This window comes from Oryzias latipes, chromosome 3 (genome assembly GCF_002234675.1).
Source record: "Oryzias latipes chromosome 3, ASM223467v1".
NCBI lineage: Eukaryota > Metazoa > Chordata > Actinopteri > Beloniformes > Adrianichthyidae > Oryzias > Oryzias latipes.
In genome coordinates, this window is record NC_019861.2 from 14,513,375 (window position 1) to 14,630,427 (window position 117,053).

General features: G+C 41.2%; 5 protein-coding genes across 11 annotated transcripts; 4 read left to right on the forward strand and 1 right to left on the reverse strand.

Moving 5' to 3' along the window:
- The first annotated feature begins 227 nt into the window (after positions 1–227).
- LOC101157928 (RNA-binding motif, single-stranded-interacting protein 1) lies at positions 228–21,121 on the forward strand. Of its 3 annotated transcripts, none has more exons than XM_023953357.1 (14): positions 228–581; positions 1,864–2,006; positions 4,919–4,977; positions 6,421–6,527; positions 7,304–7,461; positions 8,223–8,302; positions 8,408–8,508; positions 9,667–9,716; positions 11,717–11,807; positions 14,258–14,308; positions 14,912–15,013; positions 16,623–16,691; positions 16,959–17,034; positions 19,327–21,121. In XM_023953357.1, the coding sequence occupies exons 1-13, from the start codon at positions 537–539 to the stop codon at positions 17,025–17,027; spliced, it is 1,125 nt and encodes a 374-aa protein (XP_023809125.1). In that variant the 5' UTR covers positions 228–536; the 3' UTR covers positions 17,028–17,034; positions 19,327–21,121. The 3 variants fall into 3 exon arrangements, with proteins under 3 accessions (XP_023809125.1, XP_023809126.1, XP_023809127.1); XM_023953358.1 differs by having other exon boundaries at positions 6,421–6,512; positions 7,301–7,461; XM_023953359.1 differs by having other exon boundaries at positions 6,421–6,512.
- Positions 21,122–26,741: 5,620 nt separating this feature from the next.
- Positions 26,742–40,764, forward strand: itgb6 (integrin subunit beta 6). The gene is made up of 16 exons (XM_011490746.3): positions 26,742–26,960; positions 30,316–30,385; positions 30,695–30,774; positions 30,881–31,079; positions 31,158–31,404; positions 31,494–31,659; positions 31,922–32,083; positions 32,489–32,584; positions 32,816–32,905; positions 33,780–33,914; positions 35,570–35,987; positions 36,072–36,294; positions 36,697–36,797; positions 38,634–38,750; positions 38,832–38,998; positions 40,248–40,764. The coding sequence occupies exons 2-16, from the start codon at positions 30,331–30,333 to the stop codon at positions 40,323–40,325; spliced, it is 2,334 nt and encodes a 777-aa protein (XP_011489048.1). The 5' UTR covers positions 26,742–26,960; positions 30,316–30,330; the 3' UTR covers positions 40,326–40,764.
- Positions 40,765–42,475: 1,711 nt separating this feature from the next.
- Positions 42,476–75,715, forward strand: pla2r1 (phospholipase A2 receptor 1). Its single transcript, XM_023953360.1, has 30 exons — positions 42,476–42,806; positions 50,555–50,935; positions 51,053–51,226; positions 51,986–52,150; positions 55,376–55,489; positions 55,681–55,830; positions 55,932–56,126; positions 56,232–56,395; positions 57,457–57,567; positions 62,297–62,409; positions 62,503–62,672; positions 62,775–62,983; positions 63,518–63,663; positions 64,375–64,459; positions 64,527–64,662; positions 64,736–64,771; positions 65,324–65,484; positions 66,234–66,298; positions 67,458–67,561; positions 67,649–67,785; positions 68,305–68,422; positions 68,503–68,642; positions 68,954–69,095; positions 69,856–70,091; positions 72,259–72,445; positions 72,527–72,661; positions 73,076–73,198; positions 73,275–73,451; positions 74,614–74,649; positions 74,824–75,715. The coding sequence occupies exons 1-30, from the start codon at positions 42,674–42,676 to the stop codon at positions 75,069–75,071; spliced, it is 4,491 nt and encodes a 1,496-aa protein (XP_023809128.1). The 5' UTR covers positions 42,476–42,673; the 3' UTR covers positions 75,072–75,715.
- Positions 75,716–76,405: 690 nt separating this feature from the next.
- Positions 76,406–107,834, forward strand: LOC101158591 (lymphocyte antigen 75). The gene is made up of 35 exons (XM_011490700.3): positions 76,406–76,656; positions 79,499–79,870; positions 80,766–80,939; positions 81,101–81,253; positions 82,465–82,584; positions 83,201–83,332; positions 83,469–83,666; positions 89,060–89,220; positions 91,710–91,817; positions 92,051–92,139; positions 92,239–92,408; positions 93,178–93,377; positions 93,896–94,038; positions 94,786–94,864; positions 95,130–95,201; positions 95,603–95,726; positions 95,946–95,981; positions 96,122–96,291; positions 97,122–97,186; positions 97,268–97,344; positions 98,303–98,433; positions 98,700–98,811; positions 99,790–99,950; positions 100,051–100,174; positions 100,881–101,098; positions 101,186–101,348; positions 101,830–101,991; positions 102,065–102,187; positions 102,323–102,508; positions 102,586–102,803; positions 102,887–103,094; positions 103,220–103,381; positions 103,515–103,631; positions 106,008–106,190; positions 106,657–107,834. Exons 1-35 carry the CDS (start codon positions 76,551–76,553, stop codon positions 106,827–106,829), a joined length of 5,190 nt encoding a protein of 1,729 aa, XP_011489002.1. The 5' UTR covers positions 76,406–76,550; the 3' UTR covers positions 106,830–107,834.
- Positions 107,835–107,976: 142 nt separating this feature from the next.
- march7 (membrane associated ring-CH-type finger 7) lies at positions 107,977–116,717 on the reverse strand. 5 transcript variants are annotated; one of them, XM_020712881.2, is made up of 12 exons: positions 116,586–116,717; positions 116,176–116,282; positions 114,990–115,196; positions 113,859–114,002; positions 113,547–113,718; positions 112,152–112,343; positions 110,904–112,044; positions 110,618–110,787; positions 110,438–110,541; positions 108,918–109,022; positions 108,693–108,741; positions 107,977–108,542 (listed from the first exon to the last, which is right to left on the reverse strand). In XM_020712881.2, exons 3-12 carry the CDS (start codon positions 115,176–115,178, stop codon positions 108,451–108,453), a joined length of 2,358 nt encoding a protein of 785 aa, XP_020568540.1. In that variant the 5' UTR covers positions 115,179–115,196; positions 116,176–116,282; positions 116,586–116,717; the 3' UTR covers positions 107,977–108,450. The 5 variants fall into 5 exon arrangements, with proteins under 5 accessions (XP_020568540.1, XP_020568545.1, XP_011489019.1 ...); XM_020712886.2 differs by having other exon boundaries at positions 108,693–108,763; XM_011490717.3 differs by having other exon boundaries at positions 108,891–109,022.
- Between the last annotated feature and the right edge of the window lie 336 nt (positions 116,718–117,053).

Below are 117,053 nucleotides of genomic sequence, written 5' to 3' on the forward strand. Positions count from 1 at the left end.
ATTAACTCAAAAAGCGGGGAGGGTTCCACTTAAATGGCTGTTAGGTCCAATATTTGGTAAAACCTAAAGTAGTTATATACAAATAGTTTCTAATTCGGTTAAAAGCATCTTTTAGAGCAGTATTTTACAAAACAAAGCGAAACATGGAGGTTCCATGCAGCGGTCACGCGGTTCGGCCGAAGCGGGACACCCCGCAGAAGCAGAGTTGGTTCGGTCTGTAGTAGGTGGGACCGGCGAGCGGTCTGCAGCAGGACGTCGTAGATCAATGAACCGGACCAGAGGGTTGGTCCGTCGCCTGGCGTGCTTCTGACTGTATTATAGATGTGTCAGTACAACCACAAAGATCCGAGGCTAATTTCTGTCCTGAACCAGGCCGAGCAGAATAATGCGGCTGTTATAAAGCGCTGGCTATTTTACGAGCCGATCTCAACGCGCGATTTCCGTCTCTAGTTGAGGCTCGCATCGCATTTTCCTTTTTTTTTTTGGAGGTTGGAGGGAGGAGGGGAGGGAGGTAGAATACATCTGTAACCTCCAGGATGATCTTTGCAAACAACCCGCTGAAAACAGCCGGCCGTAAACAGGTAAGACACAAATATTTTTGTGTGTTTATCCACCTTTAAGGAAAATTTAGCCCACGTTAGCAGCTTGATGACATTGGACAGCCATCCGTGGACGTCAGATGCCGGATCTATCATTACCTTTAAACATAAACCCAATGAATGTGAATCTGCGTGCACTTCAAAGCCCAGGTGGAGCAGAGGATGGCCGGATGTGGAGCTGAACAAGCGGTACTTACAGTGTAATAACCTTGTTTGCTCAGCCACAGCTGCCCGGTCAGACTGAGCACGATGCTAACGATGCAGGTTAACGCGCGCGCCTGCCCTGTAATGTGCCTTCCTCCTCACCTGACCTCTCAGGTAACTGAAGGCCGCTCCTCCATCACACCTTTGAATCCAGACGAGACAGGATTTATTGTTAACATCTGAGGATGGAGGCTGGAAGGAGTGGGGTCAGGGCTTTTGCATGGTTGTACAATGTGTTTAGTCACTCCAAACCATGCAGTGATAATCAGCTACATAAATGGAGCAATCATCCTAAAGAAATGTGAATCATCACATGCTCCTAAAGTACAAGCTGTATTGTTTTTTTTCTCTTCAATTTTAACAGGTCACAGATGCATATCTTTGGCTCCTGAAATGGATTGTCCTTTGGTTATGGACAGATGGTGCAATTCTGCCATGCTTTGCCTTTGATCTAATCTGGAGAGGCTTCTGAGTGGCTGCGAGCGATTTTAATGAATGAGTAAGGGAAGGGGAATGCTTTGCAGGCCAATGTGGTATAGCATGGCTCATGAGAATGGGAATGGGAAAATGGGAAAAAAAGTGTAAGATTCTGATTAGCGCCATAGGACGTAGGACGGGAACGCCGATTTAATCACACTGTGATTCATAACACCACACTGTACTTGAATGCATTTTTTTCCGCTGTGGTCATTCCCGCCGGGCTACAGAATACGGATGTCGAGGTTTTACAAAATCGTTGGCACAAGTGGATGTATGGTTTCCTAACATAAGTTCTGGACAGCTTGTGTTGCAGCAGAAATGGCTCTACCACCGTTGAACCCCATTGTTTTCCAAAGGGTGTCCCACAAGATAATTGGCTCCGCTGTGGATCATCAATGAGCAGTGCTGAGCTTGTCCTTTAATGTTGCATGAAACTGCAAAGTCGGATTGTTCCTCTTCTGGGTTTCTGTTTTTCCCGTCTCACACAGACAAGATGCTCTTGTGATCAGTGTTGACCCCGGGTTTAAATCAGATTACGTAGGTCCTGCAGACCTCCTAACAGAGGGTTTCCTGTGTGCAGTCCTACCCCATGACTCCGTCCAGTCCGAGCAGCAGCAGCAACAGCAGCAGCACAGGCCTGGAACAGCTCAGCAAAACCAACCTGTACATTCGCGGCCTGCCTCCTGCTACTACAGACCTGGATCTGGTTAAACTCTGCCACCAGTGAGTTCACACCAAAAAAAAAAAAAAACAAATTCCTTATTTTCACACCACCATGTTGACATTTTTTGGTGCATGCAAAAACAAATATCCATTCTGATTCGATTAGTTTAAATACAGGCGATCAAAAGGTACAAATGGTATTCCTAGGGCTTTAATTTCCGAAAACACATATTTATTTTGCTAAAACAAGATTTACCACTACTGTCAAACTCTTAATAGAACAGTGAGTTCTTTTGCAAAACATTGGTTGGATTTCTTCAGTTTTCAGCATTCTTCTCCAAACCAACACGCGTCTCCTGTAAATATGTAATGTGTTCGATGAAAACGAACCACAAGAGTGGTGAAACAGAGGTTAAGTCTGTTGTGCTGGTTTGCCTTCAGCCTCGGGTACAGTATGTACTGATGACTTAATTCCTGGTTCCTAGAACTACCTCGCCTAAAAGAAAGACATCAGAAACTGATAGAAGGTCTGGAATGTCTGTCACATCGTGATCATGTACTAACACCACTGAAACCAACGGAAGGATACAGTTGGATACGTTATATCCCTATTCGTGTAGAGCGTGATTATGAACACGACTGTCGTGACAACTCTAGACTAGTTTGGACCACAAATTAATGGAAAAGTGGACATTGTCTGCAGGTGTCAATCCTTGACTGTATGAGAACTGGACTGAGTGACCCCTCCCCCCCTAATGTACAAAACAGGAAGTACCTGCTGTTTCCAAGAAGCCAAAATCCCATAGACTCCTATAGAGAATAAATCAGCTGTTACACAGTTTCTATTTGTCAGAATAAACATATTTGCTCTGCTACTTTTTTTCACACATTCTTACCAATCCCAAAATTTTTTTATGTTATTCAAGTTATAGACAGACAATTCAGACGTCTCTATAAAAGGATTTTGTCTCATCATGTAGAACATTTGAAATGTTTGATTGACAGCTTCTCTCGAGTGGTGATGCTTTGGACTTTCACCAAGCTCACTCCTGATTGGTTAGTCTGGTTGGTTGCACAAAAATGCTGACTAAGACCGACTCAGACCAGTCACAGCTTACTGACAAAGTCTTGTCTCCAACACAACGGCGATTATATTTAAAAAAAGAATAAGTGACTGAATTGACTTCATTTTGTTGGAGCCAGAAGTAAGCCATTTTCTATGGGTGTCATCAAACTCACTCAGTCCAGTCAATGCTTCTGACAAGCTCACACTTGATTGGCGAAAGTCATTGCCATAGAAACAATGACTCAGACTGACTATGGACCAATCGCTGCTTACTGATGACATCTGCCTCCAACATTGCAGTGTCCGTGTCGCAAACAAATGAACTGAATCCACTTAAATTCATTGGAGCCAGAAGCAAGTCATTTTCTATGGGTGACATCACACTCAGTCCAGTTCTCTTATACAGTCAATGGTGTCACCCAGAATCAGGATTTTATTTGGTGCAATTCTGCACAAACCGTTGGAGGAAGTTAAGATTTTGATTCAGATGCAAATATCAGTGGAAAGTCCCTCCCAACCTGTGTGTGAAAATCCATAATTTAATTCATGTCAACAACCTTAAACAAGTTCTCAAAATTCTCGCACTCTTTGGCTTATGAGACTAAATTAAGAAGACTTTGAGATGAGTTACTGACACCTGCAGTTACTTTATGACTGTTTGGAGAAATATAGTTCTTTCAGTGTCTAGAACGTTCAGAATTTCACAGCAGGGCCGTTCAATGGACAGGAGGAACACTGAGAACCCAGACGTTTTGAAAAAAAAAACTCTTGCAAATGCAATCGGTCACCAACCGCTGCAGATAAAGATCAGATAAAAACGTCAAAGATGTTTCCTTATTTTTGTATAAAGAAAAAGGACAACAACCAGAATATTTTTAGATTTTCGTCTTGTAAACAAGTGATTTCTATAAATGGAAATGTTCTTCCATATATGAGTTGAGCTCTTACAGTATTTCTAAGCTTTGCTGTCTGTTCAGACAGCTCAATGGTCACTTTCAGTTCTTTAAAATAATTTGACAGTAAGAACATCAATTCCAAAAGCACTCACTATTAACTCCCAACTCTATATATATACATATTAAATAAAATGTGCTATGGTTTTTCACGCCAAGTTCTGCAACTACTTTGAGCTTGAACGCATTAAAAATTAAGATATTTGGTTAATGCTTGTTAACAGACAACATTTAAATTGAAGGTATAAATCCAAGTGAAAGGAAGTAAAGATTTTGTGGTGTTAAGTGTAAAAACATCTGTTAGAATTGAAAATAAATATCCTGTTTTTGGGGTTTAATGTAGACCTGTGCACATACATAAAGGGGAAACCGCACAGCTTTGTATTAAATTAAAATAAGTCATTAGGCCATGGTGACCACAACAACAGTTCTATAGTCAAATAGGAGCTGTAGGGTCGTATAGCTGTGGAGTTCTGTCAAATGTATGGACTCCTAAGCAGAATAAGGACAGGCCCATGTAAGCAGCAGCAGCAGCTGTTTGTGTCCTGTCCGCCTGTGTTTTGTTCCTGTCCCCCGATGGTGTTTGCCAGCACAAAGCAGAAATGAAAGAGCTTTTCATAGCAACAGAATGGTGATGTAAGCCAAGCATTCGGTCTGTATGTTCTGTGCCTGTAATGCAGCACACAGTTTGTATCAGCGTGACTGTACAGCAAGAGATAAAGCAAAGCCGGAAATATTGAAACTTCACTCGTATCGGTTGCAAACCTAAAGGGCAGAAAGTACCAATCTCAACAAAGATGAGGGTTTTTGCTTGTTTCCATCCAAACTTTTGCTTGTTCAGTCATTTTTTCACCTCATAGTTATGATAAATTTGATTTTTGACTCTATTAAAGATATTTAACAGTCATGAATTCATTAAAAAAATCTCTAATTTGTACATTTTTGTTCACCAGATATGGAAAGATCCAGTCTGCAAAGGCGATCCTGGATAAAACGACCAACAAGTGTAAAGGTCAGAACCACCATTTACCCAGATTACAAGCTGTCTTTGTTTTAATCTTTACCTTTAAATCCTAAAAAAGAAAATAAACTTGAATAAAGGTGTAAATTATTCTTTGAAAACACACTATGGTAAATATAGGCAACTTTCAAGCAGCATGTGTTTTTTTTTATGTTTTTCCGTCATTTGGAAATCAATTTGCGGCGACTCTTTACTCGCTCAAGTTGATAATCCATCACCCTGAACACAGTCAACATGTCTGCCTCCTTTTTCTTTTTCTTTTTTGGCTCCACGTCGCAGCGGATTGATTTACAAAATCTTTGCTGCATTTAGCATTCACGGTAGCAGAAGTTTGATAAAAACAAAAGCCGATTATGATGGATTACCCAAAGCGGGCAGGTTTATAGAGGCTCCACAGATTTTCACTCCTTATGGAAATTAATTTTTTTTTAAAACGCCTAACTGCCTGGATTATAAGAAACCATTCAGTCACCCTACGCTCAGACAGGTCAAATGCTATTTATCTTACTGAAACAGATATGACCAGAAAAACATTTGTCTTTAAAAACTTTGCTGTCGTTGGACTAAATTTATAATTTATTGTATTTAGTCTGCTGTGTTACTAAAAAAAGAAAAGGCTTCTTCGTTTAAAGCTTTGATAATTGTTTGAGTAGGAACAAAAATATTCGTCTTAACTCTAAAAATATACTTGAAACTTGTTAGATTTTGAAGGAAATGAAGAAATGTTAATTTATTATTTAGGAACCAATAATCCTGGGCCTAAAACTGAAAAAAAAAATGCTTAATGCTATAAAAAGATAGTTTGTTTGGGTTTTTTTGCGAAAAAAACGGTGTTGTTTTCTAAGACATAGTTTCTGCAGAGCAGCAGTACATTATTAGAAATTCACCTCTGAGTTGTGGGCGTAACTGTCGCCACAGAATAAACATTCCCACTTCCCATCATCCATCTCTCAACATGCTCTTCCCCCCTAGCTTACAGCCCCTCATACACCCGGCTTAACATTAGCAGTGCAACGGAAATGGTGAGTAATATTGGAGTGTGGCTTTGCAGGGATGCAAAACCCCACGTTTTATCCCAACGTGTTCCTCCCTCGCTGCATGTGGTTAAAAGCAAAATAGAAGCATTTAATGCAACGATCTGCAAATACAAAAAATTCAACTATGTGAACTGACAATAAAACAGAGAATCATTTATGAAAGGAAGCATCTGTGTTCAGCGCAGTGTTAAACACCAGATTTGGCATTTTTTTTGGTTTTTAAGCCTTTCTTGGTGTAAAAAATAAAAATGAAAAGCTTCACTGATGGGTTTGTTGAAAAATATCTGATGAAGAATATGCACATTCTATTGAGTCAACAGTAAAAATCACAATACTGAACATTTCTGCTTGTTTAATTTCATATAGTCTAATCTAAGTGTGACTCCACCATCACTAGGTTACGGCTTTGTGGATTTCGACAGCCCAGCTGCTGCTTTAAAGGCCGTGCATGCTCTCAAAACCAGCGGCATTCAGGCTCAGATGGCCAAGGTGAGTTTGTCACAGGTGCGCCACCTTTTGTCTCTGTGTTTGTGTGTGTGTGTGTGTGCAAATGTTTCATGCTTTTGAGCTTCTCTGTGGACTTGCGCAGTATGTTGGTTGGGGGAAATGACATTCGACTGGTCACATGTCCTCAGCTGACAAGCTGTTCCTCCTGTGACCCCATTTACTTTCACAGTAGAAACCAGATGTCGACTGTCTCTGCCAAATAACCTGTCTGTCGCTGAGACACTCCGGCAGAGGCGGCTCATGCACGTCCTGCTGCCGGTTGTTACGTTCAGTTACAGACAACTCTGGTTTAAGAGCTTCCACAAACAGCAAAAAGGAAAGGGAGGCACATTAGAGGCAGCTTCAGGAGACCAGCAGGATCCTTCTGCATGCGATTCTCTGCAGATTTCTTTCTGCTCTGCATCTGTTTGCTGAGAGTTCATTGATGAGTTGTCGCTCTCTGGGAACTTGTGAGAGGCGGCTCTATTTGAAAAAAAAAGAAAAACATGTCAGAACACAGTTTGTGTGTTTGGTTGCTATGGCTACGCGGCTCTCCTGCTGTTTCCAGGGAAAGCCCGTAGAGGCACTGATCTGCTCGCCGCTGAGGGCAGGCACAGTGTGTTTTCAGTGTGTGAGTGTGCAGGAAGGCTGCAAAATGTTTGCTTAACCAAATGCTCCTCCACCCGAAAGGCAATTTTGTGCTGAGAAAAAATGTGTTTGTTTGAATGCATTTTTGTCATGCTCCCATTGCATTAAACACACGCTTTCCCCCCCTTTTTTTTTTCTGCAAGCAGCAACAGGAGCAGGACCCCACAAATCTTTACATTTCCAATTTGCCTCTGTCTGTGGATGAAAAGGAGCTGGAGAAAATGCTGCAGCCCTTCGGTCAGGTCGTCTCCACTCGAATCCTCAGAGACTACAGCGGGAACAGCAGAGGCGTGGGCTTCGCCAGGTGCGTCACAACAAAAAAAATACAGCATTTAGCCCCCACAAAAACACCTTTCCAGTAGTTGCACAGCAAAGCTGAATCTATAAGATGCTCGCCTGTTATCAAAGACTCAGCAATGGCACTTTTTAAGCGCACTCACTTCCTAAACGGTTCGATTTTGTGGAAAGCGAGAGGAAATTCACCGAGTCTTTGATTCCATGTACCATAACACAGAAGTTCAGTATTCTGAACGCAGTTTATGCAGCTGAATTTACTTAAATGTTAATGAACTAAATCTCTGATGTCATTTTGTTCCTGCTGGTTCCGGTGTTGGGACCAAGCTTTTTTAAATAAAACACAACTTTTTCTTAGAAATAGTTTCACAACACATCACCTATTTGCTCAAGAAAGTATTCAGAAGAAAAGGCGGAATTAGTTGGAGGTTCAAGAGTTAAATATTTCTTTTTGCTTTCTCCTAGTTTCAGCAATATTATTAATAGGGACTGCCTGGGTTTTCCTTCCTTAAACTTAAGGTGGTGCCGAAATCAACTATCACACAAGTGATGGCAAATTTAGCTTAAAGAGGAACAGAAAAGAAACAGGAACATGTTTAAAATGTGTTTGTTTTTTTAATTAAAGCTTCCCTTAAAATGCCTCTATTTGTAAAACAAGTACCCAAGTTAAAGCAACCCAATATACAATGACATTATCATCCATTTTAGTGTTTTGTTTTGGATAGCAGTAGAATTTGTCTGAGAAAATCTTTTATGCTTTTCCTCTGTCAGAATGGACACAACGGAACAGTGTAACGGAGTCATTTCCCACTTCAACGGGAAGTTTCTCAAGTTAGCCTCTGGAAGTCTGGGTAAGACGGCGTTTCCTGGTGTTTCCTCGCCGTCCTAACGGTCCACGCAGCAGAAATTAAATGTTGATTAACAGGGTTCAGATCGGTCTCATCGTTTCTTCACAGCCCCGTCTCAACCTCTGCTGTGCAAGTTTGCTGACAGTCAAAGAAAGAAGCACGGTCACAGTGGAATTACTCCCAGTGCCCAGACGGGGGACCTCAGATTAGTATGTACACACTCACTGACCTCCTATAACCTGGAACCACTCTGTGTGAAGGTGTCAGAAATGTCTGTTTAGACAAAGAAACAGATTGGAAAAACGCAAAAAGAAACAGAGGAATCAATATCGTTTGAAAGCGAGGATCATATACTTTTAGATTTAGAGCTGGTTTTCTGGCTGTCTGAGAGATGGATAAATCTATATTCTCTCTGATGTGTCCTGGATCTGCCAGGAGCCCTCCCTGTTTGACGTCCCTCTAACACCTCGACATGAAGGTGTCAGGTAGGCGTGCAACTAGACTTCCTAACCGCCCCCGTGAGTTTGTCTACTCAGCCGCTCCATCCAGAGTCTCTCCTGGATGACCATGTCTCACTCTCTCGTTCATAATCCACAGCTTTCTGTCGTGAGGGTGAGGATAGGAGAAGATGAGAGCTTCATCTTCTCAGTCAGCTCTGTCTGTTCACCACAAAAGAAAGCTCGCATAACTCCAGACTAAGAATTGTTTATCAATTCTTTCCCTCACGTGTGACTAAAAGTGCAAGATACTTGAACTGCTCCAGCTGGGGGGGCCGTCTCAATCCCCATCCAGAGAGGGCCCCGCCCTCTATTTCCAGTCTCCAGATGTGACCTCAAACGCGAAACAGCTTTCCTCTCCAGTTTGAACTGTTTCAGCTTCGCTCAATGAGGCCAGCAGGATGAAAGCCATCATCTTTTATTCCCACGGGGGTCTCTGGAGCCTATTCCAGCTACTTCAAGGTGAAGGCCAGTCCGTCCCAGGGCCACACACTCACTTCCTCTGAGGGGAAGATTTCACGTCACAGATCAACCCGTGAAGCATGGCTTTGGATTGTAGGAGAAACCCCACACATAAAGAACATGCAAACTCCACTCAGACAGGAGCCAGCTGGGGCCTACTTGCTGGGAGGCAGCGGTGCTAACCACCACAGCAGAGTGCAGCCATGGAGAACATTGTGTTGTAAACATAGATGGCATCACGGGGGCCTCCATGCTAAGCATCCCTCAGCTGCAAAGAGAGAATCTGCTTAGATCAGCTAGGAACAGAATCAGGAACAGGGTCCTGCACCTTCCAGGAATGAGTCAGGGTGTTCAACAATTCCTCTTTTTATATTACTTACAGTATGGTCTGTTATTTTTTTTAACTAGGGTGCGATGACTCTCACCTATGACCCCTCCTCAGCAGCGATACAGAACGGGTGAGTGTGTGTCTTCTCTCGTGAATTACTTTCCTTTTAGGATCACAAGTTGAACAAATCCTAAAATGTAATAGGAGGAGAAAAATGATTGGGTCCTGCAAATCTGTGGGTGACCCACCTGCTTACACCAAACCACAGCTAATTAAATTCATTTAAATTAGCACCTGCAAAGCAGGTCAAAGGAATTTCCCTCTTTCCTTTGTATTGAACAGCTGCAACGCTGAGATTCTGGTGGCTTTGCCTGTGTTTGTTCTTGTTCTCATCCTTTTATTACAGTCAGGACATTCAGCCCAGTTTAGTATATTTATATAGCACTAGTGCAGAACAGGAGTCCTTTTCAGCATACTTAACAGAAAAAGTAAGCAAGAGGCATTAAGGGGGTTCCTGTCCAATCCGGCTTTAATGTAATTTAGTGGAGTGGAACTGGAATGCCCTTTCCTGAACATGAACTTCATTGTTTCTTCACTATTTTTTTCTCTTGAGATTGATTTGAGGAAAGTTAGTTCAGTCTGTTTTAAAAGTCCAGACAGCCGTCATGTTCAGCTTGAGGAGAAGTCATTTTTCCCATGTTGTCCTGTCAAGCACATAATCATTTTTAATGCTCCACTCCACGTTGACTCATAAAAAACAAGCATTTATTCATCTAAAAAGCTGCTAGAAAAAAGCCCGGATTCATTGGTGAGCTGAGATGTGGATGCACCTTTTTTGGAGCATTTTCTTTTGTGGATATTCCCCTCAAGGACAACAAAACTACAGTATAACTGAATTTAAAGACCCACTCCAATGAAAATAACGTTTTTGGTGTTTTTGACATGTTTCTAAAGCATTTTCATGATGATTGAGAACATATATAAAGAAGATTAAGCTTAGAATCGCATTAATTCTTTATTTACATCGTTGTGAATCCAGAGTAAAGGAAAAATGTCCATTTGAAAAATATTGTAGGTGTGACATAGGACCTACAAAGGCAAGCCACAAGCTCCCTGCTCTGCTCAATTCTGATGCATCCACTTGACACAGACAAATGGATCCATGTACGTCTTTGTTGTCCTCGTCTGAGCTGACATCTGGATCAAAACTAAATGGCTGTAGAACTCCAATATTGCTTGTCCTTTTTGTTGCACCGGTAATGTTAGTTTGGGGGTGTGAGGGGCTGTAAGCTAGCGGTAGAATGTGTAAACAAAGGGATGATGGGAAGTAAGAGCAGGTTTACTTCACACCAACAGTCCCGCCCACAAGCGAATTTCTAATAAACTACTGCAGAAACTATGTCTTAGAAAACCACTCCGTTTTTTTGATTTTGGCTAAAAATGCAATAATCAGAATTAGACAACTACTGGAAACACTTTTACAATAGATCAGAAGAATTTAATTAATTTCTGTTGTGTTGTTGCTTGATGGCATCCAACCACTTATAAAAGTTCTGTATCCAAATTTCTAGAATAAATACATTAAATCAGCAGTTGAATTTAGATGGTTCTACTCCATTAGAAACTTCTGTCTAATGTTATCTGGATTGTTCAAGGTCTCCTTATCTACTTTTTAATAAAGTAAGGAGGCAATGATTCACTTCCTCCACAATTTATCTCAAACCTCGATTTTCGGGTCCCAGTTTTCTTTTGGTTCTATATATGATTTGTGTATTAAAAAACAAACCCAAAAAAAAACAGAAAAATCTTTTTTGATTTGCTAATAAACAAATAACGATAAAGAAAAACCTCTCAGTTAGGCTTTACTAAGTCTGGTGTAATGTCATAAAACAATATTACATATATCAAATTTAGTACAAAACGTGTGTTTCTATGGAAACGTATGCAATAGGGATACAATTTGGTTCAATGGTGTATCGCATGGTTCAGTTTTAAACCAAGAATTGGGGCATCCCTTGAGTAAAAACTGTCTTGATCTTATTTAAAGATGAGAAAGTTTGTGCAGCAGGCTTTTTGGTACCATTACCTTCATATTTCTTTAGTAATATTGTTACAATCTTTGCTTCCTAGGTACTATTCCCCTTCATACCCAGTGACTAATAGGATAATGACTGTTCAGCCTGCAATAACTCCCTACATGTCTCCAGTCTCTACATACCAGGTACTGTCTCTTTCACTACCATCGGTAGAAAAATCATGTCATACCAGAGGGTTTAAATATTCTATACCTCAGCATCTCTCTGCCACTTTATACATATTTGTGGTTATAATGTCTATGTGTGCAGTTACGTGTATTTTTAGTTTTTGTGTAGGTTGTACAGGTGCCATCGATATAAAGTATTAAGTGGTTCTGTAGCTCCAGGTGTCAGTGGATTATCATATACATTTTTCGGCATGACTAGTCTGACATAATGCAGTCTGACATTGAAAGGGTGTGATTGGGAATTCTGGGAGAAAAGTTGTCACTTCAGCAGGACAAGTCCTGCATATGTGTGTGTGTGTGTGCGAGGGGTTGTGCTTACTGGTGCTTAAAAGTTCACGGGTGTGAATCATTCTTTCCGTGGAGCGCGAGTCAGAGTCCAGATGAATTTGGAATAGTTACGTTGGTGAGGTTTTCATTAATGGTCCGTCACCGGATGCCAACCGCAAAATCCAGATGAGGCTTGTGACTTTCCTCCAATACTCCCAAACTATGAGAATGAAGGAATCCATTTTTTGTGTGTGTGATAGACACTTTTGTACCAGCAGAACACCTCTCCGCCATTTCCAGTAGATGAACCAGCGTTTTTTTTTTTTCGTTATTGCAGTGTTCTATTTGTCTCCACAGAAGCTGCATTTTCCCCAGTGCTGCCATGACACCTGTTGTCTGCTTTAATTTCCCTGGGGGGTTGTAGAATCAGCTCATAGCCTCATGTGGTTATATAAACAAAACAAAAATATAGGAACACACTCAGGAAAGACTTGTAAGATACCCCCCCCCCCAACCTTCCAAAAAACCCAAATGTGGTTTTAGACAGCAGGACTGGATCCGTTCACGTGGCAGCAAGTGACCAAACCTGTGGTGAAAATCATTGGAATGTGACAGAAGCAGAGTTTTTACAGACCGATCAAACAGGTTAAGAAGCAGCACAGAGGGCAGGAATGAATTCCAGAATTTATATGAGGTTGTAAAAAATCCTGCATGAAACTTTGATTGACGGGGGTCACTTTTTTTATTTCAAAATGTGCTCTGGCTCTTCTCTGGAGTTATAGCACACACGTGTGAGAGCAACCGAAGGGGGGGAGAGACATTACTCCGACATGGACTGTGGCAGACCAACAGATGAGGTCACAGAGGGAAAAATAATGAGTGTATAAAGAGATGGATCTTGCAGGTTTTAGCCAAAGCTTAAATGTAGGTGAGATGCAGGCACGTCATATTGATTATCCAATTTTTCAAACCAGCAAACCTTGCGTACCGCACAAGGGACCCGTTAGTGCTAATCAACCGATAAATGCGTGCAGGCTGACTTTGAAGCTACATTCATAATGGGCATGTGATGTGCGTTTAAGATTGTGCTAAAACCGTGTTCTTAAACACGTGTAGCATATGGCGTTCACACTGGACTGTCGCTACCCCGTACAAGCGCATGTCTGCCACCTATAGTTGGAAGAGGCTTGGTACAAAATGTCGATGTGCTGCAAATCCCAAGAATCTTGCTAGAGACTTTTTTCTTTCCCAGCTCAATTCCAATATATGAAACACTTAGTGTCATATAATTGGGGGCGGGCACAAACTGCAATTATTAATTTCTTCTACTATCTATACCTCACTACCAATTCCGAGTCCCTGATTGGTCAAAATTCAACCTGGTTTATCTCTCAACACGTGTTCAATGGCGGCGCATTTAGTACGTAGAGCCTGAAAAAGGTCGTAGAAACGCGATGTGTGAATGCGAGAGTTTTTAACGAGGCTTGAATGTGTGTTGCCATGGGCGGTGTGAATGTTCCTTTAGAAATGAAGAAATTAGACAACCATAGTGTAGTTTGTGTGTACACAAAAGTCCCACAGGCACTTGCGTGTCCACCCCATTGGTGCAGCAATTGCACATGGTCAGTAGGGAGCTAGTAGACCTTATTGATGACTAGAGTATAGTTTAAGGGCACCATACGACAGCGTCACCCATATGTCAAAGGTGTATCGTGAAATACTTCACGATACACTTACAACCTGCACAACAATGGTACGTTCCATTTTCACGATGCCCCTTAAGGTGGTCACACAAGCCTCAAAGGAACTTGAGAACTTGAAACACTCCATTAAGATGCAGCGGCTTCTGTCTAAGACCTTCCATGAGACCATATATGAAAATATGATCAAATGAATGTGACGTGGACATAACATGTTTACATTAAAGGCCACATAGTTGTTTTTCTGTTAAGTGGTCATTCACGCTGGCAGGTTTAATTTGCACCCCTATTCATTTCCTGTTCAAAAAGTCAGAACAGATGTTGAACTCTCCTGGTGTGAAAACAACCCCATCTGGTTATTCAGACATTTTTTCTCCATCTCTGCTTACTGCTGTATCTAATGTGTGACAGTTAATCAGTCTGCCGTGCTGCCCTCCCCAGGTGCAGAGCCATTCTTGGATGGCACATCAGCCGTACATCATGCAGCACCCGGTAAGGAATAAACTCCACTCCGCTTTTCATTCTGTGCCCAGGGTAGTAGGTGTAACGCCAAAGCCATTGTTCAGACCCATTCAGCTCGATGGCAAAGGTTCCCCAAACGCACAGTGGAAGCAAAACCGGCATTTTACGTCCAGAGAAGAGCTAAAAAGAGACATTTATCCACCACTCCTCTCCTGCCTCTCCATGGATTTAGCAGGAAATGCCTGAAGCAGAGACCGTCTTGTGACTCTTTGACTTTTCCAACAGATGGTTTCCACTGATCAAGTGTCTCCACTGATCTACCCCTCCCCCGCGTTTTTTCTTTTTTTTTTTGCTGGGAAATGGTTCATTCCCTGAAGGCATTTGTGTGTGAAGGAATAATTTGCAAGTCTACATGAGCTGGAAGTGTCTTTCATTTAAAACCTTTTACGACAAAATTGTACTTTTTTGTTTTTACATTCACTCTTCAGACATTTTGGTCTGTGCTGAGCCTTTAATCTGTCATCGTTTTTGGTTGTTGCTGTCACTGGGATTATAATCTGAAGCGTAGTTTGATCGGATTGATATGTTTGTGGAAATAGTTTCATGAGGTTAACATGGAGGCGTGTTTCACAGGCTGCTGTGATGTCGCCCTCTGTGGATCCCTCCATGTCACTGCACCCAACAGCCATGATTACTCAGCAGATGGGACAGCTGGCACTGGGAAACACTGCAGCGGTGAGTATTATGGGATATCCACCTACACATAGTAAAACGGCCAAAAATAAAATAAGGCTGAATGTTACATGTTAAGGATATAAAAGAATTGACTTTAAAAATAATTTGTTTATTGGATGCTTTTACTGATTTTGTAAACTGATTGTTAAGTAAGATCCTCACTAAAATGCCTGAATACTACAGTTTTCTGAAATCTGTCCATCCGTTTTAATGCTGCCTGTAGCCAAGCAGGACGTAGTCTGTGCCGTGGCCGCATAAATACAAACAAACCACCTTCCCTCTCAGCGGAAGAAACTATTGAACATGCAAAAATTGTCAAGGTTGAGTCGGGACACAAATGCAGGACAGCGAAAAGAGCTTCAAAAGCAAACAAGGTTTAATCACAATAGTACTTGAAATGACTGAAGCGAACTTACAAAACGACCCAGTGACAAGAAACAAACAGACCAGGGTTTAAATACACAAATGGGAATGACAAACAGGTGAGCAGACAGGTGCCGGTGATGACTGGTGAAGTTACCTAGTGAAACAGTGAGCCCTGAAAGGAAGTAACAAAATAAAAGCCCAAAACCGGAAGTGAGAAAACACCCACCAAACCCGCCCTGGCTCCGGCTCCTGACAAAAATAAAAGCAGTGGAGATGAATCTCAGAGCTGTGAATGGAAGTTTCACCTGTTTCTAATAAACTGTACTTATTCCACAAAAGTTTGGTCCTTAAAGACCCACTGCGAAGATAATAATGTTTTTATCGTGTTCTTGATGCATTTTTATGGTAATGGAGGACAAATATAAAGACAATTAAGTTTAAAATTGTGTTTCAGAGTATTTCTCTATTCAAATCTTTGTGAATCTGGAGCAGACGATGAAGTGCAGTTTGAAAAAGATCGTATTTGTCACGTAGAAAATATGCTTGGCAGGCCACAAGCTCCCAGCTCCGCCCTGCTCTGCAATGGGGAAGGGAAGCTCTGCGCCTATAATAATGTCCACAACTTGGAGGCAAATTTCTTTTGAACTACTGTCGCTCTGCAGAAACTATGTCCTAGAAAACGACTTATTGATTTAGCCTAGGATGTCATCAATATAATCTGGCAATACTTTTAAAATAAATCAAAAGATGGTCGGAGTGGGACCTTAAGGAAACAAGAAGAATTTTTCAAGTGTTTCATGAATTCATTTATTTACACAAAATGTGACTGTAATGGTTGATCTTCTAAGCTTTGGCTGCATGGTGGCATGGTGCCACTTTACGGCAAAGAGATACGTTGCCCTGTGCACAACATTTTTTATGGCTTCCTTCTTAAAAAAAAGATTTTGTAATGTTTGCCTTTACTGTGAAATTGTCCTTTGGAGTCAGTTTTTTGGCTGCATGTCTGTATGTCAAGTAGCCTGCCTTTGGCCCAAAGACAAAATGAACGGATTTAGCTCCAAAAGATGTTTGCAGTGCAAAACTGTGTGTTAAAGTTTATGTTAATATTTTATATTAGCATTTAAATCTTAATAAAACTCAGGCAACAGAAAGGCAGCTGTGCATAGACATTGCTCGTGTATGAATAAAGCTCAGTCGACCTTTAAATCATCTGCGCTGTGATGCATGTTTTCTAACCCTACAGTACATTGCTGCCAGCCCTGGTGTTCAAGGAGCTTACATGCCTCACTATCCTCCCATGCAGGCAGCACCTGTAAGTTCCCTGCACCTTCATCTCATTCAGTTCCTCCAGTGCATCCACATTCCAGCTGGTCTCCATTTGCCCACCGTGCATGTAAAAAGCAGTCATTACAACTGAAAATTGCAAGAGCCCGTGCCAGTCCAAACATCCTCCATTCACCAGGCTTTGAGTTGTTTTTGAAGTTTTTCATCTCGCCAGACTACTAATTATGTCAGTGTGCACGAGATGAGGACGGTTATTATCAGGCTCCAAATGAAAGATGCCGTTTTTGCTTCGCAGGAAAACGGCACGCCACAGCAAGTGGATTCTTCCAACAACTCGTCTCCTTATAGTCAACTCAGCAAGTAACACAGAGGTACGGCCGGACACAACTGGTGCGTAGTTAGTGCCACATGGTGATGAAGGGATTAGCACTGATACTGTATTTTTCGGACTATAAATCGCTCCGGAGTATATGTCACAGCAGCCTAAACATTGCATAATAAAGAAGAAAACATCATATATAAGTCATACTTCTGGGAGAAATGTATTTAACAAAATACGGGAACAAGAACAGACATTTCATATTGAAAGACCAATCATAATAGCAGAATAGATAATAATAAACTAAATATAAAATAATGGATTGGATTTATCTGCGCCTTTCCAAATGCTCAAATTGCTTACAGTGTGTCCATTAATCATTCACTCATTATTCATACTTGGTGATGGTAAACTACTGATGTAACTACAGCTGCCTTGGGGCAGACAGACAGAGGCGTGGCTGCCAGTACGCGCCTACAGCCCCTCTGACCATCACCAGGAACATTCATGCACATTCACACACCAGTGGCAGGGAAGGTGTTTTACTCAAGTGTGTCTTACCCAAGGATACAACAACAGTTGACTTGGGGGAAGCGGGTTTGAACCGCCAACCTTTTGATCCTTGGCTGATCTGCTCAACCACCTGTGCCTGAGCCACTGCTGCCCAGGCTTTATTACCGTAACGCAGTGATGCTTATTTAGCTTCATGAAACAGAAGGAATTGAGTATAGTAGCACGACGTATGATCAATTGTTCAAATAATCATAGCACAAGTCAACTAAACTCTTTATGTTACTTTAAATCAGGGGTCGGGAACCTATGGCTCGCGAGCCATATATGGCTCTTTTGATGGTCACATGTGGCTCGCAGACAAATCTTTAATTATAGTTTTTTTTTTCATTAGACCAGTCCTTCTCGGACGCGATGCGATGCCAGAGGCGCGCAGTAGTAGCAGTGCTTAGAGAGAGAAATCTGCGCCAGCGCTATCAGTTACTATTATCTATTATTTCACAGAGTTTGTACCAGCCGGAAACCTGTGAATTGCCGTGCCTAAAACTGCGCCCTCCCGTCTCTGAGAAAGAGCACGCAGATGCGAGGAAAGGATGTGTGAGGGAGAAAGCAGAGGGTGGGGCTGAGGTGTTGTGGGGACAGCAGGTGAATCGCGCAGGGATTGTAAAAACCTAAAACCCAATGCCCGTCACTCACTGCAGCGTGTGAGTGTGTGTTTGGCTCCCCGTCTGCATGTGAGCAGTCTTTCTCACATCTACAGAACATTCAGACCTACGATGACGTTTAAAGTCTCAACGCCTGAACGAAGCAGAAACTCACCACGTATCAACCAGACTAGACCATCAGCAAAACTACCACGAGAAATACTCATCATTTATTAGCAACAGAATAACAATGTTATTAAAAAAGAATCCACAGACTTATTGTACTTTAAAAATGTTGAAATTAAATCAAATGCACACATTCATTTGTATATTTAGTTTTAAACAAATTGTCGCGGACTGAGTTGGACTTGGCTGTTGGGCAGCGTTAAAAGTTCTGGAGTTCATTGAACGCGTCAAGCAGAGATCTGATTGGCTCTCAGTTCTGTCGCTCAGGTGGTTGTTAGGTAGTTTGGACCAATGGGGTTCAGCTATGGGCCGAATAAGGGAAATGGGAGGGCTGCAGCGGGAGCAGGGGAATATAAAGTTGGGAGAAGCGCTCTCGTCTCGGCGGGAGAGATTCAGGAGTTGCTGAATTAATTGAACGGCGTTTGTTGTGGTCTGCAGTAATCGGAATAAAGAACTTTAAAAGAGGTTAAGTCTCCGTGCCTCAGTGTGGGGAAGGGACACTACATTATTGTATGGCTCTTTCGAAATTACATTTCAAAATATGTGGCATTTATGGCTCTCTTGGCCAAAAAGGTTCCCGACCCCTGCTTTAAATCATTAAATCTGTTATATTCTTCATCATCTGTGGCACTTTGGAACAATTCTGCCAGTCCGGGCGTAAGACTGAACAACACTTCTTCTGCGTTGCTGTCACTAGCAAATACTAATACACGCACCTACAGTGCCCTCTAGTGCTTGTTATTTATTTATTTTTTAATTGCATATAGGTTGCACCTGAGTATAAGTCGCACCTCTGCCTAAACAATGTAAAAAACATGACAGAAAAATACAGAAACTGCTTTGTTGGTAGGTAATAAAACAGGGATTCAAAGTTTTAATTGTCCCAAAGTGGAAAAAATAGCAAAATTATTTAGTTTTTTTATTAAATGTAATATAATCATTGATTTTTAAAAGGGAAAAGTGTTTTTTATTAATAAAAATGTGATCTTTTTGATTCGTTTTAGGCCACATTTCTGCTCTGTGTACCTGACGTATGGTGGGGAGGCCACCGATGACATCACAGGGAACACAGCCACTGATTGGACCAGAACACCAGTTTTTTTTTTTTTTTTTTGCACAGCTCCGACATTTGTTGCAGAAACTGAAGATGGTGTAAATGGATGCAGAAAGTCCAACATCTTCAGAAAAAAAAAAGTAAATTTATTTTGATAAGAAACTTGCTCTTCTTTTTCTCTTTTTTCATAATTCTCAACTACTTTTCAGACCTTCCCTGTCTGTACCAAACACCCCCCTCCCCATCCAAGTATGATGTGACATAAAATGCATGGTTTTTTTTTTGCTCTTACCCCACCCTTTTATGAGGTGTCCATGTTTTATTTTTATGTATGGTAAATGAAAAACTTTGCAGACCTTGTTTGCACTGAAGTTTGAGGTTTCTAGGATAACTTCGTTTTGAGTTTGTCCCGCAATAGCCCGCATAAAACCTGTCTCGATCACCATTTCATTCGGAAATTACTAAATATATTATTGGAAATTGTGCCTTTCTTACATGAGATCCAACATGTTTTTTCATCAGACTTGATCAGGTGTCTTACATCTATCAGCGGATAAAATGTGTGCGTGGAATCATGTGGATTTCCATGGAGTGTTTCGCTATCTAGTCCTCTAGTAGCAATAAAGACAATGAGAGTTTGACGGCAATACTGAATAGAAAAAAATAATCATGACAAAACTCAGAGAAAGGTAATTCCTTATCTTCCAATCCATTTCTCTTTACTTTCCATTTTTCTGAACTTTTATGAAATTGCGAGTTTTACAGCGAACAGGCATCTTCAAGGAGGGTTTGCTTTTCTCTTGTGGTCACTTTGACCAGTTATCTACCTCACGGTTTTGCTGGAGTCTGCCGGTGTTGTGGGGTTTGCAGGTAAAGCCCCGTCTCACCACACCAGACGAAGCAGGCCAGAAGCCATGCTCAGGAGCTGGCTGAACAGGACTTCTGCCCTTTTGTCTCCCACAAGCAGCTTCTCTCTCCCTGATCTTAAAAAGCAAACACAAGACAAAAAAATATGTTTTTTTTTCTTCCTGATATTTAATTTTACTTGTCATAGCTTCTGTTTTGATGCTTCTTCTTTTTTTTTTTTCTTTTTTTTTCTTTGCTGATGTTCACATGTCAAAGCTTCACTTTGGAAACGTATGGATTTCTCGTAAAACTGGTAGATTTTTCTTGGATAAAAATGAATTCAGGCTATTCTGTTGTTGGCAGACCTCATTCTTTTTCTGAGCTCTATAAGAAATGCTGTCATTCACTCGAGTCAAACTGCATTCATGTCAAAAACCAAAATGTGAATGAGTTGAAATTAAATCAGACAAGCAACCAGATGCTGAGAACAGCAAAGTTTCACTTCATGGAGAATGAATCAGATAAAACAGGACTTGTAAAGTATACACACTAAAGACCAAAAGTGAAAAGCCAGCTTTTCCTTTTCTTTATCTTTCTCCTTTTTCTTAAAACTTCTACACGGCGTTGAAGGAGAAGAGCACAGGACCTATGGTGCTTTTCTCTGATCAAAAACGGAAACGCTGAGCTTTAATAAAAAACACAGCCAGGCTTTGACAGAGTGTGCTGCCCCATTCCAACACTTTGTTACCAGACCAACTGCAAAATACAAAGAAGTAAAGTTGTTACTCATTATTTCCTCATGTCACTTTCTACTGATTTCAAACAATCCTTCCCTTGCTCTCTTCTTTGAAAAGATTGGAATAAAGACAATACTGAATAAACTGCTCTTCTCTTTCTCAGATGTGAGCCCTGTTTTTATTTTTTATAGTTTTTGCTTGAATTATATATAGCTACACGCTTCTCGAACAATGAATTTTTAAATTTGGTGATTTTTTTTTTAATTCTTGCATCTGTAGCCGTGTGCAAAAAGGAAGATATAGTAAGTAAATGTTATAAGTAAATAATAAGTATAAAGAGTTTATGAATTATTTATCATAAAGTGCTTCACAATGCAGGTCAAAACTGACCCCATAAAACATGAAGAAATTTTCTGATAAATGCATTAAAATCATTTTCACAAATCACTAGAAATTATACATTTTTTTATATTTTATTCTGTTTACAATATATGAGGTAAAACAGAAAAAGTGATAAAAATTCGAAAAGGTTTTCTAAAGTTGCAAAAAACTAAAAAGAAATGTGGTAAAAGTTTCATAATTTGTTATAAAAATTAGAAGAGGCTTACCAAAATAAAATTAGCAAAACACCAGGACTGGTACAAAAAGTATTCAAGGATAGCTTTCTAAAACTATAGTAATGGAGTATATCTCATCTTTTGCATTTATAGGAATTTGAATTTGACAAAAAGGATACCTAATGTGTAGTTTGTTTTTAACATTAGATAATTTGCAATTAAATCCTAATAAAAGTTGATTTGTAGGAATTTAATGTTGCATGTGTAACTCTAAAAATAGACAAGAATTGTAATTAACACGTCATAAAATGTGTACAAACGAGCAATTTTTTGACGCCGGAAGAGATAGATTTAAAAGTACCATTCATGTGCTCCAGTCTGTTTCTCTTGTTTTAAAAATACTTTGTTTTATTTTGGCGGGTACCATGCCAAATTCCATTAATGACATTCTACTGCATGAATCATTTTTGAAACAGCATTTGTGCTCTATAGAGCTGTCAGTAAAACTTTCAATACTGAGAAAAGAACTACAGCGAAACTGGAAAAGAAAACTCAAAGTTTCCAGCAGATTAAATCCACATTTCTGCATTAAAGTAGAATATTGTCTTCTTACTTTCCAAACAAAGTGAAGTATTGTCTCATGAGCCCCATAGCAATACTGTCGTTGAAATTCAAATCCTGTAAGTGACTTTCTAAATGCTGTGTCTGCACTAAACTCTAAATATTATGCTCATGCAAATCCCCGCAAATTAATTTTTTGGCCCTCTGGTTTGAAATAATGATTTACTCAGCATTCCTGCGCTTTTTGATATGAGGTGGAAAAAAGTTCAAACATTTCCTGAAGCCTCACTGAAACTCGAGTAAATACTCCACATCTGGAGGAGCTTTTAATGAGTAAAACACATCTGTAGCCTGAGCTGCACATCAGCTGGAGGCTGAATGTGTGACTTACTCAGAACTAAGGACACCATAATTGATGTAATTAAAGACTGTATGAGTGAGTGCATGTGAAAGGCGTGGCTCATGTGCGCTCAATGCACCTCCCGCTTTCAAAAAGTATCACCTTTTTTTATTGCTTTTATAAAATTAGGTTGCTTTAAATTATAAAATGTCACATTCAAGCTCTATCCTCTGCACAGCTTTACCAGTCTTTGTGATTTAAGCATCCACATTTGTTCCCTTAGCAGCTTCACAACACATAACCAAAAGAAATCTTAGCTGTCATGAAAACAAAATAATTAAATTAAAGCTGTCCAGTCCAAAAATAGACAAGGTTAAGAGTGTTTAAACAGTGTGGCAGCAGAGGGCACTGTGAGCCAAAGCAGTTTCTTTTCATAGCAGATCTAATATCTCCTCACAGATGTCTCTTAGTATGACTGCGCCTGGTAGTATGTACAAAGCTTTGGACGGATCAGTTGAACGACATGCCCAGTACGGGTGCTCCTTCCCTATCCTATTTCCTGCACTATTTCAGGCACACAGTCTTTGTAGTTTCACTCTCCGACCGGATCTCATTTTTAAGCTCAGACTTAGCGCTGTTGATCCCGGAGACATTAAGGCACCATGGCCCCATCCCTTACCAGTCGCAGGAAACATAACCTCCAGAATTCGAGATTATCCAACACACCCTCCAAAGCACAATAATCACCTTCACCCAGTTACAGGAGGGAAAAAAAAACTATATATGCATATATATAAATACTCTAATGTATGTGTGTTTGTGGCATAAAGCTATTGCCTTAGGTCTCCATGGCCTCGGGGACAAATGGCACAGATCCTCCAAATAAGACCAGGGACACAGGCGGCCCACAGATGTCAACAGTGTCCAATAACATCAATTTAGTGAAATACATTCTGGAATTTAACTTATCAGATGCACTCGGTAGATGACAGTAACTAGGTTGTACACTGACATTTCCAAACATGTATAAACTTGCTTTAAAATATCAAATTCCTATGTTATACCTGCTTTTATCTGAAACCGCATCTCTAAACTTAAACTACCCTAAAGTGTACTTTCCTTTGAGTTCTATGTAGGTTAAAAGTTGTTGTTGTTGTTTTTTAAATGAAACATGACATTTTTGAGGTTAGAATAGATGTGGAATGAGATGAAGGCTCATATTTATATCAAACAAAACAGCAGACGCCTTGCTGTATGTGTGTCAGTTCATTTTGAAAGTCTTTTTATGTGAAGAAAACTTGATTCTATCTATCTATCTATCTATCTATCTATCTATCTATCTATCTATCTATCTATCTATCTATCTATCTATCTATCTATCTATCTATCTATCTATCTATCTATCTATCTATCTATCTATCTATCTATCTATCTATCTATCTATCTATCTATATATAAATATAAATTTAAATGTCGGAATTTTGGGGTAGTAAAGAAAGCCAGAGTCTTTAACTTTTGCACATGAAATCTCTAAAGGAAGGAAACATTTTTTGAGGTTTACATAGTTTATTGTGCATAACAGCACAGTTCAGCAATCGAAATTTCTAATTCTGCATATTAGAGTGATTCATAGGTTGCAGCAACATACCGTATGTCGTATAAACAACTGTAGATCCTCTTAACAAATAACAGGTGACAGAGAAAAGGAGAAGCACTTGCTGCATAAAAACACAAATAGCAAAGATGAAGGGACTATTTATAGACCAGTTTTCCAATGCAGAATGTGTACAACATTTGTAAAATTCCTTACACATTATGCAGTCACAGTTATTATATTTAACCAGTCACGGTTACATTTTTTATTCAATAAATTAATAACAACTGCTACCATGTATAATAGCGTTAATAAACATTTAACTGAATGCATGATCAAGCAGTTAAATAATGTTTATTATTTAACTTTACTTGATGCCTTACTGAGTGTAAAATACTTTGCAATCCTAACTTGTATTATCTGAATGGTCATTTATAAATTATTGATTTATGTTTTAGGCACCGTAGTAATTTTCTAATCATATACTGTGTATGGCATCAGGTAGCGCTTACCTGACCTCATGTAAGGTAATATGTAAATTTGGGCTGATCCAATACTCACAAAAGCAAGGTTATTATTAAGTATTTTTTGGATGTAAAAATATATCTCTTGGGTAACAATTATTGGATTCTCAGTATAGCTTCACAAGCATTACTTAACCTAAATTAATTCTTTGTTGTGGGCGGGATAAGGAGTAGACCCACCCCGATTTCTAATGATCCCTTGATTTACCCACTTCCACTAGCTTCCAGTCCCTCACAACCCCAACCTAACCTTAGTGGTGCAATCAAAATGTACAGTTTTGAGCCAGATGTGAGCTCAGAAGAGGAAACTAAAGACATTTATGGATCTATTTTTCTACAAGTGGATGTATCAGAATGGAGCAGAGCAGGGAGCTTGTGGCATAGGTAACACCTACAAGCTTTTTCAAATGGCTTTTTTTCCCCTGCTCCTGATTCACAATGATTTGAATAGAGGAATACCTGGAACAGCAACTTCATATGAAATGTCTTTATATATGTCATGTCTTGTCATTCTTATGTTTTGTCCTGAGTTGTGCACTTCTGGTCTGTCTGTCACCTGTGTTGTCTCGTGTTGCACTTTCTGTTTTATTTTGAAACCCTAAGTCTCCTCTCGTTTCAGGCCTTGTTCCTTCCTGCCCTTGTCAGTTCCCCACAGGTGTGACTGTGTAATTTTCCCTGATTGTTTCCACCTGTGTTCCCCTTCCTCATGTCTTAAATAGTCTGAGTCTCCCTTTGTCCTGTGCCAGTTTGTTTGGTTATTTCTAGAGCCATAGCTGAAGCTTGTTCAAGAAATTAAAACCACTGAAATCTCTGCATCTGAGTCCAGCCCTGTGATCATTCCTGACAATACATGTCCTCCATCATGAGAAAAATGCCACAGAAACATGTTAGAAACAGCAAAAATACTATTTAAACAGGAGCAAGTCTTTAAGAAATGTGTAACAGTACTTTATGATACTTCATTATCAATTGAAGCACTAAAATATAACTATATTTTATGTCTAAATAACTGATAATGCAACTTTTTTTTATTGTTTAGTAAATCGTTAAGTAAAGTTGAGTAGCAAAAATGTGTTAACTTCAACAACATGCTTAGTAATGCTAAGTAATTCATAAAAACTGATGTAAGTTAGTTAATATTTTATCAATGCTTAATATTGAACTAACTCATATTAATAAAGGGATGGTAAAGTGTTACCTATACATATACAGTTCTGATTTTTATAGAATACCACAGAAACCAGCTGTGATAAATGATAATTTGTTAAAATCACAATAAAAACCTGTTAACACAGTAGTTCTTCTATATTTATCACTTGTAACACAATTGCTCTTTTGTTACAACCAAAGTAGAACTGCTTTGTAATAAACGTAATAATAAAACTGCAGTTCCCTATCTAGCTTCCTTATTTTGAATTATCCTGTCTTTTGCTAAGAACAACATGTTGATTGAACTAATATTAGGCTTAAAAGATCTCTTTTTCAGAAACTTTTTCAAATACTTCTTTAATACTTTACTACTAATTTCTATATTTTAAATGCAGACTAACATATGTTTGAGTGTTCTGACCAGTGTATTGAACCAGCTGAACATCTACAGCCTGGGCCTGTCAGCATGTGTCTGCAAGCATTCAACTCAGCTGGGCTCCTGTGGGGGTTTTAGTCCATTCCTGTGCCAAGCATCTAATAAAAAGAAGCTGCACGTTTCAAGGCCTCTGGGACTATGGCCAGGTTTGATCTGCTCCTCTCCTCTTGCAAAGTGTGGGAATGTGCTTCATTATTTTGTCCCGCTCACCAATAAGCACATGTACACCTGCATTCTTGTCATACCGCTGCAGGAAGGAGGCCGTATTACAGAACTGGCGCTCCCTCCATGCCCCTCCATGCTGCAGGGAGTACCGCAAGTCATCTTGAATAAACATGAGCCCACACACCCGAGATCCACAGCCATCACGAAGCCCCTGCCTTTGTGTCGTGGTGCAGCCTCTAGAGTGCAATGCCAGCACATCAGTCAGGCCGGCTCTTAATAAAGGAGCGGGGCTCCTGTGGAGGTCTCAGAGCCGGCAGTTGTTGCTGTCGCTCATTATCACTGCAGCCTCCCAGTGCTCACACATACGAGCAAGCCGGAGCTTGTGCAGACACCCACACATGACCCCTGCATGCATGCACACTCACTCACTCACTTTCAAACCCAGACACACACCCACACACAAAATCCAACAAGCATGGGTAGCAGGGTCACCCTTGTGCCATGCTTCTTAAAGGGCGCCGTTACAATAGGTTTACTGTTACTCTGACAGCGGTCGAGAGACAATAGGAGCGAATGCGGCGGCCTCTTGCCTCTCTGTTTCTCCCTAACTTTTCCTTCATGGCAAAGAGGACAGACTGAGACCGGACAGCATGTTATCAGAGGATGGCCCTGAAGGTGAGTTGGCTGAGGAACGTTTGGCTGAATAATTTATGGATTTGTTTTGGTTTGCTCAGAACTAGTTCTGTTTTTCCACAGTAACAAAGTGCCTCAGATCTGGACAGAATTAAAAGACACGTTGTGGTAAATTTGACACAGCATTTTCAGCTTTTCAAAATAAGACTCTCCACTCCCCAGAAATCGGCTGCAACGGTTTTAAACCAAAGTCAGGTTTGAAAGTTTGTGAGGTGGAAAAGTGTCTTCTAATTTGTGCCTAAAGCACCAAATGATCAAATGCAAAAACAAAAGGATGCAGAGGAGATGTGAGGAGAAAGGCAGGAGCCGTGCAAGTGGACTGACAGGCACACGGAGGGGAAGAATGAATGAAACGCTGACATCTAGAAGATAGGCTGGAAGAAGTGGGTGGGTTATGGAGAGGGGGTTGAAATTTAGGGGCAGAAAGGAGAGGAAGGAGAAGAGGTGGGGTTTGGTCCGGGGTGACAGATGGGACTCACTCTGATTCAGTGGGGGTGGGAAGGGGGGCTGGGGCTATATAGTGAGATTCCTCTGAGTTGGGGCTGGCAGTGATGTTGGCTGTGCAGCTGTCAATGGTTCAGTACCTATGCAGCTCCAGACCCTCTGACCTCCTGATTTAAACACACATGCACTGAGTTTCAGATCATGTGACCGGCCTGCAAACCCGTCTTTACCAGAAGTTAATCGTCAAGCTGCTAAAACAGCGTGGAGGTGGCAATAGTGACTCATGCCGAAGTTAAAAATTAACATAACTTTAGTAATATCGTCCGGATAATAGAGTTTAGCGACTGTATTTGCTCATGGTGTGATTTGTCTGAATTTTAGTGGTATTGTCCAAAAGACTCTGTGATTAAACGTTAGACTGTAATGTCTGACGGATCCAAACAGTTATGAGGAAATTAACAATATTTTCAATGTTACTATTATTTTAGGAAAGTTTGCTCTGATTCAGAAGAGGAGAGTTCATTAAGTTAATTGATTCATTGACACTTTGCTCCACTTTGCTTAAATAACATGCATAACGTAAAGGTTTGGGTGAACCAGCAGGATTTCTGCTCTAAGTTTCACTTTGATACAGCAGCCTTGGTACTCACGTACCACCCAGTGAAAAGACTTTCTAACGAAGTGAAGTTTTGAAAATAATTTGGGATGGTCACTTGACAGCCATTTTGTGGCAAATTGTGGCAGTTGTTGTTTTTCTCATTTTCCCGCAATATGGGAAAAGAAAAATTTTGTTTGAGCGATATTCATAAAATTTCACGCACATCCCGCCAACTAAACTTTGCAGCCACTACCAAGCGTTCGTTGAACTTTGACCTCAGGAAGAGGCAACCATCTTGAATTTTCCCCCAAAAAATCACTATGGCTATGTCCGAATTCCTACCCTAACCCCTAACTACAAAAAAACGATATAGTGCAGGACTGTGTAGTGCCCTGAATTTTAAAAGCAATTCAGACACCATGCTTACTACTTTTTTTTTTATTTTAAACAGTGAATATGACATCGTCGACGTCATTTTGCAATGATCATTTATGAATCTACTGTCTTCCGAAGATAAAAACGTTGATGGTTTATTAAAAAATACATCTAGATAAATTTTTTTGCCAAAAATGGTTCAGACGCGATACATTGTGATTTATATTCATCACTCTAGTGAGCATCGATGCACACTGGTTTTTGCAGAGACTTATGGGAAATTTCTAGGGCACTTGATTTTGGAATTGTAGATTCGGACAGCACTACAAAATGGCGAACACACTATATAGTGCGTAGGGAAGGAATTCAGGCACAAACCTTAAGTACCTTCTACAAATCTAAGCTCCGACAAGGGATTTTGATCTATCATCTCATAATCCCCCCGAGTATCAATCAGAAGCTACTACGCCAAAAAAGGCTAAATTTAGAAGTAGCAGATTTTGAATGGCGTTAGCGTTGCGATCAAAAGTGGCTTGTTGCGTGCACTTTTACATAGAATATTGTGTAAACGTAATACAAGAATCGTTGGCTCAAGCTGAACAAAACTGACATACGATATGAACATGTTAGGAATGGGAGCGTGGTTAACAGAAAACATCTGTGGCCAAGGTAATCCAAAAATGGCTACTTTTTGCTGATTCTTCTAAAAATTACATAGACCTGTTCGTCACACCCAGATGACCAAAATAACAAAATGGTTGCTATGGAGATAAAACCAACAGAAAAGCCACCTTTTGAAAAAAGTTATTTTTAATGAATTTGTCACAAGAAGCTTTGACAGGGTGGTATGGCAAAAAAGGGGAAGGGCAAAAAAGAGGGGCACATCCTCACTTTGCCTACTTAGGGCGGCTAGCTACTGCAGACATCCAGTACAGACCAAAAGTTTGGACACACATTCTCATTAAATTAATGGGAAGATGTGTCCACACTTTTGGTCTGTACTGTACAACGCCGCTTGGGGCTTTGATTTTAAACTACTTTTTTCCTTCCAAAAACAGGTTTAACTAAAACCTTCGAATTAGGAAGAAAGAAACTAGTTTTTGTGATATAATAATGTCAAAAGATGAAAAATTCCCTTAATTACAGCTTTTTAGATGAGAAAAACAGCCTCTTTTAAAATAAAATGTCAGATATTTTGTCCTAGACCAGCAGCTGGACTAAAGTAAACCTGGAACTGGCTATGACAGCATCATAATAAAAGGAGGTAACAGAGGAACACTCACTCCTGTAAATCAGACAGATTTAGATTGAATGACTCCCTGTAGCTGAGTGTGGAAAAGCCATGCAGGTGATCTAGAAAAGATAAGGAGCCATAACAGCAGCACAAAATCCAACACAGGTTGTTAAGACAACAACAACAACAAACCGCTTCAGACTTCACTGTGTTTCAACATTCATGTTTGATCACGGAGTAAAGGGGATTAATGAATGTGAAGCAAGAACACATGGTTAAGTCAAACCTAAACTTTAATGGAGCCTCTGCAGACCGTCTTTAGTCTAGTTGAACCTTTCCTCTTTGTTGGAACATAATCTTCACCATTTGACAAAATGTTAATGTCTCTCACGCCCACAAAACAGTATATGACAAATTACTTATGACAGATTTCTGCTACGGCTGGAAGAAAAAAAGGAGGTAGTGCGCGCGTGCGGTGCGCTCGCGCTCCCGCCTCGTTTTCTCACCTGGACGGAAGTGAAACCAAAGGCTGCGCAGGTAAAAGCAGCCTCTCGCCTCCTCCTCCTCTTCTTCAGGTGCTGCGCTGTCCCGCTCCGCTCTCTCTGGAGGATCATGGATAGGTTTCACGCCTGTAAATAGCTCCTGAGCCAACTTGAAACATTCTTCTTATGTTTCTTCCCAACCAGTAACCTGCCGGACTGATGGGGTTTCTACTGCTGAGCCTGATCCTGCGGTACTGGATCCACACCGTGGAGGGTAAGCGAGGGTTTGGTTCCGTTTAATAAAAGAAAGGGCGACACTTCTGTCATGCGCAAACATGAGCGACGAGCAAACACACTAACGGATACTAAATATTTGGGGCTATTGTGTTTATGTCAAAAACTACTATTTATTGAAATATCAACATCTGATTTGGGATATTAAAAAAAGTTTTTGTATCTCAAAAGATTAGGTCCCACAACTGTAAACAATGAAAAAATCCTCTAACAATGAAAATACCAAAGTGCCATACAAATATGCTTAGTGTCAACAAGTTCAGCTCTCCTGTGTTCATGTGAACTGCAGGATCCTGCTCAGAAGGCAGTGTGGTGACCTGTGATGACTGTCTGCAGCTCAGTGCTAACTGTGCCTGGTGCACAGAGGAGGTAATCAGCAACAAGTGCATGAAACCCCAACATGCGGACGGTCACATTGTACGGTTTTACTGGAAGTGCAATGCCAAATCCTTCAATGTGTTGCTTTGTTTTGTAGAATTTCACCGACTGGTTTTCAGTCTCACAAAGATGTGACACCCTGAATATTTTGTTGGAAAAGGGATGCGACAGAGCCCACATCTATTTACCCGTTTCCGAAGCCCAAATTCTTCAAGATCGACCTCTAGAGAAGAAGCCAGCTGCTGGAAACCAGACTCAAATCTCCCCACAAAAAATGTCCCTGAAGCTGCGACCTGGTAAGCAGTCAACAGACTTTCTTAGGCCGCGTCCCTCATTTTTAAACAAAATTAATGGGTTGCATTGTTTGCCTTCAGGCAGTGAGGTGACTTTCCAAGTAAAAATAAAGCACACTGAAGATTATCCGGTGGACATCTACTACCTGATGGACCTGTCTGCATCCATGTTTGATGACCTAGGGATGATCAAGAACTTGGGTTCTACTCTGTCTAAAGAAATGGCCAAACTTACCAGTAAATTCCGGATGGGTTTTGGATCATTTGTGGACAAGCCTGTCCTTCCCTTCATCCAGATCACTGAGAAACAGCTGGCAAACCCTTGCAGGTGTGACGCATCACTCGGCAGAAACTCCTCTTTTTATCTTCTTCTTTATTTTGACATGTTTTTTTTCTACCCCCTGTACCCCCCTACAGCCACACAAGCATGATTTGCCAGCCAACGTTTGGCTACAAACACGTTTTGCCTCTGACAAGCAGAACTGACAAGTTCAACGAGATCATTGCAAAGCAAAAAGTGTCTGCAAATCTTGATCTGTTGGAGGGTGGATTTGATGCAATAATGCAAGCAACAGTTTGCGGGGTAAGACAGTTTCCTTCTAAAATTACTTTTTTGGGGGAAAAAGCGAATGTAGATGATTAGAAACGCCAGCTGCTCCAGATTTGAGCCATATACCTGCCAGCTGATTCTTACTCATATCTCAGTCATGTCCAGCACTTCCCTGGTAAGTAGGAGCAGAAATCTGATTGGGACGGATTATTTGAGTACTTCGTTTAGTAAAAGTCAGTTTCTGTGTCATGAACTTTTATTCTATGATTAGTCATAGCTGATGTGGCTCCTACAGGACAAGATCGGCTGGAGGAATGATTCGATGCGTCTGCTGGTTTTTGTCAGTGGTGCCGACTCACACTTTGGGATGGATAGTAGGATGGCTGGAATTGTGATTCCCAATGATGGCCAGTGTCACCTGGATGCAAACAATGATTATTACATGTCTACATTGCAGGTAAACCTTAAGCCAGGTAGTTTAGATGCTTTAGGTTGAATTTCCAAAATAAACCCTTGAAGAAGGGTTTTAAAAAAAAATCAGAGTTGATACCAGACCACATTTAGTCCTGACTTTGTGTTTGCTTCTCAACTCCCCTTGAACACTTAAAAAAAACACATTGGTTACAACAGAAAATCTGGGTGCTAATGGATCAGATCTCTATAGCTCCAGTTTTGTGGTGATTTTATGTTAAACATATACTATAAGAAACACAAATCTGCCTTTTTTTTTCTTTTATGCGGCTTTAGTGTGTCAGAACCAACCCTCAAAAGCATGTATTTTCAACCTAAGATGCATATCCTACAAAAGGTTTAAATCAACTGAATCCTCCATGTCTACTCTTTGGTATCCCTACCTTTCCAGGAGTATCCAACTCTCGGTCAGCTGATTGAAAAAGTAGTGGAAAACAACATCCTGTTAATATTTGCTGTGACAGAGGAACAGATAAACAACTATAAGGTAAAATGAAAAGTTCAACTCTTTCCAGTTTTGTAGGTCTAAAAAAAAAGGATGAATTTTAAATCCTTTCTGACAGTAACATTTTAATGTACTGACTTCATTCTACCTGTTCAAACTAGCCCAGCCTTTTTTCCGCTTTTTTTTTTTTTTGCTTTTGAAACTACAGGCAACACTACCTACATTTGTTACAATGCCTCTTCTGTTTGCTTGTTTTGCTTTGTTTTCTTTTAGAATTATGCAGATCTCATACCTGGCGCCACAGTCGGAGTTCTGGCAAAGGATTCAGGGAATGTCCTGGAACTGATTGTGTCGGCGTACAAAGTAAATAAAGAGGCTGGTCAAGTCTGATTCAGAGCAAAATTAGCCAACAAACACTTAATAGTTAAGGGGAAAAAATAGGGTTGTTTTTTTACGATTATGTCATGATGAATGAAAGGCAACAGCCTTTTCTTTTCCTGCCCATTCTCCTGCTGTTCATCCTTCGCTTTGTGTTGTATTGCATTTTTTCATCTGCCGTGCCGTGCTTTCGCACCAGCAAGTTCCTGCTTGCCCCAGCTGTTTGATGTCCTCGCCCCTCTTTTTTTCTCTCTGCCGTTCTCAGTCTTGTTTTGTAAACCCCCCGCCGCACGAGCCATGATTGGTGGTGGAGGTGCACAGTCCTCTAATTACTTCGTCACTTATGCCCCTTTTGAACCGCACCTGGAGAGGAGTCCCCTTTCCCAATGCGTCTGTAGATACGAAGCTCAAAAGCAACACAACTGGAGGCTTTACAGTTTATGATATGCAATGGATCAAAATGTTGCTCGTTAGACATCGTGTACCGTAAATGTTTCCCCGCTACAGCGGCACAAAGGACGCTGTACAGGTTCATTCCTGGAGGAACTTAACCATCTGATGCCTCCTAGACACTTCGTCACAGAGTCCATTTGTCATTTTCTCTCCAGCAGCAGTTAACTGTCACTCCTCCTTCAGTATCACCTATCACACCTGGGCTGATGACTCACTGAAAAGGCAAGAAGTTTCAAGCTGTTAACAGATCATAGGTCACTGCAAGGTTAGAGTAATCATACATTAAAGAAAGCCCCACTTTTAAAAACAACAGGCGTTTGATGGATTCTGAGGTTGGCTGTCTAACAAAGGAAAGGTTTTTTTTTTCAGCACCTCTTTCCTCTTCATAAGGACGTCTGTTTTTCAGGAACTACGATCTGAGATTGAGCTGGAAGCTCTTGGAGACACAGAGGAGCTGCACATATCCTTCACAGCTATCTGTCCCAACGGGACGGCCTTTCCTGACGTGAAATACTGTTCCAACATCAAACCTGGAGAGACGGTCAGTGGCTTCTGCCTTTTGTGGCTTGCTGTTGAAAATGCAACCTTCAGACTGGTGGGTGCAGTTCAAAATGTTGTGAAGTACCTCATAAACCTATGACAGATAAGATAAATTCAGTTGAGTAAAGCCCAACAGCAGAAGTGAGTGCCTAACATGCAAACCTGGAGTAAATTGTTCTTTAAAAGCATAGGCCCTGGCAAAGTGATTCATACTGCAGCTCCTAAAGATTTAGGTACCAAATCTTCATAAGGTCTGTTGGGATTTTATCAAAAAAACAATAGGTTTTCACATTAATTAAAAAACACAATTTTTTTGGGAAATTAATTTAATGTTTCAAAATTCAATCAACCAGTTTCATAATTGACTTAATCCTGTTCAGACTAATGATGTAACAGACTCTTTTTTTTTTAAAGTAGGTTCAATTTTGGTCTATTTTAGGGATTAAAAACAGCCACTAATTCTGTAAATAATCCTTCTCAGAGACATGGCAGGGAACTGTTGCTTGAAAGCACAAAAAAGGCACATAAAGCAAAGTTTGTCTTTGACATACCTAGGATCTTTTTTTATGACTTAGCAAATCCACAAAAGAGTATTTTCACTGTGAAACAAACATTTTTAAAAATCTTGTTGGATAAAATTCATTTAAAAAAAACATGTAAGTGATCTTTATAGACACATTCTGAATAATAAACGTGGCATTTCCAAAAAAAAAAAAGTACTTTATAAGTTAATGAATCAGATAAATACTTTTTTGATTCCCAGCAGTCTATTGCTGCATACACACATCGGATCAATTCAGTTCAGTTTTATTTATATAGCCCAATATTACAACACAGTTGTCTCAACGGGCTTCACTAATTGTACAAAGCATAAAATAAGTTACAAAATACAATAGCTGATTATTCTAAACGAAACGAAACGAAACGAAACTAAACTAAACTAAACTAAACTAAACTAAACTAAACTAAACTAAACTAAACTAAACTAAACTAAACTAAACTAAACTAAACTAAACTAAACTAAACTAAACTAAACAGACTAAGCTAAACTGGGCATCTTTGCCCTTACACACTCCTTCTCGGTAAGGAAAAACTCCTATAAAACCATTACAGAAAAAAAAGAAGAAACCTCAGGGGTGTCCACATGAAGGAGGGATCCTCCCCCAGAACGGACAGGCGATGTACCAGGACTGTTAAAGAAAAATGAGCTTATCTAACTCTACAACTACATGTTTGAATAGTATAGCAGTTGGGCTTCATCCAGATGAAGTTGGGGGTCTGCTGGGGCCGTGAGACGAGCCAAAGGCGAGGTCCACGCCCAAGGACAGGAGCACAGACGAGACACAGTAGATTATAACAGACATTAAACAAACAAGTAAAATGTGTTAGCATATAATAATTGACTTAATAAAAACAATAAAAAGAGGATAAAAATTATATTGGACTTTCAGTGTGCAATGCCCCGTCAAGTTTCAGTTGAGCCTCCGGCTGAAATATCGAGGCCTGTCATTTTTAGCTGATGCCGAAAAATATTCTAACAAAAAAACAACATGTCAGTCATCACACTGCAATAAAGATTATTTTGTTCTGTATTTGTGCAAAGGTCAAAGACCAGTTTTAGTTTGTTAGCATCATAGAAGCTCCTCTCCTCCACAGGTGGTCTTCAACGTGTCAGTGGAGCTTCCAGGGTGCCTGTCAGGACTGCGACACTTCTCTCTCAAGGCGGTGGGCCTCCAGGACAGCTTAGAGGTGGAACTGGACTCTCTTTGTTCGTGTGACTGCCAGCAGCCTCCGACAGCAAACAGCAGCCAGTGCACTGAGGGCCAAGGAGTTTCCCAGTGTGGCGTGTGCGTCTGCCAGCCAGGCTTCCTTGGAGCTCAATGCGAATGCAATGAGGAGACTGCTTTGTTGAGCGACTGCCACGCAACCAATGACTCAGAGAAGTGCAATGGTCAGGGGGACTGTTATTGTGGCCAGTGTGTGTGTCACAAATCCAGCTTTGGCCGCATCTATGGGGCTTACTGTGAGTGTGACAATTACTCCTGTGTTCGTTTCCGGGGAGAGCTCTGTGGAGGTGACTAATCATAGGCGACCTATTCACTTTTTTTTTTACTTTTTTGCCGTTGAGCTCGTTTCTTAAAGGATTTCATGTTTGAAGGTCATGGTGTGTGTGACTGCGGGGAGTGTCACTGTGAAAGCGGATGGACGGGGGATTACTGCAACTGCAGCACAGAAACTGAGGAATGCAAGTCTGAGGACGGCGACCTCTGCAGCGGCAGGGGGAAATGCAGCTGTGGGAAGTGTGTTTGCACCGTTCCTGGAGCATCCGGGGACAAGTGTGAGAAATGCCCAACATGTGAAGAAGCGTGCTCCTCTGCAAGGTGAGCACACTGAATAGAAAGGGAATGTAGGGACTGTGTCAGATTTACTGCTGTGATTCATATCACGATATAAGCTGTTTTCTTCTTGTGCCACATGATCTGACGGTGCTTTTGAGTTCAGGGATATCGGGTTTTGATCCTCTTGTTCATATGTGTCTACACCTTCAATGTGACATCAAAAGACACTAATGTCCCCTACACAAGGCTAAAAGATTTCCTTTCCCCATTGTAAAGCAGCTGTCAGGGTTGGTGCTATTTGATACTACTGTCTGAAGGGTGACTGCTGGTAGAGAATGAGTTTAAGTCTTGGGAACACTGAGCACCGGGATTCCTCCTCATCAAGTCTCACTCAAAAAAAAAAAATCCAACCTTTTTTTTCTTTCTTGTCTGCTTTGACAACAGGACCTGTGTGGAGTGCCACCTTCAAGACAACGAGGAACCTGCTTCATGCGAGCAGGAGTGCAGCCGAGCTAAAATCTTGGTCAACTTGACATCAGATAAAGGTATCCTCTTAGTTTGCCTTCGCTGGATCGAAAATATCACTGCTGAAATACGGAATCAATCTGAGTTTTGATTCACAAGTTCTCAATAACAGGTGATATATGAATCTGCAAGATTTGATGAAATACAAACACAGTTTTCAAACTTTTGTGTAAAATCAATTTGTTTGATCAAATTTGGTTCCATTTCTGAATATTTTTTTATTCAAATCATTAAGAATTGAGAGCAGACAAAAAAATTGTGATGTAAAATGAGCCTATTTATGACATAGAAGCTACAATGGTCAAGGCACGAGCTCCCTTCTCTGCTCAATTCTGATGCCTCTACTTGTAGACGACTAGATATTTGTTTTCCTCTTCCGAGCTGCCATCTGGCTCAAAAGTGTACGACTGAATAGCTCCAACATTTTTTCTCCATTTTTGCTGCACCGTAATGTTAGGTTGGGGTTGTGAGGGGTAATCTGGCGGAAGGGGGTGTAACCAAAGGGATGATGGGAAATGAGGGCAGGCTCACTCTGTGACAGCAATTCTGCCCACAACTGACAGGGGAATTTCTTATAGAGCAATAAGTTGATCTCACTTACTTTTTCATTTTATTTTTAAAAATTATTCAGTGACTTCCCAGTTACATAGTATGTCACTAACGATCAGTTTAAATTTAAATAGCTACTCGCAACAAATTCATTTTAGGGGAAGGGTTTAAAAGCAATGTACAATACCATAAACATAGAAGTGGAGGTGATTTTTTTTACATTTAACAATCTTTTGTATTGATAAACAGGACAAATTAATGCCAAATTTACTTTAAAAAAAAGCTGTTACAAAACGACCCTGCAGTTTGTTGACTTGTTTTAGCAAATGGATCATGTAATGCATCGTAGCTTCCAAACCTGAAAATCCCACTTTTCTGGGAAGATACACTCAAGGAAAGTTGTGTTTGGAGACAGATCATATCAGTGAACGGCACCTTCTTTTCCTCAGGCGCAAGGCAGAATCAGATCTCAAACAGGTTTTAGGTCGATGTAATTTGACATCTGTTATTGTACCCTGATCAGTGGGGGGGAAAAACGTTATTTAAAAATACAAAAAATGATTCATATTTATTAAAGCGAATAAAGTAACAAGTTTTTTTAAAAAAAAGGTTTACATGTAAGGATACCTTTAACCCTTTCATGGCTGAATTTATTTCCAATTACATAAAAAATATTCTTTGTTTTTTCCTTTCAAAGTTATGTTAAAATAAGTGGATACCTGGATTATGCTGTAAATTAGCAACATACAGCAAGAAGGGGTTAAAAAAACAACTTTGTTTTTAAATATAATTCAGTCGGATTGGGACTGCTTGGTACTTGATTTGCTGGATCTAAAACTTCCAGCAGAGGTCAGTGGTTTGGAGGAATCTGACCTTCATCAACTTGGGTGTTTCCCTGAAATCTGCACCCTTCTCCACTGAACAACTCCATCCACGTCCTTTCTGAGAGGCGTGGAAGAAAAGGAAGCATATTATTTACCTTGTTGTACAGGCAGCTCCATTGTAAAGCGTCTGAACAGTCAAAGGACCTGATCTTCCTTCTCTGCAGACGGGATTTCAGAGTCGCAGTATTTGTGCAAGCTGCGAGGCATATCTGATCTTCATCTTGGATTGTCAGGCTTCTTGTGGTTCACACACACACGACCCCACACCAGATCACAGGCTTTGATATGGAAATCACAATGACAGCACAACAGAGGAGACTATATGCTCCACAGTCAGTAAAGAAATCTGATATATTTAGGATCCCCTTGCACACGATGTTTGTCAGGTAGAGCAGATAGACTCACATATACTTTCCTTTTCAGATTATTACAAGAGCCCGTCTATGCAGTGCACTCTGAAGATGGAAAGTGAGTGCTGGGTCTCTTTTAGTGGGGTGGAGGATGAGACGGGAGTCATTGCTTACAATCTTCATAAATACGGTTGGTTTTGCGGCACCAATAGGCACAGATAAAAAAAAAAAAACATTTTACTCTTCAGCTCACGATCTGTGCCTTTGTCAGGATGCCCGGAGGCCCCCAACATCCCCATGATCATTCTGGGGGTGTCCCTTTCCGTTGTGTGCATCGGCCTCATCCTGCTGGCTGTGTGGAAGGTGCTGATTTCAGTCCACGACAAGAAGGAGGTGGCCAAGTTTGAGGCAGAAAAGGCTAAAGCAAAATGGCAAACGGTAGGAGGAATAACATGAAAACATTTTAGGTCCTTACATCACAAAAATAAACTACCATATTTTTCTGACTATAAGTCACACTGGAGTATAAGTCGCACTTTTGGGAGAAAAGCGCAAGGCTTCTGGACAAACCCGCCAATGCTGCGTTCACACCAAATGCAATTCACATGTCAAATTCACCTCAGCCACCTCTATTTCAACATACATGAAATTGGATGCTCAATGTTTGTCCAAAAATGTGTTCATAATTTAGACACTCCCGTCGCGTGTGAGAAAGGCTCCCGCTAAGTTTTTAGCCTGCATTGACTGTATATCTCATTTTCAATACACGGAAGACACGGATGATGTTGAGAGATCAAGTTCTTTTTTTTTTGAAGAGCTTTACAAAAGCATTGGTAAACATGTCTTCATGCCTGGGTTCATGAGATCACTCAGCCCTTTTTTGTCTTTTCTTTTTACGGGGATCATTACCTTTTATACTGAAGAAGCAGCGTCTGAATGACAGAAATATCAGTGGTACGTCTGTGTCTCTGTGACCAAATTTGGTGACTTGCTGCCCTGCATTAGTACACGAAAGGAAAAATATAAACAACTATTAGAATGTCTGGCTTGAAAACAGAAAAATTTAAAGTTTGCTTTGGACAGAGCCTCTTTTTCTGCGTTGCTGTCAATATAAAATACTGATGCACACATCTACAGTGCCCTATAGTGGTTGTTAGCGGGAAACAACTCCTAAAGGGAAACCGGTTGATAGTGGGAAAATAACAAATATATGAGCAAATATTTATATTTAAATCAGATACAAGTTGCTCCTGAATATAAGTCCTATCCTTGGCCAAACTATGCAAAAAAACACAACTTATACTTCAAAAATATGGTATTCATTTAGCACCGTCTATGCAGAAATATATACTTTTTGCTTTGTAATATTTGCTCTAAGCAAGCATATACGTTTTTACTATTTCTAGGCCTAAGTGACTAGATTACAATCATCAATAGCATAGATAGATCCTTTTGTTTATTTGCACAAGTAATTTGCATTACACAGAATCAGAAGCTACGTTTGCTGGGTGAACATGTGATAAATTAAAGTTCTCATATTTACTTTTTGATCCATAACCTATTTAGAAATTTTTAGTTCTCTGATTTTTATGAACCGCAGAGAAAAACTGTTCCACAATAACAGTGTAGGACATCGATCCACGATATTCTCCATAATGTTTTGTTTTGTTTGTTTCTTTCTCTTCAGGGAACCAATCCTCTCTTCAAAAGCTCAACATCTACATTTAAAAATGTAACCTACAAGGACTTACATAGAGGATTATAACAATGATTCCGTACTGGTGATAAACTGGAACCAGTGAAAGCATCACTTAGGTACGCCTCTGTGTGTGTGTGTGTGTGTGGATGAATGCGTCTGTGTGCTCGCATGTGTGTGCGTGCATGTGTGGGAGACAGAAATGTGTAAACTCAGAGATGCTATGACCCAGCAGTCTTTCACTGTCAGTGTTGTGTTGTGAATCACTGAACAACACAATGGAATCATTTGGCACAGTTGTTTGTGTACTTGGGGTACTGCTTGAGGCGATGTTCAACTACTGAAAGATCATTTCTTATTTTGTTCAGACAAATGTAAATATTCTGGTTTAATATATTGTTTGTTGTTCTAATGAGACAGGCTGAGCCTTGAATGTAAATATTTGTTGTTTTTTTGTTGTTTTTTAGTCTCAGAAGGCGCACAAATAAAGATTTTAACTACTGTGAAATGTTTTTGTTAGTTTGATTTATGAAAAAAGAGAAGGCAATGGGGGAGGTTATTTTTGCTTTTCCTGTTTTAAGGATTTAGGATAATTTTTAAAAAAAATAATACTTCAAATGACTAATTCGTGTAGCTTAAAATACAATATATTATGGAAAAATCAATTAGCTAAGTCCCCCCAATTTAGGGTTGGTATTTTTCTATTTAGCTGTCATTATTCTTGCTCGGTTTTCTTTAATTGTATGTTCAGCACCACCCTGAGGAACCATGAAGTAGTGATGGTAGAAATGCCTAAATTTGAATGGAGTATTTTCATCTAGTTTTTAAATATTGGTATTTGGCTGCAGGGCATCAATATCAGAGGACTTCTATCGTTCTGTCTGTGAACTGTGCAGTGGAAGGGTAAATTTTCCATTTTGTCTGTACTAAAACTTAGCCAATCAAAAGCTTATATAGCCTTCAAACATTTTAAAGATTACTTTATTAGAAAAAACTATTTTAAAATGTATAAAAGGATTTTTATGCGATGAAAGCAATTTAAGAAACATTTGCAACCTCAAGTTGAGGTTATTATGTTCTAAAAAGACATAATTGATTTGATTTCAATTGATAAGCTCATAGTTTGATTTGTTTTGATTTAGTGTGGATTCATTTATCAAGTTTCCAATGCCAAACCAATTTTTGGTTACTTATGTAAAAAAAAGTCAACTTTAAGTACACTTTTAGTAGGCCTATAGAATAAGTTAATATTGTAGTAGACCTACAGTTAAAGACCCACTCCAAAATTTTGATCTGGTTTTTGGTGTTTTTAATATGATATCGTAGCATTTTTTCTTGTCATATGGAGAACATATAACAACGAAATTAATCTTACAATTGCATTTCAGAGTATTTATTCAATCATTACGAATTAGGAAAAGATGAAAAACAAAAGCCATTTGAAAGATTGTAGCAGTGACACAGAACCTATGCAATTGATGAGCCACAAGCTTCCTTCTCCACTCCAGTCTGATGCATCTACTTGTAGACGACTAGATGCGTGGACGTTTTTGTTTTTCTGGCTCAAAACCGGACGGCTGGATAGCTCCGATACTGCTCGCCCTTTTTGTTGTACCGCTAATGCTACGTTGGGGTGTGAAGGGCTGTAAGATAGCGGGAGAGCGTATAAACAAATAGATGATGGGAAGTGTGGGCAGGCTTACACTTCGCCAACAGTCCCGCCCCTAACCCAGAGAAGATTTTCGAATGAATCACTGCTGCTCTGCAGAGACTATGTCCTAGAAAACGACAGATTATTTGTTTTGCCAAAAATCTGCATGATCCTGATTAAAAGACCTCTGGGAATGCTTTAAAAATAGACCAAAAGATGATTGGAGTGGGACTTTAAATACAAGTAGACTACTTTTGCTAGGATAGGAGAGAGAAAAAAAGCACAGATTTTAAAACATTCATGTTCATTCTTGTCCGTTTACTCCAAAGAAACTTAAACCCAGATGAATTAGTCAATTTAGTAGAATGAAGGTCGAAAGAAAAAAGGGAAAACACGCGTTTTTTATGTATTTCCTTGAGTATAAAGTTGTGTATATTTGAAAACTTTAGGAATATTTTCTGGAGCAGACTTTTTGGGGGGTGCAGCCAGCAGAGCTCCTCTGGCTCCTGGCTGCGTCCTCCTCTGGTGAAAGTCTAAATAAAGCGGCGGCTCTCCCCCAGTGGAAACAGCGCGGAGCGGCAGGAATGCACAGCGGACAGCAGCAGCGTCTCCGTCAGACGTGACGTCGCCGGCGCCCCGCTGAAAAACTCTACTCGGTCAAAGTTGTCCAGGAGGGAGAGAAGGGGCCCAAAACATAGCCGCGGTTCGACCGGAAGTCCCGGAATGTGCGGGCGCGCGCTCCGCGGCTCTTCACTCCGTTATCGAAATGTTGGAACGCTGCGGCTCCGCGACGCTCGTGGCGGTTTTTTGTGCGGCCGTGCTCCTGACGAGGAGCTGCCGGGGTGTCAGCGGGGAGGACGAGGAGGTCCTGGAGGAGAAGCAGCTCGTGGTGCTTAACAGTAAGTTTATCGAACTTCTGGGGGTTCGAGCGCGGCGCGTCGGCTGCGCGGAGCGTCTGCACCGCAGCATCCTGTCATTTTCCAGGTTGAACGTGGCACGCAGTTTTTGCTTCAGCGCCCCCCCCCCCCACCAACACCACACCCCCGATGAATCTACTTATAACCCAGAGCGAAGGCTCTCATTTTTTATTTTCTAAAGGCTCTTATTTTGTAGTTAAGACATTCTTTCATCCATTCATCTTCTTCCGTTTATTCCCTTTCGGGATCACGGGGCTGCTGGAGCCTATCCCGGCCATTTGTGGGCGAAGGCAGGGGGCATCCTGGACAGGTCACCAGTCTGATCTGTGTCGCAGGGTTGGTAAAGACATGAAACCTGTGTATAAAAAAGAAAGCAGGGAGTAAAACACATTAATGAAGTGAACTTAACAGATTATTTAATTAAAGCATCACTGGGTATTTATGATTTACATATGATATGTTTTAAAGATAAGTACTTATTGTCAGCAAAAAAAAAACAAACTTTTATTAGTTAATTAAAATCACAAAAAGAAATTTCATTCAAATATTTATTACAGGTGTGATGCCCCCTCCCCCGTCAGATCCATTGTCCTCCTTTTCAAATTATAATTAGGCAAGTGACCTCTAACTCATCTAAAACAGACCTACTTGTTTGGCACTTTCCATACAAGTATGGTGTAATAAGTGTAATATATGAAACACAACATTACAAATAGAAACATTTGCACAAATGCAACAAAACATAATACAAAGAAAAAAATAAAGGGACTGGCAATACTAAAACAACTAAACAGGCTGTATTGTGGTGCAGTGGTTAGCACTTTTGCCTCACAGTCAGAAGATCCTGGTTTGTATCCCAGCTTTGTGTCTATGTGGAGTTTGCATTTTTATCCTTGTGGGTTCTCGCCAGTTACTCCTGTTGTTCAAAAACACACTCAATATTTTAACTGATGACTCTGAATTGTCTGTATAGGTGTGAATTTGACTGCGTGGTTGTACGGGCCTGCCACATGTTCAGGGGATCCAGGATATATTGTCTTTCGCCCAACAGTGGCTGAGATAGGCTCCAGCAACCCTGGGATACCATAAGGGAATAAGCAGGTTTAGAAAATGAAAAGATGGAAAACAACAAAACACCAATATAATGGAAAAAAAAGCAAACAACATGTTTGATTGAAAAAACAAAATAAAGCTAAATATCACATTCAGGAAGTTGGTTTAAAAATTTAGAGGGGTGCCTTGCTTAATGTGAGAAGTTATAGATGACATTTAAGGGTCTTTAGATTTAAAGTGAATATCCTAATCCTCTGCAGTGCAGAGATAGAGCAGTTCACTTCTGACCAGATAAGTGCAGGTTCTATTCCCACCTTGGCCACCTACCACTGAACCCCACTTTGCTCCGGGTGAACGCTGGCGACATGTATTTCTGCAGAGTCCCTATACCAGTGAGTACATGGGTTGAATGGCACTTGGGACTCTAAAACACTTTTAAAAGCCTTAATCAAGGTAGTTTATAAGTACATCACAAAACTTAGTTTTTGAGCTTATTTTAAGGATTTTTTAAGTACCCTTAGAGGTATATGTAGTCCTATCCAGGAATCACTATTCTTAAAATTTCTAATGTAATATTAATCAAATAGAAGTAAAAATGATATATTCAAAAACCTATTGAAGTGTGAAAACAAAAGTAACTGGTGAAAACGTTACTGAAGGACAGAGAAACTGTTTGCACTTTTGTGATTTAAAGTCTAAAACCTATACAATGAATAAAACACATCCTGGGATTTCTATATATTAAAATAAAAAAACTGAAAACACTTGAATAAAAAGGAACATCATGTTTGCAGACATTTCAACAGCTACAAGGCTTTGGTTGATGTGTAGAACAAGTGAGAGATTCATAGTATTAGATTTTTAATGGGACCCAAAATATGGTTTTCAAAAACCTGTTTGGTGTTACCAATTAGTAATACTGGATATTGAACTTCTGCTTTCCTTTTTTAATAGATACAACACGATATGTAAGAGCCAGTTTTTTTCTAGGTTTGCATTAGAACTTGGTTTTGTTTTGTTTTGTGTACATTTGTGTTTTATTGCAACCTACAGTATATTTCAGTCAACCACTGCTGGCACTGAGGAGTTTATAGAAGCATCAAGGTGTCAGTGTACTTATAGTTTTTGGGTCATGGGAGGTCACGCAGTTTTCACATCTTCATTTGGTTTCTGTGTGTCGATACCATTTTTTTAAATTATTATCCACATAACTTTTATGTAATAGTCTCAACCCTGTATTTTGTGGCCAAAATCATTAAAACTTAAAAGCCTGTTTCACCTGGACAGTATCCTTCCTGTGTGTCACTTCCTCCAACCAAAAAGCGACTAAAAGCAGGACTGGACTATCCACCAGAACAAGTCTCTCCTATTTTTAAGTAAAAATAGTTAGAAGTACGTTTTACCACATTACAGCTATTCCCCAAAGACCACAAACATTAAGTCTAATGTCTGTCTCTGACTTTTCAAAATACTGTTTCAGGGGATGCTAATGCATTCATAAGGTTCTATACTCAAAGCTGATCTGTAAAGACTTATTAACAGAAATCTTTGTACTGGTCAATGCAGATTATTACATTTCTCTACAATAATCTTCAGCTATAGATATTGTACCAATAATTCTGTTTCATTTATACAGCACTGGCTCACAACCAGTATTGTCTTGAAGTGCTACAGCAAAAGCGACATATGTTAGAAATCCCTTTACCTATTAATAATAATTGAACCCAGAGCATACAGTATGTTTCAAACAAGGACTAGGTTATTTTAAATGTGTGCTCACTACCTCAATAGGTGACTAACAGATTACATCTAGGCCTAAAGGGTTTATGTCTTAAAACCCTTGCTATTATTTTGATTTCTAAAATAAATGTTAAAACAAAATTAGATTAAAAACAGCCCAGTGAAGCTGAGTAAGAGTATTGTTCCTTCATCATCAAATTACTCAAGTAATCTTCTCAACGTTAAACTTCTCTAAGCAAGGGGTGCGTGGTGGGGGGGTGGGGTGGTGGTCTGGCTTGGCTTGGGGATGTGGTCCCTTTGCCTGTGCCGGGGGGGGTTGGCGGGGGGCCCTGCTCGGGGGGGGGGGGGGGGGGGCAGCGGCGCCGGATAGGCTGCCCATCTGCACCTGGGGCTGGGATCGGCCCTTCCCTGGCTCTGGGACGGGACGGGACAACCCTCTCGGGGCCCCCGGTCGCTCTGGGTGTCATCCGCTTCGGCTGCGGGGTCTGGGGTGGGGTGGGGTGGGGGGCTTGTCGGCCCTGTCCTGTGGGGGGGCGTTCTGGGGGGGAGGGGGGCCCATTATTGGTACGGGTCGGGGGGGCTAGCGGGTCAGGGTCTCCGCTGAGGCAATCAGTGGTTGCCTCGGCCGGTTGGCCTCCTCGGTCCCGTCAAGGCCTGACCAGAGCTCCTCTAGGGCCGGCATCTGGGGGTGGGGGCCTGGGCTTGCTCCGGGGGGGGGGTGACACTTTCTGGCTCCTCTCTCTCTGTGTGGGGTGGGTGGTGCCGGGCCTGGGGTGTCGGCGCCTCCGGGGGTGGGGCCCCTGGGCTGGGTGGCCCTGGCCCCTTTGCTGGGGGGGGGCTGGAGGACGGCTGTTTGACCACCGGGGGACAGTCTACCAGCTGTCCCCAACTTATCCCCTTCCTCATATAACCTCATATTAGGGTGAGGGGGTGGGGGGTCTAGCCTGCGATGCGCCTTGGGGGGGGGCTACTTGGCAGTGGCCCCCCTCCTATGGTTGCCGTATGGAGTGGGCCCCCCCTCTCTCGGTTTTATTTGCACCTTAGACATGTAGGGTCCTTGGTAGGGGGGGTGCTTGGACATCACTGCAAGCAAGCAGCAGATGTCCTCCTGGCACCCTACCCGCCAATTTTAACCACACCTTAGACATTTAGGGCCCCTTGGTGGGGAGAGTGAGGGGACATCACTGTGAGTAATCAGGAGATGTCCCCTTAGTGCCCTACTCGCCAATTTTAACTGCACCCCCCTTAGTACACACACCCCTCCCCCTTCAATATATACATTCCAACATAAACACGCACACATGCACACACACACCCTCTCAAACACACATACACGCACACACATTTTGCAAGGAAGGTGGGACCTGGGTCCATCTGTCCCCTACCCCCGTCCCTGGTGGGGGGTGCGGGCCCCTTGGCGATGGTGGTCGTGTCCCTTGGGTGCCGGCTCCCTGGGCCCGGCGGTGCTCTCTCCGCACGGTGGGAGGGTTCATATTACACCTGAGCTGGGGGTGTTCGTGTCCCTGGGGGGTGGGTCCTGGTCCTTGCCCCTGAGCGCTGGGCCCCGCCAAACTTCCAACATGGCCGAGCCTGGTCGGGCCATATTTATAACACCCCTTGTGGGCCGACCCTTTTTTCCCCGGGGTTCCCCCCTCCTGGGCGGGGGCGGCGGGCCCCTGCCTTGCTCCTCCCTGGACCAACCATGGGCCGGGTGGGTGGCTGCCTGGAGTGCGGAGCGGGTCTCCCTTGGGGGGTCCTGGCTCGTACCTGGGGTTGGGGCGGGGGGATGCCCGGAACTCCTGGGTGGTGGTGGGGTGCTCGTCTGTTGCTGTGGGCGTCCTTCTCCGGTGGGGCCCTGCGTTGGGCTCTTCCCGTGCGGCGGGGGGGCTGCTTTCCTGGCTGGGCTGGGGCGGCGCTCTCTTTCCCTCCGCGCCTCCCTGCTCTCTGGCTCTGGGGGCCTCGCGGCGGTCCTGCTGGCCCTGGCCTGGGTGGCAGTCTTGGTCGCCCGGGGGGCGGTTGTTCCCTGCCTGTTCCCGTGTGGCGTTGGGGGAATTCCGGCTCCCGCTGCTGCTGCGGCGGGGGTCTGGGTGTGGGGGTGGCTGGGCGCTCCTCCTCCTTCTTTTCACATTCCACCATCCATTTTAGAAGAACATAAACACTCACCTGAGCACAGGTGTTAGCTCACCTTTGCATTAATAGTTTGCATGATTGAATGAATGAAAGATTTCACACTAGTTGGTTTAAAGGCATAGGTATGCGTTAGTGAACACTATCTGTTTTGTGAAAATGTTGACATGTGAACATTTTTTGCAGCTAGCAGGTGTGTTGATAGTATTTGAGTGTGTGTGAACAGGCCCCGCCCTTTTTGTACTACATTTGAACCGTACCATAATGATAAACAACCAGTAAACCTGTCTGCTCTATGCTGCTTCATGGTCTTACCCCCCCCCTCTCACTATCACCCCCCCCCCCCTCTGACATCCCTCCCTCTTCTTCCCTTCTTTCCTTTTCCGTCCGGTCCAACACCAAAGATTTTCAATCATGGTTGAAATGAATAAAGTTTGGCCTCAATTACAAAGGGGGTTTATTCAGTCATACCTTTGGTTTGTCTGAAGATTAATAACCCCTCTTGTTAAAGTAAAATATGTCTAACACTAGAGGCCCACAGCTCTTATGTGTCTGCTCAGCTGTTGGACAGGACAAGTAAAAAAGAAAAGAAAAAAAAATACTTCTCTAAGCAATGTAATTAGAGCTGAGCTAATGTAATGATAGAACCAAGTTTGATTTAAGTTTAGAGCTATGTTAGGATGGCATGCTCTTTTTAATCATTAAAAAAGAGTAACATTTGGAATTGTAATACATCTTTAACTGTAGCATCATGTTGCTAAAAGTAAGGAAAGGGTCACCAACCTAGTTAGAGGCTTCCAATATGTTCAAAGTCTTTACATTTTTGATTTTGTCATAAAGATGACTTAATCTACTCTAGCAGAGTCTGCAAGTAAAAAAACATACTGGTAGTCATGACCGACTGAAAATGCATAAATTGTCCCCAAACATTTCTGAATGACTATGACTCAGAGCTTTATAGCAGAAAGTCCAGCTATGGATAAAACACCTCACGCTCTTACCGACTTTGTTTTAACTGTAGCTGGAGATGCTAAATCAATTCGCGAACCTTTAACATGCTGTGGTGTCTGTCTGGAACAAAACAAAGCTCACAGCTTATTATTTAGTCACCATAGGGGAGCTGGGGGGTGACTATAGTGTTCCACAGCTGCTAGAAGAAAATGCACAGCAATTGATGAAATAGCAGTAGACGAAATTTAGATGTCAATTCTTTGATCAGACAAACAAATCTAATTATAGACATTATATATGAAGTTATATACAGTTATGAAGTCTGAGCTTGTGTTTGGATTCACCACTACTTCCCTGTCAGTGTACTGGGTGTTCACCGTTTTGTTAGGGTGTCCAAATCTACTAAATGAAATCCAGTGCCCTGGAAATTTCCCAGAAGTCTCAGCAAAAAAACTAGTGTGCATCAATGCTCACAAGATTGGGAAATATAGACCACAATGCATTGCATTTGAACCATTTGTCATTCGAAAAAGTGTATGTACCTATTTTTGTTTTATACATTATCCGGAACACAGTGGATTCATAAATAGTCTTTATGAAAAGTTTACATGTATTTGGTTTTTGCTTTGGCAAATGGGTGATATAAAATTTTATGTTAAAAAAAATGAATCTTTTTCTACAGCTTCATTAAAAGTCAAAAGTTAAATATTTTTAGCGTTTCACATATGTTATTTCTAGTAGGAATATCCACTGTGAAAAACTTCCCATCGCAGAAGGCTTTTGGTCAATCACACTTCTGACCTTCTTTAATAAACTTATATAATTTAAATAAATTAAATTCCAAATGTTAGTGGATCAAGTGTCAAGAACATTTTTTGTATTTCTGCTGAACACTGACACCCTGGTCTGGTAGGAAGCAAAATAAAAATCCTCTGTTTTATGTCACTCGTCACTCACTCTATGTTTAACTCTATCAATTTGTGGGACTTTGTGTTCACAAAGTTGGTTGAAAATCTACTTTCACAAGGAGATTCATCATTAAAATTAAATTCCAGGGACACGTCACAACAAAACGTTTGAGTCTTTCAGGAGGACTCCCTAACATATGGTTAATTTTTTATGATAACAAAAAAACATTGCCGGATTATTTTTATGATTTCTAAAACCAGCTGAAGGCAACTGTCTGCAAAAAAGAAAAAAAAAAAGGAAAAAAAGTGGAGTTGTACTATACAGAGCAACCACATATTGACATGGTGCTCTTGCTGCAACCCAGCCAGTGGCTGCTCCATGTCTGTGGTCCAGGCTCCTTTAATCGCCAGTCTTTCTCTTTCATCTCTTTTTGCTGTTTCTTTCAACTTTTCCTGACACTTCCTGTTGTCTTCTTATAGACATGTAAGGTGGGGAGACGTGAAGTTTAAAGCTCTGTTGTATTCAGCCACTGATCAAACCACCTGCCAATCCCAACAATCCACCTCTTAAAGCTCCAATAAAATCAAAACAGCTGATTTCACTCCTCTCCCTCTCAGTGGTCATAAACAACAATTAGGGCAGTAAAACCAAAATGTAAATATGTTTATTGTAGGTCTGAATTGAGAGTCGCTTCACTCTGAAACCCAACATTTTGGGTTTCCTGATTCATGTCTAGTTTGGGAAAGGAAGTAGAGGGCTTGATGCAGACTTAAAGACAAACTAAGAATTATGAGCAAAATCTGGTTAAAAGAAAAAGAAATCTTGTGCAGTGTCCTTAATTTTAGATGAAAAACATCTCTAATAAAATAACAACAATATAAACAACATCTTTCAGTTTACACAGTGATACTGTTTTTTCCTCCATCGTATCTTGTTCTGCTTTTGTCCAGAAAAAGGCCTGTTTATTCTGGAGAGCATCCTGCTGAAGCGCTGCATCAAGGCGGATCATTCTAGCCTGGTGCTGGAAGACTGTCAGCGTCCCACACTCCGCATGCTGTGGCAGTGGGTGTCTTCTCATCGCCTCTACAACCTGGGCACAGGCATGTGCCTGGGCCTCGACATTTTGAACACCACACACCCTCTTGGCATGTTTGAGTGCGACAAGGCCTACACCATGATGTGGTGGCGCTGCCGTGGCAACACGCTGTACGGAGCGTTCCAGTGGAAGGTGACTGGGGCTGGACGACTGGTGGTAGTGAAGAAAAGCGATTATTATGAGTGGAAAAGGCACAGAACTCCCAGAGAAGGCCCCTGCTCATATCCATATGAAGGTGACCTTTGTTCTTTATGCTATAATTTAAAATCTCCCACATCAGCACTTCATAGCTACCCAAAAACCTGACCAAAAGGAACAACTTTGAATTTAAAATGACTCATTTTATTTACAGATATACACACTTTGTTGGGAAATGCCAATGGAATGCCCTGCGTTTTTCCCTTCAATTACAACAACAAATGGTATTCTGAGTGTACCACTGAGGGCCGGGAGGACAACCTTCACTGGTGCTCCACCACTCCTCGCTATGACCGGGATGAAAGATGGGGCTTCTGTCCGGTGAAAGGTAAAGCAAACAGAGCAACACATTAAATGAGTGGCAGGAAGTGATACTAGAGTATTGTGTCCCCACAATATCAACACGGCTGGAAGTGTGTGAACGGAAGATGCCTCACTTGATTTTTTTCTTTGTTTTAAATGTGTGTGTGTAGCTACGCTCATACCGCCCGCGGCAATGTGCGACCACTTTTATTGAAACGTTTATGTAAATGCTTGTAGATGCACATTTCAGGTTCCGTGTTTCGAAACTTTTACTTACATTTAAGATGGTTTTCAGGTCCTAAAACGCGCAGCCATAGAATGCACTTTCACTTTAGAATGCAAGTTAAACCAGGTCGAATTTTGACCAATCTGGGACTCAGTGATGTATGGATGGTGTCCCTTTTAATTCACGGATGTGCCAACCGTATGAAAATTGAAGAAGGAGAAGAAATGAATAAATTGAGTTTGTGTTTGGCTTGAGTTCTGTGACATCAAGTCTTTCATTTATCGGACTAAAGCTGTGAAAGACAAAGACTCATGAGATTGCCGCCGCTTCAACATTTCGCACCTAGACTCTTCCAGCTCTCGTTGGTGGTGGACATGCACTAGTTAACATTAGCAAAAAGACAAGAAGAAGAAGCCCCTCCCTGCTTGTCCAGCGTGAACACCATGGGCTAAATGTGCATTGAAGAACCTGCGTTCAGCTCGTCTTGATCACGTGTTACATGCTGTAGGTGTAGCTTGATGCTCCACCTGACTATTTCCTCTTTGAAATTGCTCATAGATTCCAGTTGTGAGCGCTTCTGGGAATCAAACCAGGAACTGCAGGCCTGCTATCAGTTCAACCTCTACACAATCCTCACCTGGAGTCAGGCCCTCGCAACTTGCCAGGCTCAAGGTGGAAATCTGCTCAGCATCACCAGCATGGCAGAGCAAAAGTACATCAGAGGTAGGCGAGCAATAGCAAACACATGCTGGCAGGCTCACTAGAGAACTGATCAAATGTTTATGTTTGTCTTTGTTGACTACCGGTAAAATGATTAGATGTAGAAGTAAAGTGAAATAAAACTGATGGATGACATATTTACAGTCAGGACCATAAATATTTGGACAGAGACACATTCTTTCTAATTTAGTTTCTGTACATTACCACAGTGAATTTTAAATAAAACAACTCAGATGCCATTGAAGTGCAGACTTTCAGCTTTTATTCCATGGGTTGAACAAAAAGATTGCATAAAAATGTGAAAAACTAAAGCATCTTTTAAACACAATCCCTTCATTTCATGGGCTCGTAAGTAATTGGACAAATGAAATAACTGAAAACAAAATGGTCATCACTAATATTTGGTTGAAAATCCTTTGTTGGCAATGCCTGCATAAAGTCTTGAACTCATGGACATCACCAGATGCTGGGTTTTCTCCTTCTGAATGCTCTGCCAGGCCTTTATTGCAGCGGCTTTCAGGTGCTGTTTGTTTGTGGGCCTTTCTGTCTGAAGTTTAGTCTTTAAGAATTAAAATGCATGCTCATTTGGGTTAAGATCGGGTGACTGACTTGGCCATTCAAGAATATGCCACTTCTTTGCTTTAATAAACTCCTGAGTTGCTTTGGCTGTATGTTTTGGGTCGTTGTCCATCTGGATTATGAAACGCCGCCCAATCAGTTTGGCTGCATTCACCTGGATCTGCACAGACAGTATGTCTCTGAACACCTCAGAGTTCATTGGGCTGCTTCTGTCCTGTGTCACGTCATCAATAAACACTAGTGTCCCAGTGCCACTAGCAGCCATGCACGCCCAGACCATCACACTGCCTCCACAGTGTTTTAGTAATGATGTAGTGTGCTTTGGATCATGAGCTTCTCCACGTCTTCTCCATACTTTTCTCTTGCCATCATTCTGGTAGAGGTTGATTTTGGTTTCATCTGTCCAAAGAATGTTCACTTGGTTGGCTGTTGTGAACAGGTTCCTCTTCACCATGGGAATGATTCTGCAATCATCCACCACTGTTGTCTTCCTTGGACGTCCAGGTTTTTTTTTTGCGTTCCTGAGTTCACCAGTGCTTTCTTTCTTTTTCAGGATGTACCACACCGTTGATTTTGCCACTCCTTATACTGTAGCAATTTCTCCCATGTTTTTTTTCTGTTTTCTCAGCGTAATGATGGCTCATTTCACCTGCATGGAGAGCTCCTTTGACCGCATGTTGTCTGTTCACAACAAAATCTTCAAAATACAAGCACGTGTCCTCTAATCAGCTCCAGGCCTTTTATCTGCTTCACTCATAATGACATAACAAAGGAATTTCCCACACCTGCCCATGCAATACCATGGAAGTCAATTGTCCAATTACTTACCAGCCCATGAAATGAAGGGATTGTTTTTAAAAAATGCTTGAGTTTTTCACATTTTTATGCAATCTTTTTGTTCAACCCATGAAATAAAAGCTGAAAGTCTGCACTTCAATGGCAACTGAGTTGTTTTATTTAAAATTCACTGTGGTAATGTACAGAAACAAAATTAGAAAGAATGTGTCTCTGTCCAAATATTTATGGTCCTGACTGTAAATTTTTTTTAGCTTAAATATCATTTCTGAGTATATTTTTTATTTGCAGGTGAAAAAATTACAGTTTATAAAAGCTTGTGGCTGAAGCGTCTGGCAGCATTCCGATGCTTCCACTTGTAGAAGACTAGGTCCATGTATGTCTAGGGGTGTGAAGATGACGTTTTTTTTTTTTAATTTTCTGTTGTTTTTTTTAAGTTCTGCATATGGTGCGTGGAACTATAATAAACACATTGAACACATTCATCTTTGCTGATAATTTACTTTTTCTGCTAGTCTTGTGTTCAGACTTCAAGGGTTTCTGGGGGAAACCTTTTATTACTGTTCTCCTTCACTCCCTGCGTGCGGCTACCACTCCCTCTACGCTGCACGTACTCCCTCTTCTTACACACACACGCGGTTTCAGCATCCTCATTGATTCTACAACAGAGTTTCCGTCTCGCGGGGAAATACGACAAATTTACTGCGTTCTAATAATTCATTTCCATTACATGCTGCCTGCGTTCTTGAGTGCGCGACACGGCCGCCCACCGGAGGATTTTGTGTTGGGCAGCGGCGGGGGGGGGGATATCATTACATGTTTTGTTTGGGAACTTTTTTGTGCAGCGCAAAGTTACGTGTCTGTAGTAGATGTCTGTACCAGAGAGCACAGGTGAAGGCTCGCGTGCAGCTCGAGAGCGGCCAGCTGCAGAAGAATCAACACGCACCTCCAACACACTTGTGTGCGCTCCTTCTTCCTACACACGCAGCGCACTGACACACACACACACATAGTCATTCTACAACACCTATAAATTTAATTCATTAGTTAGATAGGTAGTTGTTAGTTGTTACTGCAATTTGTTTAAAGAATACTGTATTGTAATTGTATTCATTTGCGACGTGGCCGCCCTGGGGACTTTGTGTTTTGGGGGGGGGGGGGGGGGGGGGGGTAACCGCGCCCCCTGCTGGTTCATGTTAGGTTGGGAGTGTTTAAGGGCTGTTAGCTAGCAGGAAAGAATGTAAATAGATAGATGACGGGAAGTGTGGGCGGCGTTCCTCCATGCCAACAGTTCGGCCCACAACTCAGAGTCGAAATTTTGGTGAACTACTACTGTTTTGAAAAAACAATGTTCTAGAAAACCTCACAGGTTTTTTGTGGCTTAAAAGGTCACAATCATAACTAAAAGACCACTGGAAACACTTTCAAAAAGATCAAAAAATGATTGAAGTGGGAGTTTTAATCAGAAAATTGGTTATTCTTCATTTCCTAGTTTTCTATCCAAGCTTTTCTTATAGACCTATCTTTCAAATTAGCAAGATTAGTTTCAGGAATGTATGGTCTCAATGCATTTACAGTTTGGTTTCTATAACAACAAAAGTCAAATAAACAGGGGGCAGCCCCATGACCCCGAAAGAGACAAATGGGTTTAGAAGATGAATTAATAAATTTCAGTTAGAATCAAACCTTGACACCAAAAAAAAACTTCTGCTTGTCCCATAAAATGTTGCTCTGTTATTGAGTGATCACATCCTTTTATAATTACTTTAATTTCTTGGATAATGTACTAACCACTTTACAATCGTTGGAGTTGGATAAGATCTCTTGATGGGTTACTTTTTTAATTTGGGTTAGATCGGCTTTCCAGTGTTGGGACAATGGTGTGGATTGGGCTGAACCACCTCAAGGAGGGACAGGGGTGGCAGTGGTCTGATGGAGCGCCTCTGTCGCTGGTGAATTTCATCCCAGGTACAGATCAATTATCTAAATCCTGATTCACTCCTGCTCTGTAGTTGGAAGAATTGCAATTTGCTTCACATTTAGCAGAGATTTACTATTTAATAAAACAAGAATTGAAGCATTTTTGGAAGATTAGATGGGTAAAGTTTGTGGCAGCTTCAACTATGAAGCATTTAAACCCTGCCCTCTGATCCCATCAGCTCTGCCTGCCAGCCCCCTGCAGGTCAACAGAGAGTGTGGAGTCTACAACTCAGCCTATGACGAAAACTGGCAGAGTCTGTCTTGTGAGTCTGCTCTGCCTTACATCTGCAAGAAGATGCCCAATGACACCCGCAGGGCTGAGCCTCTAGGTAAGCACAGGAGGTGCAGGCCACATCTGCTGTCAAGTTTCTCAAACTTTTGGTGTGAATTGTCGGGATTCCTCTCATCTTCCTGGCTCTTCCTTTGACAGAGAACTGGCAGTACATCCATACCAAATGTGATGATGGCTGGTGGCCCCACAATGGTTTCTGTTATCGCGTGCTGCCAGACAGTGAAGCCGGAAGCTGGCAGATGTCCTCTGAAGCCTGCAGCTCTCAAGGCGCAAACCTCACCAGCATCCATTCTCTGTCAGAGCTGGAGATGCTGCTTTTTCTCCTCGCTAATGGTAAAGATCACACAGTTGCACACAATAATAGGGGAAATGTATTTGTCTGTGATAAAAAAAACTGTTTTTTTTGCATGTAATGCTTGGATGTGTTCTCATATTTAGTTTCTGGAGAGAATCTGGAAGTTTGGATTGGACTATGGAAACCATTGTCGTCTCCAGCTGTGGAGTGGTCAGATGGATCCCCTGTGACTCTCACTCTGTGGCAGCAGTTTCAGCCTGTGCACAACCTGACAGAGACTCCACTCTGTGCTAAACTGGAGAAAAAGGTGAGGTAGCTTCTAGACGGCCCTCGATTTCTGACACTCTTCCTATGTAACTATGTATGTTGTCAGTAAGTTATTTAAATAACTCAAAACCAAACACAAGCTTTCTATTTTCCTCCTAGTATTTTGAACTGTCCAACCTCTAAATCAATGAAAATCCTCAAAAATACTTGTTTTACTGTACATACATATAAATGAGTGAATGAATGAATGAATGAATGAATGAAACTTTATTTATATGGCACTTTACAATACCATCAGGGTTTCAAAGTGCTTTACAATAAAAGAGAAATAAGAAGAAAATGTAATATTGAACAGATTAAAAATGAAAAAAAAAACACAACAGTTTACAATTACAAAAAACAATAAAATACATAAAAGACATACAGGAATTCAATAAAAAAGACTAAAAGAAAATAAGATGCCACCAACAAGTAAATAATTAAAGCTAAAGAGGTTTGTTTTTAGTTGACATTTAAAACTGTTTAAGTCTGATGTCATGTAAAGTTCTGGAGGAATATTATACCATGACTGGGGGCTGGAAACAGGAAACGCACGGTCACCCCAGTTTTTCTGTCGCGACCTGGACGCACAAAGCAAATATTGATTGACTGACCTTAAAACTCGTGGACGGCTGTGTTAGAACCTTTGGTTTACTGGGGCAAAGACTATGAAAAGATTTTAAAACAAGCAGGGAATGTTTAAACTGAATTTTAAAATTGACAGGGAGCCAGTGATGGGAGCTGAGGACGGAGTTTCTCTGTATTGGCAGAAAAACCACAAATAGGTTCAGCCGTTTAAGTTACAAATGCAAGAAGTCAACTTGATTGACCAGAACTCCACTCATCCATCCATTTTCAGTGCCCATTTTATCTCTTTATTTATTTCTTTAGCTAGACAAAATCTCGCTTTCAGCATTACTTTAATGAACCAGGTAGTCATTGTGTTTCCTTTAGGATAAGTGCTTTTATTGCCTGTAACCCTACCTCCAGTTGTGAATATTTCATGTTTTCATCCATCAGCTGACTTCTGTCTTAGTGGTAAAAGTGTAACCTTTGTCTCAGAAAGGAAACTGGCTTCTGGTGTCTTGTGATGAGCGGCTGTCCGCCGTGTGCAGAAGAGAAAGCAGGAGTCCTGTTCAGCACTCAGAGACCTGGGATGAAGGATGTCCTGTGGTAAGAGGGGAAGCACTTAGACAATTACACAAACTTTATTCTTTAACAAGGATGTTCTAATGTTGTCTGTGAACAGAAATACATAATTTTTATTTATTTTATTTATTTTTTAACTTGTCCTGTCCAATTGCTGGGCAAGCAGATGAGAGCTGAAGGCCTCTTGTGTTGGACATATTTTACTTTAACAATAGGGGTTATGTATCTTCTGACAAACCAGAGGTATGTTTGAATAAATCCCTTTTGTAATCAAGGCCAAACTTTATTCATTTTAAATCATATTTGAAAATCTTTTGTGTTGGACCGGATGGAAAAGGAAAGGAGGGAGGAAGAGAGAGGGGTGATAGAGGGTGATTATAGAAAGGGGGGGTAAAACCATGAAGCAGCATAAAGCAACAAGTTTCTGGATGGTTATAATCATTACGGTGAGGTTCAGATGTAATACAAATATAGAAGGGGCGGGGCCTGTCTACACACACACCCAAATGTTGTAAACATACCTATTGGCTCCAAAAATGTTCAAATAATGTTCCCACACGCATAATTATGCATTCAAACCAAGTAGTGTGAAATATTTCATTCAATCACGCAAAATATTAGTGCAAAGGTGAGCTAACACATGTCCTCAAGTGAGTGTTCATGTTCCTCTAAAATGGATGATGGAATGTGAAAAGAAGGAGGGAGAGTGGCCGGTCATCCCCACACCCAGACCCCCGCCGAAGGCAGCGGCAGCTAGATCCCCCCAACGCCGGCACGGCAGCAGATAGAGAACAACCGCCCCCCGGATGATCACATCCGCCACCCAGGCAGGGCCAGCAGGACCGCAATGGGGGCCCCCAGAGCCAGAGAGCAGGGAGGCATGGGGGGACAGAGAGTGCAGCTCCGGCCCAACCAGGAGAGCAGTCCCCCTGCCGCTCCGGGAGGGCCCAGCTTGGGGCCTTACCCCAGAAGAGCGCCCACAGTCCCAGACGAGCACCCCACCACCACCCAGGAGTTCTGGGCAGCCCCCAACCCCAGTTACAAGCCAGGACCCCCAAGGGAGACCCGCCCCGCGCTCCACTCCAGGCAGCTACCCACCCGGCCCAAAGTTGGTCCAGGAGAAAGCAGGGCAGGGGCCAGCCATCCCTGTCCAGGAGGAGGACACCCAGGGGAAGAGGGGGTCCACAAGAAGTGTTGTAAACATGGCCCGACCAGGCTCGCCTACAGTTGGAAATTTGGCAAGGCCCAGTGCTCAGGGGCAGGGCCAGAACCCACACCCCAGGGACACGAACACCCCCAGGCTCAGATGTGATGTGATCCCCGGCTCTTGGTCTTGCCAGAGAGCTCAGGGATTCCTCTCCCTGTGTGGAGAGAGGACCGCCGGGCCCAGGAAGCCAGCACCCAAGGAACACGTCCGCCATTGCCAAGGGCCCAGTACCCCATACCTGGGATGGGGTAGGGAACAGATGGTCCGAGGTCCCACCTTCCTTGCAAAGTGCATGTGTGTGAGGGTGTGTGTGTGTATGTATGTGTGTTTGTATTGGAGTGTATATTTTGACGGGTAAAGGGTGTGTGTACTAAGGGGATGCAGTTAAAATTGGCGGGTATGGTACTGAGTGGACATCTCCTGATTACTCACAATGATGTCCAATCACCTTCTCCACCAAGGGGCCCTAATTGTCTACGGTGCAGTTAAAATTGGGGCGCTAAAAGGACATCTGCTGCTTACATGAGGGGTATATATGAGGGTAAGTCGGGGACGGCTGGTAGACTGTCCCCGGGTGTTCAAACAGTCGTCCCCCAGCCCCCCCCAGCATAGGACCCAGGTCCCTGCAGCCCAGAGGTCCCATCCCCCGAAGCACCGACCCCCCAGGCCCCACACCACCCACCCCACACAGAGAGAGAGGAGCCAGAAAGCGCCGCCCCCCCGGAGCAAGCCCAGGCCCCCGCCCCTGGGAGAGTTCTAGTGGGGGTACCGAGGCAGCCAACCAGCCGGGGCGACCACCGATTGCGGAGACCCCCGACTCGTCAAACCGCCAAGGTCCTGTACCGATAGCCCCCCCCCCCCCCCCCCCCCAGGACAGGGCCCTGCCACACACCCCCAGACCCCGCAGCCCTGGTGGATGTCACCCAGAGCGACCGCGGGCCCCAAGAGGGTCGCAGAGCCAGGGAAGGAGTGATCGCAGCCCCAGGTCTAGTTGGGCAGCCCATCCAGCGCCGCTGGACCCCCCTCTGAGCAGGGCCCCCCGCCAACCCCCCCCCAGCACAGGCAAGGAGACCACCCCCCAAGCCAGACCACCACACCCCAACCACACCCGAGCCCGATTCAAAGCCACTTCTGGTGGGGTTGTTCTGTTCAGGTTGTTCCAGATGGGTTCCAGATTTGCATGGTTGAATTGACGAGTTTGATATTTTGAAATACATCATATTCAAGTTTGCATTTGTAGGATATAGATCATTTAAAAACTACTTAATAAATGATTTTTAACTCAAGTTTTCTTTTACACAGATTGGATGCCCTGATTTTTTTTTTTACAATGACTTGTTATTTTCTTGCAATGCAAGTCTATAACACACTATTGTTAACAAAAATACAGACTTTTTGAAATGGGTTTTATAGTCCCTGCATCCTATCCTAAATGATAATAATATCCTGCTTTATATAAAAAATCATTTAAGGCCCATTGGCGAGCTAGCTCATGAACAGGAGGTGAGTTATTGTAAAAAGATTTTTATAGGAGATAAACAAGATGGTGACTTTGAGAAATGAAGACATTATAAGACCAAGGTTTAATAAAAAACAGAAACTATCATGTAGATAAAGCCCTATTGAAGGAAGCCTGTGGCTTTTCATTTATGCCCTGGAACACATTAAAAAAAAAAGTCTTCAGCTAAAAACAATGAACTCTAGTGGTCAATTAAAGCCAGAACAGCCTCCCATGACGGTTTCAATCCCAGACTTAAAAAACCGAGTGGTCACAAACAATTGCCATAGTTTTAATGATTTCTACTGATACATTAAAAAAATGGTATATATTAAAAACTGGGATGTGTTGTTAGACAGTTTATGTTTTGTACCAATTTTAGAACTCTTTTTGTTAAAAAGAGTGACATTTGTTCCAATATCCAAGAAAATACCTGTGAAAAATCTAATCAGCATAAAATCAGATTTAATAAAAAGAAAAAAGGAAAAACATACCGGTAAATTAATTTTTCAATATTTCAAATGTTTCAGTTTTCTTGAAGAGTACATGCTGACTAAGTATTCTGCAAAGTTCCTGCAGAATGTTTGTCAAGTATTAAAGTGTTCTAAAATCCATCTAAAAAAAGTCCTTTTTTAACTAATTCAGCAACTAAACATTTGAAAGTCAGTTGCTTTGTGCTGAAAGTATCAGCTTGGAAAAAAGGGTTTGCAGCAGACCGACAGAGTGGCACGTCTGCTGCAGTTCAACTTCAGGGCAAGTTTCCCCAAATAAGTACAATGAGCTGATTCTCTCGTCTGCTGACGTATTGTCTGACATTTGCGTTGCTCTCTGGTATTTTTACTGCATTTTATGGAACATGAGGCCCAGAAATTACCTTCATGGCGCAAAAAAGTGAAATATGTCTAATTTATTTCCATTTAAATCTCTGGTTGGTCATATTGGGACCAACCAGGGTCACAAATTGAAATGTTTTCCCTCTTTAAGTTTTGCTTTAAGTCAGGAGTTCTGTCTGAAAACGTGTCTGGACCTCATCAGGAGCCCTAGAGGAGAGAGAGGTTTGGGCCAATAGGGGGCAAATTCACAACACTTGTCAAAACACTCTCCCACTCCATGCATTTACATTAGTCTGTAAGCAGAGACTTGTATATTATCCTGAGGAAATGAAGTAAAACATAATGTGGAGACTCTCACTTTAGATCAAAAGAGTAACATTTTAGAAGTATAAATACAGAAGCCCTGTTTTAAGCAAGATGCATTACTTTCAGGACTAAATTGTGCTTCACAGATTGGAAATGTAGAAGTAGAATATTTGAAATAATCAATGTATGTTTGATTTTATGGTCAAAGGTTTAGTGATCACTTGCACCTTAATTTTCTGTCAATTTGTTGAAAATGTATTCCAGGTACTGATTAAAGTTTAAAAAAAGCTATTCAAATATACAGTATCTTTGGTTTTTCTGCTATAACTTGATAACTTGATAAATTTTCATTGGTAAATGTAGAAAATAAAAGTAGGGATTGATTGTAATAAATGGTGTGATTTGTGTGTCAGCCATATTTCGTTCATCTGAAATTGACGCAATGAATCTAAACTGAACAATAGGATATCGTTAAGGACCATAGCAAATATACAGACTCTCAATTTAGAGCATGAAGTCATCATTTTTAGCCTCTGAATTCATTCTGAGTTGATTACAAAGATGTTCAAAGCTCTGGCTTGTCCCACCACACCCAGTTTCAGTTTCATAGAGAGACCCACTCTTTTGGTTCAAAGGTTTGGCTCCTCTGTCTTGCCATGGAATAAACAAAAAAGGTTTCTGTTTATTGAAATTTGTATTTTTGTATAAATCTTTCGGTTTTCCTAAAGGGGACGTGCAGATAAAAAATATTGTGCAAAGTGCAGAATGGAGTCATAAAGCTATTTAATGATGTTTTTCTGTGAGCACAGTTTTCCTGTGTGGATCTATGTTGTTTTTTTTCCAAATTCTACTAGTTTGGACGTTCAGAAATGCAACTAAAATGCTGCTGATGAAGGTAAACTCTTGTAGGGATGGAAGCGACACGGCCATTCCTGTTACACGGTGACAAGTCACGAACAGAATTATGAAGATGCACTGATGGGATTCTACTGTAAAGCTCCTCTCCTCACTGTGGAAAACAGGTGAATCATTGAGCAACTTCTTACCAAAAAGCATACACTTGTGGTTTGTTTCAATGTTTGAGACGACTTATTATCTCTTTGTCCCATTTAAAGGTTTGAGCAGACATTTGTCAACAGTTTGCTGAGTGCGAGTGGAGCCAACTGTAGCAGGGATTACTGGATCGGCCTCACGGACCGGGAAAACAAGGGAGAGTACAGCTGGCTCCCTCTAAACGGCTCCTCTCCACCTTTGACCTTCACCAACTGGAACAAACACCAGCCTGGTGGGTGGAAAGATCTCTGTGCTCACAATGAGTAAGTGGTGGTTGTATTTAATTAGGGTTAGTTTTAAAAGCGCATTTCCCTTCATCCTCCCCATTCCACAGTCAGCGGTGGGGGCTGTGTTGCTATGTCAGGTGGACCTGCTCTGGGTCACTGGGAGGTGAAGGATTGCAAGTCATACAAGGCCCTGTCGGTGTGTGAGCAGAGCGTGAGCAGCTACCATGGTGTTGAGCTGCCAGAGCACCACATCGACGCCTACGCCCCCTGTCCTCCAGGCTGGGAGTCACAGTCTGGGTTACTCCACTGTTTCAAGGTTCTCCCCTCCAACTAGCTGCCAACTTTAAATCTTTTCAATCTGTTTTGTCTACCGTTTTTTCATAGTTTTACATAAAGTAACATGTTAAAAACTTCTGAAGAAAAATATGTTTAACTTGGGAAAAAATGGTTCAAAACATATTTAATTTTTCCCGATCTTTCCCACTTTTGATACCTCCAAATTAAAATGTTATCTTTTGTTTAACTTATATAGGAATGAAGAGCTGTATGAATTTTTTAAATTTAATATTTTATTGGCATTACAATGTTCAATCTTACTGCCTGACATAAGTAGAAGTTGTTTTTGGACTTCTTGTGGATAGATTGTAAATTGTTTCTTTCACACGGGTATGTGTGGAGCAGGATTTAAAAAACTGCAAAACACTCCTTTTAAAGATTTCCAATGGAATCATGCAAGATTTTCAAAGCTACTTCTCCTCCTGTAGCCTTATTTCTATCGACTTTGTTTATAAAAATTGATTTTTTTTAATGTATTCATAAAACTGACATTAGAAAATAAACTGTCTTGTAGGTATTCCACGATGAGAAAGTCCTCATGAAACGCTCCTGGGTGGAGGCAGACTTCTTTTGCCAGGCTCTCGGAGCTCAGCTGGCCAGTTTCCATCACCATGAGGAGCAGGACTTTGTTAACAAACATCTTAGCACAATGTTTGAGGGGTTGGTACTTTCCTCCAATGTTCCTCCAATAAATTATTTATCTGTAGAGAAAAGGTTAGAACGCCTCATGAATAAAGTTCATCAGTCAGATTTGTCTTAATATATATGGGACTGAGTGCATGATTTTCTTATCTTATTTATCTTAAGATACTTTTTTTAAAAATTGTTTTGAAATCTGTTATGAGAAGAATATTTCAGCCTGCAGAAAAATACCACGTGCCGTTAGAAACTTATGATAGCTGTGTTTTTAATTATTAAAACAAACAGAACAAAGTGGGGAAAACAGAGTGTTAGAAAGAATTTAAAAGGAAATAATTTAAAGATAATTCTGTTGGTTTATTACATCATCAATTGAAGTTTCTGGTCTTAGTCAGCTTCATGCACCATCTGCATTTTTGTTTTTTTCTACATCTGTTTATGTAGGGATTGAAATCATTATATTAACCGGTGCTCTTTTGGTGGTGGTGGTGGTTTGTGGCAAATAATTTGTGACATGAATTCACCAAAACTACGTGACAACCCTTAAAAAATTTCTGAAGCTGACTTTTGCCTCCACTTTTTACACAACCCAAAAAATTATATTTAAGTCTTTTCAATTAATATTATTATGAACATTGATTCATTTATTTTTCAGATCCACAGTGATTTTTCAGATATGGACTTCAGTTGCAGTTATTTGTGTGTTTCTTGCTTTTATTTTCTTGGTTTTAGAACAGAGGGCCGTTGGTTCTGGCTGGGCTTTAACAAAAGAAACCCAGAGCATCCTGGAGTCTGGGAATGGTCTGACGGTTCTCCTGTAAGTACAGTCTGAAGTCGTTCAGAAATCATTTCCAAGATGCACGTTGATGCATGCTTTTGTGCAGGTAGCTACGTCTTTTATTGAGGACAAGAATGAGGAGGACGACCGGAAGGACTGTGCTGTGTACAGTGATCTGACCAGCACTCTGACGCCGCAGCCCTGTGACGCCAAACACGAGTGGATATGCAAGGTGTCTCGAGGTAAATGCAGCAAAACAGGCATGCATGTGAACATCAATGCATTTGATCAACAGAGCACTGCTGTCTTTTGCAGGCGATCGGCTAAGAAAGCCCTACTGGTATACTGAGCGTAAGTACAATTGAGTGTGTGGGTAAAGTTAATCTACTGTCTTTCCTGCAGAAATACAAATGTTTATTGAGAGAAAGCCATGTTTCATGACCCCAAACATGTGACAGGCTGCAGCTCCACCTCTACTTTCAATCATTACAGTAGTGTCATTTGAATATGTGAAGTTGCTGCTCTGTAGCCTGCGTGCATTCTGATAATGTGTTTGCATGGGTTGCCTGTCATAAATCTGCTCCTGTTGGAAACCTTGCACATTTGCAGAAAAAGGATGGGTTGTACCAACTTTGACATGTGGGTTGTTTGGGTTTTACTCCCATCGATCTCTATATGACCTTCAAGTGACTAAATTAACAAAAACAATGGTTGAAAACTAAAGATATAAATATATACTTTTTAAGTATATTTTTTCCCATCAATGCCACAGCTAATTTATGTAAAATAAGTGAGACGGAGCATTTTTAAAATCAGAATGAACTAAAAATACCTAATTATATTGAATAGCATGTTTGTGTCAATTTGAGGAAGTCGTTTCTTTTTATGGCTGTGTGTCCTCAGAGAGCGAGCCCTGGGTATTTTTCCGTGGTGCTGAGTACCTGTTGGTGAAGCAGCCCTTCGACTGGCACTCGGTTTCACTGGCCTGTCAGATGATGGGCGCCTACCTTCTGTCCATACACTCCAGGGAGGAGCTGCAGTTCATCAAAGAGCGCCTGCGACGGGTTTGTTCTCTGACTGACTCAGATCTGCACTGAGGGTTACGTACAGATTTGTAAAAGTTTGGTTTTTCTCTAAACACACTTCAAATTGTCACGGCTACACAAACGCTGCAACAGTGTGCAGCTAATGTGTTATTTTAAGATAGGAAGCTTTTCCTCTTATTTCTTACTTTCTATGTTAATTAAAAGCTAATTAAATTAAATGTGTGTCTTTGGAGTGATGATCTCACGACTTGAATTTGTTTTTAGGAACCACACATACGTAAACACACACATGCATGTTTACTACCAAAGAAATCCTCTCAATCGCAGTGGTTTGTCCTCACTAACTGCTCCTTTATTCGTCTTTTTAAGCTGTGCACCCTCTTTGTGGACAAATCTACAAGTGTGAACACAATGGCACTTTGTCTTTTTTTATCCAGACTCAAGTGTTTCTAGACACACACCAAGCAGTGAAAATCTGAAATGAGGATGCTTTAATGCTCGAGTGAACACGCACAGAGGGAGTGAGGAGAGAAGCAGCAGCTGCTCGGATTAGACTAAAGCGGTCTCCTGCCGTGTGCAGAACAGGAAGGTTTTAATGGGAACAAAGCAGGAATGAGGCCAAGCATGGGCCTAATGAGAAGGTGCCTGACAGGCCGGACTAAGGGTTACTTCATAAAAGTCTGATGCATAAATGTGTGGGGTTTTCTGGGTTTTTTCAGGGGTTGTGGTTTTTTTGTGTTCTATCACTGCTCAATGTTTGTCTTCAGTTCTCTTTGGGTCCGACTGACTGGTGGATTGGCCTGTCCATTGGTCCACCTGGAGAGGAGGCCAGGTGTGTGAAGCCTTTTACTAACAATTATTTTATGACATTTTCAAATTGCGTAAAAATGGTTCAAATCCGATCAGCTTTTTCCTGAATGCTTGGAATATTTGTTGCACATTGGAGAGATACTGAGGAGTCATGCACGACCTTCATGTTTACACAGGCAGTTTGGGCCTTTGTGGAAGATTAGAAGAGTCAGACAGATGGGGAAAAAGCTAAATTTAATATAATCTTTGAAAAATGTGCCATTTTAAAAATACTATCTAATTTGAAAGTCGCTTTCAACTTAGTAACTACAGTAACTAAATGTTTACTTAAAACAATCCAAAGGTTTCATTTTTTTAGACAATTTTACAATTTGCACAAAAAAAATAAGATTTTTCCTCTTTTCAATTTTATTTATTTATTTATTTATTTATTAACACAAAAACTATAGCTAATGTTGACACACCTAAAAAAGTTTTTAAAAAAAAGTTCAAACAACACAAAAAATAATAAAATTAAAATTTAAACTGATAATAGCATGGGCTAAACTATAAATTCAATGTCCGACTTAAATAAACTTTGTGTGAACATTAAATAAGAAGTTGAAGAGGCAAGCATAAAACTGCATGCATTTAATTTGCATTAACTTTAAAGTGCATTGGACATAATATAAATTAACAAATCTTTCACAATAAAACCTTCTAGTCTTAGAACATTTAGTGGTTAAAAATTGTGTTAAGGTTTAATTCCAGAGGATAAAAATGCAGGACAGCAGGCAAACAAGGTCACGCTCAGGATAACAAAGGAACTAAATGTATCCACACACTATCAAATTCAAAGTACAAATTGTCTGACAATCATAAAACGTCACAGTGATACTCAAACAAAGGGAGACAAGAAACAAAGTCCAGCTAAGTAAGGGGTAATTTGCTCACAATAAGGAAGCACAGAAAAACTGTTAGAAGAAGGAAGTTTGACTAGAGATTAACTGTAATATTCCTCTCAAAGTTGTTTGCAAAGACTGCATCATTTGAATAACAACGAGCATACAAATGTGGAAGCAGACTCTCCTAAACTTTTACTGTTTTGATCACTCATTGACAGAACGGTGAAAGCAAAATCCTGACAATGTCCTGAAGTCTCTAATAAACAGAATAATTAACAGAATTGAAATTTTTTCCAGATGGAGTGATAATACAGAGGTAGAATTCCAGAACTGGGTGGACAGGACTTCTCATGGTAGCCCTAAAAAAAGCAGGATGTGTGCTACCATGTCATCTTCAATAGGTTAATGCATGCAGACACACACACACACGTGCACAATTGGGGTATACTTGGACTTAAATATGCTGAGATGTGCTGGTTATTTTTCAGGAAAGTGGTCCCTGAATAAATGCAGTGAACTCCATGGCTATGTGTGCAAGAGAATGACGGTTTCTGTGGTGGAGACCCCCAGAGAGCCACACTACATTGGAGGATGTCCTGAGAAATGGCTGTACTTTGGACACAAGGTTCATTCTAATGCTGGAACTCACCACAGGGAACATTAGAATGGCAGAGTCAAACAACAGCCAAATTATTATTATTATTAATGTTATTAGAGCACTAAATGACATAAATATGTGGTAGAAATTGTCAACCCTGTTCACCCAAAAATAGGAATTCTTAAACAGTCACCAGTCAGTCAAATTCTCAGCTGTGAAGTTGGATGTTTAAAAAAACAAAAAAACTATGACCTTTTTAATAAATCTGGGCATTTAAACCTTGTGCTATCCTAAGCACTTTAATATTGGGAGATGGGTCATGTAGACCCACTAGACAGTGCGCTGACCCTTTTTTTCTTCAATGACTTGTGATCTTCACTGGTGTCCATGGATTACATGAAATCTTTCCACCTTTATCCACCTTTGTCATGCTAGGGGGAACAAATTAATGTAAGGATGGGGTCATCTGGACCCCATAGGATAGCAGAAGGGTTAGAAGTTTATTATTCTTTCATACCGTGACATTGTGCTTGTGTGTGTTGGTAGTGTCTTTTACTTCACCTCCCTGACAGTCCAAAGGAGGGAAAGAGCTGGAGGGATGCTCAGTCCATTTGCTCTTCGTTTGACGGCTCGCTGGTTGCCATAGAAGATGAGATTGAACAAGGTATGAGCAACGGGAAGCTGTCATTCCTCATGCGGTTATTTGGAGCAAAAACAGCTTTTTGTGTGCCTTCACTCCTGCAGCCTACATAACCATGCTGCTTCAGGGAAGTTTTGTTGGTGTTTGGATCGGTCTGAGGGATGAGGACACCATGAAATGGATCAATGGAAGACCTGTTATCTACACCAACTGGTCTCCGGTTGAACCAAGGAGTTACCCCATTGTAAGACCCACAAGGTTTCGGACTGATTCTCATAATTTCACAACAGAAAGTTTTTTTATATGGTAATATTTTGCTAATTTAAAGTGCGAAAGCTCTTCAAGGTCACTTGGAAGAATTTTAATTTTCTTAGTAACAGACAAATAACTAAACTTTCAGCAAAATCACTTACTAGTAGGTGTATTAATTATTTATTGGTGGTTTTTTTCCAGCTGTCACTGTGTAGACTGTGTATACTAAACATGTTATCAAGAACATATCCATGATAAACGAAGCCTTGTAGGGACAGATCTGCCTTGTGTCTCTTGTTTGAGGATGAAGAGTGGCTGAGTGGTGTAGCTGATGAACCCCTTTGCACCGTTTTGTCCAATAACCACAACTTCCACCTCACTGGGAAATGGTACGACGAAAAGTGCAGCGATAGCGAGTACGGCTTCGTTTGTCAGAAACCTCAAGGTGAGCTCCCACGCCAGTGCCTCTCTTTCATTGTTTCTGGTCCACACAGTGTATCTCTTTATTGAATCTTTAAATAAATTAAATATATTTATTTGAATTTGCATGGTAAAAATGTTCCAGGTTTTAGACTTTTATCTTACCAAAAAAGTTACAGTAAAATAAAAAAGTTACAGTAATATTCTTCTGTATTTTCAAGTGTTACATAGAGATAATATTTTTTAAGAGGGCTTATGGTACGGAGCATTTTAGGAGCTGCACTGAAACCAGGAGGCTCTAGGGCTCCTTATGTGGATCCCCTAAAATGCCGGAAAAACTAACTAGATGGTTCACCTGATAATCTAAATAGACCTCAGCAAAAAGTCAGGGAAATCTTTACTGATATGAGGACTTTCAACACATTTTCAAAGGAAAGAAACATTGCATTTTTAAACATTTAAAAGATGACATGCAAGATTTTTTTGCCCTTTTCAGTTTTGATGTAAACCTCCAAAATGTTTTTCCAGTATCAATCATTCAACTTCATTTGGTTCCACATTTCTCGACACGCCATCATCTAAAAGTAGTAACCAAAATGGATGTTACTCTGCTTTGAAGACTTGTTTCCGCTTGCATCCTCTGAAAACGTCTCAAACATTAGCATCATTAGAATGATGAGGAAAGTGGGATTAGAATGATTTGTAATCATTCTAATCCCACTTTCCTCTTTCCCACCCACGCATCCACCCCCACCCACTCCTCTGCTTTTTTTCGCTCTTTGCAGATATATCCAAACCCCCCACCCACTCCTATCACCATCCTCTTCCTGAAAATATTGAGTACCGGAGCAGCAGCTACAAGGCTCTGTCTGGTAACATGAGCTGGGAGGATGCGCTGACTAATTGCCATGAAAAGGGCTCCAAACTAGTGAGCATCACAGACGCCTACCACCAGGCCTTCCTCACTGTCCTCGTCAACAGACTGGCCGTCCCTCACTGGATTGGACTGTACAGTTCAGAGGTATCTTTCTTCTCATACACTACATAATACATTTTCCAACTCTCTGTGTGTGCTTGGAGTTTTTATTGCATCATACTGTGTAACTACAAACCATTTTGGCAAGAAGGAAATGTTCTGGATTATTCCCCATTGCATCTATGTGAAAACAAGTCAGTCTTTAAAAAAAAAATATACATGTATATTGTTGAATTGAACCTTAACCCACTGATTGTTTGTTTGGACATTGCTGCGGTTGTCTCTAGTGAAGAGCCTCTGATTTGTTCCTTTCACAAGCATGCACCACTTTCCCAGCTCAGGCATTGCTCAGCCCCCTGTGGAATATTTGAGCCAAAACAGGGAAATGAACACAGGAAGTGGGGGAGTTCATTTTTGTCCCATGTCTCACGGATTTGGTTCTTTCTGCTGTTTCAAAACCTAAATTAAACTGCCTCAGACTCTCTTTTGAACAGAGTAAAGTTTTGGCAAACATATACAGATAATTAAAAAATCATTACATAAAAAGGACTGCTGTTTATTTTCTCAAATGAAAGGGGAATTTTGAAATGAACCACTTTAATGTTGCTTACAGATATAAAATTACAAGAGAGATTCCAAACTATAGTATCAGTTTTTTTTACTTTGTGAAGCTCAAATTTTCATTGTCAGCCTTAATAATATTGATAATGATTGATTACTTGAGCTCTCAGCATCTTCTTTTAACCGAGGTAAACCAGGAAGGTGGCATAGGTTAGCCGTCTCAGAAAAAAAATTTCCTATAACTTTCCATCGACTAAGCGTCTCATTTCTGTTGTAAGGTAGACATTTTGTGTTGCTCCAGCAGCTTCATGTGCCTGCAGTCCCAACACAGTCAGGATTCTAAGATCTCTGGTTTCTGTTTGGCAATTTAATCTGATTCATCTGCGTCTTTAATCGAAAGCACGAGTTCTTCAAAGTCTAGGCTTGAGAGGCTATTCATGAAGAAAATGAGGTTAGAAAAGTGCTCAGGAACTGCATCACTCTGCAGCATTAATGGGTGGGCAGTAGGAGTGTAACAACTCATTTTAACAACGATTCCATTCATATCATCATTTGTTGTTAAAGATTCATAGTCGATATTTGTTCGATTTGAACGATCCGATTTACTAACCTTGAATGGATCCAGGACATCTTTAGCCAAAAGTTCCACCAGTGAGACTCAGAGATAAATACCTGGTACTGAACAGTGCAGCTGAAGTTTTCCACATTCCTCGTATTTCTTGCAAGATAATCAAGTGTAAATTAAATATGTGTACAAAAAAACAAGTAAACAAGAATAAATGTCAAATCCATTCACATTTTAGTTTCCTAAAGTTCAGCTCACTGTTGTTTTTCCACATCAAAATAATCCAAAGGGAACATCATTAGAACATTCTAGCAGACTGTATGGTCACACATCTTTACTAAATTCAAAGTGTTTCCACACGGACGGGAATGATGATCAGTTTTAGCTGTATCACATATATGTTGTCCGTTGTGATGCACTTTGTCGTTTTTACGTTACAGAAAAATAAACCTACTGCACCTCAATCAAAATGGGATTTTCCACTATCAGTATAATCAATTTATTTAATTTAGAAACGATTATGTAATATTTTAGAATCAGAATAAGAATGGGAAATACTTTACTGATCCCACACGTGGGAATTTTGTTTGTTACCGTAGCAGTAAAAGAAGAATATTAGAGATAAGAAAAAATAGATTATAAAAAAAGGTTGATTCTATTACCAACTTGCCTCAGACAGATCAATCTGGATCATAGCAATATAAAAGGGTTCATCAATTAAGTAGATTAATCGTTTACCCTTAGTCGGCAGAATTTCCAATGCCAAATGCCATCCATCTATCTGGAATTTTCTTGTTTTCTTCATTTTGACTATTATTTCCTGAAAAATTATTTAAAATTTGCATTAAGACTCCCCATAAATATGTCTTTCCTCAATTAAAACGTAAAGTTTTTAGTTTTTTAGGTATTTCTTTCCATTTGTATTGTCAAAAAATGCATAAATTAAAGTGCAAACCATAGAAAAGTTCTTTTGATTAGGTTTTTGGCATTCATTCAAAAGTGGTTCAGTGTTTTACAAACTACATCACTTTACATCATTATGTTGATTGGGTGACATAGTATTTTTTTTAATTTCTTTTTCTACAGAGTGGTATCAATTACCGGTGGTCAGACGGCAGTGAAATTGTGTACACGCACTGGGACACGGCGGACGACGAAGACGACTATGTGTCGGAGGTCTGCGTGTACATAGATGTGAACGGAGGCTGGAGGAGAGCTGACTGCAAAACTCTGCTACCAGGAGCTCTATGTTATGTGTCTCCAACACCACCAAGTTAGTGCCATTAAAAGTGCAGCGTAAAAAGTCTTTGCTCGCATGAAACATGCTTAGCTTCTGTGTTCTTCTCTCTGGCAGGCAGTGAGTCGTACATCTCTGACAAAATCGTGTGTCCCTCCTCCTGGGTGAACTTTGAACAGTGGTGCTATAACTTTGAGCATGTTATAGAGAAACATACCTTTGAAGAATCCAGAGAGCACTGCAGGCACTTAGGTAAGCGATTACAAAGTTAACTCAGGTTGGAGGCCTTAACGCCTTTTTCTGGGAAATGGGCGTTTTCATCATAGCGACTGAAACTAAGACGTAGCGGGCGATTTTTCAACACAAGTTGCATCTTGTAAAACGTGGTTTGGATGCAAATGCAGTGGAAGCATTGTGAAGTAACACCTTCAGTGTGTGCCGTCACCACTCAACCTAAACAAGCAGCACTTTAATTGATACAAGAATGTATTGCAGTATTTGATCAAATGCTAAAGTGTAATTCGTTTTTCCCACCCATGCGGCTTGAGCGTTGACTTTCTATGTCTCTCAACATGATGGACTGCATCATTATTTCTATCCAGCTGTCAAATGTCAAAGACTCCATTTTTGTCATGTTTTTATTTTTTTACATTTTTTTCTCTTAAGGTGTCTCCTCCAACCTTCTGACCATTACAAGTAAGAAAGAGAATGACTTCATTTTGGAGCAGCTGTGGTCCTCAGGGTTCATTCACCAGTCCATTTGGTTGGGGATGTACTTCAACATCGACAGTAAGAGTCCAACCTTCCTGACGGCCCGCACAACAACCATCAACCATTTCTGCTAAACTGTGAAATCTTGTTCTAGCTAACTCCATGGAACGGGTGGATTCCTTAAAATCCGACTATACCAATTGGGCCAACAAAGGCCCGGATGTGAAACAGATGACCGCTGACACCTGTGTTTCTACCACGGTGGTTGGTGGTGTGTGGCACATGTCCTCGTGCACAGAGCGACTCGGCTTCATTTGCAAATCCACAGCAGGTTGGTTGAAGACTGCTGCTTCCAATAGAACAAAGAAATAAAAGTAGTCTAGCAGGACAATATTCACTTTTGCACATCCAGCTCTAAAAAAGAAAATATATTAGCTGGAAGGTTTAAAAAGAATATATGAAATTATCTAAGTCCCACTCTAAACAAATTTTTAAATCTATTTTAAAAGTGTTCCCAGTGGTTTTTTAATTATGATTAAGCCTTATTTAGCCAAAATCGAGAAAATGTGAGTCATTTTGTAGGACCGTTTCTGCACACTGGAAATAGTTCATTAGAAGTTTACCTCTGAGTTGTGGGCAGAAGTGTTGAACCCTGCCCCCTGTTGCTAAGAGCTCAGAGCAGGGAGCTTGTGTATTTTCTACATTACATATACGATCTTTTTCAAACTGCATTTTTTTGTTTGCTCCTGATCCACAACAATTTAGATTAAGAAATATTTACAAACTCAGTCTTAATTCTTAATTTTCTTGACATATGTCCTCCATCATCAGAAAAATGCCTCAAGAACATGTTAAAAAAAGGCAAAAATTATCAATTTTTATTGGAGGGGGTTAGGTCCTATAAATATCAGGTTAGTAAAACAAGGGAAAACATGCTTAGTTAAAAAACCTCATTTCTGAATTCTGACTCATTTTGCAGCAGTGAGATATTTAGCAGGCGTGATGTCAGACCACTTTGTCGGGCTGCACGGTTTCCGTTGCTCTGACTTGTCTTTCAGATTTGAAATTTAAACAATAAAAGGTTTAGTAGTTTAATGCTTTGACACCTATTGATCAATGAATCAAACCACTTTGGCTCCAAAATTAACTTAATTGAGCTTTTACTCAAAACCCAAAACACAAGTGATTTTTTTTCCTGTTGAGCTGTTTCTGTTCACTAAAAATATATATCTTTCGACTTTATTTAAATTTATTTGTACTTAAGTTTAAAAGAAAAAGGCAAAATGTCATGTCTTGTTTGACAAAACTAGACTTTAGCAGTAAAGAAATGCATTTCCACTCATTTCTGCTGAAGGGAACGTTCACGTGTAAATTAGAAGTTGATCTATTAAAATGATGATCATTCTAGAAATAACAAAGTAATGTGCCTCCTGTCTTCTGTGCTCCATTGCCATTTTGATGATTTTTTTATTTAACACCTGCTCTTTTTCCAGATTTAATTACAGAGGTGAAAGGGGAACGGCTAAAAGGTAAAATCCAATTCTTTTATATTTAATGTGTAGAAAAGCTGCTAAAAGTCTGTTTTGAAATAGTATTAAGGTAGTTATTCAGAAAGAAGCTGAAAGGTCATAACTGCATTGAACGTTCATCCATTTCTGTCCTGTGATTCCTGTGCCGTTTTCTATCCACTTGTGCATTTATAGATTTGCATCATGGTGTTATCCCTGCTGCGGTGCTAGCGGCTGTACTCATCTTTGCCCTGCTGGTCGTCTCAATGTGGTTTCTGTACAAGAGGAACTATCTATGTTTTCATGGGATCCACACAAACTCTGCACGCTTTCACAGCCTCCCTGCACTTAGAAGTGCTTATTACAGACAAACCAGCTCTCAAGCAACGGAGTCGGACGGAAATGTGCTGATTACAGACCTGGAGACTCACTCGGGAGAATAGCACCCCATACCGAGATTGCTCACCTGCAGCCGCGACTGCCAAGTAAAACTGTCAAACGGTGGGGGTCCTGATGGAAACGGAGATGTTTTTAAAGACTCTGCCTTCTATCTGTGATTCAGTCAGGACATTTAAATGTAACCAAAGTGAATTTTATGCATTGGGGGTTTAGAGTTCATTCCTTTTTGTGTTTCATTTAGAAATGTTAGATAAATGGGGATGTTAAAGAAAGGATTCAGATTTTTATACTTGTTAAAATATTTTTTTTTGGCTCATAGGGTCGAAAACCATACTGATGATCCGTTGTTTTTCTGCAGGATTTTGTTTAACTATAAATGTGGTACGACATAAAAGATCAAGGTTAAAGTTCCTAAACAAACAAACAAAAAAGAAGAAAAGAATGCCAAACCAATTTTTATTTCCTTTTTTCATCACTTTTCAAAAGCTGCTGTATCTGCAAGTGGTACATTTCTGCTGTCAGCATTAGCTTTATATTCCGTTTTCTTAATTTAATACACATGTTTTATAATATTGCTTAAGGGTTTTGTACGTTTATAACTAACAGAAAAATATATTTCAGATGTCTAATGATTGGGTGTTCTGATTTTGTCTGCTGATACAAAGAAATAAAATATTATTCGATTTTATTCTGATGCAAATAAGCTGAAGCAGGGTGAAATAATGGAGATTTCCTCCTTAAGAAGTACTCTGTGGCATAAAGAGTCTCATAAAAGTGAACGCTCTCATATTTGGGGTCTATTAATAGAAGTTCCCCTCAGTGGTGAAATAGAAAGGCAGAATTTTGGTATTTCTACTATGCAAGCTATTTTTGGAATTTGACCTTTGGCCATTAGGTCAATTGCTATTAATACTTGAATTAAAGAAAGACTATGAAATATTAAAAAAATAATGAAAATCGACAGTAAACAGAACTGGTTCGGCTTCAGAGCCTACAGGAGACACGTGACCAGGTCATCGAGCGTTTGGATAAGCCGGAAATCGCAGGCCTCTCCTTCAAAATAAAGTGTTACACGTTCACAAAAAAGTTTAACGTGTGGTAAAAACAAACAGAGCAGGGATGACTGAAACATAATGTAATTTTTAGGCATTATTTTAATAATTGTAGACAAAAAATAAAACATTATCGTGTAAAATTATAACACATGTATTGTTTATTTTGACTAATTCGTGGAATCCTCGTTTATATATTTCGTCCTTAAAATATAAACGTATCCCAGCTTTTGCTTTCGTGTAGTTTGTTCCACTATTTTTTTGCTGTTTTGGCGCTCGAACTCGACAGGAAGTTGTAGCTGCAGCTTTTTCTGACAGCATCCCAGCCTCTGACAGCTGACAGAACGGGTTGAGGCTGCTACCGATCACTTCGTTCGGAGTTCTGGGCCATTGACCGGCCCGACCTCACCGTCCCACACCCATCCAGCGGCGCCACTTCCTGCATGAGTCCGTCACGGTTCTGGCTTGACCATGCCGAGACTGTCCGGAACGACCCTCTACCTTTGTCTACTACTGGTGCTGGTGGAGTCGACTGGTTTTGGTGCGAAAGCGCAGAACACCGGCGCGAGCGCGTTTGGTGAGCTACCTGACACTTTTAGTTTTGTTTTCGTTTGCTTTCCCACTGACCGTAAACTCTCTGACCATGAAAACTCAGGACACGAATGAAACCGTCTACTTTCCTTCTTCTGTGAACTGGGTCGGACCGTTTAAATATGTCTTTCCCCACATGAACCACTGTTCATTCTCCCAAAATCAACATTTGGCCTCTTGTTTTTGTGTTGTTCTTGACTCACATAGAACAAGTACAGCAAAAGTAACGCTGTAACACGAGCTGGATTTCTATTTTGAAAATCCCTTTTGGGCTCGTGCCCTAATAATGTTTGTTCTTGTTTCGATGTTTCTTTGTTTGTCCAGCCTGTGTGGTCGGTCTCACCTTTTCACATGTATTGACAAACGGAATGACGTTCAGGTCAAATGCCTAAGAGCTGTGGCCCTTGTCTGCAGTTGGTCCTCTGCCAGCTGTTGCTCTGCTGCTGCTGTGTCTTTAGTTTAACCGAGCCTTCAATCTGTTTTTGCCGCTTTTTGGTTCCTCCTGTCGGGTGGACTTTCGTTTTATACGTTCTCTTGGCCTCCAGAGTTCCTCCAAATGCTAATTTTAAACAAGTATTATTATTTTTTTAAACTTAGTTCTACACCTCCTGCAGCCTACATTATGACACTTCCTTCCTTGTGGTGCTGTGTGTTTCATGCCAAAACAAAAGTTCTTACTTTGCGCCATTATATATACTCTATGGCAGGGGTGTCAAAGTCATTTTCACCGAGGGCCACATCACTTTAGTGGCTGTCCTCGAAGGGCCAGATATAACTTATACATGTAACTAAACAAGTAAACAACTCCTTAATGTTAAATTACTCTATTTATTTACTGTAACTTTTAAAGTGACAAATAGAAAACATGTTTGTTTGTTACTCTAGCATAAATCCTATTAAATATGATTCTGTCAGGTCAGGTTACATGGACAATGTTGAAGTCCTAATGTATAGTTGCCCAACCCAAGATTTCAAGTCCAATTCCCCCTAAATATGAATAACTGCACTCCAATTTTTATTTTTTATTTTAAGAAATTCAAAACTTTTATGCGGGCCACATAAAATGACATGGCGGGCCACATTTGGCCCCCGGGCCTTGAGTTTGACACGTGTGCTCTATGGCCAGTTTATTAGATCCACTTTGCTAGTACCGGGTTGGACCCCTTTTACCCTCAGTACTGCCTTAATCTTTGGTGGCGTAGATTCAACAAGGTACTGGAAACATTCCCTCAGAGAGTTTGGTCCATATTAGCATAATATTATCATCAGTTGCTGCACATTTGTGGACTGAACACCCAGTCCCACCACATCCCAAAGGTTTTTTATTGGGCTGAGATCTGTTGACTGTGGAGGCCATTTGAGTCCACCCAAGTCATTGTCATGTTCAAGAAACCAGTCTGAGATTATTCCAGCTTCATGACATGGCGTGTTATCCTGCTGGATGTAGCCATCAGAAGATGATACACTGTGGTCATAAAGGGATTGACACGATCAGCAACAATACTCGGGTAGACTGACATTGTAACAATGCTGACATAAGGGGTTCAAGAAAATATTCCCCACACCATTACACCACCACCACCAGTCTGAACCATTGATACAAGGCAGGATGGATCCATGCTTTCATGTTGTTGATGCCAGATTCTGACCATACCATCCAAATGTTAGAGCAGAAATGGAGACTCATCAGACCAGTCAACGTTTTTCAAATCTTCTATAGTCCCATTATGGTGGTCTTGCATGAATTGGAGCCTCAGTTTCCTGTTCCTAGCTGACAGGAGGGGGCACCCGGTGTAGTCTTCAGCTGTAGACCATCTGTCTCAAGGTTGGACGTGTTGTGGTTTCAGAGATGTTCTTCTGTAGACCTCTGTAACCAGAGGTTATTTGAGTTACTGTTGTCTTTCTATCAGCTGGAACCAGTCTGGCCATTCTCCTCTGACCTCTGACATCAACAAGGCATTTCCACCCACACAATTCTGTAGACTCTAGAGATGGTTATGGGTGAAAATCCCAGTAGATCAGCAGCTTCTGAAATCTTCAAAGCAGCCCGTCTGGTAGCAACAACCGTGCCATGTTCAAAGTCACTATAATCACCTTTCTTCTCCATTCTGATGCTCGGTTTGCACTGCAGTAGATCATCTTGCCCATGTCTACTTGCCTAAGTGCATTGAGCTGCTGCCATGTGATTGGATGATTACAAATTGGTATCAATGATCAGTTGGACAGATGTGTCTAATAAAGTGGCCAATGAGTGAATATTTCTTTTTTTTTAAATGGATCAAATTATGTTTGGAGTTTTCCTCCAGTCTTTCTCATGAATACTTTGCAGAGTTTTCGTCTCTGTCCAAAAAAAAAAGCTATGGTTCATTTTTCAGTGTGTTCCCATGCAAAGGTGGAGATCAAGACAGGTCAGGCCAGGTGTATGTTGATGATTACATCATCTACAAACTATTAATAGTGGCAGGCAGAGTGTGCCAAAATCCAAAACACTTCATATTTTGATATCAACACTACTTGATAAGAGTACATGCCAAGAAATCTTAAAATTTTCCAAATATGAAGGTTTGTTCAAGTTTGAAGGACTCAAACAATGTTTTCCACAGCACAATCAAGTTCAAAATAATAAATATGTTGATATTTGTTTTCATTTTTTGTTTCATGGTAAGAATTCAAAGTGTGGTTGAAAAAAGTTAGATGAGAAGTCAAACATTTTAAATCTCAGGGCTTAGTTTGTTTATATAAAATATTTTCTGTCTAAATGGAAGAAAATGGCTCCTAAAGAGACAGATTGAACATGATTTTGTTTATGTTCTCTGTCATCATTGCAGATGAGGATGATTTCTCTATTCAGCACTCGAGGACAAGCACATGTTTGAGTGCACAGACACCTGCAGTCCTTCATCTCACCACCTGTGACCCCAAAGACTCCTCCCAGCGATGGAAGTGGAGCTCAGCTCATCGGCTCTTCCACGTGGACACGTCACTCTGTTTGGCTATGGATCTCCCTTCCAAGAAGGTGTCCATAACTGACTGTGGCTCCACCGACCCGACGTGGTGGCATTGTGCTGACGGAGCTCTTTTCACTGCTTACCAAATGGGTCTGTCAGTCAGCGAAGGCAATTTAGTGGCCAAACGAAACTCTAATGACACTTGGGTAATAGGAGGATCCCAGAGCAACATCTGCACTAAGTCGTATCGTGGTAAGTGTGGCCTAACACATGCACTTCCCTAATCTTTACTTCAAACAAGAAAAGTTGCAATTAGTTTCGTTTTTGTTGACTCCATCAAATAAAGTTTGTTCTGAGATGACGTCACTCCGTCTTTGTTTGATAAGCACAAACAGTCAAGGGTCGCTAATGTTTAAAAAAAAAGACAGCAGACCCAACCTGTCATTTGGCTTGCCGTCATTGCTGTGGCTGGATCGTACCATTGTACAGTGTGACAACCCGCCATGTTTAATTCCTCTGCCTCTTAGAGGCAAACACATTTCTTGGTGCATTTGGGGACTTCCTTGATTTAGATCTATGCACTTGGAGCTGACGCGATGTCGAAACCTTGGCTTTTGCTTTCCTTTCACACTTCACACCGTGTCTATGCAACCTAGGTGTTTTCCCAAATAAAATCATTCAGTGGACCAGACGTTTTGACATAACAATGAATATGCAGCTTTTCCTGTGTGTAAGAAGTCTTAAAGTCTGAGCTTCTTCAAACCGAGGCTACAGATAGAGTAAAGGGGTTTTGATGCGAAACTGCATGAGGCTCATCATTTGGTATGAAAACCTTTCTTCTGCTTAGCGTTTGAGGAAAGCAAAGCAAGAGTAGCTAAGTGAACTTGGACTGTACCAACTCTCAGCAAAAAAAAAATTCAAGCGAAACAGGTACTTAGAAATCAGTTAAGGACATCTAAAATAAATGTGTACGAACAAGAAAATCCAAAATTGTCTTGATTTTCCCTGTTTTTCTTGTTTCCTCATGTTTTGTGCTGCAAGAGCCTTAACAAGTGCAGCAGGTTATGTTTCACAGCTGTGACATGATTTAAGTGTCTCAAAGCGGAAACAGACATCCAACACTTGTAATGGGTCTCTCTGTGCACAGTTGTCCACACCACAGATGGAAACTCAGCTGGCCTCCCCTGCGAGTTCCCCTTCAAGTACAACGGCAGCTGGCATCACCAATGCCTGCCTGACCCAGACTTACCTGGATGGTCTTGGTGCGCTACCACCGTCGATTTTGATCAAGATCAGAAGAAGGGGCAGTGTCTGATTCCTGGCAGGTTCCTTTTTCCTAAATTAAGTGGGCTGTACTTTAACGTTTTTGAGTATTTTCATTACAAAAATATACCAAGGTGTCATCTGTAAAAAAATGCACCATATTACAGATTTGTAGAGCTTGTAAGCAGATGAATCTCAACAGTCTCTTTGACTTTGCAGAGGAGGACTGCCACACCCTGTTTGAAGGGCCAGTGGGAGACTCTTGCTACGAGTTTGTTGCCACCGCTGCTGTGACCTGGCATGCCGCCTTGGACTCGTGTCGGAGTCAGGGTGCCGATCTGCTCAGTCTGTCCGACATCGACAATCTCACCAGTAAGACCTGTCAATCCATGCCACCACTCCCTCTCCTTCCTTTCATTTCTTTCTCCTTACTTCTCACGTGTTGACTGTATTTCAAAAATGTCGACCGTCCTGTCAAGAATATGGATCCTGTACTACCACATTTCAACCAAACGCAAACAAAAGAAAGGTTGCATGTCAGAGCCGCAACAGAAAACAAACGTTTAAAATGTTGACTGATCCATAGAATTCACCAGTCATCTTCTGTAGATGCACCCTCGTCACAAGAAATATAAAGACACATTTATTGTGACATTGGAAGGGGAAGTCATTATAAAAAACACCTTAAAACTAATTTCTTTTTGTAAACCTCTCATCAATTTATAGACGAATAAAATCTTAGGTTTGGAAAGCAAAACCCTAAACGCGGGGGGGAAAAAAAGGAGTTAAAGCGCCACTTCTTTAAAATGATCTTTATACCTTTTGCACTTTGAACATTCACCATGCAAAGAGAAACTGCTAGCCAGCGCCTCTGATGAAACGGAGCCCTTTCACCTGGTTCCTGCTTTTGTTCCTATTTCTTCCTCTCTGCTTGAGCATCACGCTGTGTAATTTCCACAGCCTTGTTACGAAAACACCAACTTACTACAGCTGAGAGAACAAGCTAAGATGTTTGAAGGAGTACACCTCACCAGCCTGAAAAGATTTCCCCATCCTGCATGCATTCTTTGACTCATTGCTACGAAAGTTAATATAAACACCTTTTGCAGAATTAGAGCTGTGTTTTTCCTCTAAACTCACAAGACCCGAATCAAAAGTAGTTCATGTTGGGGCTGCAGGCTGTGTAAAAGTTGCTCAATTTTGGACTTTTAAGTCTCTGGATTGTGTGAAGATGGGACAAAAGCAGTAGAATTAATTTTATTTACTCTTAACTTCTTTTTGCTGGAGAATAGCCAATAGGGATTAAAGAGGCAGCAGACAATGCTCAGCATTACCTGTTTATTTTTAACTTTCTTTCCTTCTGCTGTGGTTATCCATGGATGCTCAGAACATGCAATAAAGCAGCAACTTTTTTCACAGTAAATTTGTCATTTAAATAATAGATAAAACAGCTGTCATTTTGGTTTCTTTTTTGTGTGTGTGTGTGAACAAATTAAAGTTTTTCTCATGGGCCTAACTTGTAGGTTTGTATGTATTAGTTCCTAACCACAGCTGTGTTTGTGTTGCAATGTTCGACCGTTCAGTGTTTAGCGGCTTCCGTATGATGCCAATAAAGATGTGGATCGGCCTTCACCAGCTGGACACTTCTCAGGGCTGGCAGTGGTCGGACGGGTCCCCGCTCTCCTTCCTACGCTGGGAGAAAGGTAGTGACCGTTGACTCGTTTCTCTGTAATTTGTTAATCCCAAACTAAATCTAAAATCATTTCAAAAACTAGGGGGGAAAAAAGCCCCGACATGGAAATAAAATGGAAAAAATGATAGCTTTGAAGCTCTCGTGTTGCAGTTTTCACTTGCCAGAAATATCCGCTCCCTTTGGCATGCTGGGATGCGGATACTTTGTGTTTTCTTTTGTGCATTGGCCTTCAGTAAACATTGGTGCTAGTCAGAGAAACAATGCAGCAGTGTTATGAAGAGGCAGAGTGTGCCAGTGTGGCCCTGGGATTGTTAGTGCTTTTGAATAATCCATTATAAGTAATAAATGGATGGCTTTATGAAGCCTGCAAGCTATTGTGAGATATTGTCATTTTCTTTCTAAATTCTTTTGCACTGGGTGTGAATAATCTGCCTTTTACTGATCTGGACTCTCAGTGATTTACAGAATAATTGTATTTCTGGTATCAGTGTGTGAGCCATTTGATACCAAAGAGCACTTATGTCTTAGTAGATTTCAAAGTTGATATATTATTTCTTTCTAGGCTTGTGATATACACATAATATTACAATATTATTATTTGCTGTTTTCTGTGGGGGGTTTTCCAGATATGCCACCCACCTCATTGTTAATCGAGGCGGACTGCGGAGTCCTGAACTCTCAACAGAACTATGAAGCGGAGTCGTGCAACAAACGGCTGCCCTACATCTGCAAGAAGAGGCTGAATCATACAGACACAGGTGGGTTTGCTTTTGCTTATAGATCCTATTAGGTTACCTTTAGAGAGCAACTAAACACAAGGTGCTCACTTCTGTCAGCAGTTTAAACATTTAACTATGCAGAGCTTTCTTCCAAAGTCTTTCCTTCTTTCTGCAGCGTCTCTTATCTATAATAACACGGCGTGTGAAGACGGCTGGGTGCCGTGGAGTGGCTTCTGTTACAAGTTGGTAAAAGACGTGCCAAAGAACTTCACAGATGCCAGCAACCACTGCAGCGTCTCTGAAGGGGGAGCACTTTTGGCTAGTTTCCACTCCATTGACAGCAAAGAGTTGATCAGCACCAACTTCCATTCAGGTAAAGCTGTTTGCATCTCAAATGTTACTCTGATATCTAATGAGTAGGGATGGGTACAGTTTGGATTATATCCTCTACCAAATTGGTACTTTTGAAATAGTTCCGGTGCCTAAACAGTGCTCGAACAGGTCCTTATAAAATGAAAAGACACACCAGTTCTTATCAAAAACGTTTAAGTGTGATGAAACTACGTCACACTGTAAAGGACGGTGCCTCCCCTGCTCAGGAACACTTTGGAGAAATTGTTGCATGTTTTACTGTGAAGTACAGCCAATTTTCCCTCGCTTTGGCTTCAGCAGCCTCACCTCTTCTTATGTAAGCCCGCTCAAAATCACTGTTGAAATGATTGGCTAGAATACAAAGTAAAACTGAATAGAATATTAGTGATTGAAATCTCCAAAACGAAGGACAGAAATCCAAGGTACCAGTAGCACTGTATACTTCGGTACCAACTTGGCACTTAGTTTTAGTACCCATCCCGAGCGATAAGTCCTGCAGGGGTTTTACAGTGTTGTGGTAATGTTTGCAGCTCACATTGTCAGATTCTTTTCATTAATGTTCTTCACGAAATACTAGAAAAACTGTAAAATTTTAAGACTTTTTTTATCAGAAATAAGAAAAGCTGAATACCTGGATACCTGGAAAGACCTCAGACCTCTCAGTCCAGAAAAGTGCAGTGCTAGGAACAACTAAGATACTGCCCTGGGGCGTTTTTTTTATAAAACTATAAAAACGCAGCTGGGAGGGTGGAGGGGTGTTAGGTCTGAGGTCTGAGGTCTGAGGTCTTTCCAGGTATCCAGGTATTCAGCTTTTCTTATTTCTGATTAAAAAAAAAAGTCTTAAAATTTTACATTTTTTCTAGTATTTTGTGAAGAACATTAATGAAAAGAATCTGACAATGTGAGCTGCAAACATTACCACAACACTGTAAAACCCCTGCAGGACTCATTGTCACCTTCACTTTGCATGTTTTCTCCAGTTCTTCTCTGAGTCTCTGGTATTTCTCCAGTTTCTCATGTTCCTTCTTCCTGATGTTCCCATCGCTTGGCACTGCCACATCCACCACAACGGCTTTCCTCTGTTCTTTATCCACCACTACAATGTCTGGTTGGTTCGCCATTACCATCCTATCAGTCTGGATCTGGAAGTCCCACAGGATCTTTGCCCTTTCGTTCTCTACCACCTTCGGAGGTGTTTCCCATTTTGACCTTGGGGTTTCCAATTCATATTCTGCACACATGTTCCTGTATATTATTCCAGCCACTTGATTGTGGTGCTCCATGTATGCTTTCCCTGCCAGCATCTTACATCCTGCAGTTATGTGCTGGATTGTTTCAGGCGCCTCTTTGCACAGCCTACACCTTGGGTCTTGTCTGGTGTAGTAGATCTGAGCCTCTATCGCTCTGGTGCTCAGGGCTTGTTCCTGAGCTGCCAGGATGAGTCCTCCAGTGCTGTCCTGTAGGCCAGACCTTTCTAGCCAGTGGTAGGACTTCTTGATACATCCCATGCAGGGGTTTGTCCTCCCATGAGGATCTGTCCTCCAGCACTGCATCCTCTGCTCTCCATTGCCAGAGACATTCACTGAGCATATTGTCAGTTGGGGCCTTCAGCTTGTATTCATGTATCTTGGATGTTTCATCCTGGATAGTGGCTTCTTCTCTATCTCTTCCTTTGGCCATCTTATTATTTCTGCAGGGTATCCGATAACTGGCAGTGCGTAGCTATTTATTGCCCAGGTCTTATTTTTGCCATTGAGCTGGCTTCTCAGGACTTGCCTTACCCGTTGGAGGTATTTGGCTGTTGCAGCTTTCCTTGTTGCCTGCTCCAGGTTGCCATTTGCCTGCGAAATTCCAAGGTACTTGTAACTGTCCTCAATGTCTGCCATTGTTCCTTCTGGAAGTGAGACTCCTCCTGTGTGGACTACCTTTCCTCTCTTTGTCACCATCCGGCTGCATTTCTCGAGCCCGAATGACATCCCAATGTCAGTACTGTAGATCCTGGTGGTGTGGATCAGGGAGTCAATGTCTCGCTCGTTCTTAGCGTATAGCTTGATGTCATCCATGTAGAGGAGGTGACTGATGTTGGCCCCATTTCCGAGTCGGTATCCATAGTCAGTCTTGTTGATTATTTGGCTGAGGGGGTTCAGACCTACAGTCAGGACCATAAATATTTGGACAGAGACACAGTCTTTCTAATTATGCTTCTGTACATTACAACAGTGAATTTAAAATAAAACAACTCAGATGCCACTGAAGTGCAGACTTTCAGCTTTTATTCCATGGGTTGAACAAACGATTGCATAAAAATGTGAAAAACTAAAGCATTTTTTAAACACAATCCCTGCATTTCATGGGCTCATAATTGGTCCAATCGTAATTGGACAAATGAAATAACTAAAAACAAAATGGTCATTACTAATATTTGGTTGAAAATCCTTTGTTGGCAATGACTGCATGAAGTCTTGAACTCATGGACATCACCAGATGCTGGGTTTTCTCCTTCCAAATGCTCTGCCAGGCCTTTACTGCAGCAGCTTTCAGTTGCTGTTTGTTTGTGGGCCTTTCTGTCTGAAGTTTAGTCTTCAACAAGTGAAATGCATGCTCAATTGGGTTAAGATCAGGTGACTGACTTGGCCATTCAAGAATATTCCACTTCTTTGCTTTAATAAACTCCTGAGTTGCTTTGGCTGTATGTTTTGGGTCGTTGTCCATCTGTATTATGAACCAATGCCCAATCAGTTTGGCTGCATTCACCTGGATCGGCACAGACAGTTTGTCTCTGAACACCTCAGAGTTCATTGGGCTGCTTCTGTCCTGTGTCACGTCATCAATAAACGCTAGTGTCCCAGTGCCACTAGCAGCCATGCACGCCCAGACCATCCCACTGCCTCCACCGTGTTTTACTGATGATGTAGTGTGCTTTGGATCATGAGCTTCTCCACGTCTTCTCCATACTTTTCTCTTGTCATCATTCTGGTAGAGGTTGATTTTGGTTTCATCTGTCCAAAGAATGTTTTTCCAGAACTGTGCTGGCTTTTTTAGATGCTTTTTAGCAAAGTCCAATCTATTCTTCCTATTCTTGAGGCTTATGAGTGGCTTGCATCTGTAGTGTAACCTCTGTATCTGCTTTCATGCAGTCTTCTTTTTATGGTAGACTTGGATATTGATACGCCTACCTCCTGGAGAGTGTTGTTCACTTGGTTGGCTGTTGTGAATTGGTTCCTCTTCACCATGGAAATGATTCTGCCATCATCCACCACTGTTGTCTTCCGTGGACGTCCAGGTCTTTTTGCGTTGCTGAGTTCACCAGTGCTTTTTTTCTTTCTCAAGATGTACCACATCATTGATTTTGCCACTCCTAATACTGTAGTAATTTCTTGCGTGTTTTTTTCTGTTTTCTCAGCATATTGATGGCTCCTTTCACCTGCATGGAGAGATCCTTTGACCGCATGTTGTCTGTTCACAACAAAATCTTCAAAATGCAAGCACAAGTCCTCTAATCAACTCCAGGCCTTGTATCTGCTTCATTCATAATGACATAACAAGGGAATTTCCCACACCTGCCCATGCAATAGCATGGAAGTCAATTGTTCAATTGCTTACGAGCCCATGAAATGAAGGGGTTGTGTTTAAAAAAATGCTTTAGTTTAGTTTCTCACATTTTTATGCAATCTTTTGGTTCAACCCATGGAATAAAAGCTGAAAGTCTGCACTTCAATGGCATCTGAGTTGTTTTATTTAAAATTCACTTTGGTAATGTACAGAAACAAAATTGGAAAGAATGTGTCTCTGTCCAAATAGTTATGGTCCTGTCTGTATGCAGAACAGCAGTGGGGACAGAGCATCACCTTGGTATATCCCACATTTGATGGACACTTGTGCAAGTGGCTTGCCATTGGCTTCAAGGGTGGTTTTCCACAGCTTCATTGAGTTTCCTATGAAGGCTCTTAGAGTCCTGTTTATGTTGTACAGTTCCAAGCATTCAGTGATCCACGGGTGTGGCATTGAGTCATAGGCTTTCTTGTAATCAATCCAGGCTGTGCACAGGTTGGTGTGTCGTGACCTGCAGTCTTAAGCGACTGTTCTGTCAACCAGGAGTTGGTGTTTGGCTCCTCTGGAGTCTCTACCAATGCCCTTCTGTGTGTTGCTAATGTAATGATCCAAGTGCCTATTTATCTTTGTTGCAATAACGCCTAACATGAGCTTCCATGTTGTGGAGAGACCGGTTATTGGCCGGTAGTTGGATGGGACTGCACCCTTTGAGGGATCCTTCTGGATCAGGATCATTCGCCCTTCCGTTAGCCATTCGGGGGGAATCCCATCTCTTAGCAGCTGGTTCATTTGTGCTGCCAGGCGCTCGTGGAGTGCGGTGAGTTTCTTTAGCCAGTAGGCATGTATCATGTCAGGGCCCGGTGCTGTCCAGACTTTCATGGATGTCTGCCACTGTGATGGTTCTGTTCAGGGAGGTTGCTATGTTCTTTTCTCAGAGAGACCAGCCACTGGGCATTTCTGTTATGTGCTCTCTCTTTCTCCTTTATACTTTTCCAGTACTGTTCAGTTTCTAGCCTTTGTGGGTCTGCTCGGCTGTTTTGATCCTGCCACTGAGCGCTCACTTTCGCAGATTGAGTTGCGAACAGCCTGTTTATCCGTCTGGTCACTGAAAAAGGCTGCACTTAACCACTAAGGAAAAGAGCAGGCAGTGGTCAGACTGGTATAACATGCTGAGTCACAGGAAGAGGAAGCCTTCTCCACCAGGTTGGTCATGGCAAACTCCATAAACAATAAAGCCCCATTGTACCATTTCAAAAGCCCACTTTTCTTAAAAAAGAAAACTGCAGTGGAAAGCTTACTGACAGTCTGTAGGATTTTAATAACAAGCATCAGTAAAAACAGAGGATGGTACTCACCCAGAGGGATCTGGATAACATTCAACAACCAAACAGGTTTTGAGTCACTTGTTTATAAGTGTTTGCCATTTCCTAACACGCCTAACAATCTGCCTGTTCACACTTGTGGAAATTTCCAGCGTGTTTTTGTGTCGAGTTGAGTTTGGGACGGCTGTGGGGCAGAGGTAGAGCGGTTGACCCATGTGTCGAAGTGTCCTTAGGCAAGACACTGAACCACACATTGCTCCTGGTGGTTATAGGTTGGCGCCAGTATTCGGCAGTGGAGACCCCATCAGTGTTTGAATGTGTGTGTGAATGGATGAATGGGACTGTGAGTGTAAAATGCTTTAGGCCTTCTAAGAAGGTAGTGAAGCGCTATACAAGTATATTCCATATACCATTTTTGCATTTATTGATTTTTTTTTTTCTTACCATCAGAAACTGTCAAACTTGAAATTGAGAGTTGGCAGGAATTGCTGAAGCTGTTTTGCATGTTGTGTCACATTAGATAGCAGCATTTTGGAAGTGTGGATCGGTCTGAGCGGTGTCGGCTTGAACCCCACTACCTTCAAATGGACGGACCAGAAACCTTTGACCTTTACCTATTGGGACCAGAAACAGCCCATGCAGCCCTCTCAGAGTTCCTCCTGTGTCTTCTACTCCGGAAAGGTTTGTTGTTGTATAATTACCTACTCACTAAAGTCTTTTGGAATCCAGGTGTACTTACCATAATATATATTATATTTTTTGTTTCACAGAAAAATAATTTAATATAAACTTGGTTTATACCACGTGAACAAAACCTAAATGTAAGCTACGTATACACAGGGCATGTACAAGAACATGCTGAACATGGGTTTTTAAGCATTGGAAGAGGCTTGGTGTGAAAGGTCAAAGCGGTGCAAATCTTGAGAATCTTGCTCCAGGCTTTTTCTTTCACAGCTCCATTCCGTTATATGAAAGACACAGTGTCCTATAATTCCAGCCAGACACAAACCGCAAATATGAATCTTTTCTTCATGATAATTTTTTTAAGCAGTTTGCACTTCTGTGTATTGAAAAGGACACTACCCATACGTCATTACCAAATTCGAGTCCTTGATGTGTCAAAGTTCAACGGGCTCAACTTTCAATGCGCTTTCAATAGCCCCACGTTTTGTACGTAGAGAAAAAAAAAACAGACTCATGAACTTGCATAGAGTGAACATATACACAAATAGACTTTTCATTGGAAGTGGTTACTCAAATGCGTGTTTCCGAGCCCCGGTGTGAACGTAGCGTTAAATTCATAGGAGTGTATAAAAATGTCAGTATCTCAATTTAAATTTGAAATAAGCAGCCAAGATTCCTCTAATAAGTATTCACTTTCAGGGATTACATACCATTGTATTTTAAAAGCATTATTTCATGAAAATCTTTGATAATTTATCCATAAATTATTAAAATACCATTAAGATCATTTGGTTTTATTGGGATCAAATGGATCTGTGTGGATTAAGACACAATTAGAATCAACTGGATTACAAATTTTGTGATAGATGGATGAATAAATAACAAGTTGGATGATCATAGCTTCTGCTTGGGTTTTATTCTAGTCTGAGTCTTGAGGCAACTTCAATTGGTGCCAGACGCCTTATAAATAAACTGAACAAGAAAAATATAGATGGGTTTACTAAAGCCATTGTCAAATAATCTGTTTTGTGTGAAGATGCCGGCAAGATGTGATTATGTAATGCACAGACGCCCACATTACACACACAATAGAGAAACAAACCTAAAATATTACTTCCCAGACACGAAAAGGCTCGTTTACCATCTGAAACTCTCAGATTGTCCACAAAAGATTCCTTTTATTTCTTTTAGTTAAAGTAGATTCCTTAAACTAAAAGAACAAGGCAGTGAGGTCAGGTTTGCAGAGCTGAGAAGGACATTAGCTGAAAAATCTGTCTCAGCACAGCATCAGAAACCTCCTGCATTTTCCCAAACCAGTATGGCAATGCAGGGCAGATCTGGGTTTGATCTGCTGCCAAAGGTTCTTAAGTCTACAATTATTTAGCATTCTAGCAACTCAAATCTGAGGCCATCTGCTTAAAAGCTATTATCCACACAGAAACTGCTTCCTGCTGCAAAAATATCAATCTGGATATTGACAAAAACGTGGCTGGAAAAGAATCTGTGTTGCAAACCCATTGTCAGACTCATCTCAGAGGATTTGACTGGACCTTAAAAAAAGCTCCACACAAACTATTGTTAGCCAACAAGCAAAGAGTGAACCGAATATCCTCACCAGCAGTCTGTGAGAAGGCTTACTTCAGACGACTTAAGGCTTCACAGATTTTAAAAATGGTTTACCAATTCTTTTGTTGCTCAATCCATCCTTTTTATGTTTTGGATATTTCCTAATAGTTGACACTTTTAATAAGCCAAACTCCATTCCCATTCCCAATTTTTGAAGACAACATGCCACAACGAGTTATTGCATGAAAACAAATGGAAAAGCCTTTACCAGCTACCATTCTTATGACTTGATTTCGATACAAATGAAAATATAATGTTCAGAAATGGGGGGAAAAGGTACCGTATTTCCCGCACTATAGCACACATTGTATTGTAAGGCACACCATCAACAAATGGTCTATTTTTGAAATTATGTTAAGCGAGATAAATGACAGTTAGTCACTGCGTTCACAGTAACTCTTGAACTTGTTTGTAACATCCTACATGTTAAACACTTTAGAAGAGTTAGGTGTTTTAGCGTATTCAGAATAATAACCAACCAAACAGTTGGATAGTGTGTTGTGTAGCTCTCAAAACTCAACTTTTAATTGCAGGTCATCTTTTAGTTTTCATGAACAGATGAGGTTAGTGCCCAGCCTGTTTGTAGTTTTTATAAAAATTTGGAAAAAAAACCCACAAGTGGTTATTTTTGTTTTTGATTATTTGTGTTTTGAAAATTGAATTTGAAAAATTTGAACGAAGATCCCTCTTTTTTTATTGAATGCAATACTCTTCCATATTTGAATGCACCTCGTACAGTACTCACGACGTACACACTGAGACTTGTTTCTGACAATACTTACTAGTTTTTCCTTGTAGAATAAAAGCTGTGTGTGTTTTTTCGTTTGCATGCTTGTGTAAGACCTGTATGCTCTTTACAGTCTCACCGTTGGCGGGTTGGTGACTGCACACAGAAGAAACCCTTCATGTGTCAAAAGGAAGGAAAGCTCAAGGAGTCACCAGCGGTGGTCGGATGCAGCTTTAAAGATGTGAGGATTGTCTCATTCCACCCATTTTTCTCCTGAAAAATGTTCTTCAGGAATTCCCATAACACAGTTATCCGTAATGTCGTTTGGCTGAATTTAATTCCTTTGCTGCCCAGAGGCAGTGAATGCAATCTTGAGTCAGTTTTATTGCTGATTTTGAGACTGATTGCGGATATAAATCCAATCTAAGTTATATTTCAATTGAAGCCTAAGTCTTGTGGTTTTCATTTATGCAGGGGTGGAGGAGACATGGCAACTCCTGCTATAAAGTAAACACAGAACAAGTTCCTTTTAAAGATCACTGTAACATCACTATAAGAAACAGGTAAGAACTTGTGCATAATTCCTAAAGTGCCACTAATCGAACCAATCGTTTCCATTTGGCACCCTAAACTAACGTCTCAGGTCTGACTGGTCTTCTTAGGTTCGAACAGGCCTTTATCAACCGGTTACTTGGTGAGCACATCAAAGCAGAGCCTCAGTATTTCTGGATCGCGCTGCAGGACATCAAGAACACAGGAGAGTACCAGTGGATAAGTCCAGACGGGTCACCAGGTGTAGTGACCTACACCAACTGGGGCTGGGCTAACCCAGGTTGGTATAAAACAGCTAAAACCAGCTAGGTGATGCACTGATGTGTTTGTTTTTACAGCAGCTGTCATTATGACTTTACACTAATAATGCAGGACTTCAGTCTGCTGAGTGTGATGGTGTCTTGTGGGTTGACAGATATTTGTAACCGTTAACTGTTATGTGTGCTGAAATTATACAGAATAGATCATTTGATACAGATTTTAATAAAACAAAATCTTATATCTTTTCAGGATTTATGTACAATCTGAAGGGTGCACTGTGGCGCAGTGGTTAGCGCTCTTGCCTCACAGCAAGAAGGCCCTCGGCTCAGGTCTTGGGGGACTTGAAACAGAACATCAATGGGGGACCCTTCTGTGTGGAGTTTGCATGTTCTCCCCATGTATGCCTCGGTTCTCTAAGGGGTCTCCGGCTTCCTCCCACTGTCCAAAAACATGCTTCATAGGTTAATTGGCAACTCTAAATTGTCCCTAGGTGGGAGTGTGAGAATGAAGGGGTGTGTGATAAGTGACCCTGCAACAGTCTGGCGACCTGTCCAGGGTGTCCCCTGCCTTTTCCCATAAGTGGCCGGGATAGGCTCCGGCAGCCCCGTGACCCCGGAAGGGACAAAACGGAAGAAGATGAATGTACAATCTTTATTTAACAAATTCCTGGTGCAAACTAAAATATCTCGTAAAATGTACAATCTAAAACTTTTTTTTCCTTAATAAAATTGAATTATTTAGTAAACACCGGATTAAACAGTTTTTTTTGTTATGTTGGAATATTTTAGCACAGGATGGAGGCTGTGTTGTGATAACCACCAGAAAACCCTTGGGCAGCTGGGAAGTGAAGAACTGCACACTTTTTAAAGCTGGAACCATTTGTAAGAAAGACCTCAGCCCGCCTCCAAGTCCAGAACCAGAGCCAAACCCGAATGCAACGTGTTCTGACGGATGGGTGTCCAGACAAGGCATCAAATATTGCTACAAGGTATGTGTGAATTTGAGAGGGACTTCTTTCTTCTTTGTTCTTTCTACAGAACCACTCTGGTGTACAGATATAAATATAATAAGGGTCATGCTTTTTAATAAGGATCTCATGTTTTTGCAGTTTTCAAATGTTGAAAACTGCTTTGATTACACAAAAAAGGACAGAACTTGCAGAATTAAAAAGGGGTCAATGCATAGATTATGTGCAAAAGGGATTCTTGCATTAAATGTCCACTTTATTTGTAAAAACCAAGATTATCCATAAACAATTAAGGTTAAATGGAGACGTCCATTTAACAGAAAGACAACTGTGATAAAAACGTTGCCTGTAGCTGTAGTTTGTTACCTATAGATTATTGAAGAAAAGAATAAGCATTTCATTATAACACTGGATCACCAGTCACACCATTGCTTCTGCTGTCATTTGTTTTCTTTAGTTATTTTCTTGCCCTTTAAGTCTGTTTATTCTACATTGTGTGAACCGAAAGGTCAAACCGTTTTGTTTTTATGTTTACTCAGGTTTTTCATGAGGAAAGAGTCAGCCGGAAGCGTTCCTGGGAGGAAGCCAGGAGGTTCTGTCAGGCTCTGGGAGCCGATCTGCCAAGTTTCACCAATGTTACAGAGATGTTGGCTCTGCACAGCATCATGAGAGAAACTATCAGGTCTGTGACCGACGCTGTCATTCAACTCTTGCTCCAAATTTCCTTCAGGGAGGTGAAGGTGTTTCACCACAAGAGGGCAAAACTGGAAAGTCCCACTGCAATCAAATTGTGTTTGTGGCATTTTTTTGATGGTGGAGGACATATTTCATGAAAATGTAACTCAAAAATGTATTTCAGAGTATTTTTTTTACTCAAATCGATGTGAATCCAGAGCAGATAGAAAATACCATTCGGAAGACTGACTGCTCTGCTCCATTCTGATGCATCCACTGTAGACGACTAGATCCAGTCTTTTGTTTTCCAATTCAAATCTGGCATCTGGCTGAAAACTGAACGGCTGAATAGCTCTGATATTGCCAATTTTGTCGCACCAGTAATGTTAGGTTGGAGATGTAAGGGAGGAGGATGCCCCGTGCCAACGGCCCCGCCCACAACTCAGAGGCGAATTTCTAATGAACTCCTGTCGCTCTGCAGAAACTTTGTCCAAGAAAATTACACTTTTCTTTACATTTTGCCTAAAAACGGCATAATCCTAATTAAATGACACTTTTACAATAGATTAAAAGATGATTGGAGCGGGTTTTTAGTGAGAAAATGGGCATTTTATTTTTGCTAAGATTCATATTTTACTCCTCATCGATTCAGTTTTAAATGGCTCTTTAAGCTCAACATCTAATGATCTTGAATTTCCTCTTTTTTATAAAAGCCAAATATATTAATGATGGTGTTGCATTGATTATTTTGCAGTAATAATCGGTTCTTCTGGGTTGGCCTGAACAGGAGAAATCCTGATGGTTTCTCCTGGCAGTGGAGTGACGGTCGACCTGTGAGTACAACTCTGATCATTCAGTTCTCTCTAAATCTGCTCAAGGAATAAAAAATAAATAAAACCTCCCCTCCTCTGACAGATTAAAAAACTGTAAAGATTTTTGGCCTTAGTTAATAAATTATTTTCTAGACATTGCTTCAGCCAGCGGGATCATTTTTATGCGGAGATGCCATTTTTGTGTAAAATCAATTAAAACGCATCAAACAGTTTGACTTTTTAAAATCAAGTTTTTAAAGTGAACCACAAGTGTTTTTATTTTCAGGTTTCCATGGATGTTTTACATCAAGATTTTCTTGAGGATGATGAGTACAGTCGGGATTGCACAGCTTTCAAGGTGGGCTTGATAAATGACACACAGCCCTTCTGTTTTCTGCTTTTTAGTCTTTATTCTTATTGCCCAATGGAAATTTGGGTGCATTTTTTTGAAAGATTCTTTAAAAAATAATTAATAGATTCTTTAAAAAATAATGTCAATATCACCCTAATACCTAATCCAGTTGGTTTTCAGCTCATTGACACAAATCCAGTTTGTTCATCAGTCTATTTTGCTATTGTCTTTTTCTTAAAATAAAAAAAAGATCAATTTATTTAATTGATCACCCTTTACAGAGGCCAGTCTCACTGATTTAAAGTGTTATCTTATCTGTCTCTATTGGGGCTCAACATTCATTGTTATTATTCAGAGCCTTTTCTCCCCACCGGTTAATGATCTGAGCTTTTTTGTGTTCTCCTTAGACTGCTAGGAGTAGCTTGACTCACCTGCTGATGTACGTGCTTCATGACATCGTGGTCACACCTTTCTATGCCAGACCTTTTCACTGCGACGCTCAGCTGGAGTGGGTCTGCCAAATACCCCGCGGTAACGATCCTCCCACACCCACTACCAGCCAGCGGTTTCACTTTAGATCTCTCATTAAACAGCTTGGTTAAAAGTGGAATTATTTCACCTGAAGTTTATAGCAGCGAGGACAATTAAGTGTTTAACTCATACTGTATAAATATACTCACATACAAATAGTGATTTTTGTTTGTCTGTCTTATGTGTTTATTTGCTAAATTATTGTTGCTGCTTCCACAGGAATCGACCCCAAAAAACCTGAGTGGTACAATCCAGGTGAGGGCATATATATATATATATATATTTTATTAATTATCCATTTGTTTCTGTGGTTTTTTCTGTTCGAGATGAGCAGCTTACATCACTCTAGTGTCCCCCCATGTGGCACACATTCAGGTGTTTCTTGTTCTTTTCAGATGGCCACCATGAGACGTCCATCTTCGTCGATGGGTCAGAGTTTTGGTTTGTGAAAGAACCAAAGTTGGCTTTTCAGGAAGCAATGCTCTATTGCAATCAAAATGGCAGTAAGCTGGCGGTTCTGCTGAGTTCAACTGCGGCTTCAAAGGTTCAGTGGGAGCTTCAGCAGGTACGTAGCACAAGGTTTCCTTATATTAAGATGGATCAATGACCTTCATTACTGTATATCTGGATGGATCTTAATGATAAAGTCAGAATGAGCATAAGAGTCTCAAAAGAGACAACACTGATATGAAAAAGAAAGTTTTATCATACTAGAAAGTCATTTTCTCCTATAAATTGTCATTTAGATTCTGTTGATACTATCTATTCATTAAATATTTTCATTTTGAGTTATATTTAAAAGATAAATGTACAGAATATTACTGTAGTAACTATAGAAATCTTTCACATTTAGACCAGCAGACCTGTAAGACATCGCACTGAATCGTCTGGCCTTCTGCTTCCAATGAGAACATTAAAAAAACAGATTTAGGAACTAGTAGAGTAGCCAAGCTAATTCCTAACACTAAAATCTGGAACTTCTTGAAGTGTTTTATTTTAATAATATTGTCATAACAATGGAAAATCTGAAGAATTTCCTTCAATTAGACCTCAATGAGCTGCTGCCTTGCTTGTTTTCCAAGGTACTTAGCTGCTGCTGGTTATCTGGATCAGGTGAGCTCCACCAAGAAGCGGGACAGGAGACCTTTAGGCCTTAATTTTGATTCCTCTGCCTTAGACAGTTTTTCTATCAGTTGAGTTTTTCTTTGCTCCTTTTCTGTGGAAATCTTTAGTTCATTCACAGATTTTTCCAAGGTAAAATCCTGTATATTCCAGATGATTGACTGTCATAAGTCCAGAGGAAATGACTCTATTCTGTAAACTGTTGGAATCTCTTTAGGCGCTTCAAAAAGTTCCCAAAAAAACGACCCCTCTGTGTGTGCTTGTTATCAACAGTTGGCGGACAGCAAACAAAACTGGTGGATCGACATGAGGCAGAGTGCTCGAGGCTTCGCTTCGTCGTAAGCCAACGCACACGCATGCTTTTTCACAAATGCAAGCTGCCACATCCAAATAAGAACTCTTTCTGCTGTACTTTCCAGCTACACCCAAAGGTCCTCCGATCACTTCTCCTTATTGGGTCGATGCACCGCCCTCAGTCCGGATAATACCCTATCACGTGAGTCACACATCAATTTGAAGGCTAAAGAGGGTAGAAAACGTAACATGTCCTCAAGGAATAAGCAACTGAGCTCAACTGCTTCAAGTCCCACACCGATCATCTTTTGATCTGTTACAAAAGCCTTAAAAGTGGTCTTTTGATTATAATTGTGCCGTTTTTAGCCAAAATACAGAAACCTGAGTCACTTTCTAGGATACAGTTTCTGCAGAGCGGCAGTAATTCACTGTGGCTGTAGTTCTTTAGAAATTTGCCTCTGAGATGTGGATGGACCTGTTGGCGCGGAGAGCCTGTCTCTACTACCCGTCATCCATCTGTTTACATGTGCTGAGCACGAACGTTTTTTCAAACGCCATCTTTTTCGGTCGGCTCCAGATTCACAACAATTTGAGTAAAGAAATCCCACCAGGAATGCAATTTTAAGATTCATTTTCTTTAATAATGTCCTCCATCATGAGAAAAATGCTAAAAGAACGTGCTAAAAAACACAATTGTCATTGGAGTGGGTCTTTAAGGAGAAGCAGAAAATGTGTTTGAGGAAATTGACTTTAAAAAAAATTTCAGGAGAATCAAAGCTCTTTCAAAAGAAAAGCACTGATTTTTATAAGTTGGTTAGGGTGGAGGTAGTTTCATGACTTTTCCTTATATTTGCCATCGTAGTTTATAATAGATTTAGTCAATTGAAAATATTTTTTACCAAAATAAAACGTTTTATGGTGTTTCCTGGTTTTTTGTAAACCTAAATAACTAACCATAGGCTGTTGTGGGTGCAACCTGTTCAAACTTTGCTTTTTAAAATGAAGTTCAGAAGTTCGTTTTGAATTGCTAAAAGAAAAGAAAAGAAAAAGTCCGTTGCTAGTGTTGTCAGGAGTTTGAGAAGACAAGTTAGAGTTACATCTTTGCATGCTGATCAAATGTTTTAACCTGCTATCCGCCCTTTGTCGCTCATTCGTTGCAGAGTTGAGCTGCCTGCAGCAATTTCCCTTTGTGTGTGAACGACACAACATCACATCAGTGGAGAGAAACCCCCTGATCCCTCAGCCTGGAGGAACGTCCTGTAAAGCCAACGCGCTGCCCTTCAGAAATAAGGTCAGAGACTTCCTCCTTGTTTGATGCGAGGCATCCAGCTACAGATTAGCTCCTAATCTGTCCAAATCACTGGGAGATGATATGTGTTACTCTTCAAAATAGATTTCCCACAACTCCTGTGGTGAAACTTAAGAAATATCTGAAAGTAAGAGCAGAGGTTTGATCATAAAAATGATTTATAGTCTGCCATATCACAGAGCTTATTGAACTCGGATCATAAATGCATCAATGCTTTAACCGGGTCCAACCTCACTTGTGTTTTCCAGTGCTACACACTGATGGTGAAACCTGATGAGCCAAAACCGTTTAAAGCTGCCAATGACGATTGCCAGTCTGTAGGGGGAACGCTGGTCACAATAGCAGATCAGGTGGAACAAGGTGAGGACTCTCCTTTGTTTTTGCACAATCCTAAAACTTTATTTCATTTTTATTTTATGTGAAAAATGTTTACAAGTTTGATCCAATTTAAAAAAAAAAATAAGAAGTCAATTCTGAAGCTACATAGGAAATACAGTGTTCCCTCGGTACATTGAGGTTCACCTTTCACTGTTTTGCTGATTTTGTTTCAGTGCTATTTTTCTTGCTTTTTCATAACCGGGAAACTGTGTTTTGCGTCCTGATTGGCTGTTGTGAGTCAATCCCACCGTGACGTGTCTCCTGTTGTAAAATGCATTCAACTTTCCAGAGTTACATAATTCTTCAATCGTGATCAATTCTTTGTTTTCTTTCTGTAATACTGGACCTATTTTTCTATGAGGGTTTTAAAAGTGTGAAAATGTTCATGTCTGTCTAAGAAAAGTTTATTAAGTGTGTAGTGAAGGGTTTTACAGCCTTAACCCTAGTGCTATCTTGTGGGGTCAAAATGACCCCACCCTTACATTGACGTGTTCTCCCTACCATGACAAAGGTGGATAAAGGTGAAGAGGATTTCATGTAATCCATGGACACCAGTAAAGATCATAAATCATTGAAGAAAAAAGGTTCAGCGCACTGTCTAGTGGGTCTAGATGACCCAACTCCCAATGTTAAAGTGCCTTGGAGGCATGTTAACGTTGGGAGTGGGGTCATCTGGACCCCACAAGATAGCACAGGGTTTAAAACATCTGGAATCCTACTTTGTGGATTTCACCTATTGCAGGTTATTTTTAGAACCTAAACTCTGATAAATGAGGGAACGCCATAAAGATCCTAAAGACAGATTATCTAAACAAATGTTGACCGAAATAGGAAAAGCGCTTGTTTTTTAAGAAAATAAATCAGAATGTTACAAGAACGTGCACAGCAGTGGAAGCTGAAAGGCAGATAGGAACTTAGATCTGACTTGGGGGTTTTCATGTCCGCATCTGTGTGTTTTAGACTTCATCAGCACCCTCCTGCCAAAGATGAAGAATATGGGCAAAATATGGATCGGCCTGAAAATCCGTCCAGGTGAGAGCTCGTGGGTTGACCAATCGCCAATTACCTACTTGAATTTCAACCCCTTGCTTCTGGGCATGCAGAGAGACATAAACCCCATAGTAAGTTCCTCTAACTCTACTGTCTTTTCCTCTTAGGAGCAAACACTGACTGATGTTGTCAGACTCTGCATTACTTTGTTTTTTTCCCCACTGTTTTTAGAATCTGGAGAGTTTGGACATGTGCGTGTTCCTGATCAATAACGGCAGCTCGGAAATGCTGGGCACCTGGGATTATTCTTCCTGCAACCTGCCGCAGAGTCTGGGAATCTGCCAACATTATGCCGGTAATTAGTCCCGTTTCAATGCTTTGATTTATGTAAGAGCATGTTTTTGCCAGAACACTAAAGCTACGTATGTGACACACATTCAGGAACGCGCCAAAAGTGTGTTTATGAATGCTCATTCAGTGTTCACACTGGACAAGCAGGGAGGGGCTTCTTCTTCTTCTTTTTCTGAAGTTTACTTTTACATGTCCTCCATCTACAGTTGGAAGAGGCTTTGTATGAAATGTTGAAGCAGTGCCAATCTCATGAATCTTGCTCCAGGTTTTTTTTTTGGTCACAGCTCTTAACCGATATACATATAATTACGGCCAGATACAAACCGCAGTTCTCCATGATCACTGTTCAAACAAGTCTCTGATTGGTCAAAGTTGACCTGGTTTAACTTGCAATGTGCATTCAGTGGCCATGTTTACATAGACTTTCATTGGAAATGGCCATTTGAATGTGCTTTGTAGAGGGAGGTGTGAACGTAGCTTAAGACCCTGGCACGGTAAGACCACAGGAAGTTAGTTAAACTATTTTTTATTGGTTATTTTTATTGCTTGGGTGTTTGCTGTTCAATCTGTTCAAGTTAGTGTCAGATTTAATGAAATCTTACTCCTTGGAAAACAAAATTTCATGCGGTGATTGCTGGATTTCACACTTTGCATCAATGGAACACTAAATTAAAATGTTTTTTTTTAATCCTTCATTCTTCCCTCTTCAGATAAAGTGGAGCCTGTTGTCTCTAAAGAGCTTTTCAAAGTGAACGGCCAGACCTTCCAGTTGATTTTCCAGAATCTCACCTGGTTCGAGGCTCTGCATGAATGCAAGCGTCTTGGAATGAATCTGTCGAGCGTGTCGGATGTCTTGGTGCAGTCCTCCCTCAGTGTCTACGTGAGCCAGGCCCAAACTCCCATGTGGATCGGCCTTCACAGTAAAGACGTAAGTGTTGGAAGGACAGCACCACGGTTTCGGTTAATTGTTGCAGTTGTTATAATTTGCTGAGATCTTTCCTCGCCTCGTGCTCAGGGTGGACTGAACTTCGTGTGGGCGGACCACAGTCACACCGTGTACAGTCGCTGGTCTCCTGAGGCCAGCGAAGGCTTCTGCGTGTACTTGGACACTGACGGCTTCTGGAAAGCCACCGAGTGTTTGGAGGAACTCGGTGGGGCCATCTGCTACAAACCAAACAGTAAGGCAGCACCAGCAATTTCTGTCATGTGACTGATTGTTTCCACACACAAGCGTGAAAACAGCAGATCATAATAATACAAAACTATAAAACAAACTTCTTCTAAGAGTTTTGAAAAAGTAGCACAAACACAAAGTTGTTACTTCTCAAAATGAAGCAGGAACTGTCTGGAAACATTCAAACATTGAAACCCTGCACCACTTAAACCCTGATTTTCAGTTCATTTTGGCAACAGGGTGTAAAAAATCTTGCAGAGGAAACTTTGAATCGTTTCCCTTGAGAGAGCACAAATGAGATCTGAACGTTGAGTAGTGCCTGAAAAATCCTCCTTTTATTGTTCTAGAATATTTTAGAGGAGTGTAAATTAACGTTTGTGACAGTTTAAAAGGCTCTTTACTGCATTTCTTTTACCAAAAAGAAAGAAAAAAAGCAGAAAGAAAAGTGAAATTCAATGTCTGACTTCTGGATGTCAATGTTACAGGTCCCAACATCCCTCCCAGGCAGACCTCTGTGAAGTGTCCTCATACCAGGAATGGACCCAACTGGATCCCCTGGGGGAAGAACTGCTACACCTTTCAGCTGGTACCGTCAAGATGGGACTCGTTTCAGAGTGACCAAATCGGCGACACCTGCACCAAACTCCGTAAGGGTTTGCTGTGAGACGCTTCCCGAAGCGAAAGCGCCGCCTCTGCTCATCGCACTGTCATCACCTGCAGATCCAGATGCTGACATCCTCACCATTCGGAACGAAGAGGAGAACGAGTTCGTTCGGAGCACGCTCCAAAACTTCCAGTCCTTGGTTCAGTTCGTCTGGCTGGGAATATTCAAAGATGACGTTGGTTTGTAATTTACTGTTTGGGTTTTGGATTTTTATCTGTTACAGCTATAATGTTAAATCATTTTATGCCAACATTTGTCCGGGCTTTTTTGTGTGTTGAAGTTTTGCCTTTATCACCTCTTTTTCTCTGCTCCAGATAACCAGACGCGGTGGTACGACGGCACCATTGTCCAGTATTCCAAGTGGGCAAGAGGCCGGCCATACTTGGATTCCTCCTTCATGGCTGGTCTCACTACTGACGGCACCTGGATCCTCATCACAAGCGAAAATAATTATGCAGAGTTCAAGCAGAAGACTATTGTGAGCTGCAAGCTGGATAATGGTAAAAGAAATCACCATTTTGCTCCTCTCCACGAGCACGGCTGAAGAAAAGTCCTGTCTTTGTTCTTGATTTTGAAGAAGTCAAACAGGAGTACAACCGATCGGCTAAAGACTTCCAACACTACGGCAGCTTAACCTATGAGGTTTTGACCAGAAGGCTAAATTGGTACCAGGCTGTGCAAGAGTGTAGCCAGCATGGCGGCCACCTGGCGAGCATCCACGACTTCAAGCACAACTCTCATATTAAGCTACTCGCTAAAACGGATGGCTTCAAGCTGTGGATAGGCCTTTCGAATGTAAGGATCTCCTGCCACCAAATCTGAGAAAGGTGTTTTCTGAAACGTGACATCATCCCACCTGTCTTGTGTGTTTCCTGCAGGTCAGTAGCGGGGCCTACGGGTGGTCTGATGGGACAAAGTTCGACTACTCTCACAACGGCTTTGGCGCGCAGGGGGGCTCCAGCTCGGGCCAGCTGGAGCCTAGCTGTGTCTTCATCTCGCCGAACGGAACCTGGATGAACACCAGCTGCAATACTGTGATGGACGGCGCCATCTGCTACACCACCGCCGTCACCACCCCCACCCAAAGTGAGGCCACAGCTTGTTTTTTGCTCAGTCTTAGTATGGCGAGGGGTCAGCCTGTTAACGGCAGGCTAAAGGAAAGAGCAGCAATGGTATTTTACTAACTAACCTTTGTTTGACGATGAACCCAGGGGCCAAACTGAAAACCGCTCCAGAAAACAACCGCTGTCCTCAAAGCAAAGGAGAGTCCAGTTGGGTTCAGCATCAGGACCACTGTTACGCATTTGACATGATGTTTTACAACTACTCAGTCTACAACATGGAGGAGGCCAATGCCATCTGTCAGAAAATGGGTAGGTCTGTGGAATATTCACTTATTTCAGCCCATTGAGGGGTGCTGGTAATGTTTTGACAAAACCTGAAGCGATTTCCTTCACGTGAGCACCAGACTCCTAATCTGTTGTTGTTTTCTTGATCTGCTGACAGAGGCTCAGCTGCTGACCATCAAAACCAAGGAAGAGAATGACTTTTTGGCCAAGTACCTCAATGACGACTTCCTCATCACCACCCAGATATGGCTCAGCGTAAAACTGGATTCCCAAGGTACAGTAGACCCCATCATTTTCAGAATGAAAAACAGACTCTGGTGTGTTTTTCATCCTTATTTATATATTTATAAGGATAAATGTGTGTTCACTTAATGGATGACACTGATTATGCTAGTCTTAGTTTGTCTTTTTTGCAGATGTTGTTTGTCTGTTCCCTTTTCTTTCCCTTTTACAAAAGGTCTTGCCTTCTGCCAGGCCACAGTGGAAAATTACAATACGGTTCTTAATCGGTCTTTTCTGGATAAATAAAGCTTAGAATTTAAATCAGTGTTCAAGGTGAAAGCTAAAGATATTCTAATTAGATAATCTAATTATTAGCTATTTTTCTACAAAATTTGATTCTAATACAGTTTCAGTTTATGGCAAATCACTTGGGAGCTAATGAAAAAAGCTAAAAATAATCACGTAAAAATAAAGTAAAATAGAAAACTTGTGACTGATCATAAGAATATTTGTTTATCAGAAATTACAAGTTTTTATGTTTTACGTGGATTTTTTCACGTCCAGACCTGAATGAATTTTTGAATTAAAAAGTAAAATTTTGTGTTGGAAATACAGTGTTACCTCGTAAAAACGCCAGTTTCCCAGTCTTGCTGTTTTTTTTTTTTGTTTTTTTTTTTTGCAATTTTATGTGCTTTTTATTTTTCCTTTTTAGCACACTGTGTTCTGCATCCTGATTGGCTGTTGACCTTGTCAATCAATCTCTTCATTGCCGTGTCTCCTGTACAGAATGCGTTCAGCTTTCCTCATTTTCATTAATCCCGATCAGATCACACCACACCACATACTGACCTGCCTAGACATACACACACAAACACACAATGAAAACCACATTATTTTCAATAACACACTCCTCTCCTTACAATACAACAGCTCTGGATTAAAGGATGCAGTTTCAGTTATGGGTGTTTTTTTCTGTATTTAACGTTAAAACATGCACGCTAGTGTGTGTTTTAAAAAAGGCAGCAGGAGGAAAACTGAGTTGGTTGTGATTTATTTTTGTAGTCATCAATCAGCATCCAAACGTCTTCATCTTCTGTATCTAAAATGAACAGCTGGTCTAAATTTCTATCAAACACGGCAACTTCCCTTTCATTGTCAGAGTCCGTCTCGTTGCCGTGCGGCTACTCATGAATGATGCCGGCTTTTCTGTAAGCTCGAAGAACAGTGCAAGCAGACACGTTAGCCCAAGCATCTACAATCCATTCACAAATCGTAACTCGCCCGGCACTGCGTCCCAGTTAAAGTAGCGAAAGATGGACAGCTTTTCGTCGTGATCAGCTGAAAGTTGCTGCCCTCGAGTCGATCTTCCAACATGGGCCACCTCGCCTTGTTTCCGCGGAAACTCAGCTGTGTCTTCTTATCTGGTCGGAGTTCGTTTTCCAGCTTCCTCCACTTGCGAACCATGGATTCATTCATCTGGAATTCTGTAGCAGCTGCTCGATTCCCATGTTCCTCTGCGTAGCTGATCGCTAGCAGTTTAAAATGTGCTTCAAAACCGTGTGTCTTTGCAGGCGTCATTTTCAGGGTTTCCAAAACGATGTTGTTCTGCATTATGCACATACCTGCACCGTTGTACTATGGGGAGGGGGGGTTCTTCTTTCACATCCTCACTTCCCTCCTTACCATTCTCGTGCCGTCCTCTCCTACGTCGACTTTACCGAAGTCACGCAACAACACATTAGGGCCGCACCACAGGGCGCCCCGTACATTTTGGAAAAAGTTTAAGACTTTTAAGTGCACCTTATGGTCGTGAGTAAGTACGGTATATAGAAAATATGATAAGAGGCAGAGGGCCATGTGTTAGCCACCCCTGCTTTAGTTAAATCTTACAATTATAAAGTTATACTCATTTTTCAGAACTGTACAAATAATTTGAAACGCTCTTGAATTAGCCTTTAAACTTTTCTTTATTGCATTTTCACATACAAACACATTTTCCAGTAAAATCAGAAGGTGAGGGGGGGGCTCTATCCCCATAATTGCCCTCAGCTTTTATGAAAAAATGTCTCACCTTACATAGTAAAAATGCAGAGGTGAGCAAAGATCCTTTTTCAGTCTGCTCATTTTGTGACTTAGTTTCCAATTTGTTCCTTTTTACATTTCCATTAGCGATCTACCAAACCAATGATAACATGTTGACCTTAATAAACAGGATATAAAGCTTTGACTGGAATACAAACGAGAGTGAGGTTTGCTCACATTTTTGTGTTTACAGCTGATTTCATTAATATGTAACCTCCTCCTTAGTTTGTAGCTGGAGAACAACAGCTTTAAAGCCGAACCAACTTGTTTTTTTTAGTATAGTCAGCACTCAGGTTAGAGATCCCTTTTTCCCCGTTGTCATCATCTTTTCTTTTCCCCGTCTCAGGTAAGCCGCTTTCCTGGCAGGATGGCTCAGATCTGGCTTACAGTAACTGGAAGTCGGAGGCGACTCTTTCCGGGAAGAGCGTGGAGCCCCCCTGTGCCATCATGATGGCAGCAGATGGCGGGGTCTGGAATCTGGTCAGCTGCAAGTCTAGCAGGAGTCGGGTTGTGTGCAAAACTCAAGCGGGTGAGTAGAAGCGCTGGAAAAGATCGCCGTTTTGAGACACTTAGCTTTTTGAGTGTTTTCCTTTAAAGGTTTAGATCAGGGGTCTGCAGAGCCACACACGGCCCTTTTGTTTCCTTTGGTTTGGAAGAAAGTATTTTCTTTTCAAAGGAATATGCACTCCTGTCAAAAGTGAAAGAAGTTCAAATTGGTTTCTAGAATCAAATATAACTTTAATATCAATAATTTCTTGTGCTACGTTCTATCAATGAAGGAGAAACATGAATAATGTATTATTTTTCCTTTGGGGCTTTTGTTGAGTTTTGGAATGTAAGAATTCGGCCCAAATGGCTCTTGTAGCGGTAAATAAAGGCTGCAGACCCCTGGTTGAGCATCTTTTAGTACTTTCTATTCCGTGCATTTTACGCCACTTTGTCCAAGTTGTTTTCTAGAAAATGAGTCGCTGATGGTCATTGTCTTTGCTCCTCAGAGTCTGCAGGCTCGCCTGTGGCACTGGGTCTCTTCATCGTGGTCTTCATCGCTCTGGTGCTTACCATCGCCTATATCATCAAGAAAAAACGACATTATTTCATCCCCACTATCCGCTACCAGAGGACCCTGGACCAGTCAGACGGCACCAGCATAATAACAGATGCTGACTGAGCTTGCTCGGCTAATCAGCCTCAGGGAATATCGATAGGCCTGCCTCACGTGCGTTTTACTTTCACACATCCAAACTTCCCTTGTTTGTTTTTTTCCTTCTTTTTCCTGCTGAACTTGGTTTTTAAACTGTAAATAGTGAATGTCAATGGCTGGCAGTATTTTCTCATGTGAGATTTGAGTTTTTTCTCTCTCTAGAAGGGCTCGAGGTGACTCCATAAACGTTGCACTGATGCATGAGCTGACGTCAAACTGTCCGAAACGTAGCGTGCCGTTCACACTGTATGATGATCAGAGGAATTCACGGCGCTGGCCGTGCACAGCAATCGATTTGAATCAGAGCTTCCGATTGAAGTGTTTTGTCTCCAGCTGATGACACTGGAAGATGGCCACGAAGGAGGAACATTCAACTTAGCTGCAGGTCATCCATCGACGCTTCAAAGGAAAAGCGAAGTTTGTCGATTTCAGCAGCCAATAATATCCCCCTGTCATTTTTTCCTTCCTGTCCTTTGTTTGAATTTTCCAAACCAAAGTTTACCAGCTGACAAGTTTTTTTGGCAAATGAGACAAACAATCAGATTTGAGCTAATTTATACTTTTTACCTTTGGGTGATAAATGAGATGATTATAGAAAAGGAAAGCGTTGACTTTTGCGGCCTTATGATCCAGCTTTAATAGCAGGAAACAGTCTTACGCCCAAACTGTGTTCATTCATGAGCATCTGTTCTACGCCCACGACTACTGATCCAAGCATGCACTTTAAAATTGTGAGGGAGAACAGTTCCTGCAACATGTTGAAGCACAAAGTGAAGTTTTTTTTTCCCGATTGCACTGTTTGTAAATAGGAGGTTTTATAACTTAAGAGTGAACCAAATATGCTTGCTATGTCAAGTGCCTGCATTTTACTTTCATGACTGCCATAACATGTTTTAAGCTAATCACTCCTATTTGTCTCTCAGCTTTAATCAGGTACGCCAAACTTTCAATAAATAAATCTTCTTTACACTGTTTTTCTGTTTTTTTTAACACTTACTAGACGGTTAAGATCAGAGTGTTATTACCATGATATGCATGAGCTTAACATCCTTACACATGAATGAAGTCAGACTCCCTGAAGTGCTGCTGAGTTTGAAACCCAAATGAGACTTGATGGCAGTTTTGTCAACAACTTTATTCGCAAACTTAAAAGCATGAAACCAGATTTTGAGAAACATTTATGAAACAAGAGCGTATTTTAAAGGGGTGAGAGGTAAAACAGGAAAAGTTCTAAGGAAAACATGGAATAACCGCCCCCCTCCCCCCCAAATCATCCCAAAAGTATGGTCTTCAAGTGTCCACCACAATCAACGTTCCCGTCACACGTCACAGTTGTCCTTCTGATTAACCATGAAAAGCACTTATGGTATGACCATTAGAAAGACTTGCATGTTGAATAAAGTGCATTTTTTTTTGGAGAAAAAGAAATAGTGGTTTGAATCAAAGAAACTGTTTTACAAATGTGATGAATTTCTAATTCGCATATCTGCAAAAAGCCTCTGGCAGCAAATGTTTTCCTGCACTTAAACTGTCAAAGCACCTTCCACCTGCCAGATCACATGTGCCACTCTTTATGTTGCTCCCATAGTTAGTATTCCTCCTCCAGGTCATCGTCCAAGTCGGAGAAGTCCACCGATGGTCTGCCGTCATGCGCCTCCTCGTCGCTCTCTTCGTGAGGAACTGGAAGGCAGGAACATCAAGTCACGCTTTGCAGGGATTTCTGGGATTTGTCCCACTGCAAAGTATAACTTTAAGCAAAACTATGCTTTGCAGGGTGAAAGTGGAAAAAGTCTACTTGCAGCAAAAGCTGCGAGGAAATACGAAACATACTTTCAAGATTGTCCATGTGTTCATGAAGAATTCTCACCAGGTTGAATAACTGGTGAGGAAAAGAAAAGCGTCTATTTTTTCCCCCAAAAAAACCAAACAAAACTTTATTAATCAAACATTTCTGAACTGTCTTTGCAGAGAAAGTCCTACAGAGTATGATCAACTGATTTAAAGCATGAAAATCTTAAGTGTATTTACACAAGTATTGGTCGAGTGCGTTCTCACCCCTGCTGCATCCACCGCTCCAAGCACATCAGAGAACCTCTGCTCACAGAAGTGCAGCAGCACCACCAGATACAGACCACTGCTGATGAACTCATCGTACTCAGACTGGAAAGAGACCAAAAAAAAAGAACTTTGACATCACAGACACTATTAAATATTGCTTTTTTTATTAAAGCAGATGTGTGAAATTTAGTTTAAATTAAAGTGGTTGATCAATCTGTAATGCTCCAAAGTCAGTAAAGCTTGTAAAGAGTGTTAAAGAGTCACTTCCAATGAACGTACGATTTCAGGCTTTGGCGTGCAGAACTCTAGCATTCATGCGTAGCTATGATAGTTTCTATGAGCGTTTTCAGACTCAATAGGATGTTTGAAGTTAATTTAACCGTAACAATTAGTTGTTAGAAGGCTGCTCCAGATCCTGCCTGCATCCCAACCCATCTAGGACCTGACCCGGTTCTTACACCCCACACACTTCAAAGGATGATCTGGTCCCATTGCAGCCACATAAATATTGTAGTGCAGATCCCACCTGCACTACAATCTATCCACGACTGTACCCACAGACCACTGACAACTCTCCTCTGTCCAACCTACATTTAAGCCTCGCCCTGACCCCTATGCTTAACCCTAACCAGAAGCTAGGGAAAGTATGGTGCACTGGGGTTCTGTCCTCTATTCTGATCTACTTCTTCTCTCCTCTATTATTGATCATTTATTCATCATCTAGTTCTCCATGCCTCTGTTTATTGCAGTGCGATTCATCTTTCCCACTGCTCCTACACTTTGTTGTGGACGCTGCCTCTGGCTCGTCTCGCGCTCCCAGCCGTCCCTTTAACCCATCTGGGTGAAGCTCATCTGCTGGACTATCCAAACATGTAGTTGTAGAGCTACATAAGCTAATTCTTCTCCAAGAGTCCCGGTACATCGCCTGTCTGTCCTGGGGAGGATCCCATAAAATTGAACTGAATTAAATGCATGCTCAAAAGCCTGTGTTTAGCCCCCTCCTGAACACGCGTCACATGCCTGGTGTGAACACGGCTTAATGGAACACAGCTGATAACCTCCAGACCTCGAGGTTCATCATCTTGATGCTTTAATAGGTAGGTATGCTACCTATTTATACTTGTTAGTAAGGGCTAATATCAAGGATATTTAAGGACAAAAGAAAATCTTAAAGAAATAAAATAAGTTCTTTTTTTCCCCCATTCTGTCCCTCACAGTTGAAGTGTATCTATGATCAACATTACAGACCTCTGACAGACTTCCTTTTCCTACATGCTGTCTATTTAATTGCTGTCCTTTAACTGATTTAGTCAAAATCATAGTTCTTTGAATGAGGAGAAAGCATGTTGAGAAAATGGATAGAAAAGCATTTTAAAGATGACTCTAAAGTAAAACCCTGTTCAGCAGGATCTACTGATGCAGTCACATGACACTGACCACAACAAAAACCTGAAAAGATGGATCGCATTTATTGAAATTTAAAATGGATTTTAATGAAAAGAAGCAAAATGACGTACTTGCACGTGTGTCCTGTACAACTCATGAATGTCAAAGTTGTCGATGTTCAAGCGTAACTTCTCCTTGCAGAGTTCACAGGTGGTGATGGCCTCAAGGTTTGTACCTGACGACAAAATAAATGAGCTTTGAATCACAGCGGCAGTCGGATGGTTTTCCTAGCAGAACAGAGCTGTGCTCACCTGAGCTGATTTTTGAGCGAAGCCACCTTTTGATGCATTCCTGGTGGACGTACTGCAGGCTGCCTGTGCAGCGACAAGGCTGAATCAGGGGGTTGGACGAAGACTCCTCCCCCATCTGGCAAATGCGGCACAGGTCCCCCTCTTCCTCATCCGAGTCCTCCAGCAGCAGTCTGAGATGGAAAACCAGTTTCTTTGATTTGTTAGAAAACCGCTGACAATCGGCTGCATTTATTAAAACCTGAACTGATCAGCCAGGATGAGCCGACAGTGTTAAAGGCGCCTCTACCTTTCTTTGATTTTCAGCAGTTTTGCTTCATCCCTGCTGGAAATGCTTTTGGGATCTTCTGGCTTACTCTCTGCATCTCCCAGCTGGACCATGGATGCAGTGATTCTTTCAAACAGCCCAGCTCTGGATCGGGGCAAATACGGGACGGGGGCATCTTCCACTTCTGGTAAGCTTTCCCGCTCCGGCCTGCAGGCACGGCCAGCAGACAGAGCCTCCCTACCAACTGCTCCTTCCACGTCATCGTCCTCTTCTTCCTCCTCCTCGTCCTCTTCATCCTCCTCTTGGGATGACTGATGTTGGTCCCATCTTCTCAGTAAAGTTTGGCTGGAGTCTTCTCCTGAGCCCGATGCTGAATGGGAGCTTCCTTGTCTAGCGTGCCTTCTCAAACGAGAGAGGAGAGGTGGACAGCGGCCACGAAGGGAGGAGGAAAGCCAAGATGGACTCCACCTCCCGCTGCTGTTGCTGCTCCCTCCACCAACAACCTGCTCTCTCCATGTTGCCCGTGTGGGCCGAGGTGGGCCACTGTTGTAGCTGTTGCCTCCCTGGGTGGTGGAGAGGTCTGCCCTACGATTCCTGAGGCTCCCCAGGGCCGTATCAGAGCCTCCAGTGTCAGGAACCGCTCCCGAGGTTCGGACCCCCTCATCGCTGTCCACAGACTCCCCGGAGGTGGAAGGACCGTCATCGTCAAGAGAGCGAACACTGGAAGAGCCGCTCGAAGAGTCTTGGCTCGATCTTCGTGAAAACAGGCGCGACAGAAGTCGACGGGTTGAGCTCCGGCCTTCTGGCTCTCCGACATCCGAATTTGACCTTGAGGGCACGGGTTCGGGTCTGGCCAGGGGAGGGGTGTGCCAAGGAGGGGAGGAGTAGGAAGAGGTAACGCCGGATGATTCAGCGGTTCTTGTTTGTTGCCGAGATGAGTAGCGAGTGGGTGAGCTGCTGGTGAAATGAGCGGCAGCTCTGCTGCTGAAGTTGTGCACCAGAGGAGACGCCCTCTGAGGAGTGGAGGAGGACATGTGACGATTCAGGGAGCCGTCTCTCACTGTGGAGGAGGAGGAAGAGGAGGAGAGAGAAGAGGAAGTGTAGGCAGTTTCTTTTGGGCGTGCTCCTTGTGCATATGTGGACATCACCCGGTCTGTCTGATCTGAAATCAGAGAAGGGAGGAGTGAGTTACCCAACATTCTCAGCTCTGCATTGACTCTAAAAAAACCTGTGAGAGCGGCTCCTGTCAGCACCCAGAGACATGCTTACACAGGGAGGGAACCAATCCAGGAGTCCGGACTCTTCGCTCTCTCAAGCGTGAAAGGCTGGCCTCATCCTTCACTTCTTGCTCTCGCCTTGACAACAGAGTCTTCGGGGAGGAAGATGACGGCTGGGAGAACAAATGATTTGAACTCCGAGATGAAGATGAATCCAGAGGATCGCTCAGTTTCTCACCGCCACCTATGAAGAAAAACAACTATACAAAAAAACTACTCACAGAAATGTAATTAAACTTCTTTATACATATATACTTTAGCATTGCACAAACTAAAACCTCTTCAGAGATCACAACTTCTATACGAGAAAGTCAAAAGGTGTTTTCACAGCAGAAAGGTCTGCCGCTCTGCTTCTCTTTTGTTTCCATGTTCTTGCGTGTAAAGATTGCTGCACCCGATCATGAAGGCAGAGCAAGGCCAGTTTAGAAAAACGATGGGAAGTCCGGTGTGTTGCCCTTGTCTGGATAATTATTCCTGTTAAAAAACGACACATTTCTGAAAATAGTTTGGAATTTCAAGAGTGTCAGCTTCAAAGTCTGTTTCAACTCCTTCTGCCAGCTCCTTTGCCATGTCTAATGGGGGCTGAGGGATGGTTGATGTAAGGAGAGTGGCCGTCCAGCATCGGTGCTGAGGAGAAGGCGAACTCGCCGCTCGTCAGTCCCAAATAAGGTTGACGATCTTTTTGGACTTTGGCCGGATCAGGACCTGTTCAATCTCACGCTGTTAGCAAACCAAAGGAGTCCAAGTAGATCCTTGTTTGGACCAAAGTGTCTGTATGAGTATATTCACCCATGTACACTTCGTCCAGACTAAAAACAACTTTGGCTCGTTTTAATTAAACTAAAAAAGGTGTGATAACACCCAAAATAAAAAAGGTAAGTTTGGAAGAAAAAAAACTTTGAACGTGTTCTTGTTGCATTTTCCTCACGACGGGGGACAAATATGTAAGAATTTAAGCTTAAAACTGAACTTCTGACCATGTCTTTATTCAAATGGTTGTGAATCAGGAGATGAAAAACTGTCATTGAAAAAAGCTTGTAGTTGTGACACAGACACTGCAATAGGCGGGCCAAAGTCTCACTGCTCCGCCCCATTCAAATACATCCACCCATAGAAGAATAGATCCATGCACGTCTTTGGTTTCCTTGCCAGAGCTGGTGTCCGGCTTAAAACTGGATAGCTCGCCATTTTTGTTGCAACGGTAATGTAGTGTTGGGGTTGTGAGGGGCTGTAAGCTAGCAGAAGAGTGTAAAAAAGCGCCGACAGCCCCGCAACAACTCAGATGAATTTCTAATGAACTCCTGTCGCTCTGCAGAAACTATGTGTTTAAAATGCATCAAAGGACAATGAGTGAGACTTTAATACCGACAAGCGAGGCGTTCCGTACCTCTGCTGCTGCCCACAGCACTGTTGAAATAGGTGGATGCTGTCATTGAGGTGCTGGCTGTTCTTGGGTACAGTCCTCTGTTACTGTAGGAAAGCTTAGCCCTTTTGGAATCAGCATCATCGCTGGCATTCAACAGACCAGATCGTGTCCCCAGCCTCTCCTCAGAGTTAGTCTGAAGCAAACACACAATATAAAATGGAAATAGTACTAATAAAAGAAAGTTCTGAAGTGTGTTAATCTACTAAAACGAACACAAAAAAACAATACTGCTACTTTTCTTCATGTTGAGCAAAATGCCAGAAACCTTGATACCATTTTGCTCCTACTAGTGTAGGATGGTTCTGCCCAGGATCGGTCGTAGGATCTGGTGGAGGACGTCAAAGATGGCAGTTTCCAGCCGCTGGAGCGAGTGTCAGCGCTGCTGTAATCTCGCGATGAACTCAAAAGACGTGAAGTCTTGAAAAAAAAAAAGTGTAACTTTCAATTGATGCTCAAGAGAACATGATGGGTTAAGATGCTCACGGATGATTATAATAAAAAGACCATCGTTTGTGATTTTACACTCTTACAATCCTACAGCAAAAGTATAAATGAAAATAAAGCCTTTCGCAAGCTATGCTCAAGGCCACGATCCAGATTTACCAAGTGAGTCCCTGGAAACATTTAGTGAAGCATTAAAAAACAGGTTGGTACACTTTAAAACAAAGCTAAGGTGTGATCTCTGCTTCACTAAAACAAATGCCTGAACCTGCCCTTTATTTGATTCATGACACTTGACACTTCTATTTGGGTTATAGAAAACAATTCTTTTTATTTAATTGCTTTAACATTTTTAAAGACCAGAAAAGTAAAATAAATGATTAAAAAAAATAACTATGGCTGACTATTCTAGTATTTAATAAGCATAAATTTCAACATCAGGACTTGTGGGGGGGGGAAACAGAAACCGTCTGAAAGTCCCACAGAAGATGGTGTTACTTTCCTCTGAAAGGGACTTTGATGGCACGCAGGACCAAAATACACACAGGGAATCTAGGCTGTCTTATAAAAAGATCTGCAAAAGTGCCGGCTGCAGCACTGATCAGTTACTGTACTGTGCTTTACAGAGATCCTGTACAGTCATTTAAATGTCTACCTTCTAGAATTATACTGGGAGAGCAGTAAAAAATGCAGTGGAACTTATAAGTACCAAGAAGTCCTGCAGATGTTTGCTTTTTGGCGTTTCCACTTTCTTTCTTTTCTTTTTTTTTAAGCAAATAATGTTACAGATCCATGAAAAACAAGAGGAAAAACAAACAAAATCCCAAAAAGATTTATTCAAACGCTCAAACTTGAAACAAAAAAAAGGCCTTTCGGAAGACTTGCATCCACTGAGAAAACAAATACAGTTTAAAAAAAAGGGAATTGGACTCAAATAACTTAAATTTAATGTCATTAGTTTACCTGTTTGTCCATATCTGCCTTGTAAGGTGATGATGCTCTTGGGATGCGATCATTACTTAGCATGGTCTCCCTGCTGTACAGCCGGGTGGAGCTCAAGGTTGAGGACACGGGTGGACTGGGTGGACTGAATGTGTAGGAGGATCTTGAACCGGTGAGACAGAAAGGAAGTCTGCGAGACCTGGAGTCCATTGTGGTTTTTCTTGAACCCTGGAAAGTCAGGATTAAAAATCAAAACTACGTTCACCCCTAAAACAGAGTCTAAAAAGCAACTCAAAGGTTGCAAACAGGAAGCCGGCCTTCTCTTAAATGAACATCCATCCCGTGATGAAACGAGGTGAAGTTTATAATTCCCTGCACAGACTGACTGACTGAATGCTGGACGGCCTGCAGGTTCCCAGTCTGTTCAATAACAAGGCAGGAAGGGGCGCAGCAGCATGCTGAGGTGTCTGATTTGTCCCTGTAAACACTCAAACCAAGCCACACTGCAGCATCTTGAACTTAGCGTGAGAGCCACTGCACCTATTTCTGGAACCATGAACTCTGTCACATGAATATGACACCAGCAATACACTCTTGGATAAGCACTTGCACAAACAAGGATAGACATATCAACACTCAGCCTTATTGCTTAAGAGAATCCGAGTACAACAAGTTAAAACATTCTCCCGGCTCTGATAAAAATACCCATAGTTGATGATCGATACCAGCTGTGGTAAAGGTGATGTGAGATCTTCAAGTAATACATTAGTAAAAGCGAGTTAGCCACTAAATGAGGATTTTAAACGCTCACTACTAGACAATAGCGCCTAGCTTAATAGTTAGCCAAACCACGTAGGTTTTATGGCTGAAACGATGTGGAAATGTAAAAAAACACGCGATGAAAGGTTCCGAAACACTTTAAAAGATTCCTAAAAGTCATGTTAGAGACGGTTACGTCAGAGCTAGAGCGGTTGTATAGCTACGTCGAATAAACTGTGTTGTGTGTGTGTCTGAAAGACTAATTTTGAGGTGATCTATAAATTAATAGCGCAGTTTAGAGAAGCGTTTGTTTCCAAGGCGGATTCATAAATAAAAGGCCATTTAGCTAAACTGAACTACTAGTCCTACAGCGGAGCGGGTTGGTCTTTTAAGGCCATGTTCCAGTTTTAAGTAAGTGTGAAGTGTACTTAAGCGGAACCAAACTGACCTTCAGTCACGTCCTCTTTTCAACATTTGCTTTGCGATTAAAGATTTAGCACTAGCTTAGCAGGTATCCGTTAACACTTCCTGCTTGTCACTGTTGCTTGTTCCCAGCTGAAAACAAAAGAAAAAAAATAGTGTCGGAAGACAACCTAACAATTTTACAAGCTACGACGTTAACAATATTAATTTAAATAGAAAAAGGAAAATCTCCAGTGAGTAAAAAGCAAGTCACAAAATTCGATCGTTTATCGACGATAATATTTAGCAACAGCGGGTGATAGCCCAGCTAAGCTACACCCATCCAGTCCGTCCTGACGTTTAAAAGTGACGATGAGAGAAAGAAATGAGAAATGCGATGGGAATGTTTTCAGCATTAAAGTAAATAAAATAAATTCAACCCACTTAGGTACGAACCTTCTGTTTAAGCAAACCAGCGACGATGGCGTCTTTGTTGGCCGCTGTTTACGCACAACGTCGAGCGTCTGGCGTTGACGTGGTGGGCGCGGCTTGAAAAGGCTGCTCAATGTTCAGGCCATGCTGCGATTGTGCAAGATTTGTATAAAACTTTATTCATAACACCGTTCAATAAAGTTTTCCTCCACCAAAATATTTTTGTTTTTTCTAAAAAAATAAAATAAAAAATGGTCTGTCTGTTGCTTAAAAATACCAATAACCAATAATAAAAAATAAAAAATATGTAATTTGGTTGGATAGTGGTTATTTTGTAATATAACGATGTCACTTTGGAGGAATTTCCACGATACTCTAACTCAGTGTTTTTCAACCAGTGTGCCGCGGCACACTAGTGTGTCGTGGGAGATGGTCAAGTGTGCCGTGGGAAATTGTCCTCATTAACTGATCTAAAAACATTTCCCATCTCCA

Bases quoted from the DNA above. Each gene is read 5' to 3' on its own strand.
- LOC101157928 (XM_023953357.1), top strand. From the start codon at position 537: ATGATCTTTGCAAACAACCCGCTGAAAACAGCCGGCCGTAAACAG. The intron at 8,509-9,666 runs GTATGTACACAC...TTTTTTAACTAG, and splicing joins AGACGGGGGACCTCAGATTA to GGTGCGATGACTCTCACCTA. The intron at 16,692-16,958 runs GTAAGTTCCCTG...TTTGCTTCGCAG, and splicing joins CTCCCATGCAGGCAGCACCT to GAAAACGGCACGCCACAGCA.
- itgb6 (XM_011490746.3), top strand. From the start codon at position 30,331: ATGGGGTTTCTACTGCTGAGCCTGATCCTGCGGTACTGGATCCACACC. The intron at 32,084-32,488 runs GTAAACCTTAAG...CTACCTTTCCAG, and splicing joins ATTACATGTCTACATTGCAG to GAGTATCCAACTCTCGGTCA. The intron at 36,295-36,696 runs GTGAGCACACTG...CTTTGACAACAG, and splicing joins GAAGCGTGCTCCTCTGCAAG to GACCTGTGTGGAGTGCCACC.
- pla2r1 (XM_023953360.1), top strand. From the start codon at position 42,674: ATGTTGGAACGCTGCGGCTCCGCGACGCTCGTGGCGGTTTTTTGTGCG. The intron at 55,490-55,680 runs GTACAGATCAAT...TGATCCCATCAG, and splicing joins GCTGGTGAATTTCATCCCAG to CTCTGCCTGCCAGCCCCCTG. The intron at 68,423-68,502 runs GTATGAGCAACG...TCACTCCTGCAG, and splicing joins AGAAGATGAGATTGAACAAG to CCTACATAACCATGCTGCTT.
- LOC101158591 (XM_011490700.3), top strand. From the start codon at position 76,551: ATGCCGAGACTGTCCGGAACGACCCTCTACCTTTGTCTACTACTGGTG. The intron at 76,657-79,498 runs GTGAGCTACCTG...TCATCATTGCAG, and splicing joins CACCGGCGCGAGCGCGTTTG to ATGAGGATGATTTCTCTATT. The intron at 94,039-94,785 runs GTCTGTGACCGA...ATTATTTTGCAG, and splicing joins ATCATGAGAGAAACTATCAG to TAATAATCGGTTCTTCTGGG.
- march7 (XM_011490717.3), bottom strand. From the start codon at position 115,178: ATGGACTCCAGGTCTCGCAGACTTCCTTTCTGTCTCACCGGTTCAAGA. The intron at 109,023-110,437 runs GTACGTCATTTT...GTCTCTTTCCAG, and splicing joins TGTACAGGACACACGTGCAA to TCTGAGTACGATGAGTTCAT. The intron at 108,543-108,692 runs GTATGTTTCGTA...CCTGCCTTCCAG, and splicing joins ACACATGGACAATCTTGAAA to TTCCTCACGAAGAGAGCGAC.